Source organism: Sorex fumeus, unplaced genomic scaffold, assembly GCF_029834395.1.
Source record: "Sorex fumeus unplaced genomic scaffold, SorFum_2.1 ptg000033l, whole genome shotgun sequence".
NCBI lineage: Eukaryota > Metazoa > Chordata > Mammalia > Eulipotyphla > Soricidae > Sorex > Sorex fumeus.
Window position 1 is genome coordinate 10,085,211 of NW_026606090.1, and position 144,179 is coordinate 10,229,389.

Below are 144,179 nucleotides of genomic sequence, written 5' to 3' on the forward strand. Positions count from 1 at the left end.
GGATCCGCTGGGATTAACATTTAGAAACGGCAAATATGCAAAAGGTCAAAGGTCAAGGTTTCCCAAATAGGTCTACTTTCATGTTCCTTGTGGTGGTGTAACAACATCATCTTCATTGCCTAAGGAGAATGCGGAACACTGATTTTCAACATATATTGCAGTTTCAGTTTTCATAGAAATTGGTCGGGGTTTAAAATCTGAAAAATTTCTCAAACTGTATTTCTGATAATGTCAGGAGTACCCACTTTTCTCTTTTGAATGCCATTTATTTACGACAGTCTGCGCTGTAGCAGGGGGCTCTGAGGCACTGTGTCCTCTCATTGTTCATTGATTTGCTCGAGCGGGCACCAGTAGCATCTCCATTGTGAGACTTCTTGTTAATGTTTTTGGCATATTGAATATGCTACGGGGAGCTTGCCAGGCTCTGCCGTGTGGGCGGGGTACTCTCAGTAGCTTGCCGGGCTCTCCAAGAGGGACAGAGGAATCAAACCTGGGTCGGCTGTGTGCAAGGAAAATGCCCTACCCACTGTGCTATGTTCTGGGTAAGTCTTCTAATGCTCATATCTTATGCTCATATCAAAATATATCTTTTTATTGACATATAGAACACATATGAAAGTTTAATATTCCTTTCCTTTAAGTCACTTCTCAAAGTGGGTTTTCACAATGTTAGACTTCAAAGAAAATTAATCCATTTTCAATTTGTGTAATCCTTAGCCCTAATATTATTTCAATTTATGGTCCCTCCATTGTAGTTCTGATGTTTACACTTTCATTCATAAGAACATCTGAAATAACACTACCAGTGCAACAAGGGATATTCTGCTTCATATTTTAGAATATAATTTCACAGATGCTTTGATGCATTATTACAGTTCTTCAAGACTGCGTTTATCTAAAAAGCGTTTTAGGGAAGAGAGTTTGAGGAATGAAGTTTAGAGACCATCTGGCTCATCCACAGACAAATAAAGAGTAGTAAATACTCGACTTGGAGTTGCCAAAATGGACAAAATTTACATTCTAAACATGTTTCACATATTAGAAAGCCCTAAAACTCTTCTTGAAATTCTTGAGCTCTTTTAACAGTTTCCCAGTAATTAAGAAGAAAAGCCACTACTTAAAGGATTTGGAGAAGCCTTTTCAATAGTTTTTTTGGGGGAAGGGGGTAGGAGACATAAACACGATTAATTGGAAACAATTTTTTTTTTGCTTTTAGGCCACACCCAACAGTACTCAAGGCTTCTGCCTTAGTGCTCAGGGTACCTTATGAGGTGCCAGGCAAGTGGGGCAGAGACATCGCTCAGTGGGCTGGAGCATGGGAGCCGCATGCAGGAGGCCTGGGTTTAATCCTCCGCATCACACAGTTCCCTGAGCACAGCCAAGAGCAACCCCTGAGCAGTGAACAGCGAAAATCCCCTGGGTACCACTGGGTGTGGCCCCAAATCAAAATAAATCATTTTAAACACACAAAAAGAGGGTTGAAGAGATAGTACAGGGTTTGAGGTGCTTGCCTTGCATGGGCTTACCTCAGTGAACCCCCCAGCACTGTACATAGCCCCCCCAAAACAAATACCACCAGGGGTCACTCTTCAGCACAAAGCCAGGAATAGCCCTGAGTGCTCCTGGGGTAGTTCCAAAACGAAAAAAAGAAAAAGATCACTAAATTACAAACAGGATCTTATTTCAGCTTCAGTTTCTAAACCGTATTTTGCACCAGGTAGAAATTCACAAAGTATATTCTGTTTTGTTCTGAGGGTTTCTGAGCTACACCCAGCTGTGCTCAAGGCTCACTCCTGGCTCACTGCTCAGGGATCACTGCTAACAGTGCTCAGGGGACCCTCTGGGGTGCTGGGAATAGAACCGGAATTGGCTGTGTGAAAAAATGAGCCTTACCCATCATACTGTCTTTCTGGCCCTTGAAATGTTTTTCTGAGTAAAATCCTAGTGAAAAATTATTAAATAGGACACAAATTGAAACACGCTGTTCCAGATTAAGCCATAAACAGGTTGGAAAAAAAAAAGAAGAAGAAAAGAAATGCAGAGCAGAAACGTGGGTTGGTCTAAGCATCTGCCGCTTAAGTTGCTAACTAGAATGTGTCTTCATGCCACGGAATCTGGGGTTTATTTGCCTTTATACCAGGCACTTGGAAACAAGCTATTGTTACTGGTTTTTTTGTTTTGTTTTGTTTGCTTTTTGGGTCACAGCCAGTAATGCTCAGGGGTTACTTCTTGCTCTACAGTCAAGAATTACTCCTGGTGGTGCTTGGAGGACCATATGGGATGCCGGGATTGAACCTGGGTCAGCCACTTGCAAGGCAAATGCCCTCCCCGCTGTACTATCTCTCCAGCCCTGTTACTGTTATTGCTGTTGAACTTTTAATGGATTCGATGCTATGCCAAGTTTAGCAAGCTGTAATTTCTCATCTAAAAGTACAAATGTGTGATAATTAAAACAAAATGGAAATTCTGATACTCAGCCTGAGTTTACCGACTCAGATTCGTCCTAAAGTTCTCAGTTTTTTTCATAAGGTGCTTTAAGGAAATTTCCAAAAATCAGTTATTTTTATTGAGGAATAGTTATTTTCTTACAAGAGTATGACTATTATTGTTTTATACTTCTAAACAACTCTTGAAATAACCTAACACTCTTACTGAGATGTATCTCCTTAATTCTGTAATTCATGCCTGTATTGACACACGAACTGTTAAATATAGAGCCGAGTAATGAGATTTTCCTTTTCAAAATTGCTCCCTCTAGCGACCTCACAGTATTACTTCACTTTTTGGCAAGGCTGCCCTAAGTAATTTAATAAAGTATATAAATGATGGAGACTATTAGGTTGATGATAGGGGTCTGGCCTACTTTGGTGATAATAAATCTAAACTGTTTTCCCTGCATGAATATAGGGTAGCTTTATCATGATTGATTAGTACTGCCTGCAGGGCATCTTAAAACATCCAGCATTGGATATATTTGAAAAGTTGCCACTAAAAAAAGAAAGAAATGATTGCTCAGTCTTCAGATTACTATTATTTGAATTAAGGTAAAATTGTTTTGTTTAGGAATCACGAAAAAAGAGGGAAGACCTCCAAAAAGGAAGAGGAGAAATTATTGCTTCTGGAGAAATTGTGGGCAAACCCAGAATGCAGTGCTCACAGATACTTCAACCTACTTGGTACCATGTTTTTGTTTTCAGGGGTCACCCTCTCCCTTGTGTTGGCAGGGGGTGGGGTTGCCTGGACAGAACTGGGTGGGGGTCTTCCTGTGCTCCTGGGGAGGGTTTCCATCCTAGATCCTATGTCTCCCACATGCTAAGCTTTTCGAGTCACCGCCCCAGCCCTGGTGTCCTGGGTTTTGTTTGTTTTTTTTTGAGAGGGGGAGTGACTTCCAGCCCAAATAGGTGGAATTAAAGCCACTGCCTTAATAATGAAAAGAAACAAGTTTCACTGAAAATCTAATTCTGGAGGTAACACCTGTAATTTCTCTACTTCTCCTATACCTCAGGCAAAAATAACCCTGACTTTATTCTTCTGACTAGTCCGCTGTGTAATAAAAAAAGATACAGATATAAAGATATTTGAAATTCTTTGGAGTTTTACTTCCATTTCTTTCCTAATATCTGACTATAAAGAAACAGCAGCACTGCATGGCGTCCTTTTTTTTCTTCTACTTTTTTTTTTTTTAATTGCAAGCCTGGTCTTAATTCATTTTAAATCACAGAAAGGAGAAACGAAAGTCGAGAACAGGTGACAGTGACTGCATGTATACAAATGACTGATGGTTCAGGAGCCTGGCTGTTCCCGGGGCAGGGTGCGTATCCTGGGGCCCGTGGGTGACCGGGGTGCTGATTTCTGCACCGCGCCCCTACTAAGCAAATGCGAACTTACCACGCGCCACTCTCCCGGCCGAGGCGTGTGTTTCTAATAAGTGAAATACAATAAAATAGATTCCTCATCCACGGGGCCAAAAGCCCCCTCCCACGCCCAGCCTGAGACATCAAATGATGCTCTGCACGGGATGCAAGAAGGGGTCCAGCTGGCGGGTCCACTCTCGGCCTCCGGCCCCTTTCGGGGGGCACCCCGGGCAGTCGGAGTCCCAGGAGGTGGCAAACCCTGCGTGTCCTCTCCTGTCCACCCAACAGACAGTGCGCCGCACTTCCGCGGGCCGCCTCTAACCTGCGCACAAGGCTTTCCTGGGCTTTTCCCCATTTTGGCCCTGGGATCCTTGGGGGAACCCGCGTGCCACGGCTTACTTAGGCCTGCTTACTTAGGCTTTACTTAGGGCCTCTACCTTTGGTTCCCGGGCTCCGTGGTGGAGTCCCCGAGCCCAGGGACCCCAGTTGTCAGCACAGAAGCATCCCTTCCCCCGGTAGCGGCCGCGGCACCCAAAAGCGCTCAGAGATGGGCAGGTGCGCAAGGAAGGGGCACGCGCCATGCCCAGAAACAGGGCCGGAAATAGGGACATGCTGCACGTGCCGTGCCCAGATGCGGGCTGTGATAGAAGGACGGGTGCACGCGATGTGGGCATTGCTAATGAATGTGTGCCATGCCTGGCTGGGGAACAGTCAGAGGTGCAGCGGAGCACGTGTAGGACTGGATGCTGCCCCCGTGGCAGGTGGGGCTGCATTGAGCTGTGCTCTTGGCATATGACTCCGTCAGCCCCCACCAGACCCACTGCAGCACAGGAGTAAGCAGGTCGGCATCACCCCAGAACTGCAAAGGGCATCCACTGACCAGGAGCATGGGAGAGCTCTGATCCTCAAATACTGGGTGGGACATGGGGCCCAGCCCCCTGGAGGCCGGATATGGAAACCCCCTGTCCCCACCCAGCCAGGGCTCTCCTCTTGGGAGACCTGAGGTTTACATCAACTCTTTGCAACTTCCCCCTCATCCTTGGCACAATCCCTGTGGAATCTTCAAACTGTCTGTGCTCTCAGGGGCCCTCCACGCCCACCATGCACCCAGTTAGGAGTAGCCCTGGCCCCCACCAAAGTGTCTGCTGGAGGTGCTGAGAATGGGGGTCTCTGTCGCTGCTGGGGTTGACGTTGGGTTCAGCCTCTGTGGAAAAGTGTAGAGCCTCTTCCAAAGACTCCAAATGAGCTTCAATGTGACCCAGTGTTTCCGCTTCTTGGCATCTACCCCACGATCACACAGAAGGAAACCAGAACTCAAAAAGACATTTGCGCCCTGTGCTCACTGTTGCTTGGAATAGCCACACTAGGGAAACAACCCAAGGTCCAAAGACAGATGGGGAGATAAAGGAGAATGTGGTCTCAGAGACAATGGGGGTAGGGTGGGGCCATAAGACACAGCTGGGGTCATGTTAAGCACACACAAAAAATGTCAGAGGGAGAAAGACAAGGGCTGGGTGATCATATATGTGGTATATGAGGAAACAGAACTCGGAAATGGGATCCAGGAACAGTCAGCCCTTGGACTCTGGAGCAGAACGGGGACAGGGAGAAAGGAAGAGCCCTAAGGACTGCCTGGAGGATCTCTGGCACTTGGTGACTTGGTGCACAAGCACAGAAACATGAACTCCGAGGTAGCCGTGGTGCCTCCCTTTGTAAAGGCGGGGGGAGCTGATAAGGTTCCCTGGCGCTGTCTGCACCCACCAGGGCAGCGCTCCTGCTGGCCCCTCCTGGCTTCTATCTGGAAGTCACTGAAGTGGTGCTATTGAGGAGGAGGACTTACTGACTCATTTTCACTGTGCTGAGAAGCCAGGGGTTTGGCAGAGCCGGCTGCAACCCAGCGGCTGGAAACTCGTCTTGGGTGTCCTTGCACTGTGGGGAATTGTATCCCCTCTGAGGGGCTGAGATGATGAGATTCAGGAAAGCTCAATGGTTCTCAGGCAGAGGAGCACTACACTGTCGTCCCATTGTTCGTCAATTTTCTCGAGCGGACACCAGTAACATCTCCATTGTGAGATTCGTTGTTACTGTTTTTGGCATATCAAATACACCACGGGGAGCTTGCCAGGCTCTGCCGTGCGGGCAGGATACTCTCAGTCGCTTGCCGGGCTCTCCAAGAGGGGCAGAAGAATAGAACCTGGGTTGGCCATGTACAAGGCAAACGCCCTACCCAGTGTGCTATCGCTCCAGCCCCCAGGCAGAGGAGATGCCTCTATTTCCCCACGAGGGTTTCTCCCGGTCATGCGTGATGAAGAAGCTGGAGAAGACTGAGAGGTGCAGGTCATTCATCAAACCTGTCTTCACTTAGGTCTGCCTGTCATTCCATTCTTTAACCTCAAAGCTCCCACCCCAGCCCCTCATACACTAGCCCCTTTGGTTGCTAGCTTTTTTTTTTTTTACAAATCACTACTTAGTGGGGGTATGGTGCCGCCAGCAGGTCAATCTGTACCTGTGACGCGAGTACATCAGCAGCCTGATGTCACCTTCAGACTTCCAGATACCCCCAAATTGCTGCTGTGCCTTTGGTCAGACCCCAAAAGCTTGGGGCAAAGTTTACCAAGAGAATAAACAGCTAAAAGTTAGGTATGTGGGAGATACACCACAAACCACCTCAGGCTCAGCTATATAAATGGAGGCAAGACCTCTCTGGTTCCTGATCGAACTGCTTAACGGCCATGATCCCAGAGACTCAGAAAGAAATCTCGAAACCCAGCGGCTTTTGGCAGAAATGTGTCTGGTCCCTGCAATAGGTTATAGGTGCTGGGCCATCCCAGGTGGGAATAGGTTTTGTGCCTTGACCTGTTCCCCCAGGCAGCCCAGTGGCCGCCATCCTCCAGAGGCCACTGGACAGTCAGGTTTGGGCCCGCAGTGATGAGACACGCAAGGCTTCATGGCATGGGGGTGGAGCCAGCCCTTTCCTCCCCGTTCCAACCAGACCCTGAGTTGCCGCCCATGAATGGCTTCTCTGGCTCCTGATCAAGCTGCTTAATGGCCATGATCCCAGAGACTCAGAAATAAGTCTTGAAACCCAGTGGCTTTTGGCAGAAATGCGTCTGGACCCCGCAGTAGGTTACTGTCACCGGGCCACCCCAGGGGGGAAAGGGTGCTGTCCCTCCGCCTGCTCCCCCCTTGGCGGCTCGGTGGCCGCCATCTGCCAGAGGACATTGGACAGTCAGGTTTGGGCCCTCAGTGATGAGACACGCGAGGCCTCGCGGGATGGGTGTGGAACCGGCCCTTTCCCCTCCCCCCACCCCAACGAGACCCCAAGTCACCGCCAACGAATGGCCTCTCTGGCTCCTGATCAAGTCATTAAATAGCCATGATCCCAGAGAGTCAGATACAAATCGTGGAAGCCAGCAGCTATTGGCAGAAATGTGTCCAGTCCCTGCAGTAGGTTACTGGCTCTGGGCCACCCCAGGTGGAATAGGTTTCGTGCCTCGGCCTGTTCCCCCTGGTGGCCTGATGGCCGCCATCCTCCAGAGGTCACTGGACAGTCAGGTTTGGGCCCGCAGTGACGAGACAAGTGGGGCTTCACGGGATGGGGGTGGAGCCGGCCTTTTCCTCCCCGTCCCAATGAGACCCCGAGTCGCTGTTCATGAACAGCCTCTCTGGCTTCTGATCAAGCTGCTTAATGGCCATGATCACAGAGACTCAGAAACAAATCTCGGAATCCAGTGGCTTTTGGCAGAAATGCGTCTGGACCCCACAGTAGGTTACTGTTGCCGGGTCATTCAAGGGGGGAAAGGGTGCTGTCCCTCCGCCTGCTCCCCCTAGGTGGCTTGGTGGCTGCCATCCTCCAGAGGCCATTGGACAGTCAGGTTTGGGCCCTCAGTGATGACACATGTGGTGCCTCAAGGATTGGGGGTAGAGCTGGCCCTTTCCTTCCAGTCTCAACAAGACCCCAAGTCGACGCCCACAAATGGCCTTTCTGGCTTCTGATCAAGCTGCTTAATGGCCATGATCCAAGACACTCAGGAACAAATCTCAGAACCCAGCAGGTTTTGGCAAAAATCCCTGCAGATGTAATTGTTTAAATTTCGGAATTTCAAAATTGCGCATCCACTACTGCAGCCACGCGACATCATATGTTACTCATAATCAGCAATAGAAAACAAATTGTCTACTGTTGTCTTTTCAGCAGATCTGAGTGTTGGGGTAAAATCCCAAATAATAATGGTGGGTCTGCTGTCAAAATATTGAATGTAATCAAAGTAAAGAGAGAGTAATGTGGAAATCATCTGCCCCTTAGGTAGGGGGAGGGTGTGGGATGGGGTATACTGGGGTTTTTGGTGGTGGAAAATGAGCACTGGTAAAAGTACGGGTGTTTCATTGTATGACCGAGACTTAAACCCGAAAGTTTTATAACTGCTCTCACGGTGATTCAATAAATAAAATTATAAAAAATGAAAAAAATTACTACTTAATTACATAAAGAATTACAACTGAAATAGAAGTATTACAAACAGTCGAGTTTGAGTGAAATTATGCAGCTCATTTGGCTCTGAGCTTCCTCAGTTCCTTGGATGTACTTTCTCAGAGCACAGAGAGGATCAGAAACGGATTTGGGTTCCTGCAAAGCCACCATGTAATACCCTCAAGTGGCCGCTAGAGGCTGCTCTCAATTCTAGTATATGCAGGTTAATCTAGTGAAGTCTTTGCACTGCTCAGGAGGAAATGAAAATTCCTCTGGAAATGGCATTGATTTGCTAGATACATTCTGGTCATACATTGAGTTCACCACATTGGTTTTTTCTTTCTCTTTTTAAAAAATAAATTTTTGGTTTGATATTTTGCCATCAGTATGCAAGTAGGTGTGGGCACTCTTACCGTTGATTTATGCTTTTGCTTTTCAGCACAGTATGTGGGCTTAGAGTGCGTTAGATCCTGCTACCAAATTTCCTTCTTGCTATTAAAAACAACACTTTTCAAGAGAGCACAGTCCTTGACCAATTGCACTATTGTTTCTCTTTGTAACCATAGTCGTGAACTTAAGTTGTTCTCTTTTACCCACTCTCTTTTTAATAAAACAAGATAAATTCATAAAGTTTTTTTCAAATGGATAAGATATAATTATATCTCAAATAAGCAAATACCAAATGAATACATGGTGAAGCCTTATGAAAAGTTCTCAGAGATGATAAAATTTTTATCCCTTATCAAAACATATATGGCACTTTACTCTGGAAAGAAAGATGGCGGCCGCACGGGAGCCTTGTGGAAAGCAGGTTTGAGCCGGGCTCGGGGAAGCGGCGGGGACCTCATGGGAAGGGGGGCTTTGTGGGCCGTCCCCCACGCCCCACCGAGGTCGCCAGCTGCCCCCCACGAGCGGCTCTCCGGCACGGCCACGGCCCCGGAGGCACAAGGACTTAGCACAGAGAACCAGCCGCTTGGAGCAGAAAAGCAGATGGACTTGTGTTGAACCGCGCCACCAAGCCGGCCCGGAGGGGGAAGGGCGTTGACCAGCCCGCCCGCTCCTCTCTGGAAAGAAAGATGGCGGCCGCACGGGAGCCTTGTGGAAAGCGGGTTTGAGCCGGGCTCGGGGAAGTGGAGGGGACCTCATGGGAAGGGGGGCTTTGTGGGCCGTCCCCCACGCCCCACCGAGGTCGCCAGCTGCCCCCCACGAGCGGCTCTCCGGCACGGCCACGGCCCCGGAGGCACAAGGACTTAGCACAGAGAACCAGCCGCTTGGAGCAGAAAAGCAGATGGACTTGTGTTGAACCGCGCCACCAAGCCGGCCCGGAGGGGGAAGGGCGTTGACCAGCCCGCCCGCTCCTCTCTGGAAAGAAAGATGGCGGCCGCACAGGAGCCTTGTGGAAAGCAGGTTTGAGCCGGGCTCGGGGAAGTGGAGGGGACCTCATGGGAAGGGGGGCTTTGTGGGCCGTCCCCCACGCCCCACTGAGGTCGCCAGCTGCCCCCCACGAGCGGCTCTCCGGCACGGCCACGGCCCCGGAGGCACAAGGACTTAGCACAGAGAACCAGCCGCTTGGAGCAGAAAAGCAGATGGACTTGTGTTGAACCGCGCCACCAAGCCGGCCCGGAGGGGGAAGGGCGTTGACCAGCCCGCCCGCTCCTCTCTGGAAAGAAAGATGGCAGCCGCACGGGAGCCTTGTGGAAAGCAGGTTTGAGCCGGGCTCAGGGGAGCGGCGGGGACCTCATGGGAAGGGGGGCTTTGTGGGCCGTCCCCCACGCCCCACCGAGGTCGCCAGCTGCCCCCCACGAGCGGCTCTTCGGCACAGCCACGACTCCAGGGCATAGAAACCAATCTCTTAACTAGCTAACTTTTAATAGAAATTCTTCCAGGGCCAATAAGTAAAATAGCAGAAATTCAAAACCGCGTGGCCGCTATTGCGGCCGTGCGACATCATTCTATTCTTAAACCAAGTTGTAGAAAGCAAATCATTTCACAACGCTGTTTCAGCATGTCTGATTGTGGGGGGTGGGTCGTAAACTCTAAACAATAATTGTGCATCTTCTATCGAAATAATCTATCTAGTCAAAGTAGATAGAGTATTAACTAGAACTCATCTGCCTCACAAGAATTGGGAGGGGTGGGAGGTGGGGGTCTATTGGGGTTCGGGGTTAAAAATGAGTATTGGTAAAGGGAAATGTGTTCGGTATCTACATGACTGAGACCTAAACCCGAAAGCTCTGTAACTTTTCCCACAGTGATTCAATAAATAAATAAATTATTAAAAAAAAACATATATGGCACTTTAAAATTCTACCTTTTAAAAATATTTAAAGTTCTAATAAGTAATAGCCACCCCTTCAGTGCGAGATGCGGAGTATTAATCTACAACATGAGACTTAGGAGGAAACATTCATGCTTCTACATCATGACTTTACTTTGGCTTCCAGGACACACTGCGACTTGCAAGTAGGGTCAGATTCTAACAGTCCTTACTCACACTTACGCCAATTACATCCCAGATGTTTTGTTTTTGTTTGGGGGCCACACCCCGAAGTGCTCAGAATTTACTCCTGGCTCTGTGCTCAGGGGTCAGTTGTGGTGGGCTCAGAGCTTCAAGGATCAAATGTGGCACTGTAAGGTCAAACCCAGGTCAGCTACATGCAAGGAAAGCACCGTCCCCACAGTTCCAACATGCCAGCCTCTGCTAGATGTCTTGGTTATTGTTATGTAATTTTTATTCTTCCAAGAGTCTGACAAAGCAGATATTAGCACCTTTTAATTTTTTTTTGGTAGTGCAGGAATCCAGCCTAGGTCTATGAAATGCAAGGCATGTGCTAAGCACATCCCTGGCCTTATAAACATGTAGAAAATTATTCATGCTTCGTGTGTGTGTGTGTGTGTTTCAGGTCACACCCAGCAATGCACAGAGGTTACTCCTGGCTTTGCACTCAGTAATTACTCCTGGAGGTGCTCAGGTGACCAAATGGGATGCTGGGAATCGAACCTGGGTCGGCAGTGTACAAGGTAAATGTACTACCTGCTGTACTATCACTCCTTCATGCTTCTTATTAACAGGTAGAAAGGTGAAGAAAGTCACTGTTTTAACATGAAGAAGTAAGCTTAGTAAAGAGAGTTACTTGTTCAGAATCTAACAGTTACCCAGGAGCAAAGCTGAGATCGGATGGTTGATCCCGGGACTCATTTCTTTTCTACCCAGAGCAGGGAGGAAGTATTAAGAAATCCTTCATAGATTTGATGGTTCACGATCATGATCACGATCATCCTGTTGTTCGTCGATTGCCTCGAGCAGGCCCCAGTAACGTCTCCTTCATTCTAGCCCTAAAATTTTTTTAAAAAGTGCCATGTTCAGGCTCTTTCAGGGTTAGGAGAATGAGACCCATCATTGTTACTGGTATTTGGCATATTGAGTACACCACGGGGAGTTTTCCAGACTCTGCCGTGTGGGCAGGTTACATTTGGTAGCCTGCCAATTTGTCGAAAGTAAGAATGAGATAATAAGATGTCAAGCGACCGAAAATGCAGCCATGCACTTCCGGGAGCTGGGTTTTATAGTTTCTGGGTCTTGGCCGTTGATGGGATTACAGTTACTGAAATTTATTTTTATCTGTTGAATTCCATACTATGCTATATTTCCTCATTTTTAGTCTAATGCCCTTTTTTTCTGTTCCAGGGTTCCATGCAGATTCTATTTAAATTTCTCCTTTTCTTTGGGGCCTTTTGGTTTGTTTTGTTTGGGGGCCATGCCCTGCTATGTTCAAGGCTTACTCCTCAGGGATCACTCCTGATGGTCCTCAGAGGACCATATTGTAGTGCAGGGGCTCGAACCTGGGTCAGTCTTATGCTGGGCCACGTGCCTTAACTCCCAGACTCTCTTTTCAGCCCTGAAGGTGCCTCTTGATTGTAACAAATTCTCAGACTTCATTGATTTTTGATGGCCTGGGAGGTTTCAGCACTGATCCTGTATTTTGCAGAATGGCCCTCAACTGCAGTTTGCTTAATTGTTTTCTCCTGGTTGGTTCAGGGTTATGGTCTTTGGGAGGATTAAAAACCAAGATTCAAGTGATGAAAGTGCTCATTACTACCGAGATGTTGCTGCTTCAAATCTTTGTCAGGAGAAAGACCAGAACAGCGACTGCTGGAGAAAATCCTCCCCACCCTCAACCCCCAAACATGCAACTTCCGTTTCTCATTCCTGAGTCTTAGAGGTTTTTGTTTTGTTTGCAGTTTGGATATAAGGTCTTTATCAAAATCAGCAGTGCCTTGCTCCGACAATTAAAGTACCTTTGACATAGGCCAGTTTCGGGCACAAATCCACCCGAATGAGCACAAGCCTTGTCTTATTCTGCAGTTTTTCTTCTGTGACTTGATCCTGCAAAGTCCCAGAGAAGACTGCATAAGGTCCGTATGGTCCCCTGACCCTTGCCAGGAGTGATCCCTGAGCTCAGAGCCAGGATTAAGTAAGCCTGTAGTACTGCTGGGTGTGCCCCCAAATCAGAAAGTTTACTGTTATTTCATTTTGGAAATAACATATGAGCTTGTTTTTGCTTCCTTTCCCTGGGAAAAACTAAGCTAGCAGTAAATTGTGCTGGGCATATACTCATGAATTGGTAACCAATGTTTTAAAATCTAGATACTGTTGGAGAAGGCTAATGAGCTCCAGGAGTTATTACAAGTGTCACAAACTATTTCTCAATTGGGTTAAGAGCACTATACCCATCCCCAGTTGAGTGTTTAAAATGGAACAAAACAGAACGGGATGGAATGAACATAACACCAGTAGGCCAACTTGGGATCTATTTTAGTCACCATGTCCCACATTGCCTTGTTTTGAAATTTTGCTTATAAATACAATCTGGAGAGTAAAACCATTCTACTTCCTAATTTGTCTACTTGCAACAACACAGACGTAGGGTGCTGGCCCTGAAGTTGGGGTGTTACCCTAGGAGTATAATGAAGCTTTCCAGATGATTTATGGTGTGTGGTTTGATTCTGAACTCATTCAAAATATTATCTTTAAACTTTTGGTCTGGAAATGTCTTCCCATAGCATTTTTATAAAAATCTTCTTTTCCTGCCTTCGCCAGTTCCACAGCCAGCATGTACTGAAAAGTGATCATTAAGAAACAGCAACTGGGAAAGTTCCAAGTTTGCAGTGCTCCATGGGGCACAAGAAGATAGAAATAAAATGGAAGCTAAGATTCTGATTGTTCCTACAGGCCTCGATGATACCCCAGGCAATGCCAGTGTTCTATTGTCTCCTACTTCTATACGTCCCAGCCACTTAAGGTTGCCCATGTGGCAGCGAGAACACAGTGATCTGCCATAACCCTGCCTGTTACACTCACAAAGGGGATCAGCTCAGCATCCACGATGATTTAAACAGATCCTTGCCACCGGATCCTACAAAACTGATGGCTTTAACCAAGTCACAGATGTAAGTTTGATTGGATGGATCAGGACCTCAAGGTTTATCTTTATTTTTCAAAAAAAAATTATTTATTTGGGGCTGGAGCGATAGCACAGTGAGTAGGGCATTTGCCTTGCATGTAGCCAACCTGCGTTCGATTCCCAGCATCCCACATGGTCCCCTGAGCACCACCAGAAGTAATTCCTGAGTGCAAAGCCAGGAGTAACCCCTGAGCATCGCTGGGTGTGACCCAAAAAGAAAAAAAAAGCTCAACTCTCCAGCCACTTAATGCTGCAGGATAACAAGCCTTGTTTCCTTGCCGGGCACACTTCCGGTCAGTTGCAATGTGTCCCCCTAACGTCATAGCATGTCTGAGGGGGCTCGGTGGGGAAGGAGCAAGATGGCAGAGCAGCTAGCCGGGGAGCGCCCGGCTTCATTTCTGACAACTGGGTCACTCAGGCAACTCCCCTAGGAATAAAGTCAAGCTGGAAAACAGTGTTGTTTTTTCAAGGTGATCATTCAGTTTTATTTTTAACAGGCAAGTTCTCTGGTTGATTTTAGAAGAGCAAAGACAGCAGCCAGTCATGTCTTAGGCTGATGCGTGCTACCCGGGTGAGAGTTAGGCACCAGGCTACTTTGCTAGAATTTAAAGGAGTACGACATGTGTGAATAAAATGATATGAGAGCTGTATAATTCTGAATAATAAAGATTAAGGTGGTAATGTTGGTCCCTCGAGGTACTGGTATTTAAACTCTGAAAGTCAATCAAGAGAGAAGATTAAGTGGTGTTTCTGTGTTGCTAAAAATGTAAAGCTAAGACCTAATCGTTCGATTTTCACAGATTCAAAATACAGAGATATTTAAAGATATTAAAATGGCTATTAAATTCTCTTCCGGTTTGTGAAGAGTGTCCTATGAAGTATAGTTAGAAATCCCTGAGTATATTCTGCAACTGTTAGTATCTTCCTTCAGAAACAAAGAGGAACAATTAAGAAGTTCTGCAAAACAAACAACACAGCACTTAGCAAACAATCTGGGTAGAAGATGCCTTCCAGAGCCCTGGAAGTTAGGCCTCCTGAAGGCTTGACAGGAGCAGCTCCACATCAAGGAAAGGTGCTATTTGAACACGTTTCAGGGACCAGCGGATTGTGCAAGCCAGTTTTTTATGCTCTCTCTGTTTAGTTTCAGCCATTCGATGTTGTTCTTCACGGTCTCCAGCACTTGCTGCCGAGGTGTCTCTCCTGCTCCAGCTTCTGGATACTTCGCGAAAAAGGTTTCCATCTGTAAGAGAGAGGAACATGATGAAATGATGGAGGAAGAGCTTCTCCGGGCCAATTATTCTTCAGGCTTTTTATTGAAATTGGATCTGTTTCCTTTGTCCCTGGGAAATGAATATCAGTGCTGAACTGCGACGTAGCCCCTGAAGTATGGCTTGAGGCTGGGCCCCCCATGGCCACCCATGGCTCTCCCACCCCCTGGTCTGGAAGCCGGGACAGAAGCCTGGGCCTGGCTGCTGCTCCAGGCAAGCTCTTGCCTTGCTTGCCCCTTCCTGCCTCTGTTTCCTCCGATTTTCTTACTGTGCCTTTCCAGGTGGTCCCGGGAAAATGGGGTCTGTGGAATGATGGCTCTGCTAAAACCTTTGCCCCAGGAACATGGGCTATTTTGAGGTGCTCTGAGTTTCACTTTTCATTTGGGTTGTGCATGGGGCTTATTCCTGGTTCTGTCCGCAGATTTGTTTTTGGTGGAGTAACAGGGAACACCCGGGGGTGGGGGGTGGGGATCAAACCTGGGTCAGCTGCGTGCAAGTGCAAGGAAAGACCCTCCCTGTCGTACTATTATTCCAGCCCTGACTTCCCTTTTTAAGGACTAGTTACAAGAAGGAAAAATCAAAGAAAAACAAAATGGCAAAAACAAACAAACTGGGTCTGTTGAAAGAAACTCGGCTCTGTGCTCCCCCTCCTCACAGGGAGATTGCATGGGAGAGGCAAGACTGTGGCTGTTTCTCAGTGTACAGGAGAAGGTCGACAGCCCACGGCCAGTGTGCGTGTGGCTGTGGGTGCTGAATTCATCCCTGAGGTGCATTTTCTCCTCCCCACTGTCAGCCCGTGAACTCGAAACCAGATGTGGTTTTCATTTGGAAGATTTTTTTCACCCCCCAGTGTCTGAGGCTGAACTCGGGACCCCATATAGGTGAACCCTGGGGTTGGCTGTTCCATCATGCCATCCTCGTGGTTCTTTTTTGTTTTTATTAAATCACCGTGAGATACAGCTACACAGCTTTCATGTTTGAGATTCAGCCATACAATGATTGAACACCCATCGCTCCAGCAGTGCAAATTTTCCAACCACCAATGTCCCCATTATCTGCCCCCCTACCCCATTCCAGTCCTCACCCTGCCTCTATGGCAGACAATTTTCCTAGTAGTCTCTCTCTACTTTTAGACATTATATTTTGCTCAAATTTTCCCACCACCTTTCAAGCCTGTCTACCAGGGACAGAGGCTAGATCATTTATTTTCCATTGACTTAGCTCGGAAATCCCAAAAGGGATTTCAGCTGTGTGTGTGTTAGTAATTGGCTATCTCTGAGTCCTGTAAATGCCTCCCAAGGCTTTGCCCTTTTCTCAAAACTCAAAGTAGGTATATATTGAATTAGATATAATAATTATATTTGGGGGCCAGAGAGAGACTATAGTGGGTACGTCATTTGCCGTGCATGCAGTCAACCCAGGTTCAATCTTCAGCATCCCAGATTGTCTCTTGAATGTCCCAGGAGTCAATTCCTGACCACAGAGCCCGGAGTAAACCCTGAGAATAGCCAAAACCCAAATCAAACATCCCCCAAATTATATTTCTTTCTTTCCTTCTGAATAAGTGAAAACATTTTCTCTACTTTTTTTTTTAATCAAATTTTGTTCCCTCCTAGTAGCATTGCATTGCACTGCACTGTCCTCCCGTTGTAAGATACTCTAGGTAGCTTGCCGGGCTCTCCGAGAGGGGCGGAGGAATCGAACCTGGCTCGGCCAGGCTGGCTGTACACAAGGCAAACGCCCTACCGCTGTGCTAGCGCTCCAGCCTCCCTCCTAGTAAAGACTAATTTTACGTCTTACCTCCCAGAGCTGTAGCTCCGTGTTGAAGGAGTCTGCTATGGTGACGATCCGGCCGAAACTCCGGTCATTGATTGTGAATCTGAGGGGAAATTGAGAGTGAGGGGGGTGTATGCATGCCTGGAAAGCTAACTCTCCTTCCTACCCACATCTCTCCTTTTCAGTAGGTTCAAAACACAGCGAAGAAACACGTTTCACAGAAAGTTATTTTTAAGAGAAGAAATTCTTAGTAAATTCTGGGGCTTGGGGTGGGGGTACTGTTTTGGGAGGAGTCCAGGGTGCCAGTGCTTGAACATGGGGTTCCTGCACACGCCCCAGCCCTCGCAGTCTCGCCCTGGCTCCTGGCTTCTTCTTTGTGGACAGATGCACCCCCCCATCTCCGTGGTGATCTCTGCATGCTGGCATCCCCACAGTGTCTTTCCTTTTGTGCCTCTCAACACACAGGAGCACCCCGGTAGCCTCTGCTGCCTAGGTTCCACCCGATGAGCTGCAGATGCGGCCCAGAGCCCAGCCATGGAGCATGAAGCTGTGAAACCGGTGAAACTGCGGGACAAGACCAGTGATGCTCTGCCTCGGGTGGGGGAGGGAAAGCCTTTGCTCCCGGGCTGTCCTCTCCCCATCCTTCAAGTCCAGGCTTTAAGCAGCAGCAAAACCAAAACCTCCCACCAATGCTGCCCTCAGGAAACTGACCGCAATGAGGAACGCTGACCTGTGGTCCTGCTCAGGGGCCGCTCTCTGTGTTGGAGCAGAGCTGCACTCGCCCCTCTGCCCTAACCATTGCTCTGTGCATCTTCCCGAGGCTGGGATTTAGCCCTGACAGCCCCCACCCCCTCGAAGGCTCTGGCTTTGGCCTCTGTGCCCAGTTCCATCCCGACTCATGGGGGCTGCACTCGCTCTCCCTGTCTTCACTGTTCTCATGGGTGCCCCCTCTTCCTCTGGGCCCCAGCAGGGCTCCGGGCTCCCCAGGACAGAGACCCAGGTGGATCCAGCTGAAGTCCTTCCCTCCAGCCGCACTGCCAGTGCTTGGCGGGGAGGCTGGAAGGGTACTGAAAGCACAGTTCACAGCGAGTGGCCAGTACTGTCCAGTGCACGACAAGGCTACTGAAGAATCACTGCACTGACTCACAAATAAATCTCACAGATCAACAAAAATAAATCTCACAACTAAGAGATCAACAAGAGAGTTACAGAGATGCCTCCAGACCCCACACCAGGCTGAACGTCATAGCTGGGGCACCCCGGAGGGGGGCAGGAGAGTTCCCCCCACCCATCCTAGCAGATCCCAGCAGCCTGAAAGCCTCCAGAGCACAATCACCGCCAGGCACTCAGATGAGCCTCATCCATGAGTGGGTCTGCTAAGAAACTGAGGTCTGTGGGGTTTGTGACCGAACTCTCCAGGCTTTCATGGAGTTGGGGATGGGAGACTTCCCCCAGGTGCCTGTTTTCCTGGGTGCCTGGCAGTCACACCCACAAACTGCCTCTGGTGCCATATAAGTTCATTAGCCGGCCAAGATTCAGAGACTCACAAATAAATCTTGGTCACAAGAGATCAACAAGCTGCACAGACCCCAAAGTCACCATCCAGTTAAAAAAATTTAATTCCAGCTGTATCACCTTATTTAAAGTTTTAGAATTCCTGGAGCATGCACCATCTCATACTCGATACCACTGATGTACCAGGAGTAGCACACATTGGACAGGATGTAAGGTAGAAGACAACCAACCTCAATTAAAAAAATATTAGCACACAAAGCTCAACGTGTAACAACATGTTAGTAATCTCTTATACAAGGGCTCAATGGCTCCAGGCTGAGATACAACAATCTTCACACACTTTCTTATAAGAAAATCTTTTTTTAAAATCATTTTTGGAGAACTATTCATAGCAATCAGTGCAAAATAGATTATTTAGGGCCTGCTATTGGGGCAGGCTTGGATGGTGGTTGGAAAAATTGGAAATAATGGTGGTGGGTATAGGTGTGATGGTGGTGGGATTGGTGTTGGAATATTGAATAATTGTGAACAACCTTATAAAAATAGAATTGAATTAAAAAAAGAAAGAATGACTGCACCAGGTAGTGCAATGGTTGGGAAAAATGGGCATAATTTCCAGAAAACTCTTTTCTGAGTGGCAGCCCCACAACATGCAGGAGAATGCACATGACTGAGCCCATCACTCCTGCACAAGTGCTCCCTGGGACCCACAGAAGTTGTCAAGGACATTAAAACGGAACAAAGAGATTTTGTTTAGATGTTCTTTGTCCAAATGTTACTTATAGAGTCTGGAGTTTGGAATCATCCTATTATTGGCCATATGCACTGAGATGTACCTACACACTAAAATTCTAGCATCAAAAATGTTTTCTGGTTTTGGTTTGTTATGAAGACTTAAAGGACAGAAAAGACACCCATGATATAGGATGATGTAGGGGTGGGTGTGGGTGGGGAAGAAGGCTTGATGCCCATGTGTTTACTATGATTGCATTTCTGTAAATAAATAACCACATAGAAATGACTCAAGGCAAAGTAGAAGTGTGAGAGCAGAGGGCTGTTTCTAGGGGAGCAAGGTGGGGGGGACCATGCATGGCTACTGTACCCTAATTTTGTTAGTCTGTATTTCCTCTAAAAATTTTTTTCTCAAATAACAAAAGGAAGCCATGTAAGTTTTTAACAGTGACATAGGGATTAAATTCGATCTTAACTATTTTGAAAATAATCATAGAAATCATCTTCTCGGACTCAATATGCATGTGCCTATTACTCTGTTATCCAGAAGTTATTTTGATGCACATAAACCTTTAATTAAGTGCTTATGAAATTATTTTGTTTATGAGGCAGTGTTTAAGTGGTTTCAGTCATGTGCCATTGACTAAATTTTTCATTGAGAGCCATAAATTAAAACCAAACTTTATCACACATGATTGACTTGAAGGAGTTCATTCAACTTCTCACTTTCGTCCAGGAATTCAGTGGAAAAGACAAGAGCAAAGAGTATTTTTTGAAGCATCTTAATTTTGTCAAAAGTTTTGAAACTCCGTGGTGGGTATGAACATCAGTTGTCATGAAAATCACGTGGCAAATGTTTAAAAGCAAATTTAAAAGCTACTCATTTATCTTGGAATGACAAACAATTGTTTAGAAATGGGGGCAATTCATTCTGAAGTCTGGAAAACATTCAGGAGTGTGGAAATATCTGGATAATACTTGACTCACTCCATTTGTCTCACCCAACTCTAATGGAGAAATACTCTTTACTCAAACTAACCATAATTAATAGTTTACTTTTTCATGTCTGACATGTGGTTATGATATAATTTTATGTTTGAAGCTATTTGAAATAATACTTGATGTGAATTAGATCACTAGACTATGAAGAAATATTCAAAGCCTTGGCCAAGGGTTTTGGAACTAGCATTGGAAGTAGTTTATCAATTTATTTTTATTGAAAAAAATTAAGTATGAGTTCTAATAGGTTTATTTTAAGGCAAGATGTTTATGACTTTTATGACAAGACAACTTTTCCCCCTCGTATTTAAGAGGTAAACCATTAAACATTTTTTTGGGAAGAAGACCTTAGGAAATGGAAAAACATTTTATACTAATGGATTGAAAGAATCAATATTGTCAAAATGACCATCTTACCTACACTACTCTATAGATTCGATGCCATCTCTCTCCAAATTCAGACATCAGTCTTCAAGCACTAAGAACAGTCAATTATAAAGTTTGTGTGGAATCATAAAAGACCCACATAGCCAAAATCATACTGAAAAACAAGGAAGCGGGAGGCATCTCACTCCTTAACTTAAATCTGTATATAAAGCCATAGTAATCAAAACAGTGTGGTACTGGAATAAATAAACTAATTTTTTAAATTTTATTTTTTAATTTGTTTTTTGGCGCCATACCTAGTAGAGCTAACTCCTGACTCTGCACTCAGGAACCACTTCTGGTGGGCTCCAGGGACCATGTGTGGTGCCAGGGATCAAGCCTAGGTGAGCCACTTATAAAGAAAGCCCCTTACCAGCTGTACTATTTCTCTAGCCTTATACTAATTTTTTTAAATAAAAAATACATTGTTTGAAATAAATAGCACCAGAACTATTCAGTAGGCCTTGAGAAGTACTACATTCGATAATAAGGCAATGGCTATTTTATGCAAAAGAACATTATTTTCATAATCTTTCAACAGTACACATTTCTCTTCACCTACTCAGGTTTTTCTGTAGCCTATACTCTCCTATTCCCTCCACAAAGTTGGAGTGTATTCTTCAATAGGCCTGAATAAATCCTTTTCCTTCTGTGGAAAGATTTGGATAAAGAAATAAAAATGACCATCATAAATGGGGGGGTGGTGGAGAGTAAGTCAGATAGAGAAGGGACCAGTATGACAATATTAGTTGGAAATAATCACATTGGATAAGAACTGAATGCTGAAAGAAGGTAAAGGAATATACATGAAAATCTTTCATTACCTGTATTGCAAACCACAATGCCCAAAAGGAGAGGTGGGGGAGAGGGAGGGAAGGAGGGAGGGAGAGAGGTGGGGGTGTGGGGGTGATGGGAGGGAACCTGGGGACACTGGTGCTAGGAATGTACACTGGTGGAGGGATGGGTGTTGGAACATTATGTCTGAAACCCAATCAGGAACAGCTTTGTAACTGTATCTCATGGTGATTCGATTTTAAAACAAAACAAAAGGACAGTCACAGCAGTATCTGCTGTGATGCTGAGGGGAGCTGGGCCATGAGGAGGAAAGGCTGGGAGGGTCTTGTCTGCTGTAGCGGGGGGGAGGGGGGTCACCGATGGTAAGTAAAAGCCTTTGGGCCAACAGTGATACGATATGTAAGGGCTACACCCTGAATTCTCTTTCATACTGTCAAAGGGACAGGCTTTTGATGACAATTAGTGTTAAAGAGATGAGGCCCAAGGACAGGAATATTTCATCTATGCGAGACAGAGGAGCTAAGAACTGCTGAAAGCATCTCAGGGAACTTCCCTTGCCTGCTAATTCCCAGTCTACAGCTGCTACTTTCTATTTGGGAACTAGACTGTCCTTTCTCAAAAATCTTTCAAAATACATAAGATCAACTCTCTGGCCAAGTAAGAAAAAAGACCTAGGTACGTTCCTGGGCTCAGATCTCAGCCGGGTTCAGGAATTCTCTGGGAGCTTCAAGCAGTGATGAGTCTCGTATTCAAGCAGAGTACGAGCCTGGTGTTGGGCTGGCAGAAGGCTGGGGGGGAAGGGTGTGGGCTGCCCTGCAGTGCCCTGCAGGACTTCCAGCATGGCCCTCGGGCTGTTCCTAGTGGCACTCAGAAGCACAGTGGCCGGGAACCTCTGAGCTGGCCCATGGCTCAGAGGAACATTCTCTGATGGACACAAATGTCTCCCTGATCTCAGAACTCTGTAGAACCACTGGAAATAGTTCTTTCCAGAAGAATGAACTGGCACAGCGCATCCTCAGCAGGGGAGTACCGAGACCCTTCACTTCTAGTCAGCTGGGACTTGATGTACAGATGTGAAGGCAAGCAGGGCCCAGAGAGCAACAGAGGGTACACAGTGCCCGCCTGAGACCCCCACTGCTGTCTCAAGACTGGCACCACAGACGTGCCCAGCTGCCGAAAATTTCAGGAATGCTGGATTTGGGGGAGCTGAAAACCCCAGGCCTTCTTGGAGTGGGGGTGGGTGACCTCCACCCCCCAACCCCACGCCTGTTCCCCACCCCCATATTTCCAGAAGCCCTGGCAGCCACACCCACGTTCCACCACCAGGTAAGCTCGCTGCCCAGTTAAAAATTCTGGATTTTCCAGACAACTCCAAACTCTACGATTCTAACATCACACTGACATTCTAACATCACATCCCAGTAGGAGCACAGCAGATGGGATGGGACGGTAACGTAGATGCCAAACAAGCTCAATTAATAAAAAAATGAATACTGAAGACTCAACTAGCAACACCAGCTTGACACACCCTCGGACAAGGACTTCAAGTGCCCATGGGGAGATGCAATAACTTTGACAAGTCTTCTTTCACTGAAGTTCTTTTTTTTTCTTCCTATTTGGGTCACACCCAGCGATGCTTAGGGGTCACTCCTGGCTCTGCATTCAGGGATTACTCCTGGTTGTGCACTCGGGGGACCATATGGGATGCTGGGAATCAAACCTGTCTCAGCTGTGTGCAAGGCAAATGCCCTACCCGCTGTGCTATCACTCCAGTTCCTCACTGAAGTATTTTTTGATCAGTGCACTAGACACTTAGTGGTCACAAGCAATAAAAAATAAATTATTTGGGGCCTGCTATGGGGCCAGACTTGAGGGGTGGTGGGTAAAATGGGCATGATGGTGAAGGGAAGTGGACAGTGGTAGTGGGATTGGGGTTGGAATATCGAATGCCTGTAACAAATCATCATGAACGACTCTGTAAACCATGGTGTTTAAATCAAGTGGGGGGAAGGAGAAAGAGATGGTAGTTTAAGAGGAGAGTAAGCAAACCATCATTGGGTCATCCCACCTGTCGATCAGATAGTCCCAGTTGAGCTGGATCCAGTTCCAAGCCATAAACTTCCCGTAGGGGTTATAGGAGATGTAGCGGATGACTGTGAACACATCCTGGCTCTTAATGACACTTGGGTCCTTGAGCAATTCCAAAAACCTATGAGAAGTCAATCAGGACAATGAGTCTAAAGGAACACTTAATGTTCACCCATAGCCTATTTCTTTTCTTTCTCCCCTTTTACTTTCAGTTACTTTCAACAGAACATAGCTTTTTATCTCAATTATACAACTCTCAAGACATGACTGACAAATGTAATTAAAACATACAGATAGAGAAGGGAGCACCAAATAAAGGGTGTTGGGAGGATCCTCCCAGGATGGGAGAAGCATGCTGAAAGTAGACTACAGACCAAACATGATTGCCACCCATTGCCTCTTTTGCAAACCATAACACCCAATAAGAGAGAGAGAACAAAAGGGAATGCCCTGCCACAGAGGCAAGATGGGGGGAGGAGATAGGGGGTGGGAGGGATACTGGGACCTGTGGTGGTGGAAAATGGGCACTGGTGGAGGGATGGGTACTTGATCATTGTATAACTGAAACCCAAGCACAAAAATTTGTAAATCTACAACTGTACCTCATGGTGTTTCACTAATAAAATATTTTAAAAATTAAAAAAATAAAAACATTTAAAAAAATACCGAAGGATGAAAATCACAATTTAAAATTTTGTAGAATTGCTTTTAGCACGAGTGAAATGCAAACTGTAACATTTTGAAAGCTGAAATCTTGGGAGACACAAATTAATTTTTTAAAAGTAACTACTAATATAAAAGTTAATTGCATTTATTGAGTAGACATACTTCACTCGTCTAGTATCAGGCTGAACTAAAAATACAGTAACCAGAAAATCAGAAGAAAACATTTATATGCTTACTCTTATTTATTTTAATGTTTTATTTATCTATTTAATTTTTGCTTTTGGGGTCACACCTGGCAATGCTCAGGGTTTACTCCTGGCTAGCAGGTATAACTCCTGGTGGTGCTTGGGGGACCAGATGGGATTCCGGGGATGGAACCCATGTTGGCTGCATGCAAGGCAAATGCCCTCCCTGCTGTGCTACCACTCCAACCTATATGCTTACTTTTATTTTAATTTTTTATGCTTAGTTTTAATAGAAAAAACAGTTAAGCCTCTGTTTTTTCCCCCTAGATTGTGAGAAACAACCTTCTAATGTAACCTAGACAGATTAGTTGCTGTAGTTATTTTATAGCAAGAATAAGTCCAAGAGAATCAAGTGACAAAACCAGTTGGGATATATAGATGGAGTTGGTTCATTTTGTGTGGGGATGTGAACCAGGACAGAACCTGGGACTTCAGGCCCGTCTGGCCTCACCCTGGCCCTAGACATTTCTGCTATTTATGCTGAACCTCTGGAGGAGAAATCAAATGCCACAATCCTTCATAATCCAAAAAAGACACAGGCTGGGGCCAAAGAAAAAGTACAACAAGAAGGGCATTTGCCTTGCATGCGGACGGCGCGGGTTCGATTCCCACCATCTCATATGGTCCCCTGAGCACTGCCAGGAGTAATTCCTGAGTGCAGAGCCAGGAGTAACCCCTGAGCATTGCCAGGAGGTGTTAACCAAAAAGTCGAAAAAAAAAAAAAAGAAAAGAAAAAGAAAAAAGACATAGGCCATGACGCCAGGACCCCCAGTGGGTTCTTAAAAGTGTGAGCAATACTGAACCCAGATAATCTATGCTTCCTCCTATGCATACCTATGAGAAAGTTTAGTTTACAAACCAGATACTATAAGAGATTAACAACTAACTAACAAGAGATTAACAGTTACAAGAACATAGCACTGTATCACTGTGTGTGGGTCCAGTAACATCTCCATTGTGAGACTTGTTGTTACTGTGTTTGGCATATTGAATACTTCACGGGTAGCTTGCCAGACTTTGCCGTGTGGGTGAGATAATCTCGGTAGCTTGCCGGGCTCTCCGAGAGGGGCAGAGGAATCAAACTTAGGTCGGCTGGGTCAGTTGCATGCAAGGCAAACACCTTACTCACTGTGCTATCGCTCCAGCCCTACAAGAACATATTCTAATAAAAGTGATTGAGCTCTAATATCTTATTGTATATTCTGACCTGGGTAGCTGAAACTTCAGGAAGCAAACCTTGGGTAAGTGGGTACAGAAAGAGAGTGAGAGCAAAAGAGAGGGGGGAAGAGAGGGAGAGAGTGTCCCTCCTTGATCCAAGGGAAGGCAGGCTTCACCCAAGTCAAAGTAAGTCACGTTCATCTTTGCCAGAAAATTATCAAGTAGACCCAGAGTGGGACCCAGAACAGTCAAGTGTGACCCAGCTCTGGATTAGAGGGAGAGTGAAATGACTGAGCTCTGAGAATGACAGAAATCACCCTGAGGATGGACTCTGCTCTCCTGTCATACTATTTTTGGGGGAGGACCAAATCTGGCTTCACTCGGGGCTTACTCCTAGCTCTGTGCTCAGGGATCACTCCTGGTGGGACTCAGTGAACCACATGGGATGCTGAGGATCAAACCTGGGTCCACCGCATGCAAGGCAAGTACCCTCTCTGTGGTACTATCGCTCCAGTCCAAGAATTGGGCATCTTTATCCAGAACTCTGGAGGGGATAAGACAGTGGTCACGTGGAAACAGCAGACCAGAAAGCGAAAGAGCTAAGGTTCTGGAGGAAAACGCTGGCTCTGGACACTGACCAACTCGGGAACTCTTTCACAGGAGAGTCTATTTGCTTAAGGCTTCAGTTAAGTCATCGTTTGGTTCTTGGAAGTGCCAATCATGTTTAATAGATTTTCTGTGGAGAACAAGCATCATGTGCCTCTCGGAGAGACTGTGACATATAAACCACCAATCACTACTCCTCTAAGTGAAAGGAGAGCTCCCACGTACCTTGAGAGAAGAGTCACATTATTCACGGAGGCTAACCCATAGAGCAGTTTTTCTTTCTCTTGCGCTAAGGATGTTTTCTTGTATTGCTCAAGTGTGTAGTTCCAGGATGTCTCGTTGCCAGACTCCTGCATCCCGTAGCGGTAGGCCAGGAGCCTGAGGTTCACAGGGATGCTGCAGGGAGACACAGGCCTTAGGATACCTCAGCAACACTTTTCCTCAGTTTGGAATCTTCTCTTGACACACCCCATCCCGGAGCTGCACCTCCCACCCCCTCATTTCCTTAATGCGAATAAAACACTTTATTCAAGACATCTCCTTGATTTCAAATAAAATACTTGAAAAAAAAAAAAACACCCCAAGTCTTCTGGAAATAGAAACACACTATGCACGGTCACCTATAAGAAGGTTCATTGATCCACTTCTTGAATTCTTCGGAAGCATTTTTCAAGGCTTCTGAATATTTCACCTTGCACGCGAACCCGAACACAGAGGCACGGAGCAACCTGAGAAGGAAACACGCACAGGGCTGTGGTGAGGGGTGCTTTGCAGGCCGCTAAGGCAGACACTAAGCAGTTGGGCCGGGCAGGGACCGGGCTACCTCTCAATGTGGTCTCCATTGTCATTCCACCCCAGTTTATCCACGATGGGCTTCACACGAGCTTGGAAATAGGCCTGAAAGCAAAGCACCAAGAGCGATGAGAAGTGATTTCTTGTGTATCAGGTTTCCGGTTTCTTGTCTCCTGCTGCTGTGACTGGGTCTTCCTGCCACTGAGGGCTTTGGGGGTGCTCTTAGTGAAATTCTGCTTTCTCTTGCCAGGGTCCAATCTGCCTTCAGTTCTGAGAATGAGACCACCCTGGAACTTTTGTCAGATGTTTTGTAAAACTCTGAGGAAATTCTTTTCTTGCCTGTGTTTTGGGGGCCACATGCCTGACACTGCTCAGGGCTTCCTCCTGGCCCTGCGTTCAAGAGGTCACTCCTGGCGGGGCTCAGGGGGCCATGTGGGGTCCCGGGGTTCAAAGACAAGTGCCCTAGTACCGGACCATCTCTCTAGCTCTTGAGTGAATGGTGACTCCTCCTCCCTTTATGACCTTTTTGCTTCGGAACCAGCAGTGCTCAGGGCATACTCGTGGCTCTGTGCTCAGGGGGTCACTCCTGGCAGGGCTGGGGGACCACCTGGTGTTTGGTATTGAACCAGGGTCTGTCAGCTGCACGCAAGGCAAGCACCTAAGCCCTGGACTATGTCTCGGATCCCCCTTACCTCCACTTCTTAGTGGAACTGTAGAGTCACTGTGTAATAAAGAAGATTCTCAATCAGGAGAATAATCCTGACATATGCACTGCCTAAGACTGGGGCCCAAGAGATGGTATGGACAGCCGGAACACAAGCTTCCGACATGCCCAGATCCGTGGTTCAACCTTGGCACCACAGGCCCTAACCCATGGGCAGCCCTGCAGGCCCAGTCCTGCCAGGGCAGCCCGGGGGGTAACCAGTGAGGCAGGGCTGCTCCCCGGTGTGGAGCTACCTTGGGGGGGGGGCAGTCAAGTATGCGCAGGAGAGACCTCAGGTCTCTGAGCACTGCCCGAGGGAGGCCTTCTTCCTCCCCTCCCCCCAAAAATGACTGCTCAGATATTGGTAAAATAAACCACTGGTGACTAACACACATATATTGTCTTGGAAATTTTAAAGGACAGTCATATGGCTCAGCATCTCACTAGCCCATGACTGCACCCAGCCAAATACTGACATCGCTATTATCCCCACGAAGTGAATGATTCATGAATTTATCAATGTTGTCTTGCTTGTTTGCATATAGTTGCTTGTGGGGGCCACACCTGGCCAGGGTGCTGGGGTTGGGTGTCACTCAGACCCAGCAGTGATCAGGGATGGATCTCCGGGCTACAGCAGCAGGGAGGCATTGTCTGGGCTCTGGGGAGTAAGTTCTGTGAGTCAGTGGGGGAGTGATCTGAACCCATATGTTTTAAGATGGCCTGGGGCCTGGCAGAGAGCGGTGAGCACCCCACAGCGAGGGGTGTGTGAGGAGTGACAGACGGTAAAATCTCACTGAGGAATCAGGAAACTGGCTCTGTCCTGGTCTGAGCAAATTCATTCCCAACAGAGACAGACTCATGAAAAATAAGATGTAGCCATAGTTGTGGTTTAAAATGTGCACGTTAAATAAAATAGTAAGGGCCGGAGAGATGGGACAGTGGGTGGCGCATGTGTCTTCTACACAGCTGACCAGGGTTCTATCCTCGACAACCTTCAAGGTTCCCCCAGCCCCACCGGTAGTGATCTCTGAGTGCAGAGTCAGGAGGAAGCCCTGAGCACCACCAGGGTGGTCACCAACGCCCAAATAATTGAACAGAAATTGAAGGACAGTCGTCTTTTAGCGACTCACATATGCCATCCAGGGCTCTGCTGAACCACAGGGAGAGTTGCTAGAGCCTGGACAAATGGTGTCAGTGCATTGGCTTTGGCTGATTCCTTCAGGTGCTACCCCCCGCCCCCCGTGGCTAACCGTCAGCACCTCACCTCGATCTGAGGGTTCAGTTCTTTATCGTCTTCAAGCATGCTGATGATGTAGGTCACCGAAGAGATGGCTCTCTGCCACGGCAAATAATCTGCTTCCATGTTAAGGTACTTGGTTAAGTCCAGAGCTACGCCGTAGTCTATCAGTTGAGCTCTAAGAACAAAGGGAAACAGAGGAATTGTAAACCACAGACTAGTTGCCCTTTGAAAATAGAAATGTGGGAAATGATAGGCTTAAAGGCTGCTGACATTTCTCCTGCTAAGTAGCTAAAATAAGGTACTTCTTGTTAGGACCCCCTCCAAGGTCTGTCAGCAACAATGAACTCTTGCTCTGGCACGGAGTCTGTGTGAAAGGAAGCCTGACATAAACCGCACATTTGAAAGCCCTTTGTGCTATAGGGTTCATATTGATGAATAGAAACTTTAAATTTCAAATTCACAAGCTGATTGTAATATGTAAATGTACCATTACAAATGGAGGTTATTAAAGTTAAATTGATATAAAGTAGAACCCTGAATGACCTCACTGATGAATAATAAAGGTTAAAAACATTCCAATCGAACTCATTTATTTTACATTAACAATGGCCCCTTTTATCCTAATAAGCTCAATATGCACAAGTGACTTCTTTGTTGTCTGTCTGGGTGCCACACCTAGCAGTGCCCAGGGATCACTCCTGGTGGACTCAGGATGCCATACAGGATGCTGGGGTGGAACCCGACTCAGTCATGTGCAAGGCAAGCACCCTACCTGCTGTGCTACCAATCAGCCCTCATAGAAGTGACCTACGTCCTTCCACAAAAATGCAAACTATTATCAACATCTCAAAATGTAAAGAATCCAATGTCTTCTAGAGCCTTCTGACATCATGGTCTCAAAAATCAACGTTGCCTTGCTGGCCTGGGTGCTGGAGTGAATTTGAGATGCAGGCCATCTTTTGGAGTTAACATCCAGAAAGTCTAGCTTAAAGAAAAGCTGTGAATGATTCAATGCGCAATTCTGCTCGTTGAATACTCTGTAAATGAAGAATAATGTTTTCCTACTTCGATTTCTCCTCTAGGAGTATGAACCTGTCTTGGGAATAAAGAGAGCAAAAACACCTGGGCCAAGAGATGCCTGAGGATGGTGGTGGCGGCAGGTGTGTTTTGCACGTGAGATCCTCAGGACTGATCCCCGGCATCGCACGGTCCTTCCCCCAGCATTGCCAAGCATGGTACCTCCCTCCAGAACTATACAGAATAAAAAATTCTCTGCAATTGTATTATTTGTACTAAGTGAGATACGATGGAGAGTTTGTTTCCAGTCAGAATGCTGAGCTTCCCTCCTGGCCCCTCGGTTCTTGATGTGGCAGCCAGCAACACCGGGGTCCATGGCCCCAAGCCCACTGTCCCCGCGTACCTCACATGGCGTGTGGGGTGGGGGGCAGCGCAGGGGCCAGCCCTGCTGTTCTCCACAGCAGCTGCCGTGGCTGCAGCCTGCCCAGGGCGCTTCAGATCTCTCTCCCTCTCTTCTCTGCCACAGCTCTGCAAAATTTTATGGGGCTTTGGGCCAAGGAGCAGAGCCCATTCCTGACGGCCTTTCCATTGCGCAAGCCTGGCGTCCGTGCGCGGGGTCCCACGGTCTGTCCGCTGGAGAGGGGTCTCATGCTGGGGTGTTCAAATGACGGCTGAGGTGGGACTCCCGCTGGGAAGCGGTTCGGATGCTGCATGTCTCTCCTAGCCTCGGGCCTGGCCCCTGGAAAGCTGATTCTGACTAATCCCACCGAGGCTCAAAAGCCTGATGGACCCCCTTGCCACGCTTTGTTCCCAGCTCAGCAGAGCGCCTCGCCTCGCTGCACTGAGCTGGCGGGGAAGAAGCCTGCCTGCCACTAGGGGTCCCAGAGGGACAGGGGGTCGTGTGCTCAGAAGCACCTTCTAAGGGCTTCTGTGCCGTCACCAGGCAGGACAGCAACGTGAGGTTCTCACCAAGGCGCTGCTTGCTGGGTCTGTCTCCACTCCCTCAGAGTTGGGGTGTGGGCTTCTCTTTACTCATAAGAGGGTACAAGGGCCAGAGTGATAGTCCAGAGGGGAGGGTGTTTGCCTTGCACGCAGCCGACCTGGGTTCAGCAGCCCATATGATCCCCCAAGCTCTGCCAGGAGTAATTCCCGAGTGCAGAGCCAGGAGGAAACCCCGGAGCATTGCTGGATGTGATACAAAAAGCAAAAAACAAACAAACATAAAAAAAGGGTATGAGAGACAGACAGACAGACAGAGACAGAGAGACAGAGAGACAGAGAGACAGAGACAGAGAGATGCAGTGAAACACAGGAAGAGGAGAAAGAGGGAAGGTAGAGAGGAGAAGCAGAGAGGGAAAAAGAGAGGGAGAGAGGGGAAGAGAGGGAGAGAGAGAGGGAGAGAAGGAGAGGGAGGAAGAGAGAGGGGGAGAGAGAGAAAGAGAGAGAGGAGAGTGATAGAGAAGAGGGAGAGGAAGGAGAGAGGGGGAGAGAAAGGGAGAAAGAGGGAGAGTGAATGAGAGAGCAAAGGAGAGAGAGAGGGAGAGAGGATCTGAAAATCTGAAACTCACAGGTCTTCTGAACCAGCAGGTCAGACTGCTTCAAAGACCTGTTTTTCCATTCTGAAATTTCCTCTTTTAAGGACAATGGCAGGAAGGGGTTTAAGCTGCAGCCCAGGGTCTAGGGACTCTGTCGGAACAGCTCTCCTGGGCCGCTCATGAAAAGTCCCTCCAGCCCACACCTAACTTAGATTCAAAGCTGTGAATGTTTAATGAGCTTCTACTATAGGGCAACCAGAGCTGGCACAGAGGGAAGAACAGGCCTGGAGGCTGAACCGTGTGAGCAATCAGCCCAGAGCAGCGGGGAGGCCTGGACGAGGGAGGGGGGAGGCCCCTGCTAGTCCCTAGTCCTCCCAAAGTGCCTGAGAGTCCTGAAATATGGGCCGCATTGCCGCTGGCAGACTCCCTGAAGTGAAACCTCCATCTCCCTTGCACGCAGATTCCTGCTGCCCAGGGCAGTCGTCGCAAGGAATGAAAGTCCATTTTGGGGGCTGGAGCGATAGCACAGTGGGAAGGGCATTTGCCTTGCAGGTGGCTGACCCGAGTTTGATTCCCAGTATCCCATATGGGCCCCTGAGCACCGCCAGGAGTGATTCCTGAGTTCAGAGCCAGGAGTAACCCCTGAGCACCGCCGGGTGTGACCCAAAAAGCAAAAATAAAAATAAAAAAAAAAAGAAAGAAAGAAAGTCCATTTTCCCACGTGAGGTTTGAGTTCTGACCAGCGCCACCATGCACACTCGGCTGGTGAGGGAATATTCAGTGAGCCAGGAAGTTCTTCCCACGGCCGAGGCTCACGGATTGGCAAAGCACAGTTCTGTCTTCTTACCCCTGAACTGCCATGGCCCATTTACCTTGGGCGGGTATGAAACCTCACTCCTGATTTGTTCCTGGCCCCCCTAGAGAAGCAAACCTGACTTAATTCCATGGAATAGGCGCGTGTCTGTGTGCAGTATTTGAGCTAATCCAGGATTCTGAGATACACAAGACGAAAGGAGACTTAAGACATACACTGTTTTCTAGGTCACGTCTTGGTAAATATTTTACTGAACTATATTGCTGCTTATACTTTGTCATACTTCATTTCAGAAACTCCACGGTATTTTAAACAATCTTAGTTATCAGCCCAAAGGAATTGACGGAGCAGAGGTCAACAGCACCCACCTTGCAAGCTTATGGTCATGAGTTCGATCCCCAGTTTCCCACATGTGCCGTTCTGATTCTCCTGTTGGTGACCACTGGTGCTGTGGTTTCTGGCTATGTCACACCCAGCTGAGTGTGAACTACGCAACACAGGCACAACCAGCCTCTGGGAGCATCCCAACCAATGATGCACAGGCTCAGAGCCAGAAGAGAGAACCCTGGTGCACGCGTGTGTGAACACTGAAGTTGGCCCCGGGGGCCCCAGAACCAAGACCTGGGCCTCAGCGGGCATGTGTGTGAGCATCTCACCAAAAGGGCTGCGACAGTTCAGACAGCACCACAGTCTGATATGAGCCCCCCCACCCCTGCAGGACTGACATGGCCAGGTGTGGGTATAACCCCCAGCCGTGACCTCACAACAAAGGGAGAAAGAAAGAAAGAGAGAAAGAAAGAAAAAGAAAGAAAGAAAGAAAGAAAGAAGAGAGGGAGGGAGAAAGGAAGGGAGGGAGGGGAGGGAGGAAAGAAGGAAGGAGGGATGGAAAGAAGGAAGGATAGAAGGAAGGAAGGAAGGAAGGAAGGAAGGAAGGAAGGAAGAAATGAGGGAGGGAAGGAAGGATGGAAGGAAAGAAGGAAGGAAGGAAGGAAGGAAGGAAGGAAGGAAGGAAGGATGGAAGGAAGGATGGAAGGAAGGATGGAAGGAAGGATGGAAGGAAAGGAAAGGAGGAAGGAAGGAAGGAAGGAAGGAAGGAAGGAAGGAAGGAATGAAGGAAGGAAGGAAGGAAGGAAGGAAGGAAGAAATGAATGAAGGAGGGAGGGAAGGAAGAAAGGGTGGAGGGAAGGAGGGAGGGAAGGAAGGAAGAAGAAAGAAGGAAAGAAAGCTGTGAGGGGGAAGGAAGACAATCTGGAGACAGCAAGTGAGTCATTTTAGTCTCGTAATGGGACCCACCTTGCCAGGGCAAAAGCGTCATCAATTAGACTCGCACGGTCAGAGGCAGAAAAATCCTGGGAAGCAGAAGAAAAAGAAGAATCAAATGTAAGGCAAGACGTGGTGGGAAAATGCACACAGAGCAGCTCTGCTCTGAGACAAGGCGACCGTCCGTGCTTACCTGTTTGTGGTTGTTGGAAAGATTCTTAGCTATCTCAGTCCAGACATTTACTTCGTAATTGACCCGGTAAAACCCTATGTGATCTGGGTTAACTTTGAGAAAAGTGTTTCCAACAGCACCCAAAGTGATTCCTGCGGTAAGAAAGAAACATTAATGAGAAAAAAGTTTGTGTGTCCTGTAAACAGAGAGTTTAGACCCAGAATGTGGAAAGGGAGGGAGACAGGCAGGGCCCAGGGAGCCATGCCAGGCTTGGGGCCCAAGGCCGGAAGTCTAACTCTCATTCAGCCGCCCCTGCTCTGGGATGGCATTGCTGCAGTCGTCAGCCTATAAAAGAAATGCCAGGTCAGTGAGGGACCATAATCAGCGACTCTGCCACTGAGTGGCATGAGCTTGCCAAGTGCGTGAATTATTTCTGTGCTTGTCAAAGGAAACAGCACTGAGAGTCAGGGAAGTCCGGGCTTCTGGGGGTCCTCCTCCTTTTCCTAATCAGGATAAATTCATCACACAGACTATTCTCAGCGGCAGTGCGGGAGGGAATACGAATGTAAATACTTAAAAGAACGCCTTGTTTATTAAAATCAACATTCAAATTCATGGGATACAGTTATTGCCAAGCAGAACAATGATCTGAGGATGGGTAATGCTTTTAAGATGTCAAGAAGGCTTGCAACAGAAACTGGAACCCAAACATAACATTCTTGATTTTGTAATCCATTTCATACTTGCTTCCCCAATTCTATTTACCTTTGCAAAGTCTTCTGTTTCCTCATTTCAATTGATTACATCAATGGGTTTTCATCGAGGGATTTACCAAATTAACTCACTTTTCTGAAGCAGCATCCAATATTTACAAAGAGCTCTAGCGCATAGATTTTAGAACCTCACCCTTGACGGAACAGGGACTGATGTTTTAGGTTAAACAAAGAAAAATAAAAAGCTCACTGAAAATAACCACTCTGCCCAGACATGAACCATATTTGTTGGCACCAATCCTAAAACTTTTTTTTTGGTGGGGGGGGGGGGGGGGGAATCATTCCTGGCAGTGCTGGGGGTGGGACCGAACTCAGAACCTCACACACGCCAGGTGTGTGTGCTGCCTGCCCTCGGAGCCACAATGCCAGCCTCTCCTATAACGTTGTATTCCTGGACTCAGTTGCATGGATGATGCCCAACTTAAATAACGCATGGGAAGACTTGGTGGCATCGAGGAATCACGTGCTGTTGTGCTAGCTCAGACCGCGATGTCAGGAAAATGGGAGATGAGATGGGAACCCACGGCAGGTTCGTGTGCGTGCATGTGTGTGTGTGTGTGTGTGTGTGTGTGAGAGAGAGAGAGAGAGAGAGAGAGAGAGAGAGAGAGAGAGAGAGAGAGAGACAGAGAGAGAGAACGCCACCAGGGGTCTGGGTGGTGCTGGGGAAGGGGGTGGTCACGTTGCCAGTAGCAACCTCAGGCCAGACAGGATGAGGGCTGACACCAAGGCAGAGAAGGAGAGAATGGATGTGATGGAGGGAGACAATTGGCAGGTGAAGGGGGCACAGTCCTTGTGACGAGGATGTGGGTCAGAGGGTTTGCATGACAGCTTGAATGAAGGTGGGACAGGGAGAAAAGAGGAAGGGGAGACCCTCCGGGAGGAAAGACCATGGAGATTTTGGATTTGTTCGCCAGGGCTGGATGATGCCCAGAACATGGTAGTTTTGCATATACAAGCTAAGCCCTGCGGCAGGACAACGAGCATCTTTTGGGACTCTCTGAGGGGGCACTTGACGAATGATAAACCTTTACCTCACTCACGTAGTATTTCTCTTTCTCTGTCACTCTCCCATGGACAGGTTGTTGAAAGGACGCTAATCTTTTGGCACCTGCAGCTCTGGGATGTCTGTCTCAGAGGGAGAGTCCCTGGCCCAAGCACGGTGCCCCCCGTTAGAGGAGTGAGAGCAGGGACTCACAAGCCTGTCAGATCAGGCAAAACATCCTCGCCCTGTGGCTTCCAAGCTGTGGCGTCTCAGCCAGGTCTGGTCCCTGAGGTCCCTGTGTCGGGGTTCGCAGGGGGCGAGTGAACTACCATTCTCTGCAGGGGCCCTGTGATCCACGACTCAGGGGAGGTGCTGGTTCTGTGTCCGACAGATGGTAGCTCTCCGTGCTATGATGAAAGCATTTGGTCCTGGCTCTATAAATAGTACAGAAAATATAAATATAGCGTGGGGAAGCTCCTGGCAGTTTGTCCAAAGACTGGGATATTTTAGTGCGTTATATGGGCCTGGCTGAGCTGGTCTCGGCTCCCTGGGATTTCTCCGGCGTGATGGATGAGAAGTCAGCAGCCCAATATGGGCCAGTGACAGGCTTGTTTCCCCAGCAGTCGGCAACAGCAAAGCAGGACTGGGCTGTCTATGCGTGATGAAGTCAGACTAAAGCACGGATGCCGCAGCCGGGGGCACTGGCCCGGGCAAGGGAAAGGCACTGGACTCTCCTCCTGCCGATTATCATTCTGGTTGTCACAGTGGTAGGTGTCCTTGGGGGTCCCACACCTGTGTCTGGGGGACATGGGAGAAATCGTGGGACCCATCCCAGTAACATCCTGTTTCTCTCCTCTGTGTGTGTTTGCCTTGTGATCATGCATGTACGGACACATGATGCTCATAAAGCTTACTATTTCCAGGATTCATCATCCTTTCTTTTCATTTGAAAACAGACCGTAAGCACCTTTTGCCATCCTATTTTACAGATATAAAAATGTAAATTTAAGTGGCCACATAGCACCCCAACACTCATTCTGTAAATTTAACCATTTATCTTGCTAGTTTTATGCATACAAGTATTAAATTCTTCTGGGTAGGACTCTTTAGAGAGAATTCTTATTCCCCTCTTTCTATTATTTACTTATCAATACAGATAATATTGATAATTACTTTTTCAAAATTTCATCCAGGGAATATTTAATGTCAACCAAAATAGATTTAAGTGATAGAGTATAGGAAACAGCTTTTTATGGTACTGTTTTATGTAAATAATTTATAAAAAAAACTTTAGACAACTTGACAGTTTGATAACTCAAGATTCCTAGAAAAACATTTTTTCTCTGGTGATATACATACTGTTACCATCAATACTTTAAGAAAATTATTTTTCAATGCAAAATGAAAGAATCTGTATCTTATTAAGTATTTTACATAACTAAATAGTAAAATGACAAGAAGATACAAGAGTTGTGTATCTTAGGCTAATGACACACAAACTGGAGAATCCAAATTCCATTCATTCCAAGGAATATATGCTGGCAGAACCTGAGAGTAAGAAACTGTCGGCCTCCGGGGCTGGCGGGAGTGGCAGGGACCTCATGGGAAGGGGGGCTTTGTGGGCCGTCCCCCACGCCCCACCGAGGTCGCCAGCTGCCCCCCACGAGCGGCTCTCCGGCACGGCCACGACTCCAGGGCACAGAAACCAATCTCTTAACTAGCTAACTTTTAATAGAAATTCTTCCAGGGTCAATAAGTAAAATAGCAGAAATTCAAAACCGCGCGGCCGCTATTGCGGCCGTGAGACATCATTTTATTCTTAAACCAAGTTGTAGAAAGCAAATCATTTCACAACGCTGTTTCAGCATGTCTGATTGTGGGGGGTGGGTCGTAAACTCTAAACAATAATTGTGCATCTTCTATCGAAATAATCTATCTAGTCAAAGTAGATAGAGTATTAACTAGAACTTATCTGCCTCACAAGAATTGGGAGGGGTGGGAGGTGGGGGTCTAGTGGGGTTCGGGGTTAAAAATAAGTATTTGTAAAGGGAAATGTGTTTGATATCTACATGACTGAGACCTAAACCCGAAAGCTCTGTAACTTTTCCCACGGTGAATCAATAAATAAATAAATTATAAAAAAAAATAAAAAAAAAAGAAACTGTCGGCCTCAGTCTGAAAGAATAAAAAAAAGTCTCTCTGTTCCTTAGATATTTTATAAAACATATATCCAGCATTGTTTGATATAGAGTATTTAAATATAATTTTTACCAAATATTAGTAATAATGCAAGTTCTATGACAGCCAGAATTTGCTCACCTACGCCATCAAGAATGCAGCCTCAAATCTGAAACAGCCGAGTCTCAAACATTTCTGGTGCTATACGATGTGGCCCCCGTACAAAACAAAACAGCTACGCTCGAGAACACAAGGGTGCCTATGAGGGGTCGGGTACTTGGAGGACCACGCTGGGCTGGGGATTAAACCCCGGGCACCCCGCATGTGAAGTGTGTGCTCCAGTCATGGAACCATTTCCCGGGCCAGGTAAGCCTCGTTTAAAACACTGTTCTTCAATCAGATCGATAACCTGACAGCATGTCCAATCCTTCCATTCTTGAACGCAAGGAACAGAAAAGCAAATAGTAAAGCAAGCACTGCTAAATGCTGAGGTGCTGACAGCGGTCCAATAAATAACAGACGAACCCCCAGAGAAACATGGGACACACGCAGGTGAACGCCGAAACCTCCTCAAGCACTTGGTACTCTTGAGCTCAGTATGCCCGAGGCTGTCCTGGGGGTGGCCCAGGGCCAGTTGCGAGACGGCATGTTTAAGCCTTCAAGGAGTTTATCATTTTGTTGGAAAGAAGGCAAGAGAGCGTACAGGAAGCCTATGGAGCAAATAGGATGCTGGAGGGAAAATCACACCCTAGGGACGAGGAAAACAGCCAGCGGCCTAAGTCAGCTGCAGAGTGAGAGGAGGGGCTAGAGGAGCTGCCCCCTGTCCCGAGAGTCACACAGGGTCTTCACAGTCTAAGGGAAGGGTGGAACACAGGAGGCCAGGGGAAGTTTCTAACGGGTGAATCATCAAAGGAGGGAGGTGGTGCATGGCTGCCTAGGCTGACTGCTCCAGGGACGTGTCTGTCATCCGTGTGCGAAACTGAGCGCTCAAGATGTCCCGGAACAGGAAACAGGAACTTACTCGAGAGCCCCCAAATGGAGCAGGCCCTTGGAAACAGCCAGATGAGCCCTTGCTTCTGATGCAGGAGCCAGTCCTGAGCCTGGGGTCTGCGGCCCAGAGCCTCTGCATGAAAGCGGGCATGCATGCATGCACGCGTGCAACAATTACTGGGTCTCCTGTTAGAGATACATACATGTGTGACACCCACATGCATGCAGATGTGCGACCATGACCGGGCCTCCTGCTGTGTTACATTCGCCTCGTCCACTGCCACCAGCCTGAGAGCCCTTCACCAAGGCCCAGCCGCAGAGGAGGGGACAGAAGTCAGAGTTCAGGGAGAGGAAAGCAAGTGTCTTGGGTGCCGGGGAGACCCTCCTGCTTCCAGGCCATTCACAGGCACTGGGGTGTGGACAGAGTCCTCGTTTCCCCTTTGCTGCTCTCGGCCTCAGTGACCTGGCTTGGAACTCTCCCTCTCCCTGACGGGACCCGGCCCTGTGGCAGGGTGGCTGCTTCTCTGGGACGGGGTGGGGGTGGGGGGGCACCCCTGGCTGTGATGTGCTCCTGAACAGCATCAGATGGAAGGGGCAGGACCCCTCAGGACCCGCTGACTCATTAGTGATTACCGGGAGCCTGGTTCCAAGCCTTCATATTCTCACTCAAACACTAATTCAGGCCGCCCCAGGCCCGGCCATTTGAGGCTCTTGAGGTTCGATCCTTGAGGCTTATTTCAGCTGGCAGGGAGAGTGCTGGGGAAAGACAGACTGGGTGCAGCATGGGGTCTCCGAGCAGGGAAGGACCAGCCAAGCAGACCTCACTGTCCTCCAGCCCTCGAGGGGTTGTGGGGGGCGTGGAGAAAGGGCAGGGCAAGGCAGCTGCTCTGAGACCTTCCCCCTCGGAGCCCTGTACCCTTGGAGAGAGGGGCTGTTCCTGAGGGGGGCTCGGGAGGCCCAAGGCCCCTCCCGGTGGCTCAGTGCGAGGGCCGAGTATAAGGTGCAGCCCCTGCATCCCCAGGCTGTGAGAGGGTCAGGTGGGCTCTCGGCTCACACCCAGTGAAGCTCAGGGGATGGCAGGTGCAGGGATCCAACCAGGGTTGGCCACGTGCAAGGCAGCCCCTTGGCCCAGACTCTCTCTCTCTCCAGGCCTTCCTTATGCCCTTTATTGCTGCCGTGGCTTATTTTTAACCCTTGTGGTGTTTTGTTTTTTGGTTTTTTGATTTTGGTTTTGGAGTCACGCCCGGCGATGCTGTGGGGTTATTCTTGGCTCTGCACTCAGGAATCAATCCTGGCGGTGTGTGGGGAACCACATGGGATGCCAGGGATTAAACCCGGGTCAGCGCATGCAAGGCAAACACCTGCCCTGCGGTGCTATCGCTCCAGTCCCCGTGGCAGTTTCCTTTTGTTCTCTGTTTTCTCTTGGTAAATGCACTGAGGAGGAGGAAAACAGTTGGGAGACGGGACCCCTGAAGTAAGACCTTCGCACTGCAAGTTATATACAAGCCCAATGTACATGCATTCTCGGAATCCACGATACAAGTCTGGGGGGTCTGATCAGAACTCGGGATAATCACTAAGGCACTTGTGCACAGGTGAGCAAGGGGGAGTGTTATTGGAAAAGCAACGGAAAGAGGCCTGACCTCCACAGAGCAGAGCTGCTGAACATACACACACAGCGTTAAATCATGCAGGAGCATCAGAGAAAAGCTGCAAACCTCAAAGACAGGACAGGGAAAATATATCATTGGGACAAAGCCTGGCGACTTTCCTCCTGCCCCAAGTCCATCCCGGGTGAGTGGAAACGGCCAGCAGCGGCCTCTGTGGGTGCAACTGGCCCAGGAGAGGGACGTCTTGAGCAAGCCACGGTATGGCTGTCACCTTAACGCATGCAGGAGAGGCCACTTCTGGCCGGGGACGAGGCTCTGAGCAGGAGGGTTCATGTGCTGGGGGCCCTGTGGGAATCGGCTACTTGCATTCCCAGAAGTCACAGTGCTATGTCCAGGCAGGCGGAACCTTGCGGAGCTGAAGACAAAGGCCCTGGGGTGTGGGGTAAAGAAGGGCCTTCTCTGTCTGGGGAAGAAAGTAGGATGCTTGGGGAATGGGTGCAGAGACCTTATTGCCCTCTCAGAAGGCTGTGGGGGTCCGACTCTCTGTTTTCAAAATGTATTTACTAGGGGCTGGAGCGATAGCACAGTGGGTAGGGCATTTGCCTTGCACACAGCTGACTCAGGTTCGATTCCCAGCATCCCATATGGTCCCCTGGGCACCATCAGGAGTAATTCCTGAGCGCAGAGCAAGGCGTGATCCCTGAGCATCACCAAAATAGCAAAAAAAAAAAATCATTTACTATAGGGGCCGGAGTAACAGGACAGCGGGTAGGGTATTTGCCTTGTGGTGTTCCACGCTGACCCAGTTTCCCCGGCATCCCACATGGTCCCCTGAGCACCACCAGGAGTAATTCCTGAGCACAGAGCCGGGAGTCACCCCTAAGCACTGAGTACTGCAAAAAAAATCCCCCAAAATAAACAAAATCAACAAAATGAATTTTCCTTGTATTTCCTTTCATTGGGGCTGGAGTGATAGCACAGTGGTAGGGCGTTTGCTTTGCGCGCAGCCGACCCAGCCAAGCCTGATTCAATTCCTCCACCCCTCTCGGAAATCCCGGCAAGCTACCGAGAGTATCTCACCCCCACGGCAAAGCCTGGCAAGCTACCTGTGATGTATTCAGTATGCCAAACACAGTAACAACGAGTCTCACGATGGAGACGTTACTGGGCCCGCTTGAGCAAAATCGTTGAATAACGGGAGCACTGTGCTGTGTTCCTTTCATTGCTGTGGAGGCCGTGGACCACCCGAACAACATGTTGGGGGGGGCGGTTCTGGGAACTAACAAGGCATCCGCTCTGCCACTTGAGCCATAGACCCAAACTCGCCTGTTTTTTTTTTTTATACAACTAAGATTTTTCAAAACAGGAGAAGACAGATCAATGGCACGAAATCAGAAATACATCGGCAAAGCCGCCACTCAGTTTTAACAGGATCAGGCGATGGGAATGTCATGTTGGATGGAGAGGGGGTAGCTTATGACTCAGGGAAGATAATCGGAGTTACTAACGACTCTAACGTCACGCCAAATTGGGGGGTGGGGGGGAGTGACAATACCTGGGGGCAGAGAGATCAGGCCCCAGATGTTCATCTCATACGCGGCCAACCTGGGCTGGAACCCAGCATCACACATGGTCCCCTGAGCCCACCAGGAGTAAGTCCCAAGCACCAGGGGGTGCACCCCCGCCCCGAACAAAGCAAAGTGAATTTCATGAGTGTGTTTCAGATATCTGGCTTGTCACGTAACATTGTGAGAAATATGATGGCCTACTTCTCTGATATCCAGGGATAAAGAAAGAAGGAATGGAGGAAGTGAGGGAAGGAGGAAGAGAGATGGAGAAAGAACAGAGGAAAACTACATATTAATCTCTCCCAGTTGGTCCCATGACCTCTCCACGTGGAGAAGGCTATTTATTTATTATCATGTCAATCATCATCAATCATTAAAAAGGCAGCAAAGCTCCCATTATTGAAGCTGGAGATTTGGGCTCATCAATGATTTCATCAGTAAATGATTTGGGAAATCTCTTTAGGCCAAAATTCATATACTAAATCCCGGCTTTGTTTCCATATGCTTAATTTAATGTAGTACATTCATTCAAAGAAGAAATAATTGATGATATTTACCTCCTGTTTGTGACCTATTGTAGAGTTGGATGTTTGGCTTTTTATCTTCACTCCATTTAACTGGAATATTCCATGTGTAACTAAAGTTTATACAAAAGAAAAATTTACCTTTTATTACTAAGAGCAATAAACCATTTTCAAAAGTGAAAATAATATCAAAGCAAATTGGCAACACCCTTCCCTTCTAGGGGCTCATGGGGTGGACAGCGTGCCTTAACACAGTGAACACAGCACTCCCTGTGGAACTGCCCCTCTACTCCCACACTTCTCTACAGTTTGAGACTCTGTGTCTGGGGCCAGAGACAGCACAGCGGGGAGTATATTTGCCTTGCACCTTGGTTCAATCCCCGGCATCCCCTAGGGTCCCCTGAGCACCACCAGGAGTAGTCCCTGAATGCAGAGCCAGGAGGAACCCCTGAGCACCGCCAGGTGTGACCCTGAAAAACAGCAACAACAACCACAAACAGGTTTGTGTCCAAAACCTCAGAGAAGGATGGAGCTGATCTCAGCCATGCTCTGAGGCTTTGAAACAAACATCTCACATAACTGAGCGCATGGCTGCTGACGCTGAGCAACCCCCACATTCTTCCACACACCCCCACGGGTGGCGGTTTCCACCCAGGAACCCAGGGCACGTGTGGAAATAACTCAGAGGGCAGAGTCCTTCCCCGCCGCCGCTGGTCAGCCCCCTGCTCTCTGCGCAGACCCACGGCGCCAGTCCGTGACAGGGGAAGCCACCAGGCAAGTGTGTTCAGGTTTTATTTTCGCTGTCCCACCCCCTTCAGTGGGTTTCTGTGAGCTCACATCCTGCCACTGTGGGGTCTGGGGCTACAAAACAGTGTCGCCTCATCCTTGAATCTTTTGCTCCCCCGAGACTCGGACAGCTCCGAGCAGTGCTCTGGAATGGGTGCTGGTGATATGCGCATGTCCCCTCTCCTCAGCCCAGAGGCCTTTGGGAGGGGACAGCAGTACGCGCGCACATGTGTGCACGGAGCCTGGGATCAGCCCGGCCCTGGAAAGTGAAATGTCCACTGCGCACCCGGTGGGTGGGGCCGGACACTGCCCCCAGTGACCTTCAGCAGGCTGGGGGTGCAGGGAGAGGAGTCACCAATCCCTTAGCAGCGCATAAATGCATGCAACGCCTGAACGTGTGGGACCGGGGGTTGGCTCTGGGCTTCCCACATTCAAAGCAAGAGCCCTGCCCCAGGGTCCCCTCTGGACGCCAGGGATGTGTTTGGTGAAACCAAAGATAACGGAGGCTCTCTGTGGACAGAACGTCTTTCCTCTCTCAGGAGCCATCACTGAAATTCGGCCAGTGCTGTTAGCAGAGACATGTTTCCTAAGGGCAGTGTTTGTTTCTTTGTGTGGGAGGCACACCCGGCAGTGCCCTGGCTTACTCCTGGCTTTGTGCCCAGGGATTCCTCCTGGTGGGGCTCGGGTGACCATGGAGGAGTGTTGGTAGCACCTGGACTCCCTTCCTACCCTTCAGGCTTTCTAAATTTCTCTTCCTCTGCCCGTGCAACATTTCCATGAGCAGATTGATAGGGATGATAAACAAGCGCTAAAACTCCTACATCTGTGAATCCAAATAAAACGAAAATATTTTTGATGGAAGAAATTAAGATTTCTTATTTTCAGGCCAGGATCAGCCCTGGTCATGCTAGGGGTCCACCTGGAGCGCTGGGGATCAAGTCCAGCCTGGGTGCATGCAAAAGACAACAAACAGCCCACTCCACCCCACTGTGTGGTCTCTTCAGCCCCTAAATACAGGAATTAATTAATTAATTAACATGACATGAGGGCGATTCATTTATATTCCCTTCTCTTCCACTCCCACATTTGTCAACATTCAACGACATTTAATGATCTCTCTCTCTCTCTCTCTCTCTCTCTCTCTCTCTCTCTCTCTCTTTTCCTCCCTCTCTCCCTCCCTCCCTCCCTCCCTCATATGGAAATAGAGGAGGGGCAACTATTCTTACTCTTCTTGCATGCAGGGTGCCAATGAGAAGCTGAGTGCCCTGCTAACCTGTGCCTCTGGGTTTTCTGAAATGTCACAAGGAGTCCCCAAGTACGCCTCTGGCTTTCCCCGCTGTGGGAGTGCTTGGGGGAGAGTCGAGCCCCTGAGCTGGGGCTTGGCAGGATCTGCCCCGCATAGTTATTTTTCTCCCCTGAAAGTCTCCTGCCATCCGGCCGCTAGGCCTTCCATCCTTGCCTTCTCTTCCAGGTTTGCCAACTCGAGGTTTATTTGTGCTCTGATTTTTTAAAATTATTTTTTAATTTGCCTTATTGCTTTGTAGTTTTAGAGCACGGCCCCCAATTTATTTGCAGTTGGCCTGTCAAATGCTTCGGACAGCCCGGAAAGTCGGCTTCTCCAGTCCTTTTGTATTGTTTGTTCTTTCAAAGACTTTCTGGTCTGAGTTCATGGGCAGCTTTGATCTCAGAATGTGTTTCATAAACTTATTTTCCATTTCCTCAATTATGGCCCTTCTCGGGACAGGTCTTGGCTTGGTTCGAGAGAGAGTTTTACCTCTTACGCTTTTGGATTCTCCCCCCCTCCCCCCCCCCCCCCCCCCGAGTCCTGTGATCCTTGATTACCCATTCATGGGTGAGAAAGCAGGGACTAAATCCATTCTCCTTGGTGGCTTTGGGGCAGTGCCTAACTGCTGAGAAGGGCCGAGTTGGCGTGACCGTCCCCTCCCTGTGACAGGAAATCGGGAGGCTGGTCCACCCAACACCAGTGCCAAGGCCACTTTCCTCTGGGCATCCCCACCAGCCCCTCCGCTTACTGCCATCACTGTAGCCCATTTCTGCAGATGGAATGGCGGGAGGTGAAAGGAGGGGGGACAGGGTGGGTGCAGGCCAGTGATGAGCACCAGAACCCCCTCCAGGCCTGCCTAGGGACGGAAAGGGCCACGTCCCCCTGTGCCTCTCTCCTAGTGCCATCTCCCCCGGAGTCTCCCCCAGTATCTCCCTTTCTGCTTTGCCCCAGAATCCACAACGCCAGGGCCCCGCCTTCTGCTTGGGAGTTGGCGTCTTTGACTTCCATCGCCTCCCTCCAGTTCCTGGAAGGAATGGGATCCACATGCATGCACGCATGCACCCACTTATGCATGCACCCACGTACACATGCACACATACACTCACATGCATGCACACATGCACACATGTGCACACACAAACATACACATGCACAATACACACGCATGCACATACGTATGCACACACCTGCATGTACACACCCACATACACATGCATATGTACACATGCATGCGGCACATGTACACACATGCACTCAGGCACACACAGGCACACATATACACATGCATTCACACACATGCACACACATGCACACACATGCACACATGTGCACACACAAACATACACACACATGCACACACATATGCACACACATGCATGTACACACCCACATACACATGCATGCACACATACACATACACATGTACACATGCATGCGCACATGTACACACATGCACCCATGCACACACAGGCACACATATACACATGCATTCACACACATGCACACACATGCTCACATGCACACATACATGCAAGCACACACACTGGCCATTGCTTTTCCCCCAAGCTGCCTATCCATATGTACCATGGCAGGAGCTGGGCCACTGACCAGCTTTCCAGGCATATTTCTACCTTGCCCCTCCCTGCATCAGAGAGACTTACCCAAGAGTCGAAGGGGGCTGGGTGGGATCAGCTTTGGAGTCCAAGAGAAAGCGCGACTGTGTGGCAGTCTTGCCCTTCATGGTAAGCACAGGGTAGCCCATCTGACTGGTCCACGTGTCCATCACTACCTTCACGGGCTTGCCACTTGCCTAAGAGTTTGGATTTTTAGGAAACAGAAGGTGCAATCGATAAATGGAGGGATAGAATAATCAATAGAGGAACAGAAGGGTAGGGTAATCAATAGAGAAATGGCTGCAGTGACCTGGATGGGTCCGCAGGGCCCCTGCTCAGGGGCAGACACAGAACCATCTTCCTCATATGGCACACAAAGTAATGTGGCAGGGGACAACAGGTGCCTAAAAGGTGACAGGAACTGAGAACTGGTCTTTAACAGGAAACATCACTGTGGGGGGAAGGAGGAAGGAGACATCGGGACAATGGTGGCACTGGTGGTGATGGTGAGGGAAGTGTTGATATATATATATATATTTTTTTTTGCATGAAACCCTGCCACCTGCCATTATCAACACTGTCGACCATGGCACCTAGAATATACTTTACAATAAATTATACAGAAAGCGTTAAAAGAAAGGATTGGGAAGTCCACTGCAAATCAGACAAGTATTTGAAACTGTGCTTTTTCTTACCTCTTCAAGGGCCGCCCAAAAATCAGAAGTTTTAGCGTTCTGAAACTGGTATTTTTTTAAGTAAATCTGTAGGAGCGAGGAAGCAGATGTGTTAGAAGCCGGTGTTCTCTCATAGACCCCATCAGGAGCTAAGCTCCTAGTCACATTTACTCTGATGTACAGAGCAGCAATTCCACCCAGAACAAAAGGAAATTATATGCTTTGCACGGTCACGGTCACAGTCCTCCCGTTGTTCATTGATTTGCTCGAATGGGCACAGCAAATAATAATTGGTAAAGCACAAGTAACGTTTTCCCTACTAACCAGGTAGGTTTTTCTCTCCCTCCATTGGGAGCCCATTTATTTTTTCAGGACAATCAATATAAGCTATGGGTATCTAAGGATTTGGGGTCACATCCAGTGGTGCTGGAGGAGCAGAGGGAGCCAGGGATAGATTCTGGGCCTCCTGCAAAGACTGCAAAGGTGCAGTCTGTTTTCCAGCTATCTGTACTATCTCCTTGGCCGCGTGCGTGTGTTTTTGCTCCACTGGGTAGAGACATCTGCAGTTCCCTGACCGGCACTGCCGTGACAGTGAGTTCCCTGTTCACCGCATCCCGTCCCTTTCTTCCTGGTGCTGTTTCTCATTTCAGACACGGATGACCCCATCACACACGAGTGGTCCAGGTGAGAAGCAAAGGTCAACACAGCCGAGTGTGGCGTATGTCAGTGCTTAGCAAATGTTTCCTATAAAAACTCGGTGGGGCCAGAGAGCTCAATGGGTAGAGCAGAGCTCAGTGGGAGCCCCTTCCCACCCTGCACTTCCCCGAGTGCAGGGCTGGGAGCAGCTCCAAGGCACCTTTTGTGAGTGAGTCCCCCCAGATAAAAGAATAATTTTTCCAGTTTTGAATTTTAGGCTTGTGGGCCATATCCTGAGGTGCTTGGGGCCATTCTTGGAGGGGACTGACCACCTGGACCCTCAGAGCGAGTGCTCCAGCCAGGATGTTAAGCTGGAGATGGGTTCACTGGGAGATTCCTACATCAAGTCGCTCTTCTCTCTCTCTCTCTCTCTCTCTCTCTCTTTCTCTCTCGCTTGCTGGGTTGCTGGGTTTCACATAAATACTCAATGATATATTTCCGTAGAAGACCCCCCCCGCCATGTCCTAATCTCAGGTGTGAAAGTCACCTGCTTTTCTGGGGCTCTATGCAGAGTTCCTGCTGTCCCCTGCTCTTATTCCCTTACAACGGTCTGCTTTGAAATGTGGGAGTCTTCAACAGAAATAGAATCTAGAATATTCTCTCTCTCTCTCTCTCTCTCTCTCTCTCTCTCTCTCTCTCTCTCATACACACACACAAACTCTCTCTCAGGGGACGGGGAGTAGAGGTGCACATGTGGCAGTGCTCAGGCCTGACTCCTGACTCTGTGCTCAAGGATCACTCCTGGCGGTGCTCTGTGATCAAACCCTGGTTAGCTGTGTGCAAGGTGAATGCTCTAGCATCCGTACGACAGCTCCAAGCCCTTGAATAGAATCGTAAGTGCCCCGTGAGCCATCAGACAGACCAGCCAGTGGTAGGCAGTTCCAACTGTTCTGCCATGCAGCGTGACTCACCCGTGTCTTGGGACCTCTGAGTCCTGAAGACTCTGGGCCCTTGGGAAGAGCCAGGCCTGGGAACAACAGACTCTGGTTTCCGCCCTTGCTCAACACTGCCACCAGGGGGCAGTGCGGCAGGGTTCACCACAACGCCTGCCTGCTCAGGGGCTTGGTGGGCCCCTGGGGAGGTTCCTTGCATTGCCACAACGAGGCTAAACCTACGTTCACAGGAAACAGCCTTCTGTCCCCGTCATTGGTGGCTCTGAGTAGCCTCCAGAAAGGACATGAATTTCCGCCATGCGGTCACATCAGTGGTGAGTTCCTGCTGACTGGGGCCCACCACCCGCCCTGGTTGGCTGGCATGGGCATGCAGGGGTCTCCGTGGGCCCCTTTCCTGCCAGCCTCACCTGTGGGGAGACAGGCCAGGGGTGGCCCCCCAGATTGAATCAACACCAGGCCCCCGTCCCATCACCCTGCACACACACAACCACAAAGACGTCCCAGGGCCCTGACAGAGGCCACGAGGCCGAGCCCAGTGTTCAGAGAGCCCCGAGCTGGACTCCGGGCACCTGAATCCGGAGGGCTGCTCCAGGGACCCTGACTACCCCAGACTGAGCTCTGCGGGGGGGGGGGGGGGGGGGGGGGAGGCTACCCTGTTTTTAAGATCATCATAACAGCAGTAGGGCATTTGCCTTGCGTGCAGCTGGCCTGGCTGAGCCAGGTTCGATTCCTCTGCCCTCTCAGAGAGCCCGGCAAGCTACCGAGAGTATCTCGCCTGCACTGCAAAGCCTGTCAAGCTACCATGCTGTATTCAATATGCCAAACACAGTAACAACAAGTCTCACGATGGAGACGTTACTGGGCCCGCTCGGAGCAAATCGATGAACAATGGGAGGACAGTGCTACATAACACCTCAACTGATGGCTCTGCTTCTGTTTCCCCCCAGATCTGGAGGTGCTTTGCTGCCTGAGCAGCAGGGGACGGCGGGATCTCGTCAATCAAAACATCCCCATGAAACTTCTCCCGAAGGGCACCAACCCTGCCCCGAGAGTGCCCATGCCACTGGTGCCCTACCGCCCATGGGTCCCTTGGGAGGGAGGGAGAGTCTCAGTCAACAGGGACTGTCCCGACTTAAGCCATTTCTCAGCGCTGGCGCGCTGGCGCGCTGGCGCGCTGGCGCGCTGGCGCGCTGGCGCGCTGGCGCTGATGTGAGCCACCACATGCACTTACCTGGCAGCCTTTCTGGAAGTTCTCTGGGGTAATCCAGTCTTCCAGCATCCTGAGGATGGAGGCCCCCTGGGAGGGAAAGCACGGGGAGTGAGGTGGGCGGGCCCGCGGCAGGCGGCCCCGGACAGAGGAGGAGCTCCTTCCTCCGGGACACTGCCATGGCCCGCCGGTGGGCCCAGGAGGCCAGCAGGACATACACCTGCCCAGATGATTCTCGGGGGACGGAGGAGAAAAGGCCGAGCAGGACACAGCACCCAGAGAACTGGGCACAGGACGGAGACTTGGACTCAGCTCTTGGTACCACATGGTCCCTCAAGCACCGAGCCAGGAGTCACCCTGGAGCCCTGCTGGACGTGACTCCAAACCCATTCCCCCCCCCCCCCCCCCACAACAGGAGAGAAATAGGCAGCCGGCATTTGGGGGGCCTGAGTGTCAAACAAGGACTGCACTCTGCACTTCACCCAGTCAGCCAGCAGATGGCGCCTTCCTAACGGAAGAGAGACCAAGGAGGGACATCCCCACAGCAGCTAGCTGCAGGGGAAAATCCTGACTGCTCTCGCTTCTGGCTATTTAGCACACGTCCCAGTACTTGAAAAATTATATATAAGAGCGATAAGTCGAGAAATTTGGAAGGGGGTCAAACAGTTCAACACAGACACATAATTCAGTCATAAAGGAAAGCTGGCTGGAGTGATAGTTCAGCAGGTAGGGTGCTTGCCTCACACGTGGCTGACCCGGGTTTGATCATCGGCATCCCATGTGGTCCCCTGGTCCCCGAGCCCTGTCACGAGTGGTTTTTAGCAGAGCCCAGGGTGATGCTGTGTGTAGCCCCAAACCCAAAACAAACAAACAAAAACCCAGACAAACAAAAAAACCCAAACATGGTTTAACTCCCTCCGTTTTCTTTAGCCTCAAGAAACTGGAGCTATCTCTACTTTCCACCTTTTTTTTTGGGGGGGGGTCACACCTGGCAATGCACAGGGGTTACTCCTGGCTCTGCACTCAGGAATTACTCCTAGCAGTGCTCAGGGGACCATATGGGATGCTGGGAATTGAACCCGGGTTGGCCACGTGCAAGGCAAATGCTCTACCCGCTGTGCTATCGCTTCAGCCCCTACATTCCACCTTCTTTTCACGTGTTATATAACTAGTACTAAAACGCACTACTTGCAAAACTTTAAATCCATTTTTAAGTAAGTGACCTGAAAACACAATGCCTCCCCTTTTAGCTCTTACTGTAACTTAGCAAGCTCCAGACTTTTTTTCCATAGCTAGAAGGTCAAAGGTTTATAAGTGTTCATTTCTGACCTAATACTTTGAATCATAAAATATTCTAGAATTCGGGGGGGGGGGAACCCTCTCTATATATGAAGGAGCGGAATGTGCTGTAAATGCCATTAGAAATGTTCCATTTTAACAGAGAGATAAAAGAGAACCATTAACAGTGTGAAAAATGAGTCACGGCAGTCTGAAACAGCACAGGAGTAATAGGAGGGAGAAAGCAGGAATAATACTACCACATAGCATTGCTTTCCTCCAGCCAATTTATCTCAAGTGTATTTGAATCATCAGAATAGTTTGTCTTAAGTAAAACCTTGACTAACAGAACGCGTTAGTTGGAAGGTGCTGGGCCTCTCCCTATGGCAACCCCCCTGCCCAATCCATGACGAAACGCCCACATCTGGGCACAGGTGGGCCCATCTGTCTAGTGGAGAGACTGGAGGGGGCATGCGGGGGGGTGGAGGAGGGAGACACGTAACAGAACTGTGGGTCCCTGCAGGCTCTCGGCTACGTCTCCTAACATTTGAACGGATTCAAGTCTCAGCTGTGAGTGTGGCTCCCTCACAGTCACAGACAAAAACGCAAATTACCTCACTGAAATGCAAATGACATCACTGAAACCTTTATATTTAAAAGCCTGGAAGTTTGGTGATTGGGATGAAGGTACTTATAAAGATGTGAGTCAGGGGCCAAAGAGATGGTAAAACGGATAAGGCCTTGCATCCGCTGACCCCAGTTTAATCCTGGCACTGCACATGGTCCCCCGAGCACAGAGTCAGGAGTGACCCTGAGCACAGAGCCAGGAATGAGCCCTGAACACAGCCAGATATGGCTCAGAATCCCCAAAACAAACAAAAGAAAAAGCTGATCCTGAAGTCAAAGAGACAGACCAGGAGCACTGAGTACTGAACTCAGCTGGTGTAGCCGCAACCAAAAGTTATCCAAAATTTTATGATACCAACTTTGATCACTTTGACTGAAGAGCACCAAGACGAGCCGCTGAAGACAGAATAGGGAGCCTCAAATGGGCTCTACCCGCGTCGCCAAGCCAGCTGGCATCCTGAGTTCTACCCACCTCCCAAAGATGACTGGTATCATCCTGAGCTCTATTTGCCCCTCCAAGCAGGCTGGCATTGTCAAGAGCTCTACCCAAACTGACTGTCATGGTCTGACCTTTCTTACTCACTATGGCATACCCTACCAGCCACCAACGTGAACCCGTGCCCCCAGCGCCCTCACTTCCCCACCTTGCTGTATGAGATACCGTCGAAGACAGACGTGATCTCCGCCGGGGTGGACACGTTGACAACGATGGGGTGTGAAGACATCAGAGAGTCATCCCCCTGCACGGGTAAGACGTCTTCGAGGAGCATCTGATCTCGCTGGAATGACAGAAGGAGCCACAGGAATACCACGCTGCCTTCCCACCCACTCATGCTTCCCACTGCCGTTTATTTAAGCCAAAGAGGGGCAAAAGGAGTACTGATGGTTCACAGCATTGAAGCGATCGTTGGCTGTTGGAATTTCCCAAACTCAGCTCTGATGGTTCTATCAGCCCACTGCCTGCTATGCACCATCCCCTGCCTTCACCACCCCCACAGGCCTCTGGATTCTGCATCTACACTTGGGCGTGACTGCTAGCTTTCCCGGCCTTATCCCCAGAAACTGAGCCACAGGGAAGACGTGGCCCCTCGCTGATTTGTTCTGAGCATCAAGTGAGGAAGTGGGCTGATTTGCTAAAAATTATACTCAGGCTTTTTTTTTTGCTTTTTTTTTTTTTTTTTTTGATGATGCTCAGGGGTTACTCCTGGCTCTGCACTCAGGAATTACCCCTGGCGGTGCTCAGGGGACCATATGGGATGCTGGGATTCGAACCTGGGTTGGCTGCGTGCAAAGCAAACACCCTACCCGCTGTGCTATCACTCCAGCCCCAGGTTGTTGTATTTTTTAAATCGACTTGAATGACTGAAACTTGAATAATTCCTAACTAATTGCAGCGAACATTAGCTTTTGCATTAACTCTAGTCATCAACTTCTCAACCCAGCCGCACATTTTATCAGCAAAACAGAGAGGGTGAGGGCCTGTCTTCAAAACTTCCTTGGTTCAAAGCTTCCTCACGGCATCTCTTAGAGATGGCCTGAGCGCCAGGTGTGAAGCCCTACTCTCCGCCTGCTACTCTCCCGCGAAGTCTGGAGAACATTCGGCCCAGACCTTGTACTCGGATGCCTTCTAGAGCTCCGAGCTGGCATTTCTGCAGCTATTTTACTTCCTCCCTTTCCTCGCACATGCTCAAGTGTCCCCCAAAGCATCTCCAAGTGTGGAGGTCAGTCGCCTCTTAAACCTGGGGACCAGAACTTGGGACACCCGTGGGCCAACTGGTGCTACAGCACAATCACCCGGAACTGCCAGGTCACCTGTGGACATGGCAGCCCACTCAGGACCCCCGTGGGAGGGGAGGGGGCATGCTGCTGCAGAACTCACCATTTGCCAAGTCTTTTCAGCCTCAGCTACTCCCAGGAACTCGAAGAAGGAAGCAAAGCCTTCATTCAGCCACAAGTCTTCCCACCACTCCATGGTCACGATGTTTCCAAACCACTGGAATCAAGGGGACAACGGGGTGTGAGCTGGACTTGGAGGGGTGGCTGAGTGCTGCCTCCGGGAGCCCATATGCTCAGAGGTGTCTTGCTTTGCTTCTCCAGAGTTTAACAATGACCTCGAAGCTCTTTCGCTAGCCACCTTGCTGCAGGGGCTGCTTTGTTTATGGCCTTTGCTTAAGTACTGAAGGTGCAGCCTTTCCTCCACACACATCTTTTACCAACAGAAAACAGGGCAAAAAATAATGTGTTCATCCAAGTTTCTTGCAGGCAAAATGTGTATTCAGACTACAAAGGACTTGCAAGCAGGATTCTCTGTGTTGGCTACTTTGGTATTTGTGAAATCAGTATTAATTTGAAGTGATTCCTGCAGTCTTAGGTCACTTTAAAATGACAAAGGGTGGGCCAGGAGAGAAGAACAGTGGCAGGCTGTTTGCCTTGTTTGGGATCCCTGGCACTCCACCTGCTCCCGTAGGCACCGCCAGAAGTGATTCCTGAGTGCAGAGCCAGGAGTAACTCCTGCTCATCGCTGGGTATGACCCCAGAACAAACAGATAGAGAAACAGACAATCGACATGCTGTGTGTGTACATGAACTGGTGTTCCCAATGGAGAAAATGAAACATAAGAGATCCCCCCAAAAAAATGCTTTTGTGCTAAATAAATAAATAATGGGCAAGGTAGGTTGCTTTGCTTGTGGGAACCCCGAGTCCAATCCCCAGCATCTCCTGAGCCCTGGGGACCAGTCGGAGTAGCTGTCAGGTGCAGCCTTCAAACCAACCAACAAACCAACCCAGACCTAAAACAGCACCCGCTGGTGTGGTGCAGAGACCCCAGACCTGGTGGACAAGTTCGTGGGCCACCACGCTGGCCACCCGCTGCTTGTTGGATGAGGCGGACACGTTGGGGTCGTAGAGCAAGCTGGTTTCCCGATACGTGACCAGCCCCCAGTTCTCCATGGCCCCGGTGCCGAAATCCGGAATCGCGATTTTATCTGTGGAAAAAGGGAGATGATAGTGAGAGGGGCCCTTTTCCCCTTGTCCGTGACGCTTCTCACCAGATAAAGTTATTTGGATAAATAGCACTGTCCTCCCGTTGTTCATCGATTTGCTCGACTGGGCACAAGTTATTATGAGACTTGTTACTGTTTTTGGCATATCAAATACGTCACGGTTAGCTTGCCAGGCTTTGCCATGCGGGCGCGATACTCTCGGTAGCTTGCCAGGCTCTCTGAGAGGGACAAAGGAGTCGAACCAGGGTCAGTCCACGTCGGCTGCGTGCAAGACAAGCATCTTGCCACTGTGCTATTGGATAAATGTTATTTTTTAAGGCTGAGAATAATTTCTTAGAATGAAGAACAGTCATCTATTTGTATAAACTTAATGCACTGAACATTTCCTTGAAACTTTTCCTGTTGGCTCCAGACAGCACCGTGGGTTTTTGTTTTGTTTTGTTTTGAGCACATCCTCTTTGGTGGCGGGCCTTTGACTGATAATTCCACACCTTTTGTTCCTCTCATTAGCTTGTCAACCTCTGTTGGAGCCTTTTCAAGTGAGGATGTGAAAGGAACCGAAATTCCAGACGCACAGAAATCAGTCCTTCTGAGGACAGGATATTAACACACATGAAATCCTACTGTCTTGTGAAATATAAAGTAGCATAATATGAGACTAACACCTAAGGACAGTAGAGATAAGGGCCAGGAGGGGCACGCCATGGTTTGGAACCAGCCCCACGTGCTGGGGGAAAAGGCAGTTGGGATGGAGAAGGTGAATGATTGTTGGAGGGATTGCCCGGGATGGAAGATGTGAGCTGAAAGTAGACCAGGGACCAAACATGATGGCCTCCTAGTATCTGTATTGCAAACCATAATGTCCCAAATGAGAGAGAGAGGAAGAAGGATGGTACCTCCCACAGAGGCAGGGAGTGGGGTGGGGTAGGTGTGGCAGGTGGGACACTGGGAACAATGATGGTGGGAAATGTGCACTGGTGGAGGGATGAGTGCTCGAGCATTGTGTGACTGAAACATAAGTATGCAAATTTGTAACTATATCTCACAGTGATCCAATAAATCTTTTTTTTAAAAAAAAAAGACAGATTCAAAAAACAAACTACTCTCCCCTAATTCTGCATACAAATCAGATTCCACTCTTTGAGAGTCCTTATCTTCCAAGTCCTTCAGCTTGTTTGTGCTACAGAAGCTGGGTCAGCAGGGAAGTGACCTATTTTGTTTTCCCTTCCCAATCTATAACATGAGCTTCTTCTTTTTTTTTTTCCGTTCTGGGGTCACACCTGACTGACATCCAAAAATACACCCATTCTTTCTGGTTAAAATAAAGGCGTGATAACACCAGTGGTTTGGTTGTGCGCCATTCTGATTCTCAGGCATGGCTACTTTGACAAGAGAGAATTATCCCTCCCCTCCCTCCCCCCCAGCCAAGGGCCAGTGGAGCTCGTGATGGGATGGGTGCGAGTTTGAACATAATCTATGAACAAAATGAATTTCCTGTGGCCATCTTTCTCTGGTAGATATTGAGACTGTAATTTATTAACTCCAATGCATTTACTGTGGGGAATGAGGCATAAAGAATGTAGAGCCATTTCCAAGAAAAATCTGAGGTAGAGTCAATTCAGAAAGGGTTGGAAAAAATGCATGCGAAAAATATGAAGAAGAGGGCTGGAGCGATAGTACAGCGGGTGGGGAATTTGCCTTGCATACGGATGACCTGGGTTCGATTCCCAGCATCCCATATGGTCCCCTGAGCACTGCCAGGAGTAATTCCTGAGTGCAAAGCCAAGAGAACCTCTATGAATTGCTGGGTGTGACCCAAAAAGCCAAATATATATATATATATATTATGAAGAAGAGGAAGTGAGAAATGAATCTGTCAACTCACAATGGTCTCTTTCTCTCTTTCTGCCTCTGTCTCTCTGTCTCTGTCATCTCTCTCTCTCTTATGTGAGATACAAAGAAACACAGCAGGGAAATAACAAATGCCCCCAAACAACAGAAACTGGGAGCTGGCCCTCAGCTAGGACTGCTGCAGGGTCTCCTGGGGAACACAGGACAGTGGGGGTGGGGGAGGGTGCTGCCGTGCGCTAGCACAGAACCCTCCATTAACAGGTTATAGAGGGACCTAAAATTAAATTTTAAAACAGCTTTTAAAGAAATACATTTGTGAGGGGCTGGAGCGATAGCACAGCGGTAGGGCGTTTGCCTTGCACGCAGCCAACATGGCCGACCCGAGTTTGATTCCTCTGCCCCTCTCAGAGAGCCTGGCAAGCTACTGAGAGTATCTCGCCCACACGGCAGAGCCTGGCAAGCTACCCGTGATGTATTCGATATGCCAAACACAGTAACAACAAAGTCTCCAATGGATGTTACTGGGCCTGCTCGAGTAAATCGATGAACAATGGGAGGACAGTGACAGTGACATTGGTGAGATTTCTACTTCACAGGCTACCTTGGACAGTATAAGAAACAGTGAGAGAATCAAAGCTTCCGGTCAAATGCCCCTAAGGTCCTACTGGTGGTTCTAACTTTGATAGTTGCCTTCTCACCAGCCAGTTGCCACCATTGGTGGAAGATGAGGTGGCCACCAGCCTGCCCGAGGCCAGCGCATGTCCAGCCAGAGAGCTCGGTACCCAGGGACTTGTGCTGAAGGTTTCTTAAGGCACCGAATGGAGGTGCTCCTTTCTCCGCGCGCCACTGTCTCCTCCCCAGAGACATTGCTGTGGGCGTGCAGTAAAACCCTTTGTTCACTACAGGGCAGCAAACCCGATGAGTACTGCTGCCTGGGCAACCCCCAGACACACACCATGGCTGGAAATGTGCAGTGCCACATGCGAGGAAACATGTGCGGATCTGGGTGTTGCCGTGATCACGAAGGGAGGTGGCGAGAGAGAGAAAGTGTAAGGAAAAGAAAAGGCAGCCCTGGCGAGTGCCCACTGCATTGCTAGTGGAGAGCAGTTGGGATGGACAGAGGGCCCATCGCTACACCATTCTGACAGCTTTTTTTTTTTTTAATTCGCAAGGGAAACAGGTTGCCTCGTTCTGGGGAAAGATGTTTCTGGAAGGAATTATCTCCCCTTACTCCCACACTTTCTTTGAACACTTGGAGAATCCTGGATTAGTCTTGTCGGACAACACTGGGGAGGGGGTGCTTGGGACCTGGCTGCACCTTTACCCTCCTCGCCTGCACCCAAGGGACACGATGAGTCTGGCGACCTAGTGACCTGTTGCCTGTTGCCTAGTGACCTGTTGCCTAGTGACCTGTTGCCGCCACCAGCAGGGAGACATGCTTGTGTACACACTTTCATCCTTCCCTAGAAGTGGGGCTATATTTTAGCATCTGGTGAGGAGAGAATATAGACACTGTTCTTGCCATCTAGAAAGAAGCGGGCACTGCCGCTACCCACAGAGGACAGTGGGCTGGCGAGAAGCTCAGGAGAAATGAGCTTCTTTTTTCCTTTTTCCCTTTTGGGTCACACCCAGTGATGCACAGGGGTTACTCCTGGCTCTGCACTCAGGAATTACTCCTGGCAGTGCTCAGAGGGACCATATGGGATGCTGGGAATCGAACACAGGCTGGCTGCATGCAAGGCAAATGCCCTCCCCACTGTGTTATCGCTCCAGCCCCGAGACAAGTTTCCTTAAGGGAAGCTCAGGACAGAGGTAACAGGGAGAGGACAGGATGGAGACACAGGCCCTGCCGGAAAGAGGAAGCTGAAAGCTCGTCCGCTTATCTCCCTCCATCCTCACCTAGCTTGGGGAGACTGTAGTTCATGCCAAAGTACTCCTCAAAGAAGTCAAAGACGATTTTGGTGACGTCGGCGGCGTATTCAGCCGTGTGCTTTTGCTGCTCCTGCACGTACACGGTGAGCTGGGGAGAGAAAGACCACGGGGTGAGACACAAATGCCGTCCACGCACGAGACAGCGGGCACGTCTCATCCCAGTTCCCTCTGTGGGCTCAGGATGAATGAGCAAGGGCCACGGGCCTGTGGGCACGTGGGCAGAGCTGGACACGGGAGTCAGTGTGAGGACAAGGGCGGGCAGGGCCTGAAGGCTTTCTGAAACCCACCCTTCAGCCACCGCTGGTGGGGATGTTGGCCAGTTCAATTTCTTTTGTTCATTTTTGGGCTGCACCCAGCAGTGTTCGCTCTGTGCTTGGGGATCACTCCTGAGTTTGGAGGAGCAGAGGGGCTGTTGGGGATTGGGCCATGTCAGTCGCACCCTGCCCACTTCCTCCAGGCCCTGCGTTCAACCTCTTTGGAAAACAACATGGAAATATCTTCAAACACTCGGAATTGAGCTTCCTAGTAATTCCACTTCTTGGCACCTGACCCGAGGGGCCCCAGAACGCTAGTCAGAAAAAACATCGTGTTCCCGTGTTCACAGCTGCACCCATGCTCCAGAGCTGAGGTCTCGAGGTGACTGGGTGTCCCAGAACAGATGACTGGCCTTTCCTGCAGAAGGTAAGACAGATCGCCTGGGGCAGAGAGAGCCCTTGGAATAAACAGAACTGGGGACTCGAGACTCTGGCCAGGCTGTCTCCGTGCCCCCACACAAAGTACTGAGTCTGGGAACTCCAGCTCACAAATTGGGTCACAGACCCAAATATCACAGACCCTAATGTCAACAAGTGAACCTGCAAAACTCCTTGAACAGAGGCCGCACCTAAGTCAAGTTGGTGATGACTTCTTAGGCAGGACAAGAGAGGCACAGCCCAGGGAAGGGTCATGGCTCGTATGAACTTGATTTCAACACCCTGCAGTGGGGCCGGGTTTGGTGCTCAGCCTGCGGCTGGCATGAGTACTGGGAAAGGAGGAGGGTGGACAGTGCTTGGGGCTTACTCCTACTCAGGAATGACTCTTGGAGGTGCTTGGGGGGGTGGGGCTCTGGGGTGCTGGGGAGTCAAACCAATGCTGGTACCTCGACTCTGCACTGTCTCTCTGGCCCAAGTGCCTGGGATCTCAGCTCTGCCTGGATCAGGTGCTCATGAGACAGTGCTCTGAACTGCTGTGATACCCCTCTGGCTCTGTGCAGTCATTTTCTCTCTTCTTCTTCCCTCCCCTCCCCTTTCTGTGGAGAACACCGGGCATTCCCCATGAAGTTAAGTGACTCTGGTTCAGTGGTGACCCCGGAATTTTGGGGGGGGAGGGTTCCTGGCTCAGTGACGCCCAGAGCATCCATAGTGAGCTGCTTTAGACGCTGTTTTAGACGCTCCTCAGGGGCTGGGGAGCCGTGGCTGACGGCTACGGGAGCGGCACGACCCCATTTTGATGACATGAGAGTCGGATCCCAGAACCAGAAAGTTCTCAAGTATCTACACTGTTCGCTCAGGATGGGCTGCTGTGGTGCTCTTGGGGGGTAGTCTGGAGGGAGGGAGTGGGGACTCCCCAGAGGTGCTCAGAGACCCCCGGGTATGCACTGCCATCCCCTGAGTCATCTCCTGGGACTCAGCATGGGGATTTCCAGGTATTTTTCGGAATTCAGTGATTGTGTTTACTTGAGAAATGCTTGCCAGTCAACAAAACCTGCAAAAGACCTCAGGACTGGGTTTCTGGCCAATGTGTCCAAGAAAAAAAACAATTGCTAGCCTTTTTTTTTTTTTTTTTGCTAAACTACTCTAAGTAACTCTTCAAGTTATTTTTTTTTTTTAAATCTTCAGTTCTTCCAGGACTGGAGTGGAGGATGCAATAATGTTCCGAAAACGAAACACAAAGAGCTAGAAGTCTTCTGAATGTGCCCACCTTTTTATTTTTCTGAACAAATTTTATTCTATTTTATTTGCTTTTTGGGTCACATCCAGCGATGCTCAGGGTCACTCCTGGCTCTGCACTCAGGAATCACTCCTGGCGGTGCTTGGGGGACCATCTGGGATTCCGGGGATGGAACCCGGGTCAGCCACATGCAAGGCAAATGCCCTCCCCACCGTCCTATCACTCCAGCCCCTGAACAAATTTTAGAATTGGGTCCTTCAAACTAATTTTTTTTCCCTCATGGAGCAACAAGGACATCTAAACATGACGAATGGCTTAACTGCTAATCTCTGCTAAGCTCTCTCTAAGCGACTATTAACAACACAGGTCTCGGTTCTGTGTTTAATGAAATAAAGGAAATATTTCTGCAAGAATGAACACACAGAGAATCTAATCAGGGCATTACAGAGTCTTGAATAGCAAAGGACAATCTGATTAGGAAGAGCAGGTGACGGAGTCCCAGAAAAAGTTAGAGCTTGTCAGATAAAGAATCTTTGAGTCTCAATATATATATACAAAAAAACTGTTTCATGGAACAATTACCTAGACCTGTTTTTCCTCTGCCCCACCCCCATTAAAAAAAACTAATAAAATGGTATGGGGCCTTTGAGTGGGTTGAGGCAGTGTAAAATCCGTGGCTCTGACATAGCCTCACTGCTCTTCACACACAGAAAGTGACCGTGGGACGAACACAGAAACTCCTCACGCCATACATGGTCTCCAACACACGCCATCTCTAGAAGCTCGCTAGCTGCTAAGCACATCCGCAGGGCACTGGGTTTTGTTGGATATTAACCCTGAGTGGTTGGGGCCTCATCAGCGAATTGCCCCTTTCCTCCTCCCAGAGAAGCTTACAGTGCTCTTACAAGCACCCCGACTCCCCCGAGTTTATCTTTAACCTTCCTGTGTGCTTTGCCGCTCCTTGTTACAGTCCTCAAGTCAGTCTCGGCTACTTATAAGTCAAAAGTTCTGGTGATTCTGGACTTTGTATTTGAAGTGAATTACTCGCTTTTCTATTTCCCCTATAGCCTTTTCATATTTTGCTATAGAGCAATGCTCTTTGCTTAAACACAGAAAGACTATTCATGTTATGCTCCTAATATTGGGAATTGATTGACTCTGAAATGTATCTACTTGTGATGGGCATCTGTTATAATTATTTGACTCAGTCTTCAGTTGCTGTAGTTTCCTAACACCCCAAAAGCAAAGTCTCACCATGGGACTGGAATAGACCTGGGGCGAGCAGCAAAGCTACCCTGAAATGGGACAATCTAGAAAACATAAAAGCCTGGTCTTGATGCAAGCATAAATGGGCCACTCTGGCCCTCCGTCTGTGGCCCCCTGTCTCTTCATATCTCTGCTGGGGAGGCTGGGGAGGAAGTTTTCAACCACCGAACACACGTGTCATGCACCTGTGATTTAAGAGACAGGACCCCCATGAGGAAGGACAAGCTGTACCGGCCTAAGGACTTAGTCTGGGATTTACGGTAAAAGCCTTGCTTGCCCTCAGAGTCCAGAGAACTAAGTTTTGGAATCTAAACCTCTTGCTGTGTTTATCCAAATAACTGCTAGTATTAAGAAGTAAATGTGGGGCTGGAGCGATAGCACAGCGGGTAGGGCGTTTGCCTTGCATGCAGCCAACATGGCCGACACAGGTTCGATTCCCAGCATCCCATTTGGTCCCCCGAGCACTGCCGGGAGCAATTCCTGAGTGCATGAGCCAGGAGTGACCCCTGGGCATCTCCAGGTGTGACCCAAAAAGCAAAAAAAATAAATAAATAAAATAAAATAAAAAGAAGAAGAAGAAGTAAACGTAACTGGTATGTACAACTAAAGGGAAAGAGAAAAGCAATGTAGATGTCCCTGGAGGCAGAGCGTCTCCTCGCGTTAATCCCCCCAGAGAATTCCCTCTGCTGAAACACTTTCCTGTGTGAATAATCGGTCACAGCTGCGTACAGCCCCACACCTCAGCCCCCTCATATGGCGATAGGATGCGAGCAGCTCTGCATCCAATGGGCCATTCCGACCACCACTCTGTGGGCCCCCGTCTCTTTGTCTCTGCTGGAGAGGCGGCTCTCGGCCACTGAAAACACACATCACAGACCCACACATTGAAGTCATGTTTTTTTTTTTTCAGTTTTCTTTGAAAGGAAAGTACTGAAACATTCACCTTGGTTCAAACATAAGCTTATGTATGGCTTCTCACAGCTGGACGATGTGCTTTGGACAAGGGGTCATCACCCTGTCGTGAAGCCCGTGAAAGTACAGTGGGAAAGTACTTCCGGGCACTTGGCATCCCTGCCCCGCTGTGTCCTTTATGCCGGACTCCGCCCCAACACACGCCTCGGCTGGGCCTCTCCGAGGGGCTCAGCCAGCCTGTGCCAAGGCATTCGCTGGAACTTTCCCCGTGAGAGAATTCCAGGCCAGGGCAGGCAGACTGCAGGGGGTTAAGGAGCAGACCTTGAGTCCTGCTGACCCAGTTCCCACCTTGGCCCCATGTGGACCCCAGATACCGCAGGTGCATCCCTGGCAGCCCCAGAACCTGGTGTGGACCCAGGTGGCCTCGGCTGGCATTTTCCTGTCTGGCTTGGCATGTTATCGGGTGCACAAGACCCTGGAGATGGGTGGGCTGTTCTAGTTGTCTGTGCGAAAAATGAGCAAAGTGAACCCACAAACGAAAGTCCTCGTGCCCTGCTAAAGAAGCCCACAAGGCCCATGTGGTCCATAGGTTAGGACACAGTGAAAGGGGAGGGATCGATAGCACAGCGGGGAGGGCATTTACCTCACAGGCAGCCGACCCGGGTCCCATCCCTAGCACCCATATGGTCCCCGAGCACCGCCAGGAGTAATTCCTTGAGTGCAGAATCAGGAGTGACCCCTGAGCATCGCTGGGTGTGACCCTCAAAGTGAAACCAACCAACCAAGCCACACGAAGACACAGTTGGTTAGGAACTCACCGGGATGCCTCGCTTGGACGTCCTGCTGACGGAGGCGAACTGGTGGACGGCAAAGCAGACCAGGTAGGTGCTCATGGGGACAGACTTCATGAACTTTGTCCGTGTCCACCCGTTGTCCAGCTTCTCAGAGCTCTGTTGGGAACAGCAGACGCTGGTCAAGTTCTTGGAAGCTCCAGGCATAAAAGGACAGAAACCCAGGCTCCTCCGGGAGGGAGGAGGCGGGCAGGGGGGCGTCAAGGTGTCTCCTGCTGGTGGCGCTGTGGCAGGGCAGGGCAGGGGAGGCCCACAGCAGGGTTGCTGCTGGCACCACCTGGGCCAGCCTCTGACCCGTCTGTTTGTTTGTCCATCTATCCACACTGAGAGCCACGGGTCCTGGACCTTCAGGAGTCAACACGGCAGCCCATGTATTTCAGCCACGTATTTTGTATTCTAGCATTTCGGCCCCTGTAGACGGCAGGGATGGCAGTGGGTCGGGGGAGCAGGGGGCACGTTTCAGGGCTGCTGCAGCCGTGGGCTCTGCCACTCCCCATCCCGCTCCTGTGCAGGGGGACCTGCACCAAACTCCCAGAGCTCACCGGACATGGTCGAAGGGGCTGGACTTAAAGAGGGAGCAGGCCAGCAGGGGCAGGGGGACAGCCTCGCGCCCCGCCGGGGCTGGGGTTAGAAGCTGGAGCGATAGTACAACATGAGGGCATTGGCCTTGCACGCAGCTGACCCAGGTTCAATCCCCGGCATCCCACATGGTTCCCTGAGCACTGCCAGGAGTAATTCCTGAGTGTAGAGCCCGGAGTCACCCCTGAGTATCACTGGGTGTGACTCAAAAAGAAAAAAAAGAAAGAAAAACAAAAAGAAGCTGGGGGAGAAGCTCTTAAGGGGGCAGGGACTTGTATTTGAGCCCAGCACCACCCCCCCCCCGCCTCCTCTCTCTCTCTCTCTCTCTCTCTCTCTCTCTCTCTCTCTCTCTTCTCTCTCTCTGGACCCTCTTCTCTCTCCAGACCCCCTCAGAGGCCAGAAGAAAACCAGTGGGATAAAAGAGCTCTCGAGGCATGGACAGGGACAGCGTGAACTTTCAGCTAAACTTTTTAGGCTTTTCTTTTCTTTTTCTCCGTCCCCCCCCCCTCCTTGGGGTTCTGGGCCACACCAGGCAGTGCTCAGGTCTTACTCCTGGTGGGGTTCAGAGACCCAAACAGGGATGAAACGTGGGTCCAGCTCCCGCTGTGTGCAAGGCAAATGCCCTGTCTGTTGTGCCGTTTCTCTGGCCCTGATTTCTTTTTGCTGCTGCTTGTTAAGGAGGAATGTTTGGCTCCAGGGAATGGGATTCAAGGATGTGAATCCAGAGGGCAGATGAGGGCCCGGAGCGCTAGAATGCCTTTAGCGTCCTTGCCTCGTATTCATACCCGGCTGAGCCAGGTTCAATCCCCGGTGCCCCGTGGGGTCCCTCGAGCCCCCCAGGAGTGAGCCCTGAGGACAGAGTCAGGAATCAGTCCCAAGCCTGCTGTTGCCCCAACACCAAGCAGAGCAGAGGCGGAGGAACAGCAAGGGAGCTGTGATTTGAACAGATTGTTCTTGGATGGAGGCCGGCGCCATCCTAAAGACGAGACTGGCCCTCGGCGTGCCGAATGCCAACATGCCAACAAACCTCCCCTCGGAGGAGACATCACCTTAGTGAGGACGTCACTCATGACGGGACGGGAAGAGCAGAGGCAAAAAGAGCCCAACGTTGCTCGCCAGGAACCGAGCAGCCGGAACAGAGGCCGTCCTTCTTTCACCTTTAGCACTGACAAGTTCTTCTCCCCCGCCAGACACCCATGGGTGCCGCACTCCAAGGGTGCCCGCCACAGCCCTCGAATTAAGCGGTGACTTTCTGCAGGGACTCTGCCTTGAGGTGAGGTCTGTCTGCATGGGCCATCATTCACCTGTCAGCCATTCATGTGTGACCAGGAGGGAGGGGGTGGAGCTGAGCCCAAGAGGTTTTGGGGTTCTGTTGCTCAGACCATGTCGAGGTGGCTTTAGGCCACAGCTGTGGCATCTCAGCTGAAAGACTGCGAGGAGTCAGCACAAAGGCCACCCCCCACCCCCCAGAAGCCCTTTCAAGCCTCTACACTGAGCACTGGAGTGTGAGAAACAGTAGAATTTGGCAGGTTTTGGCAAAGGGACGCCCTAGTGCCATTTCAAGCCTCGACACCAATCCCTGGAGTGAGGAAGGGCAGAATTTGGCAAGTTTCCGGGTAGCCCACTGGGCAACTGACCCCCCGGCTGCCACCCCAGGCATCTGTATGGGCAGGAAGAGGAAGGACTCACCTGCACAGGCATGTTGGACAGGGCCTGGTAGTCGTTGGGGTGGACGATGGTTATGTTGTATGTGGCCTTCTTGTTAGGCTCGTCGAAACACGGGAAGGATTTCCTGGCATCAGTGGGCTCGTGGTCCGTGGCCGCGATGCTCCTTGTAGACAAACACACAAAGGACACCAATGCATGGGGCTGTGTCCCTTAGTTCTCATGGAAGCAGATCAGTGAGATGACTGGGGGCTGGGCAGCATGACGATATGGGGTCACAGGATGATGTGGGGTCACAGGACGATGTGGGGGGTCACAGGACAGGGGGGAATGGGGGAGGGGGCCTGACCACAGGGCCTCACACATGCCGAGCACGCTCCTCCAAGGGCTGCTCCCCCTGCCCACTTCTGTGATGGCTCTTTTGTCCTTCTTGGTTTGGGGGGTCAGTGGTGGCTCCCAGCTGTCCTCAGAGCCTGGGCTTCTGCGCGTGTGACCCAGCCCTGGAGTTAACCCTGAGCCCCAACAAGTGATTTTCTTCGCCTTTTTTACCCCCTTTATTGTTTGCTTTTTTTAAAAAAAAATAATTTTCATCACCACTGCTTTTCTTAAAATTAACTCCCACAGTAGCCTCTCTGAGGTTAACAAAGAAACAAAAAGCCAGAGATTGCTTCGAATGTCATGATGATACGGATTTGTTTGTTTCTGATAACAAAATAAAAAATCTAAAGTGCCGGTGAGCAAAAAGAAATACGGCTGTGAGCATCACCCAGGCCGCTTGAAAGCTCAGGCAAACAGGGAAGTGCAGAGCAGAAGACCTGAGCTCTGGGGCTGGCTGCGACCACCCCTGTGAGGGCAGCGCCTCAGTCTGTCCTGGCAGAGGGCAGAGTCCAGAGTCAGTCCAGAGCCGCTGCCTCTGCAAAACCACAGTCTCCCTCTTCCCCACTGACTTGCCTCCAGGACTAGGCCCCTCATTTTATTGCCCTGCACAGATGGAGCCCAGGCCCCTCCCTAGGAGTGAACTTTGACCAGGTTTACAGTCCCCTCTGGGCAGGGAAGCAGCTTTTATAGCCCAAATATTCAGCTTTATTAAAGGATTATTATGGCTAGAGTGATAGCACAGCAGGTAGTCATTTGCCTTGCACAAGGGTCAACCTGGCCTACCCGAGTTTGATTCCTACACCCCTCTCGGAGATCCCGGCAAGCTATCTTGCCCACATGGCAAAGCCTGGCAAGCTCCCCGTGACATATTCACTATGCCAAACACAGTAACAACAAAGTCTCACAATGGAGACGTTACTGGGCCGGCTCGAGCAAATCGATGAACAGCGGGAGGACAGTGCTACAGGACAGTGCATTCTGGTTTCAGGTGCAGCATATTTTGGTTTAATTTTTTTTTTCCGTCCTTTTGGGTCACATCCAGAGATGCTCAGGGGTTACTCCTGGCTCTTCACTCAGGAACTACTCCTGGTGGTGCTCGGGGGACCATATGGGATGGTCCAGCCTCAGCGATTTAACATTTTCATCACTGAATGCGAAAGAGCTACCTGAACAATTACTCAAAAATCAACAACTATGTGCCCTTTACCGACAGGTAATTCCTCTTGTGTGTTTACTTGGCAGAAGAGAAGCAATGTGTAAAGAACAAAAGAAAGGAAACATTAGGAAGGCTTGGTGCAGTTCCCTAAAGCATCCGCACAAGGCGGAATAACAACTGTCGTCTGGGATCCTCGGGATGAGGGAGGCACGCAGTGTCAAACCAGCCAGGAGGTAGCCTAGAGCTCCCACCCTCCTCACTACATCCCTTCCCTCAGCACACACATATCACGGATGATTGCAGGCATTATTTGGGGCCTTGGGGGAATAACAAAGGCGAAATAAGCAATTGCAGAAGAGAGATGGCAGAGCAGGGGCAGTGCCCAGGGTACGGGCAGCAGGGAGCTGAGGGAGGAAAGGCCAGACAGGGCAAGACTGGGGCCGATGTGTAGTAGATGGCATAGTGGCCTCCAGGGCAGACAACGCCTTCATATCTTCAGCTCTTTATTTATGTATTTAGTTTGGGGCTTGGGGCCACACCCAGTGGCACTCAGGACTTACTCCCAGCTCTGCCCTCAGGGATCATTCTTGGCAGGGGACCATGTGGGGTGCTGGGAATTGAACCCCAGCTGGCTGCGTGTAAGGCGAGCCTCCAACACGCTGTACTATCACTCTAGCCCGTGTCTGAAGATCTTTAAAGACAAGAACTTAAGACACATCCTGCATGGCTGAAAGGAAGGGGCTGAGGAACTGGGCCAGCTGGGGGCTGGGGGCTCCAGCAAGGTTGGCAGGGCCGAGGTGGGTCTCCATTTCCCAGCGTTCAGGGATGTGTTATGAATGTAACAGGCTATAGGGCAAGACCCAACTACAAGAAAACATAACTCCTCAAGGTCCCTCCCTCCCTCCCTCCCTCCCTTCTTTCTGTTTTCTTGGGGGTCCACGCCCAGTGGTACTCAGGGCTTACTACCGGCTCTCTGCTCAGGCATCGCCCCTGGCATATTCAAGTGGCCATGTGGTATGCTGGGGATCGAAGCTGGGTCAGTCTCATACAAGAAAAGCGCTCTAACCACTGTACCATCTCTCTGGCCCCTCAAATTTTTCTTTAAAAACTAATAACCCTGAGACATAAAAATTACTTTCTTAAAAAAATTCAAGAAAGAATTAATCAGTTAATTCACTCCAGTAAAAATTTAACCAGAAAGGTGGTTATCCTTGAGATGAATGATGAATGAGGGAAATCTTTGGAATGTCAGGAAGACAAACAAACTGTGCCTGAGAGAGGTACAGATAACAAAGATGACGGCTCTTGTCAACACTCACTGACCAGTGACCACTGGATTTGTGCATTTAAGAGTATACAAAGTGCACCTAAAAATAACAGCAAGCACTGAGCTCTAGGGGCCAAAGCATAGCCCGGTAGGCAGTCGGCTCAGGTTCAATCCCCGTCACACCCGGTGATCCCCCGAGAAATCATATGGTCCGCCAGGAGAAATTCCTGGGCACAGAGCCAGGAGTAAGCCCTGGGCACTGCTGTGTGGCTCCAAAAACAATCCGAAAGGAAACTGGAAGCAAAGCTCTCAATACTGGGAAAGAAAGCAGCACATCAGCGTGGGGCATGGGGAGGTGAGCAGCCTGGCACTGGTTGTAACTGTGGACGGGGCAGAAGCTCAGCATGTTCCCAAGGCTCTTGGCAGCGGGACAAACACCACCACACACAGAGATCCCAGCTGTGCTACTGAGCGTGGCGGAGCACTCAGAGGAGTTTGGAGTCCAGGGCACAGACGCCCTCCATGGTGGTCCTAAGAGTGTCTCCAGGGCACGGAGCCGTGGACTGGGAAACTGGGGGGCTCCGAGACCATGGCAGGACAGTCTCAGGCCAACAGCTGCATCCCCCAGTGCCAGAAGAAAGGACTCGCGGGGCCCAGGGAAGGGAGAATTTGCCTTGCGCACCACCCACCCGGGCTCAGTCCCTGGCACCCCATAGGGTCCTCTGAGCCTGCCAGGATTGATGACCCCAAACTCAAAGCAACAGAAAAAGGAAGGGCATTCCCAGGGCCTGGGAGCAAGTCAAGAGCACACGGAAGCTCACTGGAGAGGCTCTACAGGCCATGTGTGTGTGAGCGCACACTTGTGTGTGTGTGTGCATGCATGTGCATGTGTGTGCGTGTGATGTGAGTGTGTGCGTGTGCCTGTATGTGTGCATGTGTGGAGGGGGGGGGTTAGGGGAGGACTGAAATACTAAATGAACTACAGGACCCAAACCCACTAAGAATCCACAAACACTGACTCGGACGCAGTTAGTGAGGGAGAAGGAAACCCATCCTTTTTACTCATAAGGGAGTTAACAAAGGAGGAAAGATGGACTTAGGAAGGACCAAAATTAGTGACGCCATGGCCCACCAGGAGTGACCTCTGAGCACAGAGCCACCGGGTGTGGTCCAAACAAGCAAGCCTCCATATAATATAACACATATACCAATTGGTGATAGACATACATACATATGCACGATCAGTTTGTGGGAGCAGGTAGATAACACAGAAGGTTGCGTGTTTGCCTTGCACGCAGCCCACCCAGGTTCAATCCCCAACCCTGCCCACGGTCCTGAGTGGGCCAGGAGCAGTTCCTGAACACAGAGCCAGGAGTAGGCCCTGAGAACCACCTCCCAAACAAAAATAAATCAACAATTTTTTCAAATAGCCATTTGTGAAATAGGAAGGGTCTTTTCCGGCAAGAGGGTGTTGGGACAGCATTGCCCCAGGCTCTGGCACACAGGACAGCTCAGGAGCACAGGGTCCAACCAGGCATCGCAGGGGCTGCCAGCAGGCCCCGCAGTGGGGTGGGCAAGAGATGCGGTAACAGTTCCTGATCTTCATGATGGCCTGTGGTTACTGAAGAAAGCTCCTACCCACGGAAACAATGTTCTAATGCTCCAAAGGGAGGGAGGCTCAGCGAGAAACAGCCAGACCAGGGCACCAGAGCACAGAACGTGAGAATTGACAAATGCCCCAGAGGATCCCTGTGCCAACTCCCCATGAAGCTGGCCAGAATGAAAGGTCACTCCAGGAGGCGTTCCTGGGCGAGCCTCAAGGGATCCATCCCGAGCACTCGGCCCAGGCGTCCAGGACCTGGGCGCCCCATGCCAACTGCCCGTCCGCCTGAAGAGAAGGAGCCAGGGTGCCCCGGGAGCTGAGCTCCGAGACAAGCCGCAGGAGCGCCAACCCTGCGTCTGACCGAGGCCTTTCCCGTGGGATGCTTCCTGCTGCTCACGCCTTGGGCAGGAGGGAAAAGGTGCTGCCCAGAGGGCACAGCGCAGGCACTCGGAGCAGCCTGTCATTAGTGTGCCTGAGCATGTGCGTGCATGTATGTGCGTGTGCCTGTGTGAGCGCACACATGCCACTTTAATCCTCCTCACCTTACCTGAGCCCATTGATAACATCTGTGTCTGACTGAGGCAGGCACTTCCAAGCTCCCTCCCCCTTCCTTCCTTCCTTCCTTCCTTCCTTCCTTCCTTCCTTCCTTCTTTCCTTCCTTCCTTCCTTCTTCTCTCCATCCATCCTTCCTTCTTTCCTTCCCTCTCTCTTTCCCTTCATCCTTCTCCTTTGTTTCCTCCCTCCCTTCCTTCTCCTTTCTTCTCCCTTCCTTCTCCTTCCTTCTCTCTTCCATCCCTCCCTCTCCTCCTTCCTCCTTCCTTCCTTCTCCCTTCCTCCCTCCCTTCTTCTTCTTCCACCTTCCCTCCTTTATACCTTCTCCCTCCCTCCCTCCCTCCCCTCCCTCCCTCCCTCCCTTCTTCCCTCCCTCCCTCCCTCCCTCCCTCCTTCCTTCCTTCCTTCCTTCCTTCCTCCCTCCCCTCCCTCCCTCCCTCCCTCAGCAAGCTCTGGTGGGGCAGTGCGGGAGATGGGGGGGGTCATCTAATAGGCCCTCTGCAGAGGAGCCCCAGCGAGTCCCCACTTGAGTCCCTGGTATGGGTCCTGCTCCGGCTAGTGAGTGTGGACACCCAAACCCCTGGTTCCCTTCCCACCCAGGCCTGCTCTGTGGCCTTGCGCCCCGCCGTTGGGAGTCCTTGGAGCCTTTCCGTGGGGGAGACCCTTCTCCCCAGGGCCCTTCCCATGTCCACAAATACCGCCAACTTTCCTGCAGTGACTCCACTCAGGCGAAGGGGTCCCCACCTCCTGCCCATCAGCAGAGGCAAGAAACTCACACCCCCTACCGGCTGGGTCTGAATTCCTTTAAACACAAACAAGGCCAGCACTGCAGAAAACAAACTTAATTATCTCATCAATCACCTGCCTCTGTCTCCCGTCCAGCCGCTTAATTACTCGAGCCAGCAGAGTCAAGAGCCAGGGCTGGGGGAAAACTCGACCCCAAGAGCCTCAAGAGCCCTCGGCCGCTGGCCAGGCCGAGCCGCAGATGGGGGAAGCACCCAGCAAAGCACCAGCCAGCACCCCTCCCAGGAGGCCCCCACACCAACCCCGGCTCTGCGGGCGGGCTTGCACAAACTGGTTCTTTAACCTGATTTTCTGGATTGCTTTTGTGTCTGGGTAGATGTTCAAAGTCAAGGACAATTTATTTCCTTCCCAAAGCAAGAGAAATCCAAAGCCTCTGAGCATGAAGCGGGGCGCCCCCCCCCCACCCCATCCTCCACGGAGAGCCTGAGCACCTTAGGGCTCACTCCCGGGCACAGGCCAGGGCCTGAGCACCTCCAGGTGTGGCCAACCATGCCGCCACCCCAAATAACCAAACCAGAACTAAAACCAGAACTGAGGAAATGAGTGCAGACCCGTCCTGGGAGACACCACACATGCCCTCAGGCTCACTTGCTCTCTGCCTGCAGCCTCTTGTCGGGTCCTCCCCTACGGTCCTCCCCTGGGCTCCCCCAGCTCCCCTCCACCCCCAGGCCCGTGGCAGCCAGGCTCCCCCTCCCTCCTGCTGCCCCTCACTTCCTGGCCAGGCCTCCTAGTGCTCTCCTGAGATCAACGTCCTGCTCTCCTGCTCGGCCTCACCTCATCCCGATCCTCAGGGCCTCTTGGCTACCTGCGGGCAGCTCTTCCCTCCACTGTCCACTCCCACTGTCCACTCGCCCACCACGCCCACCACGAGCTTCCCCCTACAGACTCCTCACTGCCTGAACCCCTAGCCCCTCCTCCAGGGGAAGCCTCCTCACAGACACTCTCCGTGCTACATCTCCCTCCCTCCCACCCTTCCTCCCTTCCCACCTTCCTTCCTTCTTTCCCTTTCCTTCCTTCCTTTTTCCCCCTCCCTCCCTCCTTCCTTTCCTTTCCTTTCCTTTCCTTTCCTTTCCTTTCCTTTCCTTTCCTTTCCTTTCCTTTCCTTTCCTTTCCTTTCCTTTCTCCCTCCCTCTCTCCCTCCCTCCTTCTCTCCCTCCTTCCTTCCCTCCCCTTTCCTCCTTTCCCCCTTCCAGCCACACTGGCAGTGCTCATGGGCTGCTCCCAGCGGTGCTGGGGATGATGTGATGTTGGCCGAAGCCTGCAGTCCACCCACTGTGCTATCTCCTGCCCCCCATTCTTTCCTTGGTGCTTGCTCAAGTGTGTGGTTGGTGGGGTCATGCCCAGTCATGCTCAAGGGTTACTCTGGGCTCTGTACTAGGAAATTACTCCTGGGGGTGCTGGGACACCATAGATGCCAGGGTATCGAATCTGGGTCGGCTGCATGCGAGGCAAATGCCCTCCCCACTGTCCTTTCACTCCGGCCCCTTGGTGCTTGCTCTTACCATCCCATTTTTCTCTGTATATTGAAATTCAAAGAGAGAGAGAGAGAAAGAGAGAGAGAGAGAGAGAGAGAGAGAGAAAGAGAGAGTGTTATGTGTGTTTTAAATCTGCATTAATCATAGCAATGCTGGGAACCCAGACAGTGCAAGCTGCAACCCATCTGTCCCTCTTTTAAGTTCTCGTTGTAATTCCTGTCTCTCGGTGCTCCAGCCCCCATGGAGAGTGCACTCCTAAATTAAGGGGGAGTGGAGAGCTCCTCACTCCTCCCTGGGGAGCTGGGAGAAAAGGGCAGCAGGGGAAGGGCTCTGTCCTGGCTGTGCTGGAGGGGGAGGAGGGGGGAGAGGGTGGTGCTGATCTGCCTCACAGAACAGGAGGTGAGGAGTCAAGAGAGGCTGCCAGAACCCGGGGTCCACCCGCAGCACCACACGTGGCCCTTGGAGCCCCACCACAAATGACTCCTGAGCACAGAGCCAGGGGGACCCCAAGCAGTGTCCAGTATGCGATTCCTCCCAAAGAGGAGGGACACGGAAGCCTGACTCCCCCTCCCACACACATACACACACACAGTGTGAGCCGAGGGGAACATCCTTGTGTCCATCCATCCCAGGGCACTGCAGGAGCAGGGCAATGAGCAGGTGACACTCAGTCCTGCTTGCAAGGACACGCCGGCCACCCCTGCCACCCTGAAAACGGTTCCCTCTGCAGCCTCAGAGTCATGGCACTCCTGGGCACCTGCAGCCTCAGAGTCATAGCACTCCTGGGCACGGGCGTTGTCATATCTAAGTCTCACCACTGAAAACAAAGCAACACCTGGGGCTGGAGCGATAGCACAGTGGGAATGGGGCTTGCCTTGCTCGTGGCCGTGGCTGACCCAGGTTCGATGCTGGGTTACCCCATAGGGTCCTCTGAACCTGCCAGGAGTCAGCCCTGAGCACAACTGGATGTGGGCCCGAAACCAAACAAATAACAAGAAAAACATCAGTTTGTACTTAGGATTATTGCCCGGGCTAATTTGACTGTGAAATGTCTCTCCTGCCTTTTTTTTCCCCCCTCTCTTTTTATTTCTGGAAATAACTACTAATCCCATGTAACAAGAACTCCATGGAAGATGATGGTCTGGGAAATGCAGTTCACATGCGGAAGATGAAATGCTAGACCGCGGAGAGGAGAAGAAATGAGGCTTCGGAGGCCTGGGGAGCGAGGGAGTGGGTGTGGGAAGAGCAGGAGCGGAAATCCTCTCAGCACCAGGAGAGGCTAGCGGGCAGGGGTGGGAGGGGAGCATTCCAAGGGTTCCAATCTTCTTAAACGGTTCTCCACAGACCCAGCGGCACAGAGGACAGCTGCAAATGGGACTTGCAGTTTCTTCAATTCCACCCTCTTCGCCCACACAGCGTCATCCTGGCCCTGACGAGGCACAGGACTGCAGGCAGGGGTCCAGAAATGGCCCCTGGCTTCCCTTCCGCCTCTGCTCTGGCCTCTGACTTTTGTTCTTATCGGGTTTGGGGTATTGGGGGGTTGGGGGGTGGTCACTCAGAGCGGGTGCCCAGCACACTGAGCTGCCCGACCCCTCGCCTCCGAATCTTAAAGGAGAGAAGCTGACCCAGGAACAGCGAGAAAGTGCCGGGTTCGACCCTCTGGCATAGACATATGGTGCCCCCAGACCGGCCAGGAGTGATCCCTGATCACAGAGTCAGGAGTGAGGGGGGGAGAGAGAGGGAGAGAGAGAGAGAGGGAGAGGGAGGGAAAGTGAGAGAGAGAATGAGAGAGGGAGGAAGGGAGGTGAGAGAGGGAGGGAGGAAGGGAGAGGGAGAGAGAGTGGGAGAGAGGAAGAGAGAGGGAAGAAGGGGAGAGAAGGAGGGGAGAGAGGGAGAGAGAACAAGGGAGGGAGGGAGGGACGGAGGGAGGGAGGGAGGGAGGAAGAGGGAGAGGGGAAAGAGAGAGAGGGAAGAAGGGAAGGAGAGAGAGGGAGGGAGGGCGGGGGAGAGGGAGCACCAAAGGGTATATGGTACTGGCCTTGCCCAGGGCCGACCCTGGTGAGACCCTGGTTCCATGCCTGTCCCCAATCTCTGCCTGGAGTGACCTCTGCCCCCGTGGGACCCCTGAGCCGCAGAGTGAACCTCAGGCCTGGTTGGCAGATACTAAGCACAGGGCCCCTGCTTGGGAGACTGTCTAACTAAGAAAAGAAAAGAAAACAGAAAGAACAGGAGTGGGAGAGATGCCAGGCCCAGCCACACACTGACCGGGCACTGGCCGCCTCTCTGCCCCAGCCCTGCCTGGCCACGCTTGTCCCCATACCTCACTCAGTGACTCCGTAAAGAAATAATCGTGTTTCTCCAGTGGAATCTTGCACAAAACTTCAAATCAGACTCTTGAAGGTAATTAAGAATAAGGGTAGCACTGTAGCACTGTTGTCCCGTTGTTCATCGATTTGCTCGAGAGGGCACCAGTAACGTCTCCATTGTGAGACTTGTTGTTACTGTGTTTGGCATATCGAATACGCCATGGGGGAGCTTACCAGGCTCTGCTGTGCAGGTGGGATACTCTCGGTAGCTTGCCAGGCTCTCCGAGAGGGATGGAGGAATTGAACCCAGGTAGGCTGCATGCAAGGCAAATGCTCTACCTGCTGTGCTATTGCTCCTGCCCAAGAGTAAGGGTAAATGCTAACGATATATTTAGCAAAAACAAAGGCATGCATGTATATATATATATATAGAGAGAGAGAGAGAGAGAGAGAGAGAGAGAGAGAGATGGCATCATGATCGCCTAGAAAAAATGTTAGAATTACATTAAGATGTTGGCCCTGAATGGTAAAATTGTAAGTCCGTTTGTTCTTTCCTTTGTATAGTTCATTACGCTTTCAACATCTGTAATTTGTATCAACAGGAATAAATACGTAATCAATAAAGAAGCTACTTTATAATTGGTGATAACTGAATACATCACTGAGGCTTGAGCATAGCACAGCGGGCTGGATGTTGGCTTTGCACACAGCCACCCTGGGTTTGATCCCTTGCACCCCACATGCCAGGAGTGAGCACTGCTAGGAGTGAGCCCTGAGCACAGAGATAGGAGTAAGCCCAGAGCACTGCTTGTGGCCCAGATATTAAAAAAAAAAAAATACAAGTTACCTGGGGGCAGGCAGGCAACAGGCCTCACATATGCTATAGCAGGGTTGGGCCCAGAGCTGCAGGATTCCCCCAGTCCCCTCCTGGGGGACCCAGCACAGCCCCTAGCACCGTGTGACCGAGCCAACCCAGCGGGATCACTCATCCCAAGGAGCAGACGGGGATCACTTAGGAAGGCTAAGTCTTGTGCAGCATGAAGATGTAGCAAGTGATCACACCACCCCTGCCACCCCCCTCCCCCCCAGCTTGGTCTTGGTCACTTTGACCAGAGCTAAGTTCTTCTTTGCGCTCATTGAGGGCGAAGATCAGTGGCCTCCTGGACTCTCTCGCAGGTGTGGCCTCCGGGAGAAAAGTGACACCTGGCATGTTGGGTCTGGGTTCAGGTGTGGCAGGTTCGGGTTCAAACCCCAGCATCCCATACGGTCCCACAAGCCAGCCAGAAGTGATCCCTCAGCACAGAGCTGAGAGAAAGCCCTGAGCCTGTCGGGTGTGGCCCAAACCCCCTCACCTCCCCCCAGACTAAAAAGAATCAGTGCTGGGGGTCCAAAGAGACAATGAAGGGGGGTTAAGACACTTGTCTTACAAGCAGCAGATCTTGATTCAATCCCCGGCAACCTATATGATCCCTGGTGCCCTGCTAGGAATGAGTGATCCCTGAGCACAGAGCCAGGAGCAAACTCCGAGAATCACAGAGTGGAGTTCAAAGAACCAAAAACACCCATTGCCATATACCCCAAGAATATCACCACTGAAATGTACCAAATGCACGGGTTTAAAACCAGAGATGTGGGGCGGAGAGCTAGAACAGCAGGCAAGGTGCTTGTCTTGCATAAAGCTGAGACAGTTCCGATTCCCAGATCCCACATGATCCCTGAGCCCCACCAAGAATGCAGAGCCAGGAGTAAGCCTTGAGCATCACCAGCTGTGGCACCCAAATAAAACAACATAAAAAATCAGAGTTGGCTCACATCAATATTCAGAAGGGGGTGCAGTATCTAATCATCTTTCCTGATGAAATTCAGGACTCACTCTCACTCTGAACCTCATGCAGTTCACTCAGCACCTTTGGGTCTCAGATCAGACATTGGAAAGAGAACAGGGAGAGTCTCTGCTCCCTGGGGAGCAAGCGGAACTGGAGCCCAGTTTAGATAAAAGACTGGACCAACCAAATAATGAAAGGGTGGAATGGGGGCTGGACAGAGCACAGCAGGAAGGGTGTTTGCCTTGTACACGCCTGACCCAGGTTTGGTTCCTGGCATCCTATATGGTTCCCTGAGCACTGCTAGGAGTGATCCCTGAGCATAGAGCCAGGAGTAAGCCATGAGCACTGTACGGAGTGATCCTTGAGCACAGAGCCAGGAGTAATCCCTGAATAGCAGCAGGAGTGATTCCTGAGCATAGAGCTGGGAGTAAGCTCTGAGCACTGCCAGGAATGATCCTTCAGCACAGAGCGAGGAGTAAGCAATGAACAATGCTAGGAGTGATCCCTGAGCACAAAACCAGGGGAAATTCATGAGCACTGTCAGGAGTGATCCTTCAGCACAAAATCCTGAGTAATCCCTGAGCACCACCAGGAGTGAACCTGAGCACAGAGCCGGGAGTGATCCCCGAGCACCACCAGGAGTGATCCCTGAGCACAGAGCTGGGAGTGATCCCTGAGCACAGAACCAGGAGTGAGCCCTGAGCACAGAGCCAAGATAGATCCCTGAGCACGGAGCTGGGAGTAAGCCCTAAGCACAGAGCCGGGAGTGATTCCTGAGCACAGAGCAAGGAGTGACTCTTAAGAACACAGCCAGGAGAGGTCCCTGAGCACAGAGTCAGGAGTGAACCCCGACCACAGAGCTGGGAGTGAGCCCTGAGCACACAGCCAGGAGTGAGTCCCAAGCACAGAGCTGGGAGCGAGACCTGGGCACAGAGCCGGGATCCTATATGGATCCATATAGGATGCCGGGAACCAGATGCCGGGAGTGATCCCTGAGCAAAGAGCCAGGAGTCACCCCTAAGCACAGAGCCAGGAGTGAGCCCTGAGCACAGAGCCGGGACTGATTCCTGAGCACAGAGCTGGGAGTGAGCCCTGAGCACAGGGCCAGGAGTGAGTCCCGAGCACAGAGTCAGGAGTCAGCCCCAAGCACAGAGCTGGGAGTGAGCCCTGAGCACAGAGCTGGGAGTGAGTCCTGAGCACAGAGCTGGGAGTGAGTCCTGAGCACAGAGCCAGGAGTGAGCCCTGAGCACAGAGCTGGGAGTGAGACCCAGGCACAGAGCCGGGAGTGATCACTGAGCAAAGAGCTAGGAGTCAGGCTTGAGCACAGAGCCAGGAGTCAACCCCAAGCAGACGCCAGGAGTAAGCCCTGAGCACAGAGCCGGGAGTGACCCAAGCACAGAGCCGGGAGCGATTCCTCAGCACAGAGCTTCGACTGAGCCCCGAGCGCTAAGCCGGAAGTGAGCCCCGAGCACGGCCAGGCATGGCCCCCAACAAAGCAACAGTGGAAGGACGCCGGCAGGCACGTAGGCAGGGGCGGACAGGGGCCGCAGGGCCGGGTATTTACTTGGTTTGGCCGTTCTCGACGTAGGTGGTCCTGTAGAAGCCCACGAGGGAGCCGTTGAGGCGGCCGGCGAAGCTCAGGGTGAGTGTGTAGTTGTTGGGGCTGAGCGGGGCGGTGGGCTGCACCACCAGGTACTCCTGCTCGCGGTACTCGAAGCAGCCCCGCACTTGCACCTGCTCCCCGGTGGGGCCCCGCAGCTCGGGCAGCTTCATGATGCTGGTCTCACGCAGGTGCAGCCACACGGCATCCATGGTCGTGAGCACCTGCAGGGCGATGCTCACGGTGCCCGTGTAGGTGTCCTCCTGCAGCTGGGGCTGCACCTCCAGGTCGTAGTGAGAGGGGAGCACGGACTTCGGGAGCCTGAACTCCTGCCACGGGCCTTGCTCGACCTTGGGGGGGCACACCCCCACGACCTGTGGGGCGTCAGTGGTGGGGTTGTCGGGGCCGGACCCGTAGTCACTGTTCCGGGTCAAGCCCACGGAGAGGCCCACGATAAGCCCCACGGCCACCACCACCCCGCAGATGATGGCCACATGCTTGCCTTGGATGCAGGCACTCATTCTGGAGTCCCCGAGCGGAGCTGCTGGCGCGTGCAAGAATGCTCCGTCTCACGGGGCGCGTCCACCCCCGTGCCCCCCGGGGCTGGGCTGGAGGTTCCCGGAGCCACGCGCCCTCTCCCACCGCCTTTCTGGTGTCTCGGCTGCGAACTGTCCGCTCCACGCTCCCGTCCCCTGCAAGAGGAAACGAGGGAGTGGGAAAAGAATCCCGAAGAGGAGCCGGGATGCAGGAGGAGGAGGAGGAGGAGGAGGAGGAGGAGGAGGGCTGAGCAGCACAGCCAACAGCTCCCCTTATAAACAAGGCCCCCCCACACACACACACCCCTCCAGCCTCCAAAGTTAAATATAAAACGGCTTCGCTTATCGGCCAGGCGGGGGCCGAGCCCTTGCCAAGGCTCTGTCAGCAGCCTTCAGGGAAGAGGTGTGCACGGTAGAGAAACTCAGCCTCCGGCCGCTTCCTGCCTCCCCCCTCCCCCCCCCCACACCCCTCCCTGCCCGGGGGCCCACGGTCACCCTGAGTGTCAGCTGCTAGCACAGGTAACTTGCCAAAGACAAGCTTTCCCCTCACACTGTGTAAACACGCAGGAGTCTGCCTTTTTTTTTTTTTTTCTTGGCCAAAGTCACATCCTGGAGTCAGATCCACGGTGTGTGCCTTAACTCCCAGGACCACTTGGGTCCTGCAGAAATCCCAGCCGGATGGAAGATGAGCTTGGCCAGGTTAACCCTGCGTGGGTTCAGGTGCCACGAGGGAGGGGGTGGCCAAGGTGGGGGCTGGGGGCGGTCACAGAGAAAAATCAGCCACGCCATGCAGGAGTCCGAAACCCAAGAAGGAAACGGGCTGGAAGGGGGAAGCACTGCAGGGGCCCGGAAGGGACAGCAGCGAGATGGACAGACAGAGGAGCAGGACCACAGAGGCCTGACTCGGCAGCTCACGCTGGAGCAACTGCAGATGGCCAGCGTTGGTCTGTCTGTCCCGACCATGTCTGTCTGCGTGCGTCACTACCTCTGGGTCGGTGAGGAGCCAAGCCGCAGGGCACGGAGCCGTGTCTGGAAGCAGGGGGGTGATGGTTCTAGGTGTGGGAGCTTCCTGTGTGCTCAGCACTGACCAAGTACAAGAGGGGCGTTCTCGGCCGCATCCCCCAGACACTCCCGGGGCCCTGCCGTGACACCCCCCCCACCAGAGCGGGGGAGACTGAAATCCCAAGAGTCAGTTGCTCAAGATCACTCACAGCCAGTAAAAGTCAGAATTGGGTGATAGTGGTGGTGGTGGTGGTGCGTGTGTGGGGTGGGGGTTGGGGGTGGGGGGGAAGGGGTGAGCCCAGCTGAAGTGGTCAGAGGCCAAGGTCCATGACTTAATTACTCCAGCATGCTGTCTCCTTCCTCTGGAGAGATGCACCACAGGTCAAGAGCCACAGCGGACGCAGGGAGTATCTGACTTCATCTCCAGGAACACCTGCTGAAGAGGCGTTGCTGGGCTGGGGAGTTAAAAACGATCTTCCTCCTCCTGTCACGGTCTCTCGGTTCCCCCAGATGTAAGAAACTGTCAGATTTGTGGCTGAGAAGCTCAACATTGAATTGATGAGAGGACTTGTTTGGGCGAGGCGTCTTTGGAGGGACTCAATGAGACACAATTGAAGAAAGGCTTTAAGCTGTTCCCAAAGGGCGACTGAAGCGATAGCACGGTGGGGAGGGCGCTTGCCTTGCATGTGGCCGACCTGGGTTTGGTCCCCGGCAGCCCCTATGGTCCTCTGAGCTCTCCAGGAGTGATTTCTGAGTGCAGAGTCAGGAGGAACCCCTGAGCATCGCTGGATGTGGCCCCAAAAACAAACCAAAAAAGAAACTGTTTTCAAAGGGCCAGATATGTAGTGAGCTCAGAGCACATGTGGGAGATTCTGGGTTTGATTCCCAGTGCTGCAAATAGTAATATAATAATAATAATAATAATAATAATAATAATAATAGTTTCCAAATCACAAAAGAAACGGTGGTGTGTGTGTGTGTGTGTGTGTGTGTGTGTACACACACACACACAGAGGAGACCTGGGTTCAAGTCCCAACACCACTAAAATAAAGGTGTCTATTTTACCTTGTCTTTCTATCTTTCCACTGTATTCTCACAAAGTACTGGTGAGAGAAACGACTTTACAAGAAGAGGGATATGTTTGTTCTCAACTTGAGGCTCATGTTGTATGAATGAATTACATTTTCTGAAGTGATCCTTGATTTTAAACATCAGACTATGTTTCAGTGTGGGAAATCAACTTCCTGAATTTTAGCCCTTCGGCCCGTACCCTCCCATGAGACACACTATCTGGCCCTTTGCAGAAAGAAGCTTTGAGAGAAAATCCATGAAATGGAGAAGCATCCGGAAGGACAGCATGAAGAGAAAGATTGAGGTGTAACAAAGCGTGACGCGCGCGCTCTGCAGGAATATCAGCTGGGGGAAAAACCCAGGGGAAAGTGTGCCTGGGAGACTCATGGAGAGGGAACAGCCTCGACCCAGGCGCTGCGCTGGGGGGTGGTCGAGCCCATGGCGGGGCTGGCGGGGCAGGGATGGTGCTGCCAGAGCCTTGGTTGGGGGGGTCTTGAACCCACCTGCCCCCTGTGGGTGCACTTGCCAGGTATGTGTCCGGTCCAGCAGTGCCTGGCACCTGAAGAATGCCATCGGAGAGCCCAGTAAGAGCTGGAGGCAGCCCCAGGGCACTACCAGGGTGCCCCCTACCCCTGTATTCTCCCCCCAAAACTTAAAAATCAACAACATACATTTGGAAAACCGACTTCGAGTTCTCTCCTTTACTGAAACAGCAAAGGGCATTCCTAAAACTGTGATCACGTTTGTTAACGGATTATAAATAGTTTAATCTTGGAAAAATAAAACACACAATGCTGATCAGAAAGGCTTCCCAGGCTTAAGGCATAAACAAGCTCTGCCTCCATGTCAGCACGAAGGGCTCCTAAGCCCCCCACAGAGCATGGCCATCTGCCCGGTGGGCTGCTGGAAGACACCGGTTTTGTGGCCCACACTGGCTGCTGTGCACATATGGGGGACCCTGAAAGGGCAGCCCCACACACTTGCTAAACCCCTCCCTCTCCGAGCACCTGGGAAGTCAGGAAGGCAAGTGTCAGGGGTGTGGACTGTCTGTGAGGCCCTGGGTGGGCAGCTGGTCCGACACAGTGAAGGTCACATACCCTGTGTCCCCAGCACACAGAAACAGTCACTGGGATTCTCTGGCCTCTTGGGGGCTGGGGAGGGGCTTTGGCTCGGGGGTATGATCTCTTCGACACTTACATAAGAGGGGGATGCATGGGACCGGCAGAGGAGACACCGAGAAAGGCACACCACACAGGCCCTGGGCATCTGCAACCCGCCCTGTCCTGTAGCCAGGAGAGGGGCTAGCACAGAGCTGAGCCAAGATGCACTGGTCCACTGGGCTTAGGACCGCCCTGAAGGGACAAGCATGTCACTGGCCTGGAGCAAGCCCCAGCAAGGCCAGTCCCCATCCCCACGACTCTCCTGAGACGAGGGGAAAACTCCAGATGGCCGTAATGGCAGCTGGTGGATACGACCTGGATGCGGGCAGCGTGGATGACTGTCCACCATGCCCCCAGCCCCTGCCATCCCACAGACTCCCAGACCGTTCTCCAGGCCTCATGCACGGTCCTTGCAGGCACCAACACTGGCAGCTCATCTGTGGACACGCTAGCCCCAAGGTCCTGCATGTGTCCACCTGCACCGCCCTGGCCACGCCCGGCCCCACCCTCAGTTCCACGGCAATGAAGCAGATGTGATTACTCTAGTGCAATGACCGAAAGAGGCACCTGCAAGGGCCGTGACCGTGGGTTCACACTGGAGAGTGCGCGTGCTGGACAGCAGGCACGCGACCCACTGTGTTGGCCAACATGGGGCGGGTCGCCAAGATGCTCAGGAAGCACAGTGGCATCAGAACACGTGTGACTGCAGGCACGGCCCCTCACTGCCCGAGCTACACAATGACAAGACGGGCAAGTGCTCCAGCTGGTTGGAGGATACTGGACAGGGCCCGGCCTTGAGGGGAATGGGGGAGGCAGCTGTCCCTCCTCCTATCGGGGGCCCTCGACCACTTACGGGATCGCAGCGGGGCTCCTGTGAACAGTTCTTGACTGCTGCAAGCTCCCAAGGGTGTGGGACAGCAGCCACGGAGAGCGCTGACCATCATCACCCCACAGCCTGCAGGGAGCCATGGAGAGCACTGACCATCACTCCATGACTGTCTGGAAGAGTTTGGGACAGGGAGAAGGTAAGGGTGGGGGGTGACTGGTGGAGGTGAATTGGGGGAAACTAAAGGGACATGCGCTCACTACTGCCCCGTCCCACCCTGAGCCTCCAGCGTCAGCCCAGCCTGCAGTGTGGCTGCCATCCAGCCCGCCCCCAAACACATTACTGGACAACACTGCACGGCCTGTCTCCTGGCCAGCTGGACACCACTGGCTCTGGCAACAATAACCGCATCCTTTGGTGCCAGCCCCCTCCCCCTGCCCCCCGCCAAGCTTTCTTTGGAACGTATTCTTTCAATGCATCTTGAGGCATAAGCCTCAGAGATCCAGATGTGGGCATTGCCCCTGAGTGCTCTCCTTGCAGACCCCAGTCAGCCAAGTTCCACCAGCCACGGCCAGGGAGAAGGAGCAGGCGGTGCAAGGGAGACTCAGTCCTGCGTGGAGACCAGTGAGTCCCTGCTGGCTCCAGCCAAGACTGGATCGTCCCGAGCTGAAAGGCATTATCAGAGAGGAGTGTGGAGAGTCCTTCCGGTTGGCTTCCATATCTGCACCTGGCTTCGAGGCCAACACACACTCTCCGCTCACAAAGCAGCTGGTGTTTATGACATCCCACGCCCCAGAAACAAAGTACGGCATATGTTCCCTGTTTGCCATCCAATGAAAGTCCACTTACTGAATAAAGAAGAGAAGACATAAATTGAAAGGAAAAGTGAGCCAGAGAGAAGTTTACCTAGTCTGCAGCTGCAGCTTTGAGGTTGAACTGAAACTTGGCACCGCATATGGGTCCCACTGCCAGGTGTGGCCTTGATCACCACTTGGTGCGCCCTCTTGCCCTGGAAATGAAAGAACAAAACCCCGAGCCTCCTGCTTGCTGTTCCACCCTCCCAGGTGACTGGGCCTAGCTTGCTGATTCCCTCTCCCTGAGCAGAGGCAGCCTCCACACTGACCTGCGCCATCTCCAGGGCCCACGTCGCAGCTCTACTCAACAGGGGACGCACTGCCCACAGCGCTTCTTTCTGTCACTCTGTGAGGAAGGTCAGAGAGGAACCAGAGGCAACTTCCAGCTTGATCCCTCTGCATCTTCTGGTGGAGGTAACTACAAAGACTCCCCCCTCCCGACCCCAGTGCAGCACGGACCCTAGAAAACCAATGAGAGAAACATGAAGAAGCCCACCAAGGTCAATGAGCAAAAACACACTCACCAGAGGTGTGAGCAGCAGCGGGAAACCCGCAGACAGGGAGTTAGTGACACCATGATGAGGACGTCCAGTGAGCTCCAAAAAAAGGCGCAGGGAGTCAGCAAGGCACAAGAAAGGATGGGAGTTGAAATTAAAAAAAAAAAAAACTACAATCAGAAATGAAGAATGCAGTAGGAGATATAAAAATCCAGTAGAAGCTCCCAACAGCGGAATAACAGAAGCTGAGAAAAGATCCAAGAGCTCCAAGCTGTGCAAGGAGAAAGCCACCAGGAAATAGCAGAAGGCAGGAAATAGTCTGGAAGAAAATGAACAGCTCACCAGGGAAGGGGGGGAATGAGTGTGTTCAAGGAGAGACAACAACAGAAATCTTGGAGTCCCTGAAGAACAGGAAGGCAACTGTGATGAAGAAACATCAGTTAGAACAATCATTGATAAGAACTTCCCAGAGTTGAAGGCTACAGGCACTAAGATCCAAGAAGCCTGAAGGGTCCCAGTGAAAACAGACCCAATCAGGAAAACTCCAAGACACATTATACTCAAAATGACAAAACCCAAACCAGAGACAGAATATTAAATGCAGTAAGATCAACACCTTTGTTGAACTCAGATATAAAGGAAAACCCAGTAGACATACTGCAGTTCAATCAAAAGAGTTTCTACGAGCCAGAAGATCATGGAAGGAATGGCACAAAGACTCAAGGGCCTGAACACCTCACCACAGATGCTCTGTCTAGCTAGAAGATCATTCAGATTTCAAGAAACTATGCAGGGGCTGGGGCAATAGCACAGCGGGTAAGGCGTTTGCCTTGCACGCAGCCAACATGGCCAACACAGGTTCGATTCCCAGCATTCCATATGGTCCCCCGAGCACCGCCAGGAGCAATTCCTGAGTACATGAGCCAGGAGTAACCCCTGAGCATTGCCGGGTGTGACCCAAAAAGAAAAAAAAAAGAAACTATGCAGAGCTTCATGAACAGGTGGCAGCTTAGGGAATTTAGAGCCCTAAAATGAGTTTTGTAAATAGCATTAAAAGAGCTCCTTTAAAGAATAGGAGAAACTTTCCATCATGTAACGTGAGTTTGGCCTCACTAATGGTGCCCATGGTTGTCCTCTAATACATTAAGAAAGGTTAAAAATATCATTCAAAATGTTTTTGAATGATCAAAATTCATCATCAAAAATTGCCTTTTATCGATTTGTTTTCTGTCAATTCTACTTGCCTTTTTTTTTTCAGTTTTCTGGAATCTGGTAATAAGAACTAAATTTGTTTTTAGAAAACAAACCAAACAGCAAGAACCCACAATACAGAGAATGGATGGGTATACTGGGCCAGAAATGTTGAGATAAAAGAAACAGTTCAAAGACCCAAAAAACTAGGACAGAAATTCTCTGGAATTTATCCTACTCATCTCAGAGCCCCTGTCTGGAGCGTAGGAACTGCCTGGCCAATGCCTCCTGCTATAATGCCCATGATGCCAGGTGAAACTCCCCGTCACTTGGAGCTTTGATGGAAGCTTCTCTCTGTGGTGCCATGAGTAACTCTTGCCTGCAAGACTGCTGGCTCGCCTGAGGCTCCAACTGCTTCAGTAACGGTGTCAAAGTCCAATACAGCAACACTTCCCGGCTGCTGTGTGAAAATGACACCCACAAAGAATGCTGAGACAGCTCACACCAGGGGCTGGAGGCAGCGAGCTGGGTTTGAGTCGGAACCCGCTTCACTCCATTCTACTCCTGGTCACCAGGGACCAAGCTTGTCCACACCGGAAGCCAGCATGGTCAATCTGGCTATCTCTGGCTTGGAAAACCTTGGCCGATCCCATTAGCCCTGAGAGAGGTGAGAGCTACTCTGGCCCACTTTGATTCCACTAGTCCGACATTCTATAGCCAACCCAGCAATGGTCATGGTGATGCTGGTCAGTCCTATTTTGCTGAGGTCTGGTTCATCTTTTATTTGGCCTCAGCAACTGTTTTTTGTTTTGTTTTGTTTTGTTTTGTTTTGTTTTGTTTTGTTTCTTAAAAGTTCAGTTTGCTTTAAGATGAAATGATCCCAGTCAACTTTTTCCAAGAGCTGAAAATAGCTGCAGATGTCAGGCCAGAAAGGGTTTCCGGCAAGCCACATCTAACTCTGTCGGCTGCTGGCGATGAATTGAATTTATCCCAAAACTGTGTTGTGTGGGAAAGCTTGAGGTAGCAACGAGGAAGAAGAGAATGAGAAAGGGAGGCAAGGAAGAAAGGAAGAGATGAGAAGGAGAGGGAGAAGGAGGATTTTCAAAGAAGATGGGGAAGACAATAATCCTTCAGAAGATAGTTGAACTAGAGTCAATTTAAAAAAATCAGTAGTTTTCGTGCTCGCTTCAGCAGCACATATACTAAAATTGGAACCATACAGAGAAGATTAGCCTGGCCCCTGCACAAGGATGACATGCAAATTCGTGAAGCGTTCCATATTTTTGAAAAAAAAAATCAGTAGTTTTCATCTTCTCTGCTCCTTGCTTATTCCGGCTGGTTTGGAAATCCTCCTGGGTGTCTTTCGGGAGATGCAATGTTCTCATGAACTCCACCTCCCCCACCCTCCCCTGGTCACCACAGCCTCACGGACACAGTGAGAACCACTTCCTGTTACGCATTTGGGTGGCTCTGGGGAGAAGCTTGCTCTGGCTACAGCAGAAAGTTCACCCCCAACTTCGCAAAGAGCATCTCTGGGCTTCTGTTCTTTCTCTTCCTTCCTTTCCATCGCCCAACAACTATCTGCTGACTCAACTTTGTATTTCGACAACCATTTGCCAGACAATTCATTCTAGAATAAACTCAGCCATGGGGAGATGGAGAGAAATGCTAGTCCATACTCTACAGACACGTTAGTGAAATTGCCTTCATTCCTGGCCTTCAGGGGTTTTGAAAATATTCAGGAAGGCAAACAATATAAAAACTAAAGGATTTATTATTCCTATAACTTTGAGCTGCTTTTGTATTGGTTTCCCTGACGTGCAATAATGTGCTGGGCAAAATAAAATAAAATAAAAATGGCAGGATCTAGAAACCACGGGAGAAAAATAACAGTCATGGTCTAGATTACTGTTGGTTCTAAGAATTTAAAATTATCTTGATATATTTTCTTCCAATGTACAAAATAATAGCCCTATATTCCAAGAGCACTCTCAGACTTCTTAAAGTGTTTAATTTACACAGTATTTCCGTTTAGTTTTGGGGGTGCCAAAATTCTTGGCAGTGTTCTCTTCTCTCTCCCCTCCTCCCTGTAGAAGACTGAAAAAACAAAGCCGGTGTAGGGAAAACACCCCACAGATGCTGGCTTCATGAAGAGCCAACTGAATTAGACTCACAGGGAGAACTTGGAATGTTCTTGTCTTGATCATTCTGTAGCACTGTAGCACTGTCTTCCCATTGTTCATGGATTTGCTCGAGTGGGCGCCAATAACGTCTCACAACAAATTGTGAAACTTGTTGTTACTATTTTTGGCATATTGAATACATCACGGGTAGCTTGCCAGTCTTTGCCGTGTGGGCGAGATACTTTCAGTAGCTTGCTGGGCTCTCTGAGAGGGACAGAGGAATCGAACCCGGGTCTGCTGCGTGCAAGGCAAATGCCCTACCCGCTGTGCTATTGCTCCAGTCCGTCAGACTCATTCCCTCCCCCCTCCCCCGAAGCAGAACCCTCTTGGTTGCCCAAGGTTTATTTGATAATGCTGCTTGGCTTGAAGTTTCTTTATTGCTATATCAATGTCCACAGGGGAGGTTGGCTTTCGTTGCTGTTTCATGTGGAAGTGAAGAGTTTTGGTACGTTAAGATAATCAGAGGCACATCTCTAATAGCACGAAGTTTACTGCCCACTGGCACGCTCCCTCTCCCAGACAAGCACTGTTGTCTTAAGTGGAAAAAACAACTGCCAGGGCTGGAGTGATAGCACAGCAGGTAGGGCGTTTTCTTGCATACAGCCAACCTGGGTTCAATTCCCAGCATCCCATATGGTCCCCCAAGCAATTACCGCCAGGAGTCATTCCTGAGTGCAAAGCCAGGATTAACCCCTGATCATCGATGGGTGTGACCCAAAAAGGAAAAAAACTACGACTGCCCAGAGAGGAGCATCCTCACCCCTGGGCCCTGCAGCCGTTACTGAACACGGCAGGAAGGCAATGGGGGTAGGGAGCTGGGGAGTCTTTATATAGATGCGACTTAAGTGGAACGTTCTGAGATGGGGAGAAGGTTACCTGGATTTTCTGTGTGCATGTGTGTATGTTTTTGTTCATGTGTGTGTGCATATGTACGTGCATGCACTTGTATGCATGCATGTGTGCATGTGTGTATACATGTGTGCATGTGTGTGCACACACGTGTGTGGAGTTAGTTTTCGGTGGTAGGATGGATGTAGGGGGAACCAGAGCTGAGAACTGAATAGATGTGTCCTTAGAAAAGCATGGCGGAGAGAAATCTGACACACATACAGAGCAAGACACCAGCTGCCAAGCAGGAGTGTGACAGCCTCAAGCTAAAGAGCGCCACCACCTTCTCCCAAGGGACTGGGAATGAAAAGAGCGTGAGTCTCTGCCTGGTGCCCCCAGGGACAGCCAGAGTCACCAACATACCTGGTGTCAGCAGGATGCCATGTGGACCGATGGTCTCAGAGAAGCAAGAGCCCCTGCGGTTTGGGAGCACCGTGCCGGTGGTATTTGTTGCAGTAACCACAGGAGACTCATTCCACAAACATGTTTCAAGAGCTACGAGACACCGGGTATTTCAACTGACATAAAAACCACGAACAAAGATGCAAGCGCAAAGAACCTCCAGGAGTGATAGCACAGCAGGTTGGCATTCACCTTGCATGCAGCTGACCCAGGTTCTATCCCCTCAGGTCCCCTGAGCACCACCAGGAGTAATTTGCTGAGAGCAGATCCAAGAGGAATCCCTGAGCATCACCAGGTGCTGCCCCCAAATAAGCACTGCACTGTAGCACTGTCCTGTTATTCATCGACTTGCTCATCTTCATTGTGAGACTTGTTGTTACTGTTTTTGACATATCGAATATGCCATGGGGAGCTTGCCAGGCTCTGCCGTACAGGCGGGATACTCTCGGTAGCTTGCTGGGCTCTCCAAGAGGGATGGAGGAATCGAACCCTAGTTGGCCACATGCAAGGCAAACGTCCTACCTGCTGTGCCATTGCTCCTATCCAAGGATAAGGGTAAATACTAATAATATATTAAGCAAAAAAGGGCATATATAGAGAGAGAAAGGGAGAGAGAGAGAGACAGAGATAGCATTATTTTGATCACCTAGAAAAAATATTAGAATTACATTAAGATGTTGATACTGAAACTGTAAGTTCATTTGCTCTTCTTTCCTTTGTATAATTTGCTATGGAGACGTTACTGGTGCCCGCTCGAGCGAATTGATGAACAACTCTCTCTCCCGACCCTGCTGACCTCTGCAGCCTCTTCCCAGGTCCCTTCTACTTCCCTTCTTCCTGTGCCATGCTAAGCGCCGCACTGCCTATGCTTGGACGCTGTGTGCCCGCTTGCATCCAAGAAGTGGCCGCTTCTCTTCTCAGTTTCCCCAGACCCAGCTTCCCTGTGTCCTGTGAACCGTCACCGATGTGGTCCCAACACCTGTGACCGCAGCACCAAGCATCCCTCCTGCAGGTCCAGGCTCTGGCCAGTGAAGCTCAAGACAATCTGGCCGCTGACAGTAGTGGCACTGGTAAGTGTGTGTGTTTTGTGTGTGTGCGCATGAGTGTGTACATGCATGTGTGTGGGTGCATATGTGAAAGAGTGCATGTCTGTATGTCTCTGTGTGATCATGTATGTATGTACATGTACATGTGTGTGCGTGTGTGTACATGCATGTGTATACATGTGCCTGTGTATGTGCAAGTGTGCATGCGTATGTGTGTATATGCATCTGTGTTCATCTGTGTGCATGTGTGTATGTGTTTGTTCATGTGTGTGTGCATATGTACGTGCATGCACTTGTATGTGTGCATGTGTGTATACATGTGTGCATGTGTGTGCACACACGTGTGTGGAGTTAGTTCTCTCTTTCCCAGTGGATGTTGTTTCCTAGTGAACGCTCCTGGGCAGCGGCCATTGCCCTGGGCCCCTGCAGCCATGGCTCCTGCCCTCTTCACTACATACCAGGGAATGAAGAGCCAGGGAACTTTCTCTAGCTAGGCTGTGATACCCAGGGCCAGGAGGTCACATGACTCACATGGGCTCTGCACACTGCCCCCCTTTCCCTTGCCCCCGGGACTCGTCATTGGTCCTCATCGCAAGCCAAGGTAAGGGGTTGCAGCTTAAGAGAGCAGCACTGTGCCCTAGCCCTGTGTGCCCACGCTGGCTGCCCTCAATCCAGGGCCATTCTGCTCAGTGCAGTGACCAGAGCAGCAGCTGAGGGAGGAGGAAGGGGTACGTGCCATTCCGGCAGTGCCGGCATTCTGGGCTCCCGAAGGTGAGAGCTGAAGCCAAGCGCCTTCGCACATTCTAAGAACTCTCAGGCTACACGCTCATAGCCTGTGTTTACTTCCCAGCACAGCGCCTCCAAATATTTGTGTGAGCTTGAGTTTTTCTGGAACGGACTTGTTTTGGGAGGGAGACACACACAGTGCATTTAGGGCTCGGAGACGGCGGCTCCCACTTCTGTCCAAAACATCGTTTTATTTGTGCCTCAGGAAACCACAGAAACCAACAGAAGCAAAGGCAACTGCACTCAGGTGGAGGGGGAGCCGTGCTCCTCGGTGCCTGCCTGGTGAACGTCCTTCGCTGCTTTTCCGGCAACATGCCCCTAGAGTTGACTATGGGACCAACTGCCACTTCACACACCAAGATTCATGAAGGAATTTATGGCTATGGATGGGCCAGGCCAAACCTCTCCAGGAAAGAGCTTGTCACTTAATTACATCAAGGATGACACAACTCTGCAGCAAGCCTCAGCCTTGTACAAGGGCTGTTGGGAATACTCGGGGGGAAACGGTGCTCACAGACCCAGGGAACACACTTTGCTGAACATGAGCATGTCCATGAGAACCTGGCATCATTCTGCTTGGCCTTTTCCCCAATATCTTGGGGGTGACTAACTGGTTTGGGGTGTAAAGGAAGCAGAGCATCTCTCTCTCTTTCTTGTTAATCTAAGCAGTCCAAGTATTCTAATTTAGTTCATGAGTGTTAACAGGGACAACTGTTCTGGGGGAAGAGGGAAATCAGAGGATGACAGAGGCCAGGGAACTGTGAGAGGGATAGTTTCCAAGGTACTCAAGGGAACCCACAATGCTCAACAACAACAAAAAAATGACCCATAAAAAAAAAGCAACAAGATTTTGTAATTGAAACCCAAGCACAAAAATTTGTAAATCTACAACTATACCTCGTATGTCTCACTAATAAAAAAAAAAGCAACAAGAAGGGAAGCTAAACAAATAACTTCACCAAGGAAGACATACAGACGGCCAACAGGTCTGTGGGAAAATGCTCCTGTTCGTCTGGTATCAAGGAAATGCAGGTCAAGTCAACAGCAAGACACCACTTCACACATCTGAGGGTGACTTACACCTAAAGATAGAAATGCAGCAGCCTCCATTCACTGTTGCTGGAAACGGAGCATCACCCGGTCCAGCCCTGAATCAGATTTAAAATCAGAACTACAAATCCCACATGCCCCAGCAGGCCAACTCTTTGGCCTCTAGCCCAAGAATGCCAAAAGTTTCACTTGATAACAAAATAGGAGACTAACACCCAAGAATAGCCGAGATAAGTACCAGGAGGATTACTCCATGGCTTTGAGGACAGCCGCACACCCTAGGGGAAAAGGCAGCTCAGATAGAGAAGGGAGCACCAAATAAAGGGGGTTGGGAAGTTCCTCTCAGGATGGGAAATGCCTGATGAGAGTAGACTATAGTCCGAACAAGATTGCCACTCAATGTCTCTTTTACAAACCACAGCACTCAAAAGGAGAGAGATAACAAAAGGGAATGCCCTGCCACAATGGTAGGGTGGGATGGGGGGAAGGGGGTGGGAGGGATACTGGGACTGATGGTGGTGGAGAATGGGCACTGGTGGAGGGATGAATATTCGATCATCGTATAACTGAAACCCAAGCACAAAAATTTGTAAGTCTACAACTGTACCTCATGGTGTTTCACTAATAAAAATTTAAGGAAAATAAATAAATAAATAAATAAGTAAATAAAATAAAAACGAGGAGAGAAGTACAAAATCAAATTTAATGCAAAATATTTTAAATACCAGAGTTGAAAACTTATTTGTATAAGTGAGAATGGGCATTATGTCCTGTTGAATTAAATGATTGATTTTTTTTTACATAGGTTAAAATCACATAGCAATCATTCATTACAAATTGACTTGTATTGATTTTCTGATAATTCCATTTGCCATTCCTTTAAGTTCTGTTGGAGCGAGTAATATAAATTCGTAATTTACTGCTAAAGGGGCAGGCTGGGGGTGCTGGAGGAAAATGGACATTGGTGGGAGGAAAACCGGAACAACTGCATTATTAGCAACTTTGCAAATCACGGTGTTTTATTAAATGTTTTAAATAAAAAATGATCCATATTAAAAAAAAAGTTTCGCTTGAAAATACACCCGCACATGCATGTTCACGGCAGGGACCACAGCCAGGACCTGGGAATGGCCCAAGTGCCTGATGACAGCCGCGGGCTTGAGGGCATGCGGAGCCTAAACCCAACAGAGCACGTCTGGCTCTAAGGGAAGATGAGACCCATTTTCTGTGACATCACGGATGGAAAGGGACATGCTAGGTGAGATCAGGCAGAAGGAGGAAGACACGTAACAGAGGGTCGTCCTCGGATCTGACATCTGTAAAAAGACAAAGAAGTGCCCATAGACACTGAACACGGACCCTGGCACCCCATTGAGGGACTGAGCTTATCCAGGAGTTGGCAGCCGGTGGGGGGGGGGGGACGGGCCCTGTGGACAGTGACAGAGGAACCTGGGGACTTTGGTGGTGGGCCTGGTTGGTTAACACTTGTAACCCCCTGCGCTTGCAAATACTTGTGCTCTCGTTTAAAATATTATCTCAGAGGCTGGAGTGATAGCACAATGGGTAGGGCATTTGCCTCACACGCATCCGGCCCGGGTTCGATTCCCAGCATCCCATATGGTCCCCTGGACACTACCAGGAGTGATTCCTGAGTGCAAAGCCAGGAGTAACCCCTGAGCATCGCCAGGTGTGACCCGAAAAGAAAAAATAAATAAAATAAAATCTTGTCTCAGTGAAAAGAGGAATTTTAAAAATCACTCTTCCTCTCTACACTGACAGAATAAACAAAATTTAAAAATGAGTTTACGTGGAGTTCATGCCCCATTCAATCAGCTTAATCAATGGCTGAATAAATAGCAGTGCTCCTATATTATTGTAAAAAATAAAATTAAATAAAAATAAAAAATAAATGAGTTCACAATGAAAATCGGGCTGGAGCGGTAGCACAGTGGCTAGGGCGTTTGTCTTACACACAGCCAACCCAGGTTCAATTCCTCTGCCCCTTTCGGAGAGCCCGGCAAGCTAACCAGAGTATCTCACCTGCATGACAAAGCCTGGCAAGTTACCCGTGACGTATTCGATATGCCAAACACAGTAAAAAATCTCACAATGGAGACGTTACTGGGCCCGCTGGAGCAAATCGATAAACAACGGGAGGACAGTGACAGTGACAATGAAAATCGGCAGACCTGGTTTCAATTCCTCCATCCCTCTCAGAGAGCCCGGCAAGCTACGGAGAGTATCCTGCCCACACGGCAGAACCTGGCAAGCTCCCCGTGGCATATTCAATATGCCAAAAACAGTAACAGCAAGTCTCACAACGGAGGTGTTACTGGTGCCTGCTTGAGCAAATCGATGAACAATGGGAGGACAGTGCTACAGTGCTACAATGAAAATAAAATAAAAATCATGCAGGACACCGAGCGAGTCCCTCTACTCTTTGGAAGTTGAGCAGAGGCTCAGGCTGGGAATGGTCTGCATGCAAGCAGGCGCTCGCATTCCATGTGTCTCTGCCACCCGCGGTAACTACACCGCGCCACCTCCCTCGGGCCCAGGAGTCAACCGCACCACCTCCAGGAAACCTGCCCTGAGTTTGAGGTTTCTACACCGGGCACCCAGACCTGTGTGCCAGTTGTCTCTCCCGACTGCCTGGGGTCACTGGCAGAGGAGGTCTGTCACTCGGAGCAGAATATCCTGCTCTCCAGAAATCCCACACTGCTGATTCCCGAGCCACCGGGGCTGGGACAGGAAAGTCACATACATTTTGGGTGTGTGTACGGGGAGGGGTGTTATCTGGCCATGTTATCAGTTCAATGTGCAGGGACACCCAGTCGATCATTAAGGACAGAAGAGCACCTGGACTCCAAGGCCTCCAGTGGCTCCTGGAGAGTGAGTGGCTCATTGCTGGTGGGACATCACTGTTTCCCAGCCTCTCCTGCCGGAAGAGTGACTGGCTGGCTGGAGGCAGGCGATGGGAGTTGGAGGAAGTGGTGACCACTGTTTCTCCTTCTGCCTGCAGGGAACACCCAGACGACCTGGGAAGTCATGCACTGCAGATAGAAGAGTTAGAAAGAGCCGGTGGGCGTCAGAGCGATAGCACAGCAGGGAGGGCGTTTGCCTTGCATGTGGCCGACCCAGCTTCGATTCCCAGTATCCCATATGGTCCCCCAAGCACCGCCAGGAGTAATTCCTGAGTGCAGAACCAGAAGAAACCCCTGTGCATCACCGGGTGTGACCCAAAAAGCAAAAAAGAAAGAGCTGATGAGCCCATTCTACCAGCAGGAGGCCCAGGTTTTGTCCTCTGCCTGGCATGGTCCCCTGAGCACTGCCTAGGGACTCCCATGCCAGGGCCCCAAACAGATGGAAATGTTTGAATATGGCGGGAGTCTGGGCTTCTGAAGACCATGTTCTCCTTCCCAATTCACACCACTAACGGATGGTGTCGAGGGAGAAACTGACCCAGCTAGGCATCGCCAGACAACAGGGATACCTTCTGGGAAATGGCTCGACTTCCTCACGGAGCCAAAGTCACAGAGAACCATCACCTGAACTCAGAGGGCCCTCCGGCCTGGCACGCCCCAGCTTACACAAAGGGACCCCATCACGTGCGCCAGTTGCAGCCCCCAGAAGCGGCCCGCAGCATGGCATGGCGGGATTAAGCAAAGAGCTGGGGAAAGCCCACTCACCCCCAAACTGGAGCTGACTTGGGTACTCTCCGCCATGCGCTGATCTCTCTCTTTGGGTGGGGGGGATGGAGGGGCACACACTGTGAGGCTCTGGAGTCACCCCTGACTCTGCACTCGAGAATTGCCCCTGCTGGTGTCTGGGGTACCACATGGGATGCTTCGGATTGAGCCCTGCACTCCACCTCATTGTCCATTCCTAACGTGGAAGCCCCTCCACACACATGGGTGCTGCTGCTCAGGAGTGTGTGCAGGACACAGCTAGTTGCGAGGCCTAAGAAGTTGAGTGCAGGAGGCGCCTGCAAGGGATCCCACGGCCCCTGCTCCGGGCGGGACACAGGCCTCACCTCATCTGCTCCCCCATTGCTCCTGACCCCAAAGGGTCAAGGTCCTCTTGTGCTCGTGGACCACCAGCACAAGCAAGCCCTGATCCCTGACCTCCCCCCGACATTCCCCAAGTTCCCGAGTGCTCCGATTCACTTCTGTGATGGGAAATCAGCCTGGTCCCTGGGCCTTGGGGGTTCCCCCCGCCGACCCACGCAGTTTTATCAGTTGGCCTGTGCTCTCGTTTCATCTGTCCCTCACCTGAGCACTCCCCACCCCTTGGCACTTCTCTGCCAGGCAGCCCGCTGGGATCTGATGGGATTTGAGGGCTGAGGGCCAAGGGGGGTCAGGGTGCAGCTGCCTTGGTATCAGCACTTTGCCGGCTTCTCCAGCCCAGCCTCAAATGTCATGGAATTGCCAGTGTCTGCACTTAGCTGGAAAGACAGACTTATCTCTCCCACAAATGGGGACATGCGAGTTTCATTGCAATTTAGATATGGGCTGATGGGGCGGGCCGAGGGTGAGGCTGACCAGCCAAAGGTCAGTAAACCAGCTGAGGGCAGAGCCACCCTCAGACACCTGGCCGACGCTCTTTACCCCTAGCCTCTCTGAGGGTAGCAAACTCACAGGACTGAATCACTTCTCTGGCCCCAGCCTGTGACAGGCAAGACTAGCCAGCAGCGCTGCCCAGAGAGCTGGCCCAAGTTCCCACAGCATTCTCCGTCTGCTTTCCGGGCCACGCTGGGCAGGCCAAGGCAACCCGCAGCTCTGTACGGGGGTCGAGAGGTCACACCCGGGAAGCCCTCAACACACAGAGCATGCGCCCATCCCACTGCGCTTGGCCCTGGCCCCTCAAAGCCTGTCTGGAGCTTAGGGACTCAACCCCCACAGGGGTTCATTATAAATAGTGGGTGCATTTCATTCATCTCTGGAACACAAGCATGACCATGACACCAATGATCCAAACAATATTAGCATCACTGCTGTTATCATTGATACCCATAGCTCGTTCATCACGGACACACAGCAGGGGAGGACAGTCCCACACCCACAGAGGGGCCATGCTTGGAAGGAGAGAGAATCCAGAGGCTCCTGCAGACAGGCTCGGGCTCACCTAAGGGAAGGTGACCCCTGGCCTGGGATGGTCAGTCTGAATAACTAGTGCCCAGGTCTGCAGGAAACTGAGAATGTCTTTATTATTTTTTCTTTTCAAAATTTTATTATTTAAGAGGTGTCAGAGGCGTCGGTGTCCTTGTCAACACAAACTTGGCCATGAGCATTGATTCATTCGAATGCCTAACAACCTGAATCGGACGTTTACATTTGAATAGATGTGGTTCACTGCCTGCAGTTTCTATCTTCGTTGTCTACGCACCAACATCTCATTATGATGAAAGAGAAATCGAGAAGTTCTACATGGAGCTGGAGAAGTTCTATAAAGAAGACCACACCTTCTACAAGATCATTGTGGGTGATTTTAATGCCAAGATAGAAACGAGAAGATCAGCTGAAGAACTTCACATCGGGACCCATGGCCTAGAATGGAACGAACAGGGTGAGAGACTGTCTGAGTTCATCATGTCGACCAAGACCATTCATGGTAACTCACAGTTCCAGAAGGCAGAATCTAAACATTGGACATGGGAGTCTCCCGGTGGACGATTCCACAACGAAATAGACCACATCATATTCAATCGACGGTTTTGCCTGACCAATGTCGCTGTTGTTCCAAAATTCCAAACGGGATTGGACCACCGTCTCCTTCGTGCAAAATTCTATTTCACAGAGCGGGGAGAAAGGGCTGCAAAGTTTAAAAAGAGAACTCCCAGAATGACCACCAACTGGGAGCTCTTTGGCACTATTGCAGCAACATGGGAAGATGCCATTGTTGACAACATTGACGAGGAATACGATTGACTGGTTCAGCACCTCCATGATTGTGCGAGAAATGCCAAGAGAGAGATAGCCACAAAAAAACACCTGTCTTCGAAAACTCTTGAGCTTATTCGCCAACGTGGTTTGGCGCATGCCTTAGCCAACCGCAAGCTAACGTCCGAGCTCGCAAAGCAGTGCAGAGATGCGATCAAGGAAGACCTCAAAGAGAGAAGAGCAGAAGTGCTGGTAGATGCGGCAGAAGCCGGGAAAAGTATTCATAATGCCCGCCTGTCCTTCATCAACTACAAGACCAAGATGACTGCCCTCCGACGTCCTGATGGATCCATCACCTCCTCCAGAACGGCAATGGAGAAGATTATCCATGACTTCTACTCAAATCTCTTCGATAGCCATGTCCACTTGCTTACATACCAAATTCAAAAGGATGGATATGTCGTTCCCAACGTTCTCCCTTCCGAAATCCAACACGCCATTTCGTCGGTAAAGAAATGAACAGCACCCGGCCCAGACAAGGTCAGACCTGAACACCTGAAAAACCTGCCGTCAGGACTCATCAATACATTGGCTCGGCTCTTCACATGCTACCTGTCTGAATGCAAGTTTCCGTCCCACTGGAAAACCAGCAGGACCATACTACTGTTCAAGAAGGGAGACATCCATGACATTGCCAACTATTGCCCGATCTGCCTATTGTCTGTCATCTACAAGTTGTTCACTCGAGCCATCCTAAATAGGATTGGCAGAACAGTAGATGAAGAACAACCATGCGAGCAAGCCGGGTTCCGCAAAGGATTCAGCACCATCGACCATAGCACAGTGGTAGGGCATTTGCCTTGCACGCAGCCAACATGGTCGACCCGAGTTCGATTCCTCCACCCCTCTCGGAGAGCCCGGCAAGCTACTGAGAGTATCTCGCCCGCATGGCAGAGCCTGGCAAGCTCCCTGTGACGTATTCGATATGCCAAACACAGTAACAACAAAAGTCTCCAATGGAGACGTTACTGGGCCCGCTCGAGCAAATCGATGATCAACGGGAGGGCCTTTACCTTTACCTTAACCAAGCTCATTGAGGTTTCTCGGGAGTTCAAGATGCCGCTCTGTTTAACGTTCATTGATTTAAAGAAGGCCTTTGATTCTGTTGAGACGGAAGCGGTCATTGAAGCCCTAGCCAATCAGGGCATTCAAGCCCAATACATCAAGATCCTCCGTGAGCTGTATTGCGGATTCACTACCAGGATCTCACCATTCTACAAAGAAGTAATCATTGATGTCAAGAGAGGGGTTCGGCAGGGTGATACCATTTCACCGAAACTCTTCAGTGCCACCCTCGAGAACATCATGCGACGACTGGAATGGGAAGGAATGGGAGTGAAGATAGATGGTTGGCAACTACACCACCTCCACTTTGCTGATGACATTGTTTTAATAACACCAAACATCAGCCAAGCGGCACAAATGCTGGCCGACTTTGACCGTGAGTGTGGAAAGGTAGGACTACAGCTGAATCTTACGAAGACAATGTTTATGAGAAACAGCCTCGTTCCTGATGCCCCATTCACTCTCAACAGAACAACCATCTCTGAATGCAACAGCTATGTGTACCTAGGTCGAGAAGTCAACATGACAAATGACCTGGCACCCGAGCTGCACAGGAGGAAGAGAGCAGCTTGGAACGCCTTCGGGACGAAGAACCTCCGGCTCCAGGCACATCTCTTTGATTCCACTGTTCTTCCTGCATTAACACATGTCTCAGAGACCTGGGTCCTACGTAAACAGGATGACAATGTTATTCGGGTCTCCCAAAAAGGAATTGAAAGAGCTATGCTTGAAATATCACGTTTCACTCAAATGAGAGAAAAAATCCGGAGTTCCGACATTCGTCGACTATCAAGAATCAGGAACGCTGTCTCGTTTGCCAAGGTGTCAAAAATCAGATGGACTGGTCATGTAATGAGATTTAAAGACGACCGCTGGACTAGAGCTGTTACCGACTGGATCTCACGGGATGTCAAAAGAACGCGTGGCCGCCGACCTACCAGATGGTCAGACTTCTTCATCAAGATCATGAACGATCGGTTTGAGGCTCTTCATGTTCCCAAAGTGAACAGATGCCATTGGGCTACACTGGCATGCAACAGGGAAGAATGGAGATGTTACTGGCGCCCGCTCGAGCAAATCGCCGACTAACGGGAAGTTAAGTGATAAGTGATTTTTTTACTGAATCACTGTGAGACAGACCCTTACAAAGCTGTTCATAGTTGGGTTTCAGTCACACAGTGTTCCAACACCCATCCCTCCACCAGTATATGTTTCCCAGCACCAGTATCCCCAGGTTCCCCTCCCATCATCATTCTCTCTCATTCTTTCAATCTCTCTCTCTCTCTCTCTTTGTGGTTTGCAATACAGATACGGAAAGGTTGTCTGTGCATATCCCTTTACCTACTTTTAACACTCAGTTCTTGTCCAGTGTGACCATTCTCAGCTATTATTGTCATACTGGTCCCTTCTCTATCTTACCTACCCTCCGCCCCCACACACTGTGGTAGATTCCACCATTGACCAGTCCTCCTAGCCCTTGCTTTCCCTGACCTTGGATATTAGTCTTGAGGACGTTCTCCTCAAGAGGAAGTGCGCTGTTCTGCGTGATCAGGATCACCTGAGCAGAATGGGAAGCAGAGGATGTAGCTAAGTCATACCAACTCTGCCTGTTTACCCGGATGTCAAGGCCGCACCTAACTTCAGCCCCATCACCCACACCCCCACCGGCCTATTAGAGGTGCACACCATCTCTCTAAGCTGTCTGTCAGGCCTCCAAATCATGCATGGCTCAACTGACGGGTCCTCTCGCTCACCTGGGAACAGAGCCACACGTCTCCTCACTCCAAAGCTTTCTCATGTCGCCCCCAAGTACAAACACCATAACCTCTCCCACCAAGCTCCTTTGTTGGATGAAGTCTCTCTACGTGTTGGGTTCCCATGCCACACACACAAGTTTTCAAATGCTCGTTCCAGACTGCAGTGTCGACCAACTGTGTGGGATTCTTCTATGAATTCACGCTTTTGACGTTGTAGCAAGAACTACTGTCTGGAGCACTTTCCAGGTTATCCTCACTCACTCCCTGCAGTAACTGGCTGGGCCGATTCACGATGCTCTGCAGTTCATCCCCCTTACAACAGCTGACCTGGGCCTCTGACTCTCACAGCTGCCGCCCACCAGGGTCTTGGCCTGAAGACCCACCCCAAGAGGACATGAATGGAGACCGGGTTCCAGCAAAAGCCAAACGACAGTGAGTCAGGTTGGCATCCTGAGACAGGCGAGCATGTGGTGAGGGAGCGTGAACACGAGTGAGGAGGAAAAGCCTCCTGCTGATGTGGACACGAGTTTGTCGGCAGGCACTGGGTCATTGGGAAGGGATAGGGAAGCGCCAAACTTTACTCTGAACACTCCAGTACAGGGAAAAGTCAAAAGTGTGTCTCTAAGCACTGTCTAGATGAGAAAAAAATATTTCTGGAGAGACATTAACAAGAACAGAGTCCCGGGATAAAGACTCAATTGCCCAATTTAAACTTCAAGTTTAAAGTCTTCAAGTCTTCAAGTTCCACTAAACATCGTGTATTATCTCCCTTTGCTGAGAGAGACAGAAGGAAGGTTTGGGGGTGAATGGGGGCTCAATTTCTAATTTTTTGAGAAACATCCATACTGTTTTCCAAAAGGGCTGAACCAGTCAGCATTCCCACCAGCAGTGAAGGAGGGTCCCTTTCTCCTCACATCTACGCCAGCACTGGTTGCATTTGTTCTTTTGTATGTGTGCCAGTGTCTGTGGTGTGAGATGATACCTCATTGTTGTTTTGATCTGTATCTCCCTGATGATTAGTGATGTAGAGCATTTTCTCATGTGGCCTTTTAGCCATTCGAATTTCTTCTTTGAGAAAATTTCTGTTCATTTTGACACCTCATTTTCTTATGGGGTTAGATGTTTTCTTCTTGTGGAGTTCAACCAGTGCCTTGTATATCCTTGATATCAACTCTTATCAAATGGGTATTGGGTGAATATCTTTTCCCGGTCTGTAGACTGTCTTTGTATTCTGGTCACTGTTTCTTTTGAGGTACAGAAGCTTCTTAATTTAGGATAGTCCCATTTGTTTATCTCTGTTTCCACTTGCCTGGTCAGTGGTGAATCATCTTTGAAGATATATTCAGCTTTAATGTCGTGGAGGGTTTTGCCAACCCTGTCTTTAATGTGCCTTACGGATTCTGGTCTGATGTTTAAGTCTTTAATCCATTTTGATCTGACTTTCGTACATGGTGCTAGGTAGAGGTCTAAGCCCCCTTTTTTTTTTTTTGCATGTAGTTGTAGCGATAGCACAGCGGTGGGGCATTTGCCTTGCGCACAGCCAACATGGCCTACCCGAGTTCGATTCCTCCGCCCCTCTCGGAGAGCCTGGCAAGCTACCGAGAGTATCTCGCCTGCACAGCAGAGCCTGGCAAGCTACCCGTGATGTATTCGATATGCCAAACACAGTAACAACAAAGTCTCCAATGGAGATGTTACTAGGCCCGCTCCAGCAAGTCGATGAACAACGAGAGGACAGTGACAGTGACAGTGACAGTAGTTGTCCAGTTTTGCCAGCACCATTTGTTAAATAGGTTTTCCTTGCTCCATTTCACATTTCTTGCTTCCTTATCAAAGATTAGATGAACATATATTTGAGGGTGTGTGTGAGGATATTCAACCCTGTTCCATTGGTCTACTGCTCTGCCTTTCTTCCAGTACCATGCTATTTTAATTATTACCACTTTGTAGTAGAGTTTGAGGTTGGGGAAAGTGATGCCCCTGGAACCACATTTAACTCCCAAGTGAGCTTCCCCAAAATAAGAGATATATACATATAGTGCATATATATATATACACATATGTATATACATAGTGTAGTAAAAACAAATGCTATCTGTACAAGACTTAACTTGATGTGAAATTAAAACTGCAATTAAAATTGCAATTAGAATTGAAAAAAAAAGAAAGAAAAGAAAAAGAAAATCTTTATCATTTAGACATGCCTGCACTTGCTTGTAATCATTCAGGGGCCTCTTACATGAAGTTACTTGTAACTCTATGTCATGTCATGTAAAACAGCCATAAAAACACTTTCCCTGACAGTGGAGGAGGGAAGAACAGGAGACTAAGGGTGCGGAGAAAAAAATTCACCTACTGATCTTATGGTCTGTAGTCAGAAGCAAAAATGTCAATCCTACTTTATGAAAATACCAACATTGCTGTTACTTTGTATGGGGGGGGGGACCCCTATCTAGCTTCGTATTACTGCAGAAGTATGAGAATGAAAAAGCACAGCTACTCAGCAGGTAACTGATGTTTGAGAATGAACAGGCTTTGTTCCTTTGTATATGTGCTTTGAAAAGAAATACCCTCCCAGGGGTGTTCCTGAAGGATTATACTTTGGATATCACATGAGTTTACTACTATAAAACACTGCAGACACGAGAGTGGCTTTCCAAAGACATTTTACTGAAACAAAAAAAAGTCAAATTTTCAAGCCGTTATATTCGTTTCCTATTGCTGGTCTTTATACATAGAGGGATCCTATTTTTTATACACAGGAAGTGGTTAGAGAGCTCTAGGATTCAAGCAGAAGACTCGGAAGTTTAACCTCCAGCCCGCTAGGGCAGTGGGGGGCCCACTGGTCTCCCGCAGAGCAGGCAGGGGCTCATTCAGAGGGAAGGGAAGACGAAGCACTCAATTCTACATGTTTTGCTTAGTTCTTGACAGGACTGTACTGTTTTAGCCATGCAAATTACTTCCTGACTAGGCCTTACCTACCCGTCCATCCAATCCTTTAGGCCACTTGCTAAGAGTCAGCTCCAAGGAACTAAGTGAGATTTTCTTTGCCAGAAAAAAATCTGTCATATTAGGAAAATTCAAAACCTAACTGAAATTCAAATTCAAATTCAAAATTTGAATTCAAATTCAAATTCAAAATTCAAAAACTAACAACTCATACATGCAGGGAGCTAGAACGGAGAAATGAACACAAAATCACCATTGTGCTATCAGTCATGTTCACTGTAAAATACTTATAGGAATCGTTTCAGGAGAGAAGGACCCAGCCCTACTCGGGAAAGAACATCGGAAATCACACCAGAAAGCAGCGAGCTGACCCATCTGGGCATTCCCCCAAATTAATTGTTGCAATTTCAGCTCCAGAAGGACTTTCTTGAGAATGTGGGGTTGGAAATCAGCCGGGGTCTGATCTGGAGCCACCCACCATCCGGGGCATGACCCCAAATCCAAAGAAAAGACATAAGTGAAAAGAAGCGGGGGTGGGGCTGGAGTGATAGCACAGCGGGTAGGGCGTTGGCCTTGCACACACCAGACCACAGCCGATTCCCAGCATCCCATATGGTCCCCCGAGCACTGCCAGGAGTAATTCCTGAGTGCAGAGCCAGGAGTAATCCCTGAGCGCCGTTGGGTGTGACCCAAAAAAGCAAAAATATAAAAAAGAAAGAAAAGAAAAGAAGCAGTGGGGAGGGTCTCACAGAGAAGAACAAGACTGGTTGTCTGGGTGCTGGACCAATGTGAGCTGGCAGTGCTGGTGGCACTTTGCTCTGTGTGCACACCAGCCTCTCTGACATGGCCTCTGTATATGGGGGTATGGGGGTAGCGGGGAAGGCTTCTATTTTCTTCAGCCGCCAGGGCTAATGAGCTGGGTAGCTCTCCCTTCTCCCAGAGCCCAGAGGTTGTGGAGGGGTCACTGGGGTCATGTCAGAGGTGGATGCGGAGTGAAAACAAGGCTCTGGGGACACAGACTGGGCCATCTGAAGTCAGAGAGGAAAGGGGTGGGGACAAGGCCACTCAAGCCACCGCACGAGGGAATGAGCCGGAAGGAGAGGAACAGACGCAGAATGATTGTACTCATTTGTGGAATATAAAAAAAAAAACCAGAGTAGGAGACTAGTACTGAAGGATAGGAGAACCGAGGGCCAGGAGGACTTGACACAAGTTGGGGAGTAGAGGACAGTTAGGATAGAGAAGGGACTACTATGACAATGATCATTGGGAATGATCACGCTGGACAAGAACTGAGGGTTGGAGGTAGGTAAAGGGACAAACATGCTAACCTTTCAGAACCTGCACTGCAAACCACAATGCCTAAATGGAGAGAGAGAGGAGAGAGAGAGAGAGGAGAGAGAAAGAGGAGAGAGAGAGATCACACTCAAATGGTCAGTGCACAGTCTTTGCACATAAAAGGCCCTACGCTCAGTCCACCAGAGTAAGCCCCAGGCACTACCCAGGTAGACCCTGAGTACTGCCCAGTATGGCCCCAAACCAAAGCAAAAATACTGCAGGATCTGGAATTCTGAAATTCTCCCAAACTGTACAAATACCCACTGCCATGTTTCATTACACACACACACACACACACACACACACACACACAAAGTTATTTATATTTTAAATATTGATCACTTGACATCCCATCTCATCAATTTGCTCGAGTGGGCGCTAGTAATGTCTCCATTCGTCCACGTCACATGCTAGTGTAGCCCAATGGCATCTTCTCGATCTAGGAACACGAAGAGCTTCAACTGATCATTCAGGGTCTTGACAAAGAAGTCTGACCATCTCGTAGGTGGGTGGCCACGCCATCTTTTGACGTCCCGTGGAATCCAGTCAGTAATGGCTCTAGTCCAGCGGTCGTCTCCAAATTGCATTACATGTCCAACCCATCTGATCTTCAATGCCTTGGCAAACGAGATAGCATCCCTGATTCTCGACCGTCGATGAAGGTCAGAATGCCGGATTCTTTCTTTCAAAGTGAAGTGTGACACTCCAAGCATGACACCTCTTTTGAATCCTCTTTGGGAGACCCAAACAGCATTCTCATCCTGTTTTCATAGGGCCCAGATCTCTGAGGCATATGTTAATGCAGGAAGAACAGTGGAATTAAAGAAATGTGCTCGGAGCCGGAGGTTCTTCATCCTCTAAGCTAGATCTTCCACACTCTTGAAGGCGTTCCAAGCTGCTCTCTTCCTTCTGCACAACTCAAGTGCCAGGTCATTCGTCATGTTGACTTCTCAACCTAGGTACACATAACTGTTGAATTCGGAGATGTTCATTCCATTGAGAGTGAATGGAATGTCAGGAACGAGATTGTTTCTCATAAACATTGTCTTCGTGAGATTCAGCTGTAGTCCGACCTTTCCACAGTCACGGTCGAAGTCGGCCAGCATTTGTGACTCTTGGCTAATGTTTGGTGTTATTAGATGTCATCAGCGAAGTGGAGGTGGTGTAGTTGCCGACTGTCTATCTTCACTCCCATTCCTTCCCATTCTAGTGGTTGTATGATATTTTTGAGGGTGGCACTGAAGAATTTCGGTGAAATGGTATCACCCTTCACCCTACTGAACCCCTCTCTTGACATAGATGATCACTTCCTTGTAGAATGGTAAGTTCTTGGTAGTGAATCCATAATACAGCTCACAACGGATCCTGATGTATTGAATTTGAACCCCCTATTTGGCTAGGGCTTCGATGACCACTTCCGTCTCAACAGAATCAAAGGCCTTGTTTAAATCAATGAACATTAGACAGAGTGGCATCTTGAACTCCCGAGAAACCTCAATGAGCTTGGTTATTGTGAGGATATGGTCGATCATGCTAAATCCTTTTCGGAACCTGGCTTGCTCCCATGGTTGCCCTTTATCTAGTGTTCTGCCAATCCTATTCAGGATGACTAGAGTGAACAGCTTGTAGACGAGAGGCAACAGGCAGATCAGGCGATAGTTGCGAATGTCGTGGATGTCTCCTTTCTTGTACAGTAGTACAGTCCTGGTAGTTTTCCACTGGGTTGGAACCTTGCAAACAGGTAGCGTGTGAAGAGTTGAGCCAGTGTATTGATGAGTACTGATGGCAGGTTATTCAGGTGTTCAGGTCTGACCTTGTCTGAGCTGGGTGCTGTTTACTTCTTTACTGACGAAATGGCGTGTTGGATTTTGGAAGGGAGAACGTTGGGAACAACATATCCATCTTGTAGAATTTGGTATGTCGGCAGGTGGACGTGGCTATTGAAGAGATTCAAGTAGAAGTCATGGATAATCTTCTCCATTGCCCTTCTGGAAGATGTGATAGATCCATCAGGACGTCGGAGGGCAGTCATCTTGGTCTTGTAGTTGGCGAAGGACAGGCGGGCATTGCGAATGCTTTTCCCAGCTTCTGCCACATCTGCCAGCACTGCTGCTTTTCTCTCTTTGAGATCTTCCTTTATCACTTCTCTGCATTGCTTTGCGAGCTTGGACGTTCACTTGTGGTTGCCTGAGTCTTGTACCAAGCCACATAGGCGAATGAACTCGAGAGTTTTCAAAGATAGGTGTCTTTTTGTGGCTATCTCTCTCTCGGTGTTCCTTCGACAATCATAGAGGTGCTGAACCAGTCAATCGTATTCCTCGTCAATGTTGTCAATAACGGCATCTTCCCACGTTGCCACAATAGTGCCAAAGAGCTCCCAGTTGGTGGTAGTTCTGAGAGTTCTCTTCTTAAACTTTGCAGTCCTTTCTCCCCACTCCATGAAGCAGAATTTTGCATGAAGGAGACTGTGGTTCCATCCCGTTTGGAATTTTGGGACAACAGCGACATGGGTCATGCAAAATCATCGATTGAATATGATGTGGTCAATTTCATTGTGGAACTGTCCACCAGGAGACTCCCATGTCCAACGTTTAGATTCGGCCTTCTAGAATTGTGAGTTACCATGGATTGTCTTGGTCAACATGATAAACTCAGTCTCTCACCCTGTTCGTTCCATTCTAGGCCATGGGTCCCGATGTGGAGTTCTTCGGCTGATCTTCTTGGTCCTATCTTGGCATTAAAATCACTGACAATGATCTTGTAGAAGGTGTGGTCTTTATAGAACTTCTCCAGCTCCATGTAGAACTTCTCAATTTCTCCTTCATCGTAATTGGAGGTTGGTGCGTAGACAACGAAGATAGAAACTGCCGGCAGTGAGCCACATCTATTCAAGTTTAATGGTCTGATTCGAGTTGTTAGGCATTCAAATGAATCAATACTTATGGCCAAGTTCTTGTTGGCAAGGACACCAAAACCACCTACGCCTCTTTTGTCGCATGTTCCGAGGAACGTTTCTTCTCCAGTGTTGAAAACAGCGTGATGTGATCGATGTCTTCTCGTCTCCATCAGACCAATGATGTCGTATTTGATCTTTCACCCTTGTACCATCAGGTCCTTGATGGATGCATCCAATGCCAGCGTATGTGCATTGAAAGTACAGACAGTCATTTTTGTCCTTCTTTGTTTTGGCAGCCTAGTTCAGTCTTGAGATTTTATAAGCCTCTCCTTCCTCATCCTTCTTAATGCTGCTGTATTAGTGGCTCTTTCAGGGTTAGGTGAATGAGATCCATTGTATTTATTGGTTTTGGCATATAGAATATGCCACAGGATAGCTTGCCAGGCTCTGCTGTGCAGGCGGGATATTCTCGGTAGCTTGCCAGGCTTTAACACAGTCTTCCCAAGGCCGTCACCTGGCACCCGTGGCCATTAACTCTGTTTTCCTCCACCTCTCAGCTAAGGACAAGGATGGGCCGAGGGATCAACTCCCTTGGCAGACGTCATTTGCTAGCAAGGACAGTCAGGGGTGGGAAGGCTTTTGCACACGTTCCTGTCCTGGCTCCTACCATCCCATTGGGGTCTGCTCCCTAGGCCTGGCTCCCTGACAACTGTGATCTTTGGCGAAAAGTGAGCAGAATACGCCCTGTGCCCTGCACCCTGTGTCCTGTGCTGTGTGCCCTGTGCCCTGCGCCCAGAGTCCTGTGCCCTGTGCCCTGTGCCCTGTGCCCTGTGCCCTGTCCCCCTGTCCTGTGCCCTGTACCCTGAACCCTTTGGAGCAGAAGTCAGGGCCCGGGTGGCTCTGGGCCTCTCCCGCCTGCCCTGGGTGTCCTGGGCTCACTGCTGGCCTCGAGGGACATTCAGACAGGCACCAGCAGTGCTACGGGCCAGCTGGAAGTCGGGGCTGGCATCCCTGCGGGGCCCAACCTGGCTGACACGGGCTGAGCCATGACCCTGAGTTAAGTTGCACCAACTGTGCCGGCCTCAAGCAGAACCTCCGTCACGGCCCCTCACCCTGCCAGGCAGAGCTCGACCCCCAAGCACCTCACAGGTGCTGGAGGGCAGCAATTTTGTTTGGGCGGGCCCAGAGCCCACCTGCCAGTCTCTCTCTGGAGGGTCAAGAGTGGGCACGAGGCGGGAAAGACCCTGCACGGGCACCAGAGGACAGCGCAGCTGCAAAGGCCGGGGAGGGGGTCCCAGGAGAGGGAGGTCCCAGAGGGGGTCTCATTAGAGGGGTCCCAGTAAAGGGGGTCCAAGGAGAAGGGTTCCAGTAAAGGGCGTCCCAGGAGAGGGGTCCCCAGAAGCCCATTTCTCCTGCACCTCCCTCTGGGACTTCAGACTCCCGGTCTGTTGCCCCTGTCCCCCAGGAAGGTCTAACCCGCCATTCAGCACCGCAGGGCCACAGGCTGCAACAACACTGGCAAGCTAAAGCCCCCAATGACTAAGGTGAAGAGACCATAAAAATGAAAGACCATTACAAGGCCTTTTGAGTTTCATTCATGTTTTCTAAAGATTTGCTCCAGAGCATTTCCTTTCAAATAAAAGCAAATCGAGACCCCCGGGTTCACATGGTGGTGCACTGCATAGACCTGCGCTCCTGGACACCATGGCCACGTCCAGGGTGAGTCACAAATCTGAGGATGCTTCCCGCTGACACCAAAGGGCCTGCTCAGGTGTCTCGTGTTGCCAAAACTCTAGTGAATGCGACTGATATTCGTGCAGACTAGAGTTCTGAATAAGAGACTTTTTTGGTGGAGAGAATTCCTGTGGTTCTGAATAACTGAATTCCCTGTTACCCATCTTTGGAATATATATTTCTCAAGGCAAAAACTACACTTTTAGGGTCAGAAAAAAAATAACTCAGCGAGCTGGAATGCTGCCTACTTTGCATACCCAGGAAGCCCAGGGTTGATCCCTTGTACTGTACTGCAGGGTACCCTGAGTACTGAGTTAGGAGCAGTCCCTGAGCACTGCTAGATGCAAGCCCCGAAAAAAAAGAGACCAAAAATATGACCCTTTAAAAGCAATATATAATATTTGCAATCAGCAATGACTGAAAAAGATCAAAAGTAACTTAATAACTTCAATATTCAGAACTATTTCTTCAAACGTATGATAATTCCTCAAATCCCTAAGATACCAGCATGACTTTTACTGAGACATTTTCAAGATTCCACTGGGGAAAGAATCATGCTTTTGGTGGGTACCTTTGGAAAGAGAGAGAAGAAGGAAGGGAAACAGGGCTGATGATTTCTACAGAGGTTGAGTATAGCCGCTGAGAAGCCCTGAGCCATAGGGAAGACAGGTCGAAGCCACCCTCAGACAGCGCCTGCAACCTTTGTCCCCGGTTCATTTTATGTCCCCTAATCATGTCAAGGATTGTTACATTACACAACTCAGAAAGGTGCTGAGAGGTAATTAAGGTTACTAATTGTCAGGTCACTAAGTGCCCTCAAAAGTCCCCTCTTCAGACGGGCCTCCAGGGAATGTGGCTGGCTCAGAAACCCGTGATGTGTGCAAGATGGCGGCGCCAAGCCAGGCCTCCCGGGGGCCTAACGCCTAACGCCTAACCTGTGTCCTCTAAAAGGAGGAGGTTGTGGGTGCTTGCAAGAGCCACCCGAAGAGGGAAGATGAAGAGGAGACAAGAGTGGGAAGAACAGCTCAGCCGAACAGGATCTATTAAGTCCCCAAAAGCCAGGCCTAGAGCCAGACGGTAGCCATGACAAGCCGCAGCTAACGTTAAGTTTTGACTAGGCCTAAGTTTCTGTTTCCCAGAAACTGAACTGCCCAAAGAAGGAACTGCTAACTAGTCATGAGTGGTCACTATGTCCATTTTTTGGAACAAACACAAACTGACTGTTACTATGTCCATTTTTTTTGAACAATTAGAACAACCAGAAACAACCAGAAACTGACTAACTTATCAAATGTTGACTAATCGCTGACAACTATTGCTTGATCACTGCTATCGCAGTGCTTGCTCAACCTTGGAACCTATATAATCTGCTTGCATTTGGAGGTCGGGGTCACTATCGAGAGACCAGGTTGTGGATGAGATAGTTGACCCCAGTTAACTGGAATAAAACTCCTTGGCACTTGTCTTACTGTCTCTCTGACTCTGTTCATTCATGCCGTGACCCGAAAACCCAGGTACAACAGGTCCCGGTCAGCAACTGCTGGCAGAGGTTCTGGAGGAGATCCTGCCTGCTCCCTGCAGCCTCCACCAGCGTTCCAGAATCCTCCAAAACTGTGGGGCCAAGGAGAGAAGGCTGTGTGCACCCCGGGCCAGCTGCTTCCTTACAGTCCTGCTAACAAATCACAGCGCCCGACAGTGACTGAATTGGAGGAGGTAGGCACTGGCAGGGGAATCGTCTAATCATCGAAACACGTGGGAGGTGGGTGATGAATGCCCCCTGAGCAGTACTCAGGTGGGCCCAGAGAAATGCTCAGCTGGCCTCTCCCAACAGTGCTCCTTGCTGGTCACAAGTGGTTCCTAGCTTTTTAAGAATCACAGAACTGGGGCTGGAGCAATAGCACAGCAGGTAGGGTGTTCGCTTTGTACATGACCAACCCGGGTTCGATTCCCAGCATCCTATATGGTCTCCCGAGCACCTCCAGGAGTAATTCCTGAGTGCAGAGCCAGGAGTAACCCCTGAGCATCGCTGGGTGTGACAGAAGAAGGGGGAGTGGGAAGGGGAGGGACTAAATGGACCCAGGGCAAGCTGTGAGCAACCCTGGCATCGAAATGGGCCAGGCTAAAGTGCCACGATTCTTAACTATAAGTTAAGAGCTTGATCATAGACAAATGCTGACATGATCCAAAAGTAACGGCGGGACTAGGGATAGGAAAGACTATCTGACCTGAGCACTGTAGTCTGAGATTGAGATGGCCCTAGGAGAGCAATTCTATAAGTTTAAGAACTTATAAATCATTTTGTATGGATACAGTAAGAAATACAATACGAGATTGAGATGGCCCTAGGAGAGCAATTCTATAAGTTTTATTGGGAACACACAGCAGGAACAAGCAACGACAGAGAGGAAACAGCGATAACAGATATTGGGGGGAGCAAAAAGGGAAGAAACTATGTAAATGCCAACACAGAGATGACCTGATAAATCACACTCATGGCATGGAAAAAGCCGTGGGCCCGTACTGCAGGGAGGGGGCAAATGCATGAAATTTCAAAGGTGAGGTAGGGAGAGAGAGGGGTTGGGGGGGGGGCGAGGAGGCAGAGGGAGAGCAAGAGAGAGAGCGAGAGAGGGAGGGAGGGAGGAAAGAATAGAAAAGGACCTTGAGGGGATGAGAATGTCCATTTTCCCCCATAAGGGAATGCCTTAAGGGAACTCTCACAACAGGAAGTGGTAGCATCTACCAGGGTTCCAGAGCACTGCGGAGAGCACCAGATCATGGTGTCAACTCCTGGGGCCACATCTGTGGGCCCAGGGCACAGCCAGGGAGACTGAGGAACTGCCACCCTACACGCGGCCAGTCCTGGCCCATCCCTGGCCCCAGCTATAGGGCACCCCTGGCCAAGAGTCCCTGGGATGGGCCTCCAGCAGCCTGAGACTCTGGTTGGAGGCCCCCAAATTTTAAACAGACTCTTTTAATGTTTTTAAACAACAAAAAATAAAGAATCTCTCCAAAGTAGGAATGGAGCAGTTTCCCTCAAATTGCTAAAGTAATAGCTACCATACTTCCAGGGGAGAAACGGAAATCACTCTCCCTGATACATGGACAGAGCACAGAGGTGGCACCACCACATGTGGCTTTGCAGCTTTGCCAGCCCAGCTACGGCAGAAAGATCAACAACGGAAAGAGAAGGTAGACAGATGAGAACTGTCTTTGTGAGTCCATGTAGAAAACGACAAAAGTGCCTCCTGAAACGAGTCAGCGACCATGGCAGGCTTGGGGAGGATGCAAGGCTCCTACACAAAAGCCAACTGCACCACCAAACCACTACAGTAGAAACACTCAGGAAGGAGTATAATAAAATATGACACAATCAATATGATTTAAAAAAAAATCCAAAAGACATGGATCAATAAAATCAAAGAATGAAATCCATTCAGAGCACGATTTCACACTTGTGGGGAGGACATTTATCGTGTCTAGAGATTGACTGCAAAGGCCGGGAAGAATTGAAAATGTAGATTACTAAGTGGATGAAGAGGAACTGAAAAGGCTACATACTCTATGATTCCGATATATATGACATTCAGAAAAAACAAAGCCACGAAAACAACAAAATGGTCAGTGACTGCCAAGGGTGGAACCAGGGAAGGGAGCGACAAACAGGCAGAAGATCGGACATTTGGGGAGGGCGTGGGGGCCACACCTGGCAGTGCTCACAGCTACTCTCAGCTCAGAGCTGCATGTCACTGCTGATGGCATCCGGAGCACCATGCAAGGCCTGGAACCAACCTTGCATCCCGCACACATGCTCCACTCCAGGCTCTCTCCACGGCCCAGGATGGAACATTTGCACGGCAGTGAAAATATGATATTATAACTACAGATATCCGCTGTCATACACTGGTCTAGACGCATGAAACCAAGAGTTCAACACCAAGAGTCAATCCCGAGATAAGGAGTTACTCTGCGTCAGGCCAGAGCCATAGCACAGCGGGCAGGGTGTCTGCCTTGCACGTGGCCGACCCAGGTTTAATCCCCAGCACCCCATATGGATCCCTGAGCATGCCAGGAGTAATCCCTGAACCCAGGGCCAGGAATAATTCTTGAGGACAGAGCCAGGAGTAACTCCTGAGCACTGCCAGGTGTGGCCCCAGTGACAAAGGAGAAAGAAAGAAAGAAAGAAAGAAAGAAAGAAAGAAAGAAAGAAAGAAAGAAGATAATGATTTTGTGGGAACTATCGAGATAATATCAGGGTTAAGTTCAGACCCCAGCACCACATGACATGGTCCCCCAGGCATCACCAGTGGTCACTCCTGAGCTAGGAACGGCCCCCAAGCACCTCCTACAATAGTACAGATTTTTTTAGAGTGAAAGAATAAACTTTGGGTTATGGTGCACCAATGCAGGCCCATTCTTGATTAAAAATAAAATGCACCATCCTGGTACTGATACTAATAATAAGGCTATGAATCTGGAGAGGAAGGTGATGTGGCCAATCTCTGTCTTCCCTCTCGGGTTTGTTTGGACTTAAAGCACTTCTTGAAACGTGACTGCATAGGGCCAAGGGGTCACTCGGTGGGCTGAGTGCATGCAGGAGGCTTGGGTTTCATCCACATCATTCCATAGCGTGAAAAAAATATTCTAAATGTGTTTCTGCATTTATTAGTCACTTTACTTTTCCACTTAACTTTGTTTGATATTCCTCATTGTCACGAGATAGCATTATCTGTTAAAGGTAATAAAATATGAGTTTGCAGGGCTGGAGCAATAGCTGAACGGGTAGGGCATTTGCCTTGCACGTGACTGACCAGGTTTCGATTCCCAGCATCTCTTATGGTCCCCTGAGTACCGCCAGGAGTAATTCCTGAATGCAGAGCCAGGAGTAACCCTTGTGCATTTCCGGGTGTGACCCAAAAAGAAAAAAAAATGAGTTTTCCTTTGACCCTCATTGATATGTGCCCATACACATTTGAATATAAAGTATGTAAAAATAAATGAGTGGGGTGACAGCATAGCTGTTGAGGTGCCTGCCTTGCCTCCTGCCTACCCCAGACTGAATTTCCGGCACCACATCTAGTCCTCAGAGACCAGCCAGGAAGATTTCTAAGCCAGGAGCTGGGGATACCCCCTGAACCCCACTGGCTGCGGCTCCAGGCTCCCCTGTCCCCAACCTACCTATCTGATCCAGACGAAGACCAAGAGGTCAACAGCAGCTCCCAGAAGCCCTCCACCCTCCCATCTCTGCCCCATGCTTGCTTCTGCAGCTCACGCTTCTTTCCTGTTTTGTGCTATCTGGCAGCCCTGATGTGCCTGGGGCTGCTCCCTGCCCAGTGCTCAGGGGTTGCTCCCCGTGGTACTAAGCAGTGCCAGGGCTGTGTGCAGGGCACGCCCTCCAGCCCAGAAATGCCACCCTGGCCTTCACTTCCATTCTTGTTTAGTTTTGCTTTGGGGCCACACTTGGTTGCTCTCAGGACTTACTCCTGGCTCTGTGCTCAGGGATCCCTCCTGGAAGGGTTCGGGGACCCATACAGGGTGCTGGGGACCAAATCCGGCATAGTTACATGCAAAACAAGGGTCCGACCCACTGTACTATCTCTCCAGTGCCTACATTTCTTAATAAAGAAAAGTTTCCCCTACTTTTCTCAAAATAAGTATCTCAAACTCAGTGCACAATGCCTTGAGAAGTCCTTCGGTGCTTTGGTACCTACAAATACATTTTTGTTCTGAGAACAAATAGATACTTTTAAATATTTAATTACAAAATACTATTATTTGTGATATTTACCTGAGACCAAACAAATATTACAAATATGAGGTGTTTTCATATCTTGTTTCTGTAATGTTTTCTTTTATTCTTCACTGAAATTCATCCTTCTGGTCTGTCCCTTTGGGGGGGCCAAGCCCATATTTGACCCTGTCCTCCAGCCCCAGGAGTACACACAGGGCCCCCAGGACACCTCTGACCCCCACAGTGCTGTCAGTCCAGCTGGGGGAGCACAGTGGGTTAGGGGGAGAGGAGCACGGAAGCCCCCTGAGCTCAAGAAATGAAAACCACAGCTCAGCCAGTGGCTTTAATATCACCACTGTGAGATATCAACATTTTCACATATTTTCTTTTACTGAACTATTCCTTTTTTTTTTTTAAATGATTCCATCCACCATTTTGTTGTAACAAGCAATGTAAAATACAGTATTCTGTCCCTGCCAAGGGGGCAGATGTGGTGTGGGCCGTGGGTGGGAACCTGGGGACTTGGGTGGAGGGAAGGTCACGCTGGGCATGGATTAGCGCTGGGGCACTGAGCTCCCGAGACAAGGGCCAGGAACAACTTTGTGAACCTAAAGTAACACTGGCGGGGAGAAGAAAGCTAAAAACAGAATGATAATATGTGTGTGTGTGTGTGTGTGTGTGTGTGTGTGTGTGTGTGTGTGTGTGTTTTAAAAATAAAGCAACTCAGAGTGGGACAGACATACATCAATGCAGCCACAGGAAGCTCTGAGGCTGGCAGGGAAGCACAAGGCAAACAGAACCAAACAAAACCATCCTGACAGCATGATGCTGACACAAAATGGAAACTCGGCAGCTGTCCGGTCCCAGAGTGACCAAGAGTGGCTGTGCCTGGGGGGTTCTGGGATCGGCCAGGGCCACTGGTTCTGATTCTCTGCATGCTCCTTCCAATGGCACAGCCCTTCATCACTTCCCTCCCTCGCCTGCGTGAGCTCACCCGGCCCTCCCCTCCCCCAGAGAGACACAGAAACAGCCAATTTCCCAGGGTCACTAGACGGATTCTCCATGGGTTCCGAGGGGAGACGCCCACAGCACCACTGTGGGCATCTGCACTGGGGCTGCCACGGGGAGGGACATTCTCCTTCAGAAACTTTGGGTCAGGGGATGGAAGGGTCTGCGTGAAGGATGGGAACAGCAGGTGGGAAATCGGGAAACGTCCCTAAGCATCCCTCCCCGCCCCGACCAGGGCTCATTGGAAGCTGCAGCTGCGGGCACGGACCTTGGAATTACATCAGCCACTCCCGCATCCAAACCCTGGCCCTGCCCTCTTCTGTCCATCTGCCCCGCCGTGTGTTCCCTGACCCCCCTCTGAACCTCGCTGGTCTCCCCGAGGCCAGGAAAAGAGCAGAACTTTCTCCACTGCGGTCATCGGCACTGAGTGCAGAGCACAGAGACGTGAATGATTAACTTTTATCATTCCAGGTCACTGCTGGGTTTTCCCCCCTGTCTCTGAAAATCCTGGGCTTGCTACTTGAGCCTTGATAACCTTTGGCGACTGTAAACCAATGACTTCTTCACAGGCTGTTAAGGTTTCTTGGACTCGACGGCAGAGCGAGAGGCCAGGCTCTGTTGAGACTCTGGAAGGGACGAGGGTGGGCGGGAGCATCTGTGCACAGCAGGGAACTTGTGAGCACTCCTGGGTGCACTTGGGAGAAGACCATGGACAGAGTCACTAGACATGGCCATGAACTCCCCCCACCGGGGGGTGGCGGACAGCTTTGGGTTGAGATTTATCAGTGCACCAGGGGATTTCCAGGGAATGGCAGGACAAGCAGAAATGAGTCCCATGAAGGACAGACTCATGGCTGAATATTTACCCCAGAGCAAGTTAGCAGGTGGGTGTGTGCTCGAGGACAGAACTTAAATGTGTAGAGGAGGCACCCCCCCCCCCACCCAGGATGGTTCAGCGGTTGAGAGTCTGCCTTGCAGGGGTGAGGCCTGGAGTCGGATCACCGCACCAGCCCACAGGCCAACTGGCCGACACCTCTATTGGGGTCCCTGGTGAGCAACTTCTGGGGCACTACGGTCAAATGGGTGTGGGCACCATGGCCAAGAGCGTGGTCCCTAGTCACTGCAACAACTAAGAAACGGGGATGATTTATCAAGTTCAGATATGACAAGTCTTACTGAGATGTCATCTAGCAGAACTGCAGAAGGCAGTCTAGGGTCGGGAGAGGAAACTGTGCGGGTCCAGTCATCTGGGTCAGAACCAGCCCATCCTCAGAAGCAGGAAGTGCCTCTCTCTGGGGTCCTGGAGGATGTCCTGTAGGCGTTCTCTGGCAGGGAAGGGCCCGAGGGGCCACTGAGAGTCGCACAGGTTTCAGCGACCACTTGGCCCTGGGGGCGACATTTCTCCTGCTCCTCATGGAAACCGTGATAGCCCGAGGTGGGGGACCAGGAGCTGCAGAAACAGCACAGACGCATTTGCTGAAGCTCAAAAGGGAAAGCAGAGCGTGTTTCCAGCGAGGCTTGCAGGCATCACTTGGGAAACTCCTAAGATGGGGCCCCTGGCTGGCCGGTGCCAGCTGAAACCTGCCCTGACAGCTACAGCCTGAACACCAGGTCATCAGCCAGGGAGGGTCGTTTTCTCTGTTAACAGCAACCGTGTCAAAGCCATTGAAAATCACAGCAGGGTGAGACTGAAGAGAAAGTACAGCAGGGAGGGTGGGGGCTCGCTTGGCACACTGACCGCCTGAGTTGGATCCCCAGTACCCTTATGGCCCCCGGAGCACCCCCAGAATGACCCTGAGCACAGCCGGGCGGGCCTCCTGGCACCCCCAAATAAAGAATCCAAGATCACCAAGAGCTGGGACTTCGGATCTTTCATTTACGGGTGTGAACCGAGTCAGACGTGTTCCAGGGTTCTACAGCAGGAAAACCTGCACCAGGGGGGAGGGGGGAGTGGTGTCTTATTTTCAGGCTACACTGGCTATGCTCAGGGCTGACTCCTCACTCTGTGCTCGGGGGTTAGTCCTGGTGGTGCTCGGGAGGCCACCAGCAGTCCTGGGATTCAACCCAGGGCCAGCTCCATGCCAGGCACGTGCTTTCAGCCCCGAATCTCACCTAGCCCTTGAACTGCTTCTTGTCCATCCCCACCAAGAAAGCGTTCCAGAAAAGCCGGCGGGAACGCCGCTGTCCACCCAGACATGGCTGAGCGGCAGCTGGGGGCAGAATGATGCTCTTCCCGCAGGGCACAGCAAGGAGGCGAGGCTGGGTGCCAGGTCTCGCCCTTGGTGGCCGCCAACAGGCTATCTGCTTTAACAGTGACGGGCCGAGTCTGAGCCATAGCACAGCAGGGAGTGCATTTGCCTTGAACTCAGGTAACCTGGGTTTGATCTGAGCACCAGCAGGAGTGATCCCTGAGTGCAGTCAGGAGTAAACCCTGAGCATCGCCAGTATGGTCTCCCCAAAACCACCACCACAAAAGAAATGGTGCAGAGAGGCAACCCCCCTCCCCCCAAGAAACAGAGCTAAGGACTTGTTTGTTTGTTTTTAAAGGAGACTCTAAGGTCACCTTTTTTATGACATCTTATTATCTCATTCCTACTTTGGACAAACTTGCAGGCTATCGAATGTAGCCTGCCCACAGGGCAGAGTCTGGCAAACTCCCCGTGGCAGTGCCCAATATGCCAAATACCAGTAACAATGATGGGTCTCATTCTCCTAAAGAGCCTTCAATATAATCTCAGGGCTAGGATGAAGGAGACGTTACTGGGGCCTGCTCGAGGCAATCGACGATTAACAGGATGATTTGTGATTTGTGATTTTTGCAAGAGGAATATGGAATGACGATACCAAGATACACAGAAAAACTACTTTCCTGCAATTCACCCTTCCTGCCCCTGTTGCTCCCCAGTGTCCTATAGCCTAGTTTCTAATCTGATTCTCACCCTGCAAGCAGCAAAGCCTGGCTCACACCTCTGCAAACCTGCAGCCTACTCAGACTCAGGTATTCCTCCGCTGGGCCTGTCAGAGTCGCCTTCTGCCTGGGAACACTCCATACTCCTCCTTGGCTGACCCTGCTGGCTCGCACTGGAGATTGGGTAAGTCCCAAACCATGATCCCGCCCTCTCCCTCTACACTCCCACCTTCCAGAGCTCTCTCGGCCACGGCAAACATTTCCAAATCAACAAATTCAGTTTGCGACCTCTGAGTTATGTTATGAAGTTATGTCTGCAGAAACCGTCCTCCTTCCACAATCTCCCCCATCACTCCAGTTAATTGGGGGGGGGACCTTAAAGTTTCTATTGACTCTCTTATTCCCACACTGATACCCAGCTCATCATAGGGGGGGAGAGGGGCCTAATTATGCACAGCTCAGAGGCAGCACAGCAGGTAAAGCACTTGTCCTGCACGTGCCAAACCAGGTCCAATCCCTACCCCACAGAGAGTCTCCCCAGCACGGCCAGGAGGGACCCCTGAGCATAGAGTGTGGCCAGAACTAACAAAGACAGTCAGCGCTAATGTCAGAACAAGTGTCCTGGATTCAGCTCCCTGCCTGCACCAGCAGGATGGGTTGGTCCCACCTGCTCGACGTCTGAAAGTATTTGTTTTTGTTTTGGGCCCACACATGGTGCTCAGAAGTTTTTTCTCTGTCTTTGCTCTCAGATCACTTGGTGGGACTCAGGACCATGGTGGGCATAGTTACCAAAATACCCCGGAGTCAGGCCTTCTCCTGGGGACACCCCCATCTCCTCTCAGATGGCCCTTCAGGAACCCCAGAGATAGCGGGGCAGTTCAGGCCGGCAGCTGCCTTGCGGGCAGCTGACCCCAGTTTGATCCCTGGTACCACATACAGTTCCCTGGACAGCTGGACACTGCCGGGGTCCCTCCCGGGCGCAGAGTCAGGCTGGGTATAGCTCTCAACCACCCCTCCCATCAGGAAGAAGCCACCCTGCTTGTCCCCATCTCTGCCTCTGACCTCAGCAATCCCATACACTTGGTAGAAAACTCAGGTTTATGGGGCTGGAGTGATAGCACAGCGGGTAGGGCATTTGCCTTGCACGCGGCCTACCCGGGTTCGGTTCCCAGCATCCCGTATGGTCCCCTGAGCACTGCCAGGAATGATTCCTGAGTGCAGAGCCAGGAGTAACCCCTTTGCATCGCCAGGTGTGACCCAAAAAGCCAAAAAAAAAGAGAGAGAAGAAAACTCGGGTTTAGGCCATGTTCACAAACATTACTTGATTACTTGACTTCCCGTTAATCGGTGATTTGCTCGAGCGGGCGCCAGTAATGTCCCCATTTGTCCCTGTCGTGTACTAGTGTAGCACAATGGTTTCTGTTCATTCTAGGAACATGAAGAGCCTCAAACCGATCGTTCATGATCTTGATGAAGAAGTCTGACCATCTGGTAGGTGGGCGGCCATGCGGTCTTTTGACATGCCGTGGAATCCAGTCGGTAATGGCTCTAGTCCAGTGGTCATCTCTAAATCTCATTATGTCCCAACACCTTTATTTGGTGTTCCCTTCTCTATCTGAGCTCCCTTTTCCCCTAGCATGTGTACCTCATATGTCTCACTAATAAAAATAAATAAATAAAATAAATAAATAAGTCTTAAAAATAAATAAATAAATAAATCTCATTATGTGATCAGCCCATCTGATTTTTGACGCCTTGGCAAACGAGACAGCGTCCCTGATTCTTGATCCTCTATGGAGGTCAAAACTCCGGATTCTTTCTCTCATTTGAGTGAAATGTGATACTCCAAGTATAGCTCTTTCAATTCCTCTTTGGGAGACCTGATAGCGTTTTTTATCCTGTTTGCCTAGGGCCCAGGTCTCTGAGGCGTATGTTAATGCAGGAAGAACAGTGGAATCAGAGAGATGTGCCCAGAGCCGGAGGTTCTTCGTCCTCTTAGCTATTTCTTCAACGCTCTTGAAGGCGTTCAAAGCTACTCTCTTCCTCCTGCGCAGCTCGGGTGCCAGGTCATTTGTCATGTTGACTTCTCGACCTAGGTACACATAGCTGTTGCATTCAGAGATGGTCGTTCCGTTGAGAGAGAATGGAACTTCAGGAATGAGGCTGTTTCTCATAAACATTGTCTTCATAAGATTCAGCTGTAGTCCAACCTTTCCACACTCACGGTCGAAGTCGGCCAGCATTTGTGCCGCTTGGCTAATGTTTGGTGTTATTAAAACAATGTCATCAGCAAAGCGGAGGTGGTGTAGTTGCCAACCATCTATCTTCACTCCCATTCCTTCCCATTCCAGTCATCACATGATGTTCTCGAGGGTGGCACTGAAGAGTTTCGGTGAAATGGTATCACCCTGCCGAACCCCTCTCTTGACATCAATGATTACTTCTTTGTAGAATGGTGAGATCCTGGTAGTGAATCCATAAATAATACAGCTCACAGAGGATCCTGATGTATTGAGTTTGAATGCCCTGATTGGCTAGGGCTTCAATGACCGCTTCTGTCTCAACAGAATCAAAGGCCTTCTTTAAATCAATGAACGTTAAACAGAGCGGCATCTTGAACTCCTGAGAAATCTCAATGAGCTTGGTTATCATGTGGATATGGTTGATGGTCTTGAATCCTTTGAAGAACCCGGCTTGCTCGCAGGGTTGTCCTTCATCTAGTGTTCTGCCAATCCTATTCATGATGACTCGAGTGAACAGCTTGTAGATGACAGACAATAGGCAGATCGGGTGATAGTTGCCAATGTCGTGGATGTCTCCCTTCTTGTACAGTAGTACAGTCCTGCTGGTTTTCCATTGGGACAGAACCTTGCATTCAGACAGGTAGTGTGTGAAGAGCCGAGCCAAATATTGATGAGTACTGATGACAGGTTCTTCAGGTGTTCGGGTCTGACCTTGTCTGGGCCGGGTGCTGTTCGTTTCTTTACTGACGAAATGGCGTGTCAGATTTCAGAAGGGAGAACATTGGGAATGACATATCCATCCTGTGGAATTTGGTATGTTGGCAGTGGACATGGCTATCAAAGAGATTTGAGTAGAAGTCATGGATAATCTTCTCCATTGCCCTTCTGGAAGATGTGATAGATTTATCAGGATGTCGAGGGGCAGGCATCTTGGTCTTGTAGTTGGCAAAGGACAGGCAGGCGTTACAAATACTTTTCCTGGCTTCTACCGCATCTACCAGCACTTCTACTCTTCTCTCTTTGAGGTCTTCCTTGATCACATCTCTGCACTGCTTTGCGAGCTCAGACGTCCGCTTGTGGTTGCCTGAGGCATGCGCCAAACCATGTTGGGGAATAAGCTCAAGAGTTTTCAAAGACAGGTGTTTTTTTGTGGCTATCTCTCTCTTGGCATTTCTCACACAATCATGGAGGTGCTGAACCAGCCGATCATATTCCTCATCAATGTTGTCAACAATGGCATCTTCCCAAGTTGCCGCAATAGTGCCAAAGAGATCCCAATTTGTGGTTGTTCTGGGAGTTCTCTTCTTAAACTTTGCAGCCCTTTCTCCCCGCTCTGTGAAGTAGAATTTTGCACAAAGGAGACGGTGGTCTGATCCTGTTTGGAATTTTGGGACAACAGCGACATCGGTCAGGCAAAACCGTCGATTGAATATGATATGGTCTATTTCGTTGTGGAATCGTCCACTGGGAGACTCCCATGTCCAACGTTTAGATTCGGCCTTCTGGAATCTTGAGTTACCATGGATGGTCTTGGTCGACATGATGAACTCAGACAGTCTCTCACCCTGTTCGTCCCATTCTAAGCCATGGGTCCCGATGTGAAGTTCTTGGGCTGATCTTCTCGGTCCTACCTTGGCATTAAAATCACCCACAATGATCTTGTAGAAGGTGTGGTCTTCTTATTCACCACTACCTCCGCTACTCAGCCGCCACCACGCTCCAGGACGCTTTCCGGACACATTATAAAACACTAAATACCCATCTTCCAGAATTGCCGTTCCATATTCGATAGGGTTCAAATATGGTTTGAACCAAGGTAACACCTACAAGGGTGATTAGAGGCTGCCCCAAAAGCCTCTATCCCTCTCAGAGAGCCTGGCAAGCTACTGAGAGTATTCCGCCCACACAGCAGAGCCTCGAAAGTTATCCGTTGTGTATTCGATATGCCAAAACCAGTAATTACAATGGGTCTCATTCCCCTGACCCTGAAGGCGTCACCAATATGGCAGCATTGAGAAGGATGAGAAAGGAGAGGCCGATAAAATCTCAAGGCCAAACTAGGCTGCCACAATGAATGAAGACAAAAATGATCGTCTGTACTTTCAATGCATGTATGCTAGCATCAGATGCATCCATCAAGGACCTGATGGTACAAGCGCGAAAGATGAAGTACGACATCATTGGTCTGACCGAGACAAGAAGGCACCAATCTCATCACACCGTTTTCGACACTGGAGAAAATTGTTCCTCGGAACATGTGATAAAAGAGGTGTTGGAGGCTTCGGTGTCCTTGTCAACACAAACTTGGCCATGAGCATTGATTCATTCGAATGCCTAACAACCTGAATCAGATGTTTACATTTGAATAGATGTGGCTCACTGCCGGTAGTTTCTATCTTCGTTGTCTACGCACCAACATCCAATTATGATGAAGGAGAAATTGAGAAGTTCTACGTGGAGCTGGAGAAGTTCACAAACATACTAAGGGAAAAAACGGGCTTCCCTGAAAAGCGTCTTTGCCTCCAGGCATTAGGTGAACAGAGAAAAGGGGAGGTGAGCAGCACCACCTGCTGGCGGGGACCGGGAAACCAACTCCCGCACCAGGACGCATTTCACTGCTCCGCCAGCTTTGCTGATGCTCAGATTGCCACACACAACTTTGTATCTGACTAAGTCTTTTATCCCTCAGAATCTTTTCTGTGAAAAAATAAATAATAATAATAATAATAAGGGTTTATTTTTTTGTTTTTGGGGGGGAGTGTCTGTCTCATGGTATACAACAAATATAGTGCAAGAAAATGACATTTGTGGGAATGCAGGGCCTCAGACTTCACTGAGAAAGTGTTACGGTGTTTAAGTTTCCCTTTCCTGATGTGTGTAGTCATTCCACATCATCAAGATTCACAGTCATGAATCAAGAATCCTTTCTGTCCCACCGAGGACGACCCTTCCTTCCCCAAGCCCTAATGTGCAGGAGTGCAGACGGCCTGATTCCCTCCAACTGACCACACCATCCAGTGGGCCCGGCTGCTGCCTTCAAGAGCAGCATCCATCCGACAAATGTCTCCTGAGTGCTTGGCGGTATGCTGGCTCCCAGGATCCATGGTGGGCTTCAACAGACGCCAAAACCAATGAAGCCCTGAATTCAAAGAATTCACGTTTCAGGTATTGGCTGTTCCCTTGGTGCTAAGGTTGACTGGACAGAGTCCTGGGGCTCGCTCTCCTGAAAGCCGGGAAGAAACTACACCCCTAGTACGGCATAGAGTGTGGTAGGGCAGTGAGTGGGGATGGAGCCAGAAGTGCTGGGAGGTCAGGGGGATTCTCTGAGTGGATCATACAGTGCTTGAGACAGAACCTGGGTCAGCTGCATGCAGGGTGGATACTTGGACCCTCCAAGCCAGCTCCCAACCTAACACTGTCATCGTCTATGGCTACCCATGGCCAGGAGGGGTCCCTAGAGTAAGCCTTGAGCACAGCTGAGTGTGACTCCCCAATCTAATAATAATGATGATGATGATGATAATAATAATAATAATAAATTGTACACTTGAAACTCAACAATGAATAACTTTGTAATTCATGGTGATCCAAGCTTTCTAAACAACAACAATAATCATTTGTATCACTTGTCATCCCGTTGATCATCAATTTGCTTGAGCGGGCGCCAGTAACATCTCCATTCGTCTCTGTCACGTGCTAGTGTAGCCCAGTGGCATCTGCTTGTTCCAGGAACACGAAGAGCCTCAAACTGTTTTTTCAGGGTTTTGACCAAGAAGTCTGACCATCTCGTAGGTGGGCGACCGGGCTTCTTTTGATGTCCCATGGAATCCAGTCGGTAACAGCTCTAGTCCAACAGTCATTTCTAAATTGAATTACATGTCTGGCCAATCTGATTTTCGACACCTTGGCAAATGAAGCAGCGTGCCTGATTCTCGATCGTCGACGGAGGTCAGAACTCCAGATTCCTTCTCTCACTTGAGTGAAATGTGATATTTCAAGAATAGCTCTTTCGATTCCTCTTTGGGTGATCTGAATAGCGTTCTTGTCCTGTTTTCATAGGGCCCAGGTATCTGAGGCATATGTTAGTGCAGGAACAACAGTGGAGTCGAAAAGATGTGTCCAGAACCAGAGATTCTTCGTCCTCATAACCACTTCTTCGATGCTCTTGAAGGTGTTCCACGCCACTCTCATCCTCCTACGTAGTTCTGGCACCAAGTGGTTCCTCATGTTGAGTTCTCGACCCAGGTACACATAGCTCTGCATTCGGAGATGTTCGTTCTGTTGAAAGCAAATGGAACATCAGGGACTAGTTTGTTTTTCATGAATATTGACTTGGTGAGATTCAGCTGCAATCCGACCTTTCCACACTCACGGTCGAAGTCGGCCAGCATTTGTGCTGTTTGGCTAATGTTTGGTGTTATTAGAACAATGTCATCAGCGTAGTGGAGGTGTTGTAGTTGCTGACCATCTATCTTCATTCCCATTTCTTCCCATTCCAGTCATCACATGACGTTTTTGAGGGTGGCACTGAAGACTTTCAGTGAAATGGTATCACCCTGCCGAACCCCTCTCTTGACATCAATGATTACTTCTTTGTAGAATGGTGAGATCCTGGTAGTGAATCCATAATACAGCTCTCGGAGGATCCTGATGTACTGAGTTTGAACACCCTGTTTGGCTAGGGCTTCGATGACTACTTCAGTCTCAACAGAATCAAAGGCCTTCTATAAATCAATGAAGTTAGACAGAGTGGCATCTTGAACTCTTGCGAAACCTTAATGAGCTTGGTTATCACGTGGATATGGTTGATCGTGCTGAACCCTTTTAGGAACCTGCCTGGTTTTCCTTCGTCTAGTGTTCTGCCTATTCTATTCACGATGACTCAAGTGAACAACTTGTAGATGACGGACAACAAGCAGATCGGGTTATACTTGCCAATGTTGTGGATATTTCCTTTCTTGTACAACAGAATGGTCCTGCTGGTTTTTTTATTGGGGCGGAATCTTGCATTCAGACAGGTAGCATGTGAAGAGCCGAGCCAGTGTATTGACAAGTACTGGTGGCAGATTCTTCAGGTGTTCGGGTCTGACCTTGTCTGGACTGGGTGCTGTACTCTTCTTTACCAACAAAATGGCATGTCAGATTTTGGAAGGGAGAACGTTGGGAACAACATATTCATCCTGCAGAATTTGGTATGTGGGCAGGAGGATGTGGCTATCAAAGAGATCCAAGTAGAAGTCGTGGATAATCTTCTCTATTGCCTTCCTAGAAGACGTGAGAGATCCATCAGGATGTCAGAGGGCAGTCATCTTGGTCTTGTAGTTGGCAAAGGACAGGCAAGTTTTCCCGGCTTCTGTTGAATAGGCCAACACTAATGCTCTTCTCCCTTTTTAAAAAATTATTATTAAAATCACTTAATCACTTAAATTCCTGTTAGTCGTCGATTTGCTCGAGTGGGTGCCAGTAACGTCTCCATTTGTCCCTGTCGCATGCTAGTGTAGCCCAATGGCATCTGTTCGCTCTGGGAACATGAAGAGCCTCAAACCGATCGTTCATGATCTTCACAAAGAAGTCTGACCATCTGGTAGGTGGGCGGCCACGCGGTCTTTTGACATCCCATGGAATCCATTCAGTAACAGCTCTAGTCCAGCAGTCGTCTTTAAATCTCATTACGTGACCAGCCCATCTGATTTTTGACACCTTGGCAAACGAGACAGCGTCCCTGATTCTTGATCGTCGATGGATGTCAGAACTCCGGATTTTTTCTCTCATTTGAGTGAAACATGATATTCCAAGCATAGCTCTTTCTATTCTTCTTTGGGAGACCTGAATAGCGTTCTCATCCTGTTTGCCTAGGGCCCAGGTCTCTGAGGCATATGTTAATGCAGGAAGAACAGTGGAATCAAAGAGATGTGCCCGGAGCCGGAGGTTCTTCCTCTTCTTAGCTATTTCTTCGACGTTCTTGAAGACGTTCTAAGCCGCTCTCTTCCTCCTGCGCAGCTCGGGTGCCAGGTCATTTGTCATGTTGACTTCTCGACCTAGGTACACATAGCTGTTGCATTCGGAGATGGTCGTTCCGTTGAGAGCGAATGGGGCATCAGGAACGAGGCTGTTTATCATAAACATTGTCTTCGTAAGATTCAGCTGTAGTCCTACCTTTCCACACTCACGGTCAAAGTCGACCAGCATTTGTGCCGCTTGGCTGATGTTTGGTGTTATTAAAACAATGTCATCAGCAAAGTGGAGGTGGTGTAGTTGCCGACCATCTATCTTCACTCCCATTCCTTCCCATTCCAGTCGTCGCATGATGTTCTCGAGGGTGGCACTGAAGAGTTTCGGTGAAATGGTATCACCCTGCTGAACCCCTCTCTTGACATCAACGATCACTTCTTTGTAGAATGGTGAGATCCTGGTAGTGAATCCGCAATACAGCTCACGGAGGATCTTGATGTATTGGGCTTGAATGCCCTGATTGGCTAGGGCTTCAATGACCGCTTCCGTCTCAACAGAATCAAAGGTCTTCTTTAAATCAATGAACGTTAAACAGAGCGGCATCTTGAACTCCCGAGAAACCTCAATGAGTTTGGTTATTGTGTGGATATGGTCGATGGTGCTGAATCCTTTGCGGAACCCGGCTTGCTCGCATGGTTGTTCTTCATCTAGTGTTCTGCCAATCCTATTTAGGATGACTCGAGTGAACAACTTGTAGATGACAGACAATAGGCAGATCGGGCGATAGTTGCCAATGTCATGGATGTCTCCCTTCTTGAACAGTAGTACGGTCCTGTTGGTTTTCCATTGGGACAGAACCTTGCATTCAGACAGGTAGCGAGTGAAGAGCCGAGTCAGTGTATTGATGAGTACTGATGACAGGTTCTTCAGGTGTTCAGGTCTGACCTTGTCTGGGCCGGGTGCTTTTCGTTTCTTTACCGACGAAATGGCGTGTTGGATTTCGGAAGGGAGAACGTTGGGAACGACATATCCATCCTGTGGAATTTGGTATGTCGGCAAGTGGACATGGTTATCGAAGAGGTTTGAGTAGAAGTCATGGATAATCTTCTCCATTGCCATTCTGGAGGATGTGATGGATCCATCAGGACGTCAGAGGGCAGTCATCTTGGTCTTGTAGTTGGCGAAGGACAGGCGGGCGTAACGAATACTTTTCCCAGCTTCTGCTGCATCTACCAGTACTTCTGCTCTTCTCTCTTTGAGGTCTTCCTTGATCGCATCTCTGCACTGCTTTGCAAGTTCGGATGTTAGCTTGCGGTTGCCTGAGGCATGCGCCAAACCACGCTGGCGAATTAGCTCAAGATTTTTCGAAGACAGGCGTTTTTTTGTGGCTATCTCTGTCTTGGCGTTCCTCGCACATTCATGGAGGTGCTGAACCAGTCGATAATATTCCTCATCAATGCTGTCAACAATGGCATCTTCCCATGTTGCCGCAATAGTGCCAAAGAGTTCCCAGTTGGTGGTCGTTCTGGGAGTTCTCTTCTTAAACTTTGCAGCCCTTTCTCCCAGCTCTGTGAAGTAGAATTTTGCATGAAGGAGACGGTGGTCCGATCCCTTTTGAAATTTTGGGACAACAGTGACATTGGTCAGGCAAAACCATCGATTGAATATGATGTGGTCTATTTCGTTGTGGAATCGTCCACCGGGAGACTCCCATGTCCAACGTTTAGATTCTGCCTTCTGGAACTGTGAGTTACCATGGATGGTCTTGGTCGACATGATGAACTCTGACAGTCTCTCACCCTGTTCGTTCCATTCTAAGCCATGGGTCCCGATGTGAAGTTCTTCACTACCTCCACTACCCAGCCGTCGCCACACTCCAGGACGCTTTCTGGACCCGCGCGGCAGCTCCGGCCAAGACTCACGCACGACTGAAGACCCACAGAACAAGATAAGCAGAACTCTCTGAGACCTTGGACACCAGCTCGGCGGACCCAGGGATAGAGTTTCTCTGCTTGCTCCCACCAACCACAGGTGACAAAGGGATTCTAATCAGGAGCCCCACCCTACCCTGCCCTGTCTGCTCCCATCAACCACCCAGGGATCGGATTGCGAACAGAAGACCCACCCTAACCAGATAAATACCCCACTGGCAGACTTCCACTCTCGACACTACCTCCACTACCCAGCCGTCGCCACACTCCAGGACGCTTTCTGGATCCATCATAAGACACTAAATACCCATCTTCCGGAATTGTCGTACCATATTTGATAGGGTTCAGATATGGTAACACCTACAAGGGTGATTAGAGGTCGCCCCAAAAGCCTCTATCCCTCTCGGAAAGACTGGCAAGCTACCGAGAGTATTCCGCCCGCACGGAAGAGCCTGGCGAGCTATCTGTTGTGTATTCGATATGCCAAACCCAGTAACTACAACTGGTCTCATTCACCTGACCCTGAAGGCTTCACCGACATGGCAGCACTGAGAAGGATGAGAAAGGAGAGGCCAACAAAATCTCAAGGCCGAACTAGGCTGCCACAACGAAGGAAGACAAAAATGATCGTCTGTACTTTCAATGCACGTACGCTAGCATCAGATACATCCATCAAGGACCTGATGGTACAAGCGCAAATGATCAAGTACGACATCATTGGTCTGACCGAGACAAGAAGGCACGAATCTCACCATGCCGTTTTCGACACTGGAGAAGAATTGTTCCTCGGAACATGTGATAAAAGAGGTGTCGGAGGCGTAGGTGTCCTTGTCAACACAAACTTGGCCAAGAGCATTGATTCATTTGAATGCCTAACAACCTGAATCGGACGTTTACATTTGAATAGATGTGGCTCACTGCCTGCAGTTTCTATCTTCGCTGTGTATGCACCAACATCTCACTATGATGAAAGAGAAATCAAGAAGTTCTACATGGAGCTGGAGAAGTTCTATAAAGAAGACCACACTTCTACAAGATCATCATGGGTGATTTTAATGCCAAGATAGGACCGAGAAGATCAGCTGAAAAATTATTATTATTATTATTATTATTGCTTTTGGGGTCACACCTGGCGATGCTCAGGGGTTACTCCTGGCTCTGCACTCAGGAATGAGTCCTGGCAGTGCTCGGGAGAGCATATGGGATGCTGGGAATCAAACCTGGGTTGGCTGCGAGCAAGGCAAATGCCCTACCTGCTGTGCTATCACTCCAGCCCCTCTTCTCTCTTTAAGGTCTTCCTTTATCGCTTCTCTATACAGCTTTGTGAGCTCAGACGTTAGCTTGTGATTGCCTGAGGCTCACGCCACACCACATTGGCGAATGAGCGCAGCACATCACAAGACACTTAATACCCATTTTCCATAATTACTGCACCATATATGATGGGGTTCTAATATAGTGTGAACCATGAGAACACCTGTACGGGCAATTAGAGGCTACCCTAAAACCTTCCATCCCTCTTGGAGAGCCTGGCAAACTACCCGTGGCGAATTCGATATGCCACAAACAGTAAAAACAATGGGCCTCATTCCCCTGATCCTGAAAGAGGCACAATACGGGAGCATAAGAAGGGTGAGTAAGAAGAGGCTGATAAAAATCTCAGGGCCGAACTAGGCTGCCAAAACAAAAAAGGATTAAAATGACTATCTGTTCTTTCAACACATGTATGCTGATATCAGAAGCATCTATCACGGACCTGATGATGCAAGTACAGAAGATCAAGTACGACATCATTGGTCTGACCGGTATAAGGCATTGATCACATCACGCCGTTTTCAACACTGGAGAAGAACTGTTGTAAGTGTCCTTGTCAACACAAACTTGGCCATGAGCACTGATTCATTTGAATGCCTAACAACCAGAATCAGACGATTACACTTGAATAGATGTGGCTCACTGCTGGCAGTTTCTATCTTCGTTGTCTATGCACCACATCCAATTATGATGAAGGAGAAATTGAGAAGTTCTACATGGAGCTGGACAAGTTCTACAAAGAAAACCACACCTTCTACAAGATCATTGTCGTTGATTTTAATGCCAAGATAGGACCAAGAAGATCAGCCAAAGAACTCCACATTGGGACCCATGGCCTAGAATGGAACAAACAGGGTGAGAGACTGTCTGAGTTCATCATGTTGACCAAACCATCCATGGCAACTCACAGTTCTAGAAGGCCGAATCTAAATGTTGGGCATGGGAGTCTCCTGGTGGACAGTTCCACAATGAAATTGACCACATTATATTCAATCGACAGTTTTGCCTGACCGATATCGGTGTTGTCCCAAAATTCCAAACAGGATTGAACCACCATCTCCTCTGTGCAAAATTCTATTTCACAGAGCTGGGAGAAAGGACTGCAGTTTAAGAAGATAACTCCCAGAATGACCACAAACTGGGAGCTCTTTGGCACTATGGCGGCAACGTGGGAAGATGCTGTTGTTGACAACATCGAAGTGGAATAAGATCGACTGGTTCTACACCTCCATGACTGCACGAGGAATTCCAAGAGTGTAATTCACAAACAGACGTCTATTTTCAGAAAAACTCTCAAACAACAATAATAGAAATAATAATATAATAAAAATTGTACACCTGAAGTTCAATAATAAGTAACTTTGTAATTCATGGTGATTCAATAAAAGTTTTTTAGACAGTAATAACAATGTGAAATCAAAATAGGTAAAGATGTTTCTTCTATTCCTGAGCACATTTCTCTCACCTGGATGTTCAGACTACTGAAGTCAGGAGACCCCTATGGACAGTGGGACTATTTATGTATTTATTTTTAATTACTTTAAATTTCAGGGTCTGGGGGAAGAGGCTGTTATTGTTACTGTTTTTGGCATATTGAATAAGCCACAGGTAGCTTCTCTAAACTCTGTAGCAACCTGACTAAAAAAATACATAGAATTTCATTGGGCACAGGGGAGTGGGCAAGGCACCGGCCTGGCACGCAACTGGTCTGGGTTCGACCCCGGGTTACAGGCCGGACAGTTTCTGTGCAAAATTCTATTTCACAGAGCAGGGAGAGCTCACTGGCCATACCTTCCCATCCTGTCTGGTTAAGTAAATGCACCGCGTTGATGTTTGTTTCAATAAAAATGAGGCTGAGGAGGTTGCTCTAAGAAGCCATGATTCCAGGAGGACACGATTAGTAACACACAAAAGGAGAAGAGACAAGGCTGTGCCCTGTGGGGGTAGATCTGACATCCCTGATGGGGCTTTTGATAGAGGAACTGGCTGTGTGCAGGGACAGAGGACATGTGAGATGCGGGTACCCTATCACAGAGACCCAGGCTTGGTTGTCCCTGGAGTCTGCATCACTCTGGGAATAAATGCATCAGGACCCATCCTAGGTTTGATCCACCGTCTCTCGCTCCAAACAATCTGGGAGCTGGCAAGGGGGTACAGGAAGGGGCCCTGGTTTGCTCCCTAGCACAGCACATGGTACCCCAAGCAGACGGGAACCCCAAGCACCTCCAGCATGACCCCTAAGTGCAGGCCAAGGATAAGAGTTGGGGTATCCCCTGGACACTTACTGCTGGGCCAGAGAAGCTCCCAATTAATTTTAAGAGAATTTATAAATTAAAAAGATACAAATGTATCTTGAGTTGATACTGAATTTTAAAATTTCAAAAAAATCATTTAAATAGAGATAAATACTCATTACTTTAAAACTTAACTCTATCAGATCCCATGCCTGCTTCTCCTGGAAGGGAGCATAAAATGAGGTCCCCATAACTATGCCACAGGACTTCGCACCAGGCTGTTTTCACTCAGGGCATCCCAGAGAGGGGCGGGTGAGAGCCCTTACCGCCCCAAGGGACCCAGCCCCGGCAGATGACCTTCACTACCCAACTGCCACCATGCTCCAGGCCACTCCCCACCTGCTTGGGCCGAGCCTCACTTATGAGTGAACATATTCCTGGACCACACAGCCACTTTTGTGGTCACACAACACATCAAAAGACACTCCCTACCCATTCTCCATAATTACCACACCATATTTTACGGGGTTCAGACAGTAGGCAACAAATCAAAGAGGGAAATATATATGCATATATACATATTTTCAGATATATATATACCAAAACTCACATCATCCAAACTTTAACAATGTTATTGATATCCTATCGAATGTCTTAATGGCTCCTGCCAAAATAGAACAATCTTCACATTGTTTCCTATATGAACACCTTTTTTGTAAGAATGTACAGCAGTTCTTCATAACAGACAATACAAAATATATTCTTTTGGTTGTGTTTTGGAACAGGGATTGGAGTTTGGGATGGAAACATCCCAAATTTGGTGATGGGAAAGTGTAATGGTGATGGGATTGGTGTTTGAATATTAAATGCAATCAAATATTGTAAACTAGCTTATAAAATTAAAAATTTAATTGTAAAACTTAACTCTATCTTGGAAAAGAACGTCACAGTTCTATAGTTCAGAGTCCAGTTCGTTGGCATCTCTCTGAGACTCTTACTCCACCTTTCTGCAGTGTTGAACGGGGCAGAACGTCCTAGCAATGATGGGAGAGTTTGTCGTTCTCCTTACTTTTCACCAAACATTCCACCCTCTGCTGGTGATATGCCCTTTGATATCACCCTTCAAACACTGGCATTTGGTAAGGTTCCCTATGTTCCTGGAAAAGCTCACAAAGGCCCTGGGTTAGGCTGTGCCAACTAACCTTTGCAGTGACCCACAAATGTTAACAACATCAAATGAGATAAACAACAACTCTGTTCTTTCAGTGTCAGACCACAGCCAGCGGTACTCCTGGTTTACTCCTTGCTCTGTGCCTCAAGACTGCCGCAGACTGGCTCGGTCGGGAACCACCAGGCTGAGGGAACGTGGGAGAAGGTTTACAGGAAAGCAGGAGATTCGGCGATGACAGACAGACACCAACACAAGTGAGGTTGAGTGCTGCTGCGATTTTACTGAGCACAGAGTTCCTTTTTTATACAGTCAAGGCAAAATCATAGAACAAAGGGCCAGAATACAATCGGACATTACATCATATCGTGGTTACTTATTGGTGACATATTCCAAAAAATATCGAGGGACAAAAACACTTTCTTAATACACTTCCTGCTTTAAATTAGGACAAAACATTTACCTATGAATTCTTTACAGTGATTACACAGGATTTAATGTCTAACCATGGTTCCCCTGTTTACAGAGTTCTCTATCATTGTTTTTCTTCAGCAACTTTTGTTTTCATCTGACAGGGTCTTAACCACACATCACAATCCAGGAAGGGTCTCGGACCTTCCCATATATTGGTTTGCAACACTTTGTTTTTTTGTTAATAAACTCCAGGATGTATGTGCTTAGACCAGTTTTTGTATGGGGGGATAAAGGTTTCACAATGTCCCTCATTCTCTCATACGGTAGCTTATTGTTTTCTTTTATGTTAGGCACCCTTGCTTGAAATTAAGGGCTGTACTGTATGCTAAGAATCTAATTGTTTCAGCCACAATATTTGGCGGTTTTTCTGGCTCCTGTTATTGTTTGGTTTCACTTATGACTCCTGACCTTTGTCAAACCTAACATCTCCTTAGTTTCCTACAGATTTCACAATGATTAAAAGCAAACTATAACTACAAAGCTTCTACCTATTAATCCTAAATACCTAACTTATAAGTAAAATTGGCAGGCAACCATTATAAACTCCATCCGGGATGCAGAAGAGCCACATACCAAAGTGCCACAGAAGCACACAAAGCAGGATAAGAAAAGGGGGCGCCGGAGGCATAGACCCAAAGGTCGCGAACCTCCCTTTCCCGCGGGGCCTGGGCCAGGCCCAGGTCACCTTAGCAGGTTGCTACGCGGGCGACACCATTGACGGCGTGGCAATTCCTCCCTTTTTATTTTTTAGACGCTCGGCATACAGATCTTCTTTAACCCATTGGAAAGATTGTGCCATGCCTCTAAGACAACAAGGAAATATTAACAAAATAACTCCTATTACAGCTGCTAATAAGGCAAATACAAGAACATATTGGATCCAATCTAATGGGTTTAATGCTTTGATTCCAGCAGTCAGGCTAGTAGCCAGGTCACTTAATTCTGTTGTCTTATCATACGCTTGACTCATGACTGCAATATCTCTTTGTATTCCTTCAAGATCATGTGTAATGGATTGGTCTTGCCAAACACCCATGAGATGGTGTTTAACCTTATTCCAATCTAAAGTGGTGTTGTATGGCAAAGGGGTAACGCAAATAGCTTTAAATTGTTCGTGACAACGGGTTTCCATTACTCTTTTTAAATTATTAACGTCCTGACCAAGGGCTAACACTACTTCTTCCAATACATTTAATTTTGCTTCTAATTTCTTATCAATAATAACTTGTTCAGATAAAGCAAACGTAACATTTTTGTTTAGGTTATTCACAAAATGGGCTGTATGAATTTCTTGGACCAATGCTATTGTGGCTACCGCAAATGTGGTAATGATAGATATTAATGCTAATTCCTAAAATCAATGCAGCAATAAACCTTTTTGGTCGAATTAAAGCTGTTAACTCTTCAAGAACTTGCATGGCTGAATTATCATACCAAGTTATATTGGGTAAATGTACTGGTAACATCACAAAAGATGGCCTCCATACCAATAACAGGACTGTTGCATTATTCCTTTGTTCCGGAGAGACACAATTAGTTAAGATGCAATTAATGTAAGACACATGATAGGAATTGTTACCAAAGGAGGTTATAGCTAAATTTTTTGAAGACCCTAATAACACAGCATAAGGATAAGAAACACAACTTCTCACAGTCAGGATAGTAGTTTTTGACCACTGTCCAGGGCGGTCTTATAACACCATATTAGAAGCAACAATTAAGCAAAAAGGTCAAAGTGTATTTGCTGTCTAACAGAAGCGGTAATTCGGTTAAAAATGCAGGGCCCACTCAGAGCTAGAAGACTCGCTCTAAACCTTCCCTTAATTCTCGCATGGAGTTTTTAATCACTCCACTGTGGTTAACATAAAAGCAACACTCTTCCCCCAAGGCAGCACACAATCCCCCCTCTTTCATAAAATGCAAGTCCAGTCCTCTGCGGTTTTGAAGAGCAACTTCCGAAAGAGATGTCAGAGAATCCTCGAGGTGAGAGATGGATTGTTCAAGGCGCTCTAAATCAGCATCCACGGCAGCGCGAAGTGTGGCTAGACCAGAGTGCTGAGAAGCCAGGGCAGCGATGCCTGTGCCGGCGCCCACAAGGCCAAGGGTGAACAGGGTGGTGATGGTGAAGGCGGAGACAGGCTCACGGCGGAATCGGTGGGGTGAGGCAACATCGCTTGGAGTCTGGCATCTACACCCCAAAGATCAGGCCTGGCTAGCACCTGAGATCTGCTCTGTGAGATAAGAGAAGCTGCCTCTAACAGCAAGGTTTCTGTGAGATAAGGGAAGCTGCCTCTTGGAGTATACTGAGATTATTACTTAAGGCCGTTTGAAAGGAAAAAATGTTTAGCCTCATCCAAACTAGTCAGAACATTCTTCTAGGACAGATTCTCACTTAGCAGATGACTCACAATTTACAACACAAGTTCAGTGTCCTAGAAGGATCTGATCTTACAAATTAACAGATTCTGACTAGGGGGAAAGCTGATTAGCTGGTTGGGGAGGAGAGCATATAGATATAGAAGTGATTACGAAAAACAAAGGAATGGAAGTAACTCAGGAGCACTGTGATGGGTGTAGCCTGATAAACCTTAGCTCCTTGTGTCAAGGGAGAATGGACAAATCCAATTGTTATCCTATAAATTGCCACTGTTTAGGAAAATAAGGAAACTTAATGGCTTTTGTACCTATGTAGTTTGTAAAAGCGGCCTAGTTTTTCATTAAAGTTAGCTGAGGCTTGTAAGATAAGGTCTTGCTTTCTCTGAACTCTTATTTCACTTTAGCTTCAGGCTCTAGTTCCATAGCTCTTCTAGATAGTACAAGATTCTTAAGATCAAAAGGATTTCAACTGTTAATTACATAATCATTAATGTTATTCTACCAAGAAATTTAGATTGAGAATTCTGCTTTCTCTATAGGCTCAACCTTCTGATAAGGATTAACCCTTGTCTAACAGGTTCCAAAAACAACTGCATTTCTTAAATCACTGGGTTGCATATCACTAACTTCTCTAAAATTTCTACTTCTGATTTCAGCCTGGTTCCAACACTCGAGTGTTTCACAGAGACAGATAGACAGACAGACAGACAAAACAGACAGACAGACAGACAATGAACTGACTAAAACACCAAACATACATGTGCACACATCTGCAATTGATTGATCAATCTGATCCTTCAAAAATGACAGGGAAAAACTGATGGTCTGAGAAAGGAAGGGACAGTCCCCAGGGCGGAGAAACACTGCTCCCCATTTCCCAGCCTGACCAGCCAGTCTCCTGCTTGTTAAAAATGGGTCAGGAAAGCGCTTTTGTTGATATAAGCCGGCAGAATAAACTATGACAAAGATGTTACCGTTTTATAGCCAAGGCTAATTCTGAGGCAGGGAAATTCTTATCAGACATGGGGATTGGCTCCTTAGTGACACACTTCTTTGTTTCTGATGTCAAACAGTTAATCATAAGATGTTGCATTTTCCTGCCTCCTCTGCTTTGATACTCCTATTTCTTTAGTTTACCTGCAAAGATCTGACTCTAAAATAATCTGGTAATGCAAACTGCCATTTACTGGCTATCTTTCCCCACTATACTCAGGCAACAAGGTGTTACAGAGGTCACAGAAGGGAAGTCATGGTGGGGAGCAAAGGGTGGATCTGTGGGATTGTCCTTAAGAACTGGGTATAAATGAGGAACATTAGCCTCGGAAACAGGCATGGGGATAGTAACCAAGGGGCACTGGGATATGGGCTTCTTCATGGGAGAGGAGGCCCGAGAGGCTTTTCTCTCATAAGAAGGCCTCTGAATCTTTCACAGCATCCTCTACATCTGATTCAAAAATGCCCTACAATCCACAAGGCTCTGGGAAGCTCTCCTGGGTCTCAGATAGAAATCATTCAGGCACTCCCAAGTTTTGTTGTTTTGTTTTTTTTTTTTTTTTTTTTTAACAATCTCATTTAACATGACAGAGCTACTCTGTAGTGCTAGTGACTGGAATTAAGACCCACAACAAAGAGTTCCCTTTTGCTCTGGGAGGGGGCAGCTTCCTCCAGGCTAGGACAGCGTTCAGAGTTATTTCCTGCAGAACATCTCTAGACATTTTTACTTGGGCCATGTTAGTTGAAAAGGACCCTGTTCCTGTGAACATATCCATAGTTGGTTTGGTACCTCGTCTCTTCATCATCTCCCCTATCGTGTCCTTGCACCTATCCTCATAATCAGTCCTCCAGAGAACATAGTCCCCAGGAGACAAGGTTGCTTTGGCAGTCTGATGCCAATCATAAGGAGTCATCCAATTGCTTGCAATCATGTCCACTATTTGTAAAGTGTAGGGAGCAGATGCTCCCGAAGACTGCACTGCTGACCGTAACTCTTGTAAGGTCTTAAGTGGAAGAGGCTCCCAGGAGGGGGGATCGTCACCAAATGCCTCTGCAATTGGGAAGGCAAATAAGGTGTCTCCAAGGCGCCATGCCTCAGCCATAGCGCCTTGAAACCCTATAGGAGGTGGGCACAAACGAGGCTTCGGAGTGGGTTTTTTAGCCCGTCCCACTGGGAATGCTCTCATAGGAGGGAGCTGATGGTCTCGAAAATCATCCTCAAAATCCCTTTTTGCCATTTCATCAGCCACATCCTAGTCCTCCTCCTCTCCCTCAGGTAGAGGGGGGCAGTGGGAAGCATCTGCTCTGATCCCTCAGAAGGGTTTTCCACTGCCACAGAGGCATAGACCTCGGAGGCGGTTTCTTCCTCCAAGCCCTCTAGGTCAGATGTCTGTGCTAATAACTCCTTTATTTGCAACCATAATGCATAAGTGCATAGGGGTAGCTTATCCTCCCCTTCTTCTTTACCGTATTTATGCAATGCTTTGCCCACTTTCCTCCATTCAGTTAGAGTAAGACTGCCGTCTTCTGGAAACCAAGGGCAAAGTTTCTTTACTAAATTCAAGAATTCTGATAGAGCTGAACTAGTCACTTTCCATCCCTTCTCAGATAGCATGCGCCTGATTACAGCTGCAAAGAGCTTGTCCTCCTTTGACATTTGCAAACCCATGATTACCTGCACTTAACCGGTGAGCCTTTACCGGCGGATCCGCGGAATCCTGACAGGAGCCGATCCCTGCTTTGGAAAGAAGAGAAAAGAAAGAGAAGATTACCTGTCCTTCCCGCCACGCGTTGGGCGCCACCTGCCGCAGACTGGCTCGGTCGGGAACCACCAGGCTGAGGGAACGTGGGAGAAGGTTTACAGGAAAGCAGGAGATTCGGCGATGACAGACAGACACCAACACAAGTGAGGTTGAGTGCTGCTGCGATTTTACTGAGCACAGAGTTCCTTTTTTATACAGTCAAGGCAAAATCATAGAACAAAGGGCCAGAATACAATCGGACATTACATCATATCGTGGTTACTTATTGGTGACATATTCCAAAAAATATCGAGGGACAAAAACACTTTCTTAATACACTTCCTGCTTTAAATTAGGACAAAACATTTACCTATGAATTCTTTACAGTGATTACACAGGATTTAATGTCTAACCATGGTTCCCCTGTTTACAGAGTTCTCTATCATTGTTTTTCTTCAGCAACTTTTGTTTTCATCTGACAGGGTCTTAACCACACATCACAATCCAGGAAGGGTCTCGGACCTTCCCATATATTGGTTTGCAACACTTTGTTTTTTTGTTAATAAACTCCAGGATGTATGTGCTTAGACCAGTTTTTGTATGGGGGGATAAAGGTTTCACAATGTCCCTCATTCTCTCATACGGTAGCTTATTGTTTTCTTTTATGTTAGGCACCCTTGCTTGAAATTAAGGGCTGTACTGTATGCTAAGAATCTAATTGTTTCAGCCACAATATTTGGCGGTTTTTCTGGCTCCTGTTATTGTTTGGTTTCACTTATGACTCCTGACCTTTGTCAAACCTAACATCTCCTTAGTTTCCTACAGATTTCACAATGATTAAAAGCAAACTATAACTACAAAGCTTCTACCTATTAATCCTAAATACCTAACTTATAAGTAAAATTGGCAGGCAACCATTATAAACTCCATCCGGGATGCAGAAGAGCCACATACCAAAGTGCCACAGAAGCACACAAAGCAGGATAAGAAAAGGGGGCGCCGGAGGCATAGACCCAAAGGTCGCGAACCTCCCTTTCCCGCGGGGCCTGGGCCAGGCCCAGGTCACCTTAGCAGGTTGCTATGCGGGCGACACCATTGACGGCGTGGCACAAGACCACTCCTGGAGGGGCTCTGGGTATCAAACTGAGGTAGGCAGCAGCAAAACCAGTGCCCTCCCTGTTAGATTTTAGCCCACAACTACAAATCTAGGACTCAACACTTCACACCCTCTCTTGTTTCTAAAAAAAACAGCTGTCTGTGAGGAATCTGAGAGGACAGAGGGCCACCTGCCCCTTTCTTTTGTGCCAGAGCCCTCCAGGTCACTTGGCCTCTCCCAGGGCTTCCAAAACTAGAACTTGTGTTGGGTATCTCAGAACAGCGTCCCAGATGGGAGTCTTGTCCATGAGGTCTTGCCCAAGTGGAGAAGATTAGAAGATGCTGTCTCTACCTCACCTCTGTTTTAATCTCCTCGCTTGCTCCACACATCAGATGATCAGCTGTACAGAATAACCTTTCTCCTCTCTGCTCTGCTGAGCAACACCCGGCCTCCTGGGAGTAGTCAGTAGCTTTCCTGCAGAACGGAATGACTCTGTCTCATGCTCACCTGCCCGGACCTGTCCCTGAGTCTGTGTTGAAACCGTCTCTGCAGGAGGATCTGAGGGAACAGACATCTAGCCCAGGGTCTGGACAGGCACATGCAATCCCACCGAAAGCACCACCCTATGTCAGTTACCATGGAGATTTCATCCAATCCCCATCAAAATCCTGATGGCATTCTTCAAGATACTAGAATGGCCACTGATGAAATCTGGATAGGCCCACGAAACACCAAGAGATCAAAGCTATTCCAAGAAATAGGGAACTGGGAGGGTGGAAGATCCTGCACCGTGGATAGGGCACTTGCCCTGCATGTAGCTGACCTGGGCTTGATCACAGACACCCCAGAGAGTGCCCTGAGCCTGCCAGGAGTCAGCCTTGAGCAACCAGAATGTGAGCCTCCCTAAAATAGTAAATAATTAAAAAGAGAGACTAGGAGGAATTGTCTTACTTGATTTGAAACAAGGCTAAAAATTTACAGTAAACTAAACAACATGGTACTGGAGTAAGGACAGAATGTTGTAGCACTGAGAACTGAGAACCCAATAATAAAACCTCAGATATAAGGGCAGCTAATTTACAACGAAAGAATTAGGTCCATTAAACGGAGTAAAGACAGCCTCTTCAACAAATGGCACTGGGGAAACTGAATAGTTAACTGCAAAAGAGAAAAGAAGAAGAAGAAGGAGAAGGAGGAGGAGGAGGAGGAGGAGGAGGAGGAGGAGGAGGAGGAGGAGGAGGAGAGGGAAATGGATCCATATCTTGCACCTTACACAAAAGTAAAATCCAAGATGCTGAGATTAGCTCAGAGCCTATAAAAGCAACGGAGAGCTGCAGAGGGCACACAGCGAGTAAGGCGCTTGTCTTGCATGAGGCTGACCCAGGTTTAATCTCTGCTTTATGGTCCCCTGAGCACTACTCACAGTGATCCCCTAGCACAGAGCCAGGAATAAGCCCTGAACTCACAGCTAGGCGTGTCCCCACCCCCAGTTATAAATAAAATAAAACACATTAAGGAAAATGTAGGCAGGACATTTCTGGGCTCTGGCACTCAAGGGAGTTTCAGCGATAGAACTCCACTGGCAAGGACAACAGAAACAAAAATAACAAATGGGATAATGGCAGATTAAAACGTTTCTGCATGGTCGGAACTTTATGACATTGACTCTGGGCTCAACGGGACCCAGAGATTCTCTGCCTGTTTCCCCCAGTCTCCGGCAAGCCAGGGGTCACACCCATAAGCCATCTCCTGCTGGCACCAGATAATCTCATCGGCCACCCTCTAGAATTCACAGCTGCTTCTCCCAAAAGGGAGCACAAAATGAGGCTCCCATAACTATGCCACTGAACTCCATACCAGGCTATTTTCACTCGGGGCGCCCCAGAGGGGGGCAGGTGAGATCCCTTACTGCCCCAAGGGACCCAGCCCCAGCAGCCGACTTCCACAACCCAACCACCGCCACGCTCAAGGCCACTCCCCACATGCTTGGGCCGAGCCTCACATATGAGTGAACATATTCCTGGACACATCATAAAACACTCCCTACCCATTTTCCATAATTACTACATCATATTTGATGGGGTTCAGACAGTAGGCAACAAATCATAGAAGGAAATATATATATATGTATAAATACAAAGGCCCTCCCGTTGATCATCGATTTGCTCGAGCAGGCCCAGTAACGTCTCCATTGGAGACTTTGTTGTTACTGTGTTTGGCATATCGAATAGGTCACGGGTAGCTTGCCAGGCTTTGCCGTGCAGGCAAGATACTCTCGGTAGCTTGCAGGGCTCTCCGAGAGGGGCGGAGGAATCGAACTCGGGTCGGCAGTGTTGGCTGCGTGCAAGGCAAACGCCCTACCGCTGTGCTATCGCTCCAGCCCTTTACTTTTTACTTTACTTTTTTATAAATACAAATTTTCAGGTATATATACCAAAGCTCACATCACTCAAACCATAACATGTTAGTGATATCCTATAGAATGTCTTAATGGCTCCTGCCAAAATAGAACAATCTTCACACTGTTTCCTATATGAACACTTTTTTGTAAGCACGTTCAGCAGTTCTTCATAACAGACAATACAAAATACATTCTTTCGTTTGTGTTTTGGGACAAGGATTGGGGCTTGGGATGGAAGCATCTCAAATTTGGTGGTGGGAAGGTTAATGGTTGTGGGACTGGTGTTTGAGTATTGAATGTAATCAAATATTGTGAAGTAACTTACAAAATAAAATAAATTAAATAATAAATAAACCAAAAAAGTAAAATAAAAAGTTTCTGCATGGCCAAAGAAACAAGAGCTGACACTCAGGGGCACCCTATTGAACAGGGGAAGCTCTCTGCACACAGTATGGCAGATAAAGGGTCAACAGCCAGGAGACACGAAGTTCAGCATCAGGAAATCCAAGGACCACCCCACAGAGAGGCAGGAAGAGGCAGAGGATAGGCACTTCTCCAAGGAACGTGGGTGGAAGACCGGTAGGCACCTGGGAAAGCGCTCGTGATCATTGATTATCTTCCAGGAAAATGCAAGTGAAGATGAACCCACGCGGCCTCATCACCCACCAGCGAGAGTGGCACACACCAGGAAATCAAGGGACAGGCTGCTCTTGGAGGTGCGGAGTGGTGGGGAAGGGCCACTGCTGTCTGGTTCCGCCTCTACAGAAAACAGATGATGGACCCTCGAAAGAGTATTCAGAACAGAATGCCCAAGAACAGATGACTGGTTAAAGAAACTTTGGTACATCTACACAATGGAGTACTATGTAGCTCTTAGAAAAGATGAAGTCATGAAATTTACATACAAGTGGTACAATATGGAAAGTATCATGCTAAGCGAAATGAGTCAGAAAGAGAGGGATAGACATAGAAAGATTGCATTCATCTGGGGGATATAAAGTAACAAAGTATGAGATTAATACCCAAGAATAGCTGAGATCAGCACCAGGAGGATTACTCCATAACTTAGAGGCCAGCCGGGTATCCTAGAGGAAAGGGCTATTCAGATAGAGAAGGGAGCACCAAATAAAGGATGTTTGGAGGATCCTCCCAGGAGGGGAGATGCATGTCGAAAGTAGACTATGGACTGAACATGTTTGCCACTCAA

The 144,179-nt window shown here is 49.4% G+C and overlaps 1 protein-coding gene and 1 non-coding gene across 2 annotated transcripts; one reads left to right on the plus strand and one right to left on the minus strand.

Annotated features, from left to right (window-relative positions):
- Window positions 1-14,880: 14,880 nt before the first annotated feature.
- Window positions 14,881-78,757, minus strand: ENPEP (glutamyl aminopeptidase). The gene is made up of 20 exons (XM_056116642.1): window positions 78,201-78,757; window positions 65,294-65,435; window positions 62,993-63,124; window positions 58,035-58,155; window positions 54,112-54,266; window positions 53,161-53,274; window positions 51,926-52,060; window positions 49,401-49,466; window positions 46,602-46,667; window positions 45,955-46,103; window positions 42,256-42,335; window positions 33,619-33,749; window positions 33,459-33,514; window positions 28,824-28,974; window positions 26,888-26,961; window positions 26,685-26,792; window positions 26,290-26,460; window positions 23,370-23,510; window positions 16,859-16,937; window positions 14,881-15,030 (listed from the first exon to the last, which is right to left on the minus strand). Exons 1-20 carry the CDS (start codon window positions 78,755-78,757, stop codon window positions 14,881-14,883), a joined length of 2,778 nt encoding a protein of 925 aa, XP_055972617.1.
- A 7,795-nt stretch (window positions 78,758-86,552) lies between these two features.
- On the plus strand, window positions 86,553-86,659 carry LOC130026237 (U6 spliceosomal RNA). The gene has a single exon (XR_008792848.1). It is a non-coding gene; the product is annotated as a U6 spliceosomal RNA (small nuclear RNA).
- Window positions 86,660-144,179: the final 57,520 nt, after the last annotated feature.

Bases quoted from the DNA above. Each gene is read 5' to 3' on its own strand.
- ENPEP (XM_056116642.1), bottom strand. From the start codon at position 78,757: ATGAGTGCCTGCATCCAAGGCAAGCATGTGGCCATCATCTGCGGGGTG. The intron at 58,156-62,992 runs GTGAGTTCCTAA...TTCTCTCCCCAG, and splicing joins CGTCCAAGCGAGGCATCCCG to CTCACCGTGTACGTGCAGGA. The intron at 49,467-51,925 runs GTGGGGAAGTGA...TTTCCCTCCCAG, and splicing joins ACGGTATCTCATACAGCAAG to GGGGCCTCCATCCTCAGGAT.